We start from the raw sequence: 144,179 nt of genomic DNA, 5'->3' as shown, positions 1-144,179 counted from the left end.
GACCTCCTCAGCTTGGAATAAATCAAAGAAGAATATTTCCTGCGTTTAATTTCATACCTTCGAGGATGGATGGAAATCCAAACCCTGACATTCGTGACGTCAGCAATGCTGACGTCATTGATTTTAAAAACAAGCTGGGACAAGCCACTCCGTCATATATTACCGATGGTAGGATTTTTTGATTTCAGACTACCGTCCGATCATCATTCATTTTACCGCTATATACCTATATATTGCTGCACTATGTATTGCTGTATTCCGGTATTGAATGTATGTGTGCCGACATTACAAGGATACTAAATTTTGAAGAGAGTTGACGATGCTTTCATTAAATTATGGAATTAATTTGAGAAGTTATAATATGGATATGTATTTATTACAAAATGTATTTTATGATAAATATTTACATTAAGTATTGAGAGTTTGTATAACTCTACCTACCATAATTAAAATAATTATTGTATAAATCACGGCGAGGTATAGTAAAAAGAATGATGGCATCATTTCCCTGTTGTCGGAAATCGCAATTCAGATTTTGCTGGCGAAAATGAACCAGCCTTGCCGTTACCATTGGAGGCAATAAAACATTATGTCAAATCTGACATATATATATTTAACTGCGAACGTTATAAATAAGCTTATTTTTTATACACTTTTACATTTATTTACTTAGGTATATTTTTATATACATATATATATATTGCCATATGTGCCATCAACCTTGGGAACTAAGATGTTATGTCCCTTGTGTCTGTAGTCACACTGGTTCACTCACCCTTCGAACCAGAACACAATAATACTGAGTACTGTTGTTTGGCGGTAGAATATCTTATGAGTAAGTAGTATCAACCCAGACGGGCAAAGCCCTACCATTAAGTAAAGCACACACTTGTACACTAAACTATGTCCTGCTTAGTTGAGTAGCCTTTATCGAGGTTCATCGTCGTAGTCGATATCGGCTAGGACAACATCAACACCATTATCACAGATTTTTGACGACCTTTTGATCGAGAAGTGTGTATACCGGTTTTCATGCGTACGCCGCTCCGAAGTCCCGGGTTCAATTCCCGGCCGAGTCGATGTAGAAAAAGTTCATTAGTTTTCTATGTTGCCTTGGGTCTGGGTTTTTGTGGTACCGTCGTTACTTCTGATTTTCCATAACACAAGTGCTTTAGCTACTTACGTTGGGATTAGAATAATGTATGTGATGTTGTCCAATATTTATTTATTTATTATTTATAATTATTATTACTTATTAAAAACAAATGCATTTGGCCCTTACAGCATTTTGTAACTACAGTGTTATAATATTTTCATAGTGTACAAAAAATTTGTTTCAAAGTTATTTCCACACAGAAAAATTATATTGTGGCGTAAGGGGTCAACATTAAATATGCACAAACACCAAACCTTTCAACACAATACCCCCAAAATTACTATTCAAACAAAGAGTGTGCATAATTATGTAAACTGCATTTACATTTGCCACTTTCACTTTGACAACTTTCTAAGTTAATTTAACATACGAGTTAATTATTCCAGAAATTTATTATGAGGCTTGGAGAAGTTACGACAAAGTTTGAGAATCAATGGATAAGTAATTCGGAATAGTTTAACTTCGAAAATTTGAAACTGACGCTATTGACGCTTGTTCAACATGTCCAGCGACCATTTTTGTGACTCGTATATTTTTATTTTGAATTATTTATTTACGTACGAATAAACATCTGACTCACCTAACCACGAGTCAATTCGATCCACGAACATAGTCCATATATGTACTATGTAGTTCTAATGCAGATTATATCATATAACTTTGCGTCCAACATTCTTATGATTCAAATTAATACTCTATATCAGAATCTGAATAGAAAACAAACCCATGAAATAATTAGCGAACGTTTGTTTTTTTAATCGGCAGTTAACGTTTAACAGAAGATTAAATTGTAAATATATTATTTGTATTCAAAATATGAAAAATAATTTAAACGATCAAAAATTAACTGACGTTTTAAAATCCCTGAAAATTAATTATAGTGTATTAATAATTTCTAAACATATTTTATGTCAATCATGATTGTGTCAAATTAATTTCACAACACAAGCCGTCGGAGTTGAAACTAATCTCTATAAAGTTGATTGCAACATGGATTGGTAATTGGTAAAGACCGCTAGTTATGATGTACCCGACACTGCGTTCTAACAGACGACATAAATGAGAAATTCCGGTTTTTGAATATAACGTAACATGATTTTTATTTCAAATAAAAATAATATATATGTATGTCGATGAAATATATATATTGAATGTAAACAACAAACTTACGTTATAATTTCTCATTTTATACTTTAACAAGACGCAATAATTTAAAAAAAAAAACATTAAATAAATTTATATCAACGATTAACCTTCGGTTTCTGAAATACCGGTCAAAGGCAAGTCGAATTAATTTGTTGAATAGTGATTGGATAAAGGAAGCTTATGACATAATGAACGACCAATGGGCGATCAGATGAAAAAAATCTGACATTAAACAACTTATCTTAAATTTTCTACTTATGCTATCTTATTTTTTTTAATTAATAAAATAATAAATAAAATAATTGTTTATAAGCGTCTACTTGATTGAAATGAAGTATTATTCATATATTTAAAATATTTTGACATAGTCCCGTTACAATTTTATTATACTTATGTATATATTAACTAGTGAGAACTTGCAAATTTTAGTATCAAATATCAAAGACAGCGTCTGAGTGTTGTCCAAAAACGGCATGGCATTTAATATTTTAACATCTGGTTATTTTGAAGCTTCGAGAACTAACTGGAAGCAATAAATCATCATTCGAATTACGTATTTGGAACACGGTATTATATTTTTAGAAACAGTTACTTCCACCTTGATAAATATCACACAACTTTCGATTGTTTTTTTTTTTCTTTTTAATCCTTATATATACACCGACTTCAATTTTGCTACGCTTATAATAATTTCATATTTATATTTTGTAAGAATACTTAAATTTGTAAAATCACAAGATAACCCGTCTAAATCAAAATGTCATTTGATTTATGAATTATTTTCAACATCGTATTTTACTGTCCGTTAAGATTTTAAAGGAATTAACTTCCATATCTCAAGGACTAATTCTTCTTTTTATCCATCGTTACTTTGGTCGTAACCTTAAAGTTTACATATGTAGCTAATAACTAAAGTTATATAGCTCGTATACTCTAAAGCTTTCACACTATAAGGGTTTAATATTTTCAAAATTAAATTATATCCATTCATTGCCACGTCCATAAAATACTTTTTATTGTGTTAATATTTGAAAATATAATTTATTTTTTATTTCGTGAACGTTTAACGCCCTCGCAATTTCTTACAACGAGTTTTAAATGTTAATACCTCCGTGCCTTGCCCCTTTTCTATTTATGGATATTCGATTAAAATTAACCTATTGTTTTATTAAAGGAACGTCCGTAATTAACGTTTCAATTATGTGCGATTTATGCACCATCTGTTCCATCTGACCATCGGATGGGCTTTGAAGATATTGAATTTCGAACGTGTGAAATCTTTTAAGTACCTTATACCTTATATTATATAGTTTATACCTTAAGATCGCACGTGTTATACTTAAAGATGATTATTAAATATTTATGTAGGTATTATTAACAATCAGCACAAATATTTGCATTGTTCGTAATGGACTTCAAATGGCACTTACCAATAATTTAAAAGTATCACGCGATATCTATAACAATGGTACTTAATTCAAACTACAGTTCTAGAATTATATAGAATAATTTAGTAGAACTTGAAAGATGTGTGATATTTTTTTAATTTGTTTTTATAAAGTTATTTAGTTTTAGAATTTTTGGGAGTCGTAAGTCCATATTTTTTTGGGTCGATTCTTCGATTTTCGAAATTGGTATATATGCTTATATATATTTAACTATTTTGACTACGTCGTTGGTCAATTGGCTATATTATAAGGTTGCAAATCCCGAAATGCTGGGTTCAAAGTTTGGGTTGAGCTAATAAAACGATATACAGTTTTTCTGCCAAGAAATTCTCACTTGAAGACCAAAGTTTGGAAGTTAGTAATGTTAATACTCCCGCGCCTCAGAAGCAATTGAAGCCTTTGGTCATGCGCTTGAACTGTCTGCGATCGTGTCGGATTTCCGTTCCTTTGGATAATGTGAGTTAGGACTCCTGGTTCCTGTGTAGGATACTTGGAAACTATAATATGTCCTGCACTTTTGGCTTTTTCAGTTAAGGATAGCCACATTAAAAAAATATATCAGAGGGATGCATATCGTAATGCACAAATATAAGCCAACAACCCAAATCGAATTCAGACCAAATCCTTATTCAATCCATATTTTAAATGTTATGTAGCAGCTAAATATAAATAAATAGGAAGTATGCCAACTCCCGTTAAGAAACGCTTAGACATTTACAGCACATATATCTTCAACTACGTGACTCGTACAATAACTACTGCAAAATTGCCTAAAGATTTGCAACATTCAAATATTCATTCTAAAACCCATATAAACGTACCATCCAATCCTCACATATAATTTTCTACTGCCAAATATGTATATGTTACCGTCAATTTGCGTAAATCAGTTAGAGTGCAGATTAACAAGAGATTCTGCAGATTATCTGGCTATGTCAGTTAAAGTGAAAAAAATATTCTATTCTTACATCAATTAGATAATATGCAGAATACCTATGTAATCTGCAGACTAACGACCATGCATACGGTAAATTGCATAAACTTACCACTTACCATCCCAGATGCCCCGTTTGTCAGTTTGTTTAACCATTTAAAAATAACAGATTATTTATTCACTTATCATCTTCCTTTCTGAAAATTAAAAACCTTTATCCCAAATGTATATTGTACATTATAATATGCAAAATTACATTTTAATTAGGTAAGCAATAAAGATTAATTTTGAATGACAACAATTAAAATTCCATTTTTAACATTTTAGTACAAATTTAACATAATGTTCGTTGAAAGAGCTGAGTTTCTAGCATCAGTTAAATGTAAATTTAATTTAATTGTAAACCATATTACGAATGAATAGTTCAAATTTGAAAACTGACCTCTTAAAGAGACAATTTTTACGTACGAATCGACGACGAACGTGAAGATATGAACATTATATAAGAGAAGCAAATGATTTTTGATACCTAGAATAAGATGTGTGGCTGATACGTCATTTATACTATGAAATGTAAATCGAATACTTCAAGTTGGGAACTCTGATAGCTACATGGAATATAAAAAGACATCAATGGAAAAATGAAACCGCTGCATATATTGCGGGGACAACATTTGATTTTAAAAAGAAAACGCAGTTACGTATTTGTACCATAGTGACACCATGGAAGAAAAATGTAGTGTAATTATATTATATCACCAAAAATCGTTACATATATTATACTTGGTGGCCGGACTTTGTGCAAGCCCGTTTGGGTAAGTACCAACTACTCATCAGATATCCTACCGCCAAACAGCAATACTTATTGTTGTTGTGTTCCAGTTTGAAAGTGAGTAAGCCAGTGTAACTACAGGCACAAGGGACATAAAATCTTAGCTCCCAAGATTGGTGGCATTGGTGTAATGTAAGGAATGGTTATTATTCCTTACAGCGTCAACGTCTATGGGCGGTGGTGACCACTTACCATCAGGTGACTGGTTCGCCTGTTCACCTACCTATAGCATAAAAAAATATATAAAACAATTTGCTATATAATAGAGAAAAAAGAAAATTTGACCGAGAAGTTCCAGTTATTAGAAAACATCAATCCTAACCGACGATTATTGGTACAAACCCAGACAAGCACCCTAGAAGGACTACTGCAAGGAAAACGCCATCAAGTAATCTATTTTATCAGAATTTTTGCCACATAAGTATTTACCAATAAGCACTGCAGCAGTATGATGGAATAAACTCAAAATCTTTTCCTCAAAACGGAAAGCCTTAGCCTAGCAGTGAGACTTTTAAATTATGTTAGTTTACATGAATTTCCACCTACAAATCTAATCTTACAATGCAATGACCGTCTAGGTATCCTCAACGTCAGAACAATTATACCCACGAAAGCCATCAAGGCGAAGCTCTTATGCTGAAACAATGATCTTCATACAATTAATCCTAAACCAATGACGGAAAAGTTAAGCAGCAATAAAGTTCGAAATTCAAATCAACACTAAATAAGAACATATGTATAATTGTTACTATTATGACTACTGTTGTAAATGCGAATATTTAGATGGATAGACGTTTGATGAAATTTGGCACAGGGATAGATTATAAACTGGAATAAATTATAGGCTACTTTTTATCCACGAAAAAAGGTAAAATTCGTGGAGCAGATATGCTTTTGTTTTTTTTTTTCATATGCGTACTTTAAAGGTCAAAGATGACCATAGACTACATTTTATCTCGTAGAAATGCGCAGTTCCTAGGGATAGCATAAAGAGTTTAGTTTGTTGGTATTCAATAAAGTCTGAGAGTACTAAAACGATTGTAGTAATTTTTAACCTAATTACAAAGCTAATGTATCCAGGAGTATACAACTTACATTTAGCGCCTGTATATTTTGTTTTATATAAAGTAAATATATTATTCTAACTATATACACTACATAGTTAAAATAAAAATTAAGTAAACTCTCATTTTGTTATTTGCAAAAACTACATACTGATATAATATATTAACGACCTTGCTTACATTTTAATCACTGTTCTAACGACCATTATTTGAGTTTTTATTTGAGGACGTATTTGACTAAAATTCTCTTTAAACCTTTCTGCGTTTGAAATACAAACAACACACAGTTACAAATTTCTGTAAATTGCCCATCAGAATTTAATTTATAAATGTTTGTTAAACCTAGATACAAATTTAAATACAATTAAATAAAAAAAAAAACATTATTTATATTCTTATAAATAACACATTCACTAATATCATTAATGCGAATGTAAGTCTGTTTGTAATTTTGCATAATTTTTTTCAGGGGTACAGGAAAAAATATAGAGTACCAAGCACTTGGTCGAAGCGAAGTCACGGGCGTAAGCTAGTAAATAATATTAAATAGGTCATCAAAAAATCTCTTAAGCTTATAAAAACAAAAATATTTGGATTACGAATAAGACAATGCAGTAAATTTAGAACAGTTTCCGTTAACTGCCTTTGTCTAACTATACGATAGACAGAGCCTGTCAAGAAATAGCTCTCACAGGCTTTGCGAAACCACAACTTAGGCGAACTGCATTACTTAGATTAAATATTTATAGTTAATATACTTATTTTTTACGGAAATTATTTTTATCTCACACAGTTTATTGAACTCAAGAATGTGAAAATCATGTTTATAATGCAATAGTCTAAATTTAAATCGGTCGAAACTGTGTATCGCAGTTCTTATATGATAATATATCAAAATATTGTATATTTTAGTATAAGCTTTATGTATATTCGTTTTGTAGTTCAGTTAGACATTAGGAACGGAACGAAAACGAACGAAATCATAGAATATTATAGATTAATTGATACTACAATCAAATAGTATGTACTTAAATATAAACGAAGAGACATAATATGTTTCTTTGAATGTGTATATATATTAATAACAGCTTTTGCTAAGACAATGAGAAACTGATTCAATAGGGCCACGATACATTCATGTTTTCAATCAAGTCACTCGTGATTTGTACAAAATGGTTTAATTGTACAAATCTGGAACGAGGTTATCCGATGGAGAACGAAGGTGGTCGACATAACTCAGAGGATTAGGCAACTGAAGTGGCAGTGGGTAGGTCACATCTGTCGAAAAATTGATAGCCGTTGGGACAAGAAGGTTCTAGAGTGTAAGACTCTATGGCACGGGGGACGATGATGGTCCGCCCAGGTGGCTGGTAGAAAGTGGATGAGATGGACCGAAGATAGGGATCAGTGGCGCGCCTTGGGGGAGGCCTATGTGCATCAGGGGACTGATACAGGGTAATCATGATGATTCGTATATTATGTGTCTACATAATACGATGTTTTAGTGATAATATGCAATAAATATTAAAGTATACAAATTCAAGACTTTAGGATATCTTACGTCCTGTTCTAACATTAAGGCCTATTGCGTCAACACATAATACCTATTTGTATTAAGAAAATATAGTTCATTAATCGTTAGTCGATTGTTTCATCTACATCTTCATCAGCCCGCTTAGAAGTAGCGTGGTGAACTAACTCGAACCTTTCTCTATAGAACAGAAGGGACCCGTGCCCAGCTGTGGGATATTAACAAGCTACTACTATACTATATATTAAAATACTTATTTTACTATGTACAAAATTTCTATGACTGAAACTGAAACTGTTTTGTACTCACGTACGTAATAAAATGTGTACATTAAATATTGTAACGTTTTAATTAACGAAATACAACAATGTAATAACGTACATTAGAATTAACGAAGCTTATAACGAATTGAGAAATCTTGCAACGATGTTTAACACTTGCTGTACTACATATTTATTTCAATGGTTACAATATACATAAAATAGTTTAAAATATAGGTCGTCTTTATTATATAGGTAGGTATTGTAATATTTTAACGATCATAAATATAATTTATTTATTGAAATCGTTTTCCAATTATGTTATTTTATGTGTGTATATTATTTTTATTTTAAATGGTAGTTAATTATTTAGGCGAGCAAATAATATAAGATAATGTTATTATTATTAAATTATTTTTTTATGATATAGGTAGGCGAATGAGCACCTGATGTTATGTGGTCACCACCTTCCATGGACAATGGCACTGTAAGAAATATTAACCATTCCTTAGATAGCCAATGTGCACCAACCTTGGGATTTAAGATGTTATATCCCTTTTACCTGCAGTTACACTGGCTCAGTCACCCTTCAAACCGAAACACAAAAATACTGGGTACTGCTGTTTTGCGGTAGAATATGTGATGACTGAGTGGTACCTACCCGGACGGGTAAGTAGTAAATTAGTATGGCATATAATGGCAAGATATCCATTAATCCAAAATTAGATTTGACATCCAGGTTAGATCAATAAAAATCTATTGGATTTTTATATCGATATATTCTTAGTAGATGCCCGGAGTCTGAAAGCCTTTCGAAGCAAAAGGCTTAGCGAGCTTTCCGAGTCACAGAAGTGTAACACTGCTTATGCAGAATATATCTATCTGGTTTTAATATACTAGCGATCCTCCCCGGCTGCACACACATGCAACTGATTAATAAAGAAAATTATAATTATGATATAAATATAATTTAAACCTACTTAAGAATAAAGAAAACAATTTTAGAATTGGATCATTAGTTCTGGGGGTGTAACTTAATATACAAACAAACAAATTTTACCTCTTTATAACATTATTACAATTATAATAATAAAATATATTTCTAATTATAATAATTAATATATCTGGAAATAGCTGATGAATGAATTCCTCTTTAAGAAATTTTCTCGTAATCATTTCCTCATCGTATTTTCCTTTAACGATAGCGCCAGGCTAATTATTGTATTACATATTATAAAGACATCAAATACAATTTTACAAAGTAAAATAGATATATATCACTCCAATAAAAAGATACGCATATGCCATCGAATTATAATGGTGCAGTTCACAAATATATAAAAAAGATTAAAATAAATTGCTCTTTGAATAAAAACTTGAAATATAATCTTATCTAATAAATCTCCAAAATATTTGAAAGTTCAGAAGAGAATGTCAATTTACAAGTTTCCGTTACATTCAAGTCGAGTTCGTGAAAATGTATAATTATTACAAAACTGTAGATACGAATACAACTATGTCTAAATAATTGTTATAAATCAATTGTAATTACCCCCCGAGGTTTAGGAGAAGAGATTTATTCTAGAAAATTAAAGTAGACATAAATACAGACACAAAAATAATAATCACACCGCCAATACGGTGACCGTGCCGTGATCGTTTGCTAGTCCTCAATCACTATAAACACTGTTTATTCACAATAAAAACTGTTATTGAGACTGTTTTAATTTATCTTGGAAATATTTTTGAAATGAAAAATCTTTAGAGTGCAAAGAAAATGTCTTGGTAGAAATAATAACAATATATACCCGAAAAATATGAATGAATCATCAAATTACGACGGTTGGTAACTTGAACATAAGCTATCCGAACTTCGGTTTTATAATAAGTCTATTAGTATCTAATATCGAATAAAGTAAAAAGAATCTAACATTTATCTTGTTATGACACAACACATCACTATAATGCGTGTGAATAAAAACGAAATAAGAATGTCATATGATAATTTAAGTCCATCCATGAATAAAAAAACAAAGGAATAAGCATCACATGAGTCAGTGGCGCCTCGTATACATAATATACACAGATGTATACTAGATGACTGACAAGTGACATCACTCAAGAATTATAATTACAAAAATATTACGTGTGATTTAAATTAAACAAAAATAAATATTTCGAAATACCAAAATAGAACATTCGCTTTCGTTTACAATAAGTGTTGGCCATGCGGTTAATAGGTCATTGAACTTTTATAGATCTGAGATATGTCAAAGATCTAGAGTTCATTGTTCGCAGCGTTTTGACTTTGTGGCCTTGTCTATACCGCTAAATAATATTTATACTTTATGATATAGGTAGGTGGACGGGCAAATGGACCACCTGGTAAAAATATTAACCATTCCTTACATCGCCAATGCGCCTTGGGAACTAAAATGTTATGTCCCTTGTGCGTTTAGTTACACTGATTAAGGATAAGTGCCCTTTCAAAACGGAACACTAAGACTGAATACTGCTGTTTGGCGGTAAAATATCTGATGAGTTGATGGTACCTAGACGGGTTGCACATACCTCTAACAACAAGTAAATGAAGGCATGGTGTATGTTTAAATTATACAGTAAAGTGCCTACAGGTAACCAAAAAAAATATTATTGAGAGCAATAACTTTGATCTCATTTATATTTATATTATAAACTATTGTTAAATTCTAGAAGGCAAAGTATTTCATTGCTTGTTCCCATACCTAATACGTCCATAATATGATCAAGATATGGGAAGTTGTGGTGGGCAGACTCCTTTAATAAGTGGATATAAGTCGTTGACCTTGCTGGATTGGACGTTACCCATAAATATACCGCGCGGAAACCTTACCTCCTGTGCCCTATATTTGTGGGGAAAAGTGACACAGTTTCGTTCAGTGCATCATCTCGTCCTGCCCTTATTCATTAAATGTCAGATGATTGCACGTGTTGAAGATATTCTGCAATAATACGCCAGAGTTTCGCATTGTTTCAAATTCTTTTTTCCGAAAATCGGGAGAAAAGTTCTCAATGTAACTCTAACAAAGCCGTGTTACGAATAACCAAACCTTAAGAAAAATCATTTTTAGCAAAGTGTTAATATTGAGTGTTAATAGTAAACGAATAAATACAAATTTTAACAAGTTTATTTCTAATCATTTTAGGCAACTATGTATGTTTAAATTTACATTTGCCAACGTGTTACAGTGGGTAGAAAAATTACGATTAGCTTCTATAATCATCTTAAGTTTAAAGAATATTTATTTTCTCATTAACAACAGACAGTCACTTACATGAGAAATTAATATACCTATAAAAAAGAAAAAAAAACAATGTGGGTAAAAATATAAAAATACAAAAAGTGTTCATCGGGTTACAGATACAAAGTAAATAATTTGTTTTGTGTGCTTAGATTTACAAGGTTATTCTACTTACATTAATTTTAAATTATTTTTTTGTAACTAAACATTTTACGTATCATATTTGACTAATATCACATACATTATCTTACCCAAAATATATTAAATTAAAAAGAGTTACGACATTTTTATTAACGTTAATTTTACATTATACGTTTTGTGTGATAAATCAACTTTACAGATTAACCAATACATTGATATCCCTCATATTTTAGTAACTAATATTAGTAGAGTTAAGTGTGGCTATAATTACTTTATTGCGACTTTTATTTAAAATTACAATAACATCGACAGTTCAAAACGATCTTTATAGAAATCCGTTAGTAATAAAGTAATTCATATTAACACTCTAATTTTAAAATATAACATGACGTTCGAACGTTCTATGATTGAGTCAACATTGCTTTCATTTTTGCAAAATCATAACCTCATAGGAAAAACTAACAAAGCAATTAAGGTAAGGCTATAAAGAAAATCGTTTATAACGCGTTCAATTTACTAAAAAAGTGTATTAACTTCATTACATAGGCCATAGGCCTTTCATACCATCGTCACGCGAATGTCAGCGAGGTTGTATGAAACACCTTTAGGTTTCCATTGTTAATTCGAAATCACTTTGCTAATTGCAGTCTGATTGGATGCAATGTCTTTAATTGATACTTGTAATTACCGCTGTAAAAGTGATAAATGGATGTCTTTACAATGAGATCTAAAAGTTTTTCCTAGATATGATGTTATTGAAGTAGATTTATTTTTCATATTTTATATATTAATAGCTCACAATCAAACAAAGTCGGATGGTACCTTTATTTAGTTTAGAAGCATTTGCTTCTCATTGTCGAATGGACATATCTGAGACATGAAATATGTACTAGCGGAAGAAATGGAATATAAAATATCTATGTTAATATTTAATCATTTAAAACGACCCTAGAGTGGGCCTTTCATTCACGCGAAGTATGATCTAGTCTGTAGTTATACAATAAGGTTTTATAACAGACTGCTATTTTTTTACTCCAGACATGAGGTACGTCTTGAATACAGGCATAGTGCATGTTTACGCAATAATTGGTCTTCGAGTTTTCGACATAACTCCAAATGTATCTATAAGTTTAAAAATACGAACAAACAATAGTTGATTAATAAATATTTTATTCATTTGTGTATTTTATATTATATCGATTTATTTGTATCTGTCACTGTTGTTTGTATGTAGAGGGTACTCTCTAACGCGGTCGCTGAAAATCATCGTTGAAATTTGTCGGTCATTGTATACATCCCCGAATTTCAACACATTTTGCCAAGAGTCTGCCCTTATTGTAACCATTACTTAATATTTGTTACTAAAAAGTTTAATGTTACGCATTTTACGAAATTGAACTTTATATACATCATAAAAGGCTGTTTAGAAGGACACGCCCATTTATCAAATCCCATTACCGAAGTATACGTGATAATTATACGTAAATATTCTTAATGACATACTCTATAATCTGCTTGCATTGATTACAATCAATTTCTTAGAAACCCTTGTGTTCAATTAAGTAATTTCGTTTAACGGCTCACTAAATGTGTAACTTGCATCATCCACTGCGAATAATAAAACTGTGACCGCGGCCCCTGATGTCATTTATTCTATTTTATACAACCACACACGTCTTGGGGAAAAAACAACAACATTTAGTTTGTACGGCTATTAATTCTCTACAATGCGAATTGTGAATTGCATTCCTTGTGTTTTATTCATGGTTTTTTTTTTATTACTTTATTTATTTTTTGTTTTATTCTAGAATAAGTTTCTTGTTACGAAGGTTTTATTTCAATATATTTAACTATAGTTAAAATTGCAGCTCATTACATTTATTGTTGCCTTTCGTACAGGTTTTTGGGATAGCATTGTCCCTGTACATGACAATATTTGGCGTGCAAATGGTATCAGATACTATTTACAAAAAAATATGAAAAGATATATCAACGAAGCTGAGTTAAACGAGATAACTAATCTTTTATCTCTCTCTCACACACTTGAGTTGGCACAAACATTTGAGCTATAACATAATTTCCTGCTCAGTTAGCTAGTTTCCCTTCAACGTTCGCAGTGACCAAAATCTGTCTGAAGGACATCATCAATAAATGTTCGCAAACGAATGGAATACATTCATCTTTTCTACATGGAGCGTATTTTATGTGTGCTAATTAACTAAATCGTCCGTAAAGCTACGTTCACAAGAACACATTACGTCCAGTTGACAGAAAAAAGAACTCGTGTAATCCACACTTGATAGAAATGAAGTCTATGGTGACATCCACTTTATGTTTCAATTTGAATCGTTAGTTATTCACTATAAATTTTACTTCTTTATAGAGGCCAAAGAAGCTTGACTTCATAAAATCATATTGTGCTCAGTGTTTCATTATTTACATAAGAGTAATTTTAAATTTGAATGGTTGTCGTATCCAAGCGAAATTTTTAATTAATTTATTACCTAATATAAAAAAAATTGTTTAATGTCAAGTTTTATATATGATTAGAGGTATTGAAATCAAATGTTATGTATAGATTTATAATGATAATTATTCTTATTGCTGTTGACGAATAAAGGAACATATTCATACGGCCAATAGAGATCATTACGCCCAGTTGACCCAAAAAGCTTAACAACATATGTATGATTAATCCTCAAAACTTTAGTTTGACATTGATTTGACGTTTTAGATACAGAGACATGATGACGTGACCTATTTTTTAAACGTCAAATCATATAGGTCATTTTTTTTTAAAAAAAAAACTGGTCAAGGACATTTCAATGTGTCTCGAATTACAACGATTCACGCTTGCGTTGGCGGTTATTAAATAATTACATTTGTTCAGCTTTTATCGGCCGTAATCTTACGCTTTGTTCATATTTAATTAAGATTAATTATTATTTTATTAAACTAACAGTTTTACTAATATTTCTTTGCGTTGGATTTAGGTTGTGGGTTGAGTGACACTAGTGTCAGTTTAACTAGAGGCGCAAGGGACGTCACATCATAGTTCACCCAAGTTTGGTGGTGCATTAACGATGTAAGGGATGTTTAATATATGTTGACGCTTACCATCAAGTAATCCATTTTCCCGTATTTTGCACTCAACCATATGCATATATATGCACAAATATGCATCGTATAAATATGTTTTTTAATATTTACCTACTTACGGTAAACTTTGTTATTAAAACAATTATTTTATTTAAATTTAAATTAGTTATTGTTAGTTATTACTAGATGTTAATAAATAATATATGCAATAAAACTTTACCTTAAATCTTGAAAGATTATATATTCATAGTTTACTATGAATATTAGGGTACCATGAAATGGTAGGGATTGGGTCTAGGAGATGAATTGGGACAAACCTCAAGTTTTATTTTTGACCTTATTCACACATTTATTTTACGTGTTACACACTGTGGTAGGATTTAAATTTCAAGCTTGCAATATTTTTTCTATAATCTGGCAACACTCAGTCATCCTGTCATAAATAAAAACGTACTTTAAAACATTGGGTCAAAGTCGTGTGAAATTTGCTCCCTAAAACATTTTAACTTTTTAGTGTGTGCCTAATTAGTAAAATGCTTGTTTTCATCGTATGGAATGTATGATTTAAATATAGTTAAACTACGTGACACAGCTGCTCACATAATAAAACTAGAATCGTAACATTTATATGACTTCATGTATGTACGAATAACAATAACGCACACAAGCACGCATTAGATTTGCATTTCTATACTCAGTTCTTGCTTTAGTTTAATTATAATTGATATATTCTAGTTTTATAATAATATTTTTATTTGCTTATAAAGTGTATTTGTAATTCATAGTATGTAATAATATGAATATTTTTTTTGTATTTTACTAATTTTGTTTTACTTCTTTTTTCTGTGTGTTGCGTGTTGTTTGTGGTGTACAATAAAGTATATTTCATTCATTCATTCATTCATATATTTAAACTAATTTTGTAATCCTATTTTGATTTTGGTTACGAGTAATATAATACGTAACAGCCGATGAACAAATATAATTTAAAAACAAACTCATATGTTATATACACTGCTAAACATTCGAAATGTTATTGAAGTTAAATTTAAATAATAATCGAAATATACTTGATGATTTATATGATAAATTAATGGAATTAAATTTATCATATAAAAATTATCTTATTTACTAGTTACTCAGTTGTTTGTTTGCGATTCAACGGGGAAATGCCGCTAGCATTCTTACCATCATTCCATGCGGTCAAGATTTGTAAAGTAAATATATAATATAAATATTGGACAACATCACATACATTACTCTGATCCCAATGTAAGTAGCTAAAGCACTTGTGTTATGGAAATCAGAAGTAACGACGGTACCACAAACACCCAGACCCAAGACAACATAGAAAACTAATGAACTTTTTCTACATCGACTCGGCCGGGGATCGAACCCGGGACCTCGGAGTGGCGTACCCATGAAAACCGGTGTACACACTACTCGACCACGGAGGTCGTCATACAGTAACTTTTTTAAATTGTTAAAATGTTATGTTAAAATGTCAGTTACCTGATATCATTTTTTTTTTAAATGATAATGTATTTAATTTCTTACCGGTACCTGCTTTGCTAGCTTTAATTTATATCAACAAATATATCTTTGCTCATTTTTTCTTAAAGAGTACTACTAATTTTGCTTTTTTGTTTAGTTCATAATTTCTTTAACACGTTGTATTCTATACAAAGTTTTTGATATGATTTGTTTCGATGTGTATATATTTCAATTTTAAAAATAGACAACAGATAAATAACTACTGGTAGTCTTTTATCGTAGAATTAACATAAACATTATCTTACTGTATTGTATTACTGTAAATTGCAAGATTATTAAATAATATTTCATTTGCATTAAATTTTATTCATCCATCATTAAATTTACGTTAATTCAAATTTCTGGCTATAACAAAGGAGTTTAATGCAAAAAGCTATTTTAATAGCTCGTACATAAATAGACACTTCGAATCGATGAAGCGTTATCGGTATCGACGAACAACTCGACGACGCGGCAAACTCGGTAATGATTGAACTGATGCACACGTCATTAGACCTATCGCTAATACATAGTTTGTTTCCAAATCAAGCTTTAAATTCTTATTTTCATAAATTTATAAGTGTTTCTTAAGTATTACTGCTTTATAATAGGGCTTTGTACAGACTCAACTGGGCAGGTACCATCAGATATTCTACCGCTAAAGTTATTTTCGTTATGTTCCATTTTGATAGGTGAGGAAGCCACAGATATAAGTATCTGGTAGCTACAGACACAAGGATCATAAGATCTTAGGTCTCAAGTTGGTGTCACATGACACAAGGTGGAAGGGATGGCTAATATTTCTTACAACGCCAATGTTTATAGGCAGTGGTGACCACTTACCATCAGTTGTCGTAATTGGCCATTTACCTACATATGTTATACAAAAAAAACTTTTAACTCATTGAATCGTAAATTAAAAATTAGAGTATTAAAAGTCCCAAGTAAAATCATCGAGGTTAAAGTATGAAGCCATAAAAATAAACCTTGAAGGCAGGATAAGATTGTACTTGAATTTTGGAATATAAGCTCATTGTCTCTAGGCAATATCACTTACCTAGATCCTCAAACCATTCCATTCACTGCGTTCTTAATGACTTCTTATGTAGCAAAATTCCTTGCAAACACTTAGCATGTTTAGTTTTTGAGACATATTGATTTGAATAAGAGGATTTCTGACGAACTTAATTTTTTTTTTTTTATTGTCTCCTAGCTATAAATATCGTAAACCAATTACTACTAAATGATATTTAGTTGTTTCTAGTGAAGACAGATTATTTCGCCGACGTCAGTTGGGATAAAAAGTGTAGCAGATTGATCGATGTGGACGGAATTTAATTAAAATTTTGTCAGAATTTAGTACTTACTACAATTTGATAATTAAATCGTCTGCCTTGTTAAATTTTTCAATAAAGGTATTCGTAATAAATGTTTTAAATATTTGTACTGAAGATTTCTATGTAGAAACTAGTTTCTGAATCACGCTTACGTTTGGTTCAGCCCAATATATATAGTGACTCTACTAAAAAAATTTAATATTAGCATTTTAGAAACTTTATATTTTTTTACATTAAATACCAACTGTCAACAACTGTTTTTTTAGTTCGTAAGTTTACAGGAGGATAAAACAAGTATTCGTATATGATAATATATGAAAAATTTAGGCACCTATATTTTTATATCATTTACTTTTTTAAATAATGACATCCATTAATGTATTAGTAACTAAGCTTAATATTGACATTGTCTGACTGAGAACAGAACAAACATTAGTATTATAATATATTTTACAAATGAAAAAGTTATTTGTTTGTTCAACCTACTTTCGCAGCCTCGGTCGATTACCTTTAGATTATGTAAGCTTAACATATTATAATGATTGATTAACGTTGCTGTACCGGTTGTGGTGCGTAGAAGCCGTTCGTTTCAATTTTGTTTGTTTTTATCAAACGTATGTAATAGCTGTGTCTAAGCATTCGAGTATAAATCTTTGTTATACATAACATGAATCTTATATACACAAGTCCTTCCTCGTTGATATAGTGGCTAACTAACATGGCTTTAGATCTTGAGGTTGAAGAATTTCACCCAGGTCGAACCAATAAAGGTTGCTAAATTGTCCTATCAACATAATCATAGTACCAGCCAGGAGCCAAACGTTTTCTTGCACGTGTTCAACATTTGCCTTTTTATTGGACTTCTTAATGGACTAGGCCTGTGAATAAATAAGAAGTACATCTGTATATGCCGTGTACATATGTTACCTTTAACAGCTCACACATTTAGCTTGACTCCGTTGAGAGCTGCAGCTGTCGCCGAAATCGCCCATTATAGTACACTTTTAAATATTCCGTCTCACATTCTTCGTACTTAGCAAAACAAGAGATGATCTTCACAGTGGTTAATGTGACGAAATAGAAACGTTTTAATTACTAATGTTTTTATGTTGATCACTGTTCGTGATAAGTATTATATAGGATTCTTAATTGTGTCCTACGCGTGTTTATCCCTGACTAACATGACCGCTATTTTTATTTTACCAGCTTTTATACATTTTTGAAAATGGAACAGTGAGCCGGTGCTGTTAAAAACTGAGTCCTATTTGAAAATCGAACAGTACGTAGATGTTGTTAAAAACTGAGTTCCGTTACGAAATAATGATTCCATTATAATATTCCATTAACAATAAGGAAGTAAAATACAATTAGGTATCAATCAGTACATATTTGCCGAGCAGAGATGTCCCAGTGATGATTTCGGGCTCAAACCCAGGCAAGCACCACTGAATTTTCATGTGCTTAATTTGTATAATTCATCTCGTGCTCGGCGGTGAAGGAAAACATCGTAAGGAAACCTGCATGGGTCTAATTTCAACGAAATTCTGCCACATGTGTATTCCACCAACCCGCATTGGAGCGGCGTGGTGGAATATGCTCCAAACCTTTTCCTCAAAGGGAGAGGAGGCCTTAGACCAGCAGCGGGAAATTTATAGGCTGTTAATCAGTACATATTTTATTATTGGCACGTATATTGTCTTATAATTAAAAAGGTAAAATTTTAGGCCATCTACACACTAGAAATTATTAGGGCGTAAATATGACACGCCTAAAGTCATCGCCCTTATTGTTTCTTCATTATCGGGTCAATGGTCACGTGATTTACGTGTATTCTGTACAATGCCTCATCTAATTATGTTAATTACAAGGGCTTGTTTGTTCTACCGGCGACATTATTGCATATACACAGATTCAATGTCTCACAGACTAATAATAAGTATCTCCTATTGGTTCTATTTTTGAATATATAATATTTTTTTTTTTCTTTTTTTAATAATTCATTTTTTAATGCAGTATTTACGTTGTTTTAATATTTTAAAGATTAAATGGAATGTTTCTTAAAAAGCAATTGCCAATTTTGAGATTTTAAGCAATTATATTTTCGTAATATTTTATATAATCTTTATATTATGTTTTGTACATTTTTCTGCTCGTGTTGTAATCGCATTAATTGGTGACTATTTGACGAACTTTAGTGTTAGTAATACAATGAACCTTTTGAAAAAAAAAAATCGAAACGTCCAAGTTCGTCAAACATTAGACGAATTTGACCGAATATCTACCACTAATATTTATTTGTAAATGATCATTAATGAAAAAATATTGTTCTCGACGTCCACGATATACACACGCAGTTGATATGTCTGTTTCAAATTTAATCAAGCAATCAATATACGCGTGTAAAACAAATGATTAACATACAATGAATAATATATTATGACATCATTCTGAGATTAAAATAAATGCGTTGAAATAAAATAAATTCCTAAACGAAACTATGCGGTATTAATTTTACAACGAATACAATTAATTAAAACTTCGAATGCATTTACAAGTTCATATCAATTTACATTTATGAATAAAATATTATTTTACCGTGTTTGATATTAATTTTGACACATAGACTAAAACTTTAATAAAACTAGTTATACACTAGTGACCCAGTGGTGACATGACGTGAATCTTAATCGATGATTCTGAGGTCAAACCCGGGGAAAGTACCACTAAATCAATGCTTAATTTGAATTTATTGTATTCACTGGATATTGGTTGTGACGGAAAATACGTGATTTATTTTATAGTGCAAATGTTAATTTATCTTAAAAATTTAGTTATTTACGTCTTTTGTGTTTTTTTTTAATTTAAGTATTTTTTTTTTAATTTAATTAGTAAACTCTTTTTGTTTATTTTTTTCCTTTTATTTAAATATTCGTGTTTTTTATACCTCTCGTAATTTTTTGTGTGAGCGGTGTGTTCTCCTGTAATCGGTTACACATAGTTCGTTTTAATTTAATATAAAGTGTGTTTTGGATGTATATTATTAACTGTTGGGGATGCAAATAAATAAATAAATTTATAAATCATCTCGAAAATAAAAAATGTTTACGTTTGTCACTCCCAAACAGCCACCCATCTCATCTTCGGTCATCTTCTTGGTACATTATATATATGGTAATCAATATAAAATATAAAATATAGATTATTTTATATTTTATATTGATTACCATCTGTATAGTATATCATATCGGAATGAAAGCCCACAAGTTAATTTCACAATATTGGGCAGTATTATAATTACAAGCTTATTTGTGTAAACGAAGCCGTGGGAAGACGGTAGTTATAAATAAATTGGCATTCAGTAAATCGTCAGATAAACACATTTCTCGTAACATCAAAGTTAAACAAGACGTTGATTCTTGGAGCTAATTGCTCTAAACAACTTGAAAACGTTAAATGAACCAACTCCGAAGTTTGGAAGTTCAATTGAAATCAAGCGAGAATTAATTTATAACAGCATCTTCATCGACGTTCATTGAATTTTCTAATGAAAAATCTATATGTATTTCTTTATATATTCAAAGGTTTTGCCTTATTAGGTAAACGACTATTCAGTACAGTTATATAAGTCTCACCAGGTCGGGCGAATTAAATTTATTTGTCTTGTCGAAATATATACATTCCTGGTAGTAGGCTTTTGTGCAAGCTCATCTGGGTAGGTACCATCCACTCATCATAATTCTACCACCGAGCAGTAAAACTTAGTATTGTTGTGTTCCGGTTTGAAAGGTGAATGTGCCAGTGCAACTAGAGGCAAAAATAACATCTCAGCTCCCAAGGTTGGTGGCGCATTGGTGATGCAAGGAATGTTAATATTTCTTACAGCGCTAATGTTTTTCGTCAGTGGTGATAACTTACCACGAGGAGACCCATATGCCATCACCATCAGACCCTTCTCCACCTACCTCATAAAAAAATACAAATAAAAACAAAATCCCTCTGAGTTGCCTTCGCCGATTTTTTTTGGGACTGAGAGGGTTTCTTTAAGAACTAGTTCTTGATTTATCGATATATGATTGCTTCCTCATTAAATAATGACTTTGATTATAAATTATGTAATATCAATTAAATAATTGCAATTAATATGTAAATTCATCATGAAGACCCAGCTTCAAGTAAATAGGAACGTCAAATAATTAACAATATTTAATATAGTTTACAATATTTATTTTTCCAGTTTTTATTACAATCATCCATTATCTTCCGCTTTTCAACTCAGATTCACAATTCCCATGTCATATTCAAAAATATTCTTCCTCTATTTTTTTATAAAAATGTCAAACCAAAAAGTATTCATCACATTTATATAATTCTGTGATTGAATATAACTCAATAGCTAAAAGCTATACAACCTTAAATGATTATTTATAAATATTTTATATAAAATAATTTATAGGCTTACAATCATAATATCGAGATTTATTAAAATTTATTGCATAGATTAACGATATGTTATATGCGGGCAACTTTGTTGAAAGCTAAAGTTTTAACAAGTAATGAGACACTAATGGCCTCTCTATCTCAGATACGTCATGACATATTTGACCCACATTTGTAAGGCACACTAAAAATATACATATATTCCTACTGCAATTATTAATTCGTCATATATATTTTTATGGTTATAGGAATTAAAAAGTTATTTATTTGGCGCCCTATATTTTGGTTGTTTGATTAAAACTTGCATCTTAACCGATGATTTCGGGTTCAAACCTAGGCAGGCACCACTGAATTTTCATGTGCTTAATTTGTGTTTATAATTCATCTCGTGCTCGGCGGTGAAGGAAAACATCGTGAGGAAACCTGCATGTGTCTAATTTCAACGAAATTCTGCCACATGTGTATTCCACCAACCCGCATTGGAGCAGCGTGGTGGAATATGCTCCATACCTTCTCCTCAAAGGGAGAGGAGGCCTTAGCCCAGCAGTGGGAAATTTACAGGCTGTTTATGTTATGTTTATGTTTATGATTAAAACTAAACATAATATTTCATGAAAAAAAACGAACACCATATTAATATCCAACCTATGGGCAAGGGCTTGGAGCTTATTTCACCACGCCGATTTCACATAGCAATACATATATTCATTAGTAATAATCTGTTTTCACTCGAAACAAATAAATGAGCCAGTGTAATGACAGACACAAGGGACATAACATCTTAGTTCCCAATGTTGGTGGCGCATAGGTGATGTAAGGAATGGTTAATATTTCTTACAGCGCCACTGTCTATGGGCGGTGGTGACCACTTACCATCAGGTGGCCCATATGCTCGTCCGCCAATCAATGCCATAAAAAAAAAACAAAATAAACACCATTTAGTAGTTCTTGGCTATTTCATAAATTCTAGATTTGATCTGATATCATAAAGCGTATTTTCTTTTAAATTCAAGATATTAAATCAAAACGATTGTATATACGTCCTTTTACACCACGTTCTTAAACGTGAATGTAACATTTTAAACATATGTAATTTTTGGTTACTCATAATGACATGTCATAAATATTGAGATAACATTTGTAAAACCACAGTAAGTTCATTAAAATTAATTTAATTAGTGGTTATATTTAAATATATAAAATGAATTTAATCGGTCGACCACTAACACTGTATTTCATTTGTCTGATGATTTTACTACTACTGAACTAGTTGTCGCATACGGCTTAATTTAGAGGTTGGTTGTCTGCTGTTTGGAAGAAAAATTGGCCTATGTATTTCCTTGGAGTTTAAGTTTGCTTCGTATCAAATTTCATCAAATCAGTTCCATTGTTTGGAAATGAAAGAGATAGATAGACAGACAGAGCTACTTCCGCATTTATAATATTAATATAGATTATCTCACTACAAAGGAGACGTCTTTTTAGTAAAGCCTAACTAAAAGAAACGACTTAACCGATGTACATAAAACGTATACTGGTAGATGCAGCTTTTCGAAGAAGGTTTTTGTATATTTATAATATTATCATATAAGTTGCTCGGCGTAGGGTTTTCATACATTTTAAATTTGTATTACCAACGTGACAAGCGTGGATTTCATGTTCTCGTATGATAATATGTTCCGAATAATATATCGCAATATACTTAATTTTAATTTATCATTTTATTTCATCGTAAAAAGTTAACAATTAATTTTAATTTCAACAAAACCACAATTTACTATTATATTATTATATTAAATAATAGTAAATTGTGTAGTTGAAGCCGAGATGGCCCAGTGGTTAGAACGCGTGCATCTTAACCGATGATTTCGGGCTCAAATTCAGGCAGGCACCACTGAATTTTCGTGTGCTTAATTTGTGTTTATAATTCATCTCGTGCTCGGCGGTGAAGGAAAACATCGTGAGAAAACCTGCATGTGTCTAATTTCAACGAAATTCTGCCACACGTGTATTCCACCAAACCGTATTGGAGCAGCGTGTTGGAATATGCTCCAAACCTTCTCCTCAAAGGGAGAGGATGCCTTAGCCCAGCACTGGGAAATTTACAGGCTGCTAATGTAAAAAATAATGTGTAGTATATATTTACTATTATATAAAAGAAGATATTTCTAGTTTTATATTTTTTTTAGGAACGTTCTCATTGACGCGATGCTCTACTTAAGCGCCACTTGCGTTGAAACACTCTCTTCTAATCGATACCTGAATTGACCGACCGATATTTTACGCGCTCTTATAAAACCTATGATTCGCTTCTTGATACCTCAGTACCATCGTGCTACCATTTTATGTGAGTGTGGATGATACTCCCTGGTTCCTTCAGCAACTAGTAACCTACGGAAGACATATATATCTAAGAACACCTACTGTATTGGACCCAGTCTGCAGACGCGATTTGGTGTAGAGGTTCGTAAATTAGGTCCTTCGAGCCGGATTTTTATATATTATATTCTTTAAAATGAAAATAATTGATGTAACATTGCAAGATAGTGCGAGGAATATTAGTTTCAATCGAGTCAATTACATTATATATATAAATATGAATTAATTTATATTTACATGCCGTGGTATAAAATTATTATGAAACAAAAAAAGATACACGACAATCGAGTAGTGTAATTCGCTATTTACATTATTTATCTGTTGACATATTCACCTCTAATCTCAACAACTATGTATCAAAACAATATATTTCTGTCGGTCCGTACACGTATTTCGTGTTACGTCTGAACAGAATTTAATTAAGTAGGTATATTAACAAGTAAATAAACTAGACAGAGCACAATATTTCTGATTTTAAGCTTAACAGAAATATATATTATAAGTTTTACGACTACAAACAAATTTACAGTTTTATTATTAATTTATTTACATGCTATTGTGATAGTTAAAATGGAATTTGTATCAATTTCAAATATAACTCTCATTGAGGTCGTTTCGCGAAGCTACCTTTGCAGTTCTCTTGTACTCCAGCGATGTTCATTGTCCATACTAAAATAAGTATTTATATATTTTTTTGTTATATGTGGCAAACGAGCAAGACGCACAGCTGATGGAAAGCGCCTACTATCACCCATGGACATCTGCATCTGCTGTATAGTTTTAGGCGATGGGCTGACGTGAAATACCGTCTTGCCTTACTGAGCACACCGAGCTTTTTTTATGACAATTTGGTTTTACATTCCAATTGACCGCGGAACTGAACGAGGCTCGAATCACCAACGCCAAGTATTCCGATAGAACTGTTCTGAATTTAAGCCGTGAGAACGCATTATCAGAGACAGTGGATTTATAAATGCTACCCATTTAAAGATATATTTTCAACGCTTAACTGTAAAAACTAAATAACTATAGAAAAAAAAATCATATCAGATGATTCTCGCGTTTCGAAGAAGGTTTAATTTATGTTATCATTTAAGTAGCTTCGCAGTTTAAACTTCTTAAAATTAACAATATTTATGTGAGAAGCGTGAAAATAATGTCCCTACATAGCATAAAGGACAATTTAAAATTTCAACTTTTGATTAGTGAAGCAAAGTTGACGTTTACGATACGGCAATTAATATAACTATTAATAATCTTATCAGCCCTGATTCATCCAATCGGTCAACCACCTAGGCTGTTGTACGCTATACCTGTTATCAGGAGAGATAAGTTATTCGGTAAATGTATAAATATACGTCGCTTATGTCACTATGAAACATCGCATTGTTTCCTTTAAACGATGGATGAATGAATCATAAAACCACACACATTTTATATTGTTTTTATAATTGTATATCATTATGTACAGAAATCGTAAATACACCAAAGCGGTGAAGTATGATTAAAATCACGTCATCAATACACGAATTTGTAACACGAGTCAATTTGTTTTAACCGACTACAAAAAAGGATGAGATTCTGTTTGACAAATATTTGAATTAAGTTATGAATTTTGTCGTTTCTACGCAAATGCCTCGATCGATTTTAATCATTACATACAGTATAAAATAAAGTAGCTTACCCTTGTCTGTCTGTCTCTGCGTATGCATAGATCTTTCAAGTTACACAACGAATTTTGATGACATTTTTTTTAATAGATAGAGTAATTTAAGAGGAAATTTTATATTTATAATAGATGCACAATATCGAAGAAAATCACTAATGATTATTTTAGAGGTTTCTAATGTTATGTCGTAAATAAAATCATTTGTTTTTTAAGACATTGTAAACGCTGGCTGAACCCTAGATAGATCAAAGTAATATACTACAGTTTTTTACACCTTAAAAAGGTCTACAAGAAAGTCTACTATAATATATGTCTAGTTTTTAGGGATAAACCACGATAACCATTTTATATCCTTTACTTTTTAGGAGAAACAACGGCTTATTTTCGAAGCGAATTTAAACAATACAGCATTAATCTTTATCCAATTAAGTACCTTAAATATATTGTGAATTTAATATAGATCAATATGGTCCTTTACAGCATGTAATTTAAATGAATATTTTCGAAGATATTACAGATTTAACGCAGGGACATAGCGGTTTGTATTGTCTAATGACGAAACGAAACGAAATGAAATAACGACTGAAAAACTGTGAACGTTGTATATAAAGACATATTTAGTATCTGATTTGCATCCGTGCGAAGCCGGCGCGTGTCACTAGTGTTTTTATATTATATATGTGATAATGTGATATATCTTTGTAAAACATAAAATACTTTTCTCTTAATATTAACGAATTCGGTGCCATATACCATTTAGCGAGGACAATATATTAATTATGTTGAGGTATAACATTTATAATATATCCAAACATTCTTACTTCCTTCCTAATATTATAAAGGCGAAAGTTTGTATGTATGGATATTTGTTACTCTTTCATGCAAAATGTACCGAATCGATTTTAGTCAAAGTTTACAACAATAAAGCTTATAAATCAGAATAACACACAGGCTAAAAAAAGCTATGTGAATAATACCTGACAACCAAACCCTAAAACGCGTGCGAACCCGTCGGTAAAAACTAGTGGTTTATACATTTTCAGTCTTAGCTACTTCGATCGTACTCATTTTTTTTCAAAACCGAATTCTTGTAAATTTAAAAAATCTATGCCCTTCGGATGTACTATTTAGCTATTTATTTATACATATAGGAGTACTACCAAACATATTGTATTGAAATATTCTCGTTTGAATTCCACTCCAGAGTGCTCAGGAAAGTCGAGCATTAAACGGGCACCTTTCGAAGATTTCCTGCGTCAAAGAAATGGCTCTTTAAAATTAATTGCGCGACATTTATATCGACAGTTATACGTAGGTACTTAGTAAGGGACACCCAAGTTATATTAAACTAGTTAACGACCAAACTTAAATATAATAATATTATTTTTTATAAGTAGATCCTTAATCATCTTACATTAAATTAAATATAAATCTAAATTGCCATTAAATTATAAAAAAAATAAGACCACTACAGAGGTAGGTTAACTTTTCCTGAAATAAATTTACATAATATACAATTGTTACTACATACAACATTAACAGCCTGTGAATTTTTTACTGCTGGGCTAAGGCCTCCTCTCCTTTTCAGGAGAAGGTTTGGAGCATAATCCACCACTCTTTGGTGGATACACATGTGGCAGATTTTCGTTGGAATTTAGAGACATACAGGTTTCCTCACGATGTTTTCCTTCACCGCTGAGTTTTCCATCATCGGTTAAGATGCACGCGTTCCGAGGCCATCTTGGCTCTGCATGATATACAATGAAATGTATAAATTCGGTACTTTCTTATAATATAGGTAGGAAAGTAGTGGGGCGAGCAAATAGATCACCTAATAATAAGTGATCACAAATTGAAGTTTTGGCTCTGTAAGAAATTATAACCTTTCCTTGCTTTGCCAATACTTCACCATTCTCCGATGTGTGGGTGGTACATACCCTTTTTTTTTTTTTTTTGTTTAACGAGGAGGAAATGCGTTTACGCATGCCGCCCGGTCGGGGGACCGGGACGGGTATGTGGGACTCAACCGGGGCCTAATGCCCCGTGCCAGGGCACGCTGATGCTAATGCCCTGTCCTACCCACTAAAACCATCCTCGGGTTTCCACCATGCCGCCGAGTGGTGAGGCAACGGGATCGCCAAGGGCATGCAACCGCGACCCCACCAGCGGCAGCCGCCGTAAGGCGGCTGAATATTCATGGAAAGCGCGCCTAGTGCGCGCCTTCCCCCTCATCCTCCACGTGGGAATGTGGCGAACTCCCCCGAGTCCGCCACTGGAGGCTGGGCGTCATAGAAGCTGACGCCCTGCGGCGGATAAGATGGTAGGCTCCGCCGCTGACCGCCGGTGTAAAACACCTGGGAGGCTCGAGTAGCGAGCCCTCCCACTCCCTCCTAGCCAACGAGGCCACTCACATGGTCCGCCCTGACGCCGATCAGGGACGTACCAGGAGCGGCCCCGCGGCATCCCTCCCGCCAGTCTTAGCCGCGGCCGACGAGCAAGCTCAAGCCGGCCCCGTTGCCCAGGGTACACCACGAGGAGGTGACTGACATGTACCCCGGGTGGTACATACCCAGGCAGGCTTGCACAAAGCCCTACCACCAAGTAGAAGTATAAAAATCATTAAATACTATAACCAACTTATAATTAACACCTTAATCATAACTCGAGACGGCCCATCGGTTAGTGGATTACCAATAAGTTCAATCTTTATCAAGAATAGAAGGTCCTAACCCAGCAGTGGGATATTAACTTGTATAATAATAATGTGTGTTCTACATTTCTATAAAAATCATGAAATATACACTATTAATTATATTAAATAAAAAATATATCCTATATTAGGATGTTATGTTCCGGGTTTAATGGTGCGTGAGCCAGTGTAACTACAGGTACAAGGGACATAACGTCTTAGTTCCCAAGGTTAGTGGCGCATTGGAGATGTGAATGTAAATTTTTAATATTTGTAACAGCGTCAAAATTTATGGGTGGTGACCATTTACCGTCAGATGCCCATTTGCTCGTCTGCCTATATACGTACATATTATATCATAAACAAATATTTGTATTAATAATCAATAAATGTCATAGGAGTGAAATATATTTATGACAGAAACGTTGCCCGCGTATAAAAATGTTGCACTCAAATTCGGGTCACAACCATAGGAGTTTAAGTTTAAACTAAAAAAAATCGATACGGATTTATTGTATACATCAAAACTACAGTTTTGATGTTGTTGATGTTTAATAATGCAGACGTTCATTTTAACCGAATTCGGCAGTTTTAATAAGGCATTGTATAAGACTCAAGAATAATTTATGACCGACATGACATCGAATAAAGCTCGCCGGCGATTTTTCTCGCGAAGAGAAATAATATCAGTTAATGAACTGGTGTAAACGTGCACGCACGTTGCCGTGCGCTTGCGCAGAAACGTAAATTACATCGCGAGTGACAATGTAAATGTCGATATTCAAATAATTATATTTCTTGATTGTGTTTCGTATTTGTGAAAATTTAAGTTTAAATTTGAAAATGGAGACATTAAATTGGATCGTAAGAATTAATTTAATTTTGTAAGTATCTAATATTTTATTTTATTTCAATTAAAAAAAAAGGTAATTATAAGTACATTTAATTTTATTAATAATGAATACAGCTATAAATATTATTATAAATTTAATTTAATTTACTATAACCGTTAAAAAAATTAATTAAAAAATGTTGCAACCAAATAGGTAAGTTATAAAAAGCAATGATAATAAATCAATCTAGAGTTGATTTAAATAACTTTATTTTTAATTTTTTTTTTCATATTGTATTTGCATTGATAAAATATTGCAATTCAAATTTACGAATGTTTTTATTATATGTTGCTTATAAAACCGTAATTATATATTAATATACTTATTATATTTTTATTTGAACAAAATAAAACTGAAATCATATTAGGCTATGAATAATTTCAGTTGATGAACTAAATATATAATTAAATTAAATCAACATTAACATTACAAATAATATAATAATAAATAATAAAAAAATAATAAATATGTAAATATATTTTCCGATACTCGTCGATATGACTTAAAAAACCACTATTTAGTTTTTTACTTATAACATAATTCATATAATATTACATATTACTATGTATAAAATATACATTTCCTTGCTAATATGACACAAGGATTGCAACAGAGTTCAATAACATTTTTTAAAATCTTTTCACGCAATACTTAAGAATCATAAATTATTTTAAAAAACAGGACAGGAATTATAAGTTGGAAATTTATTTTTACATTATTTAAGTATTCTGACTTATATATTCGATCGACCTTTTTTGTTCGCACAAACATACTCACGTTTAGTAAATCTGAGTCAGTGATTTTTATTTGAGTTTTGAGAGACTCTATTGTTCTTTAGGAGAATCAGTAGGCTACCGCGAATTAGTGAGTTTTTTTATATCAACATTTATTTATTTATGTCTTATTACCAAAATAACAGATATATAATCAACAGCGATGAATTTTCTAAAAGTATCGAGTGTCTTCTTGACTGATAACTAACCGTTCAATATATTATTTCGAAATGAAGACCGTTTTATAAGTTTCGTTAAAGGCTCCATTTGAAAAAAAAAATACATTCCTCTGACCTCATAACGTAGGAAACGTTGTTCTGAATTTTAAATTATTTATTTTATTAGAAGAAAGTACGTAATAATTTATAGAATAGATAAAATTGAATGTTTGTTAACCTTCTCAATGTTTATATATTGTTATGGTTACTAACTGCTACCCGCTCGCTCCTCTGGGCATAAATAAAACAAAAAAGGGATCACCGGAATTCAAAATAATATTAGCCTATAACCACCTTCGGACGATTTCTCGTCTACTGGTATATGATCTCATCCCGATACGATTAGTAGTTCACGTGATATATAATAAGATAACTCATTATACCATAGTTTAAGCCGTGGTGCTTTCTAATTGCTTTTATTCTTGCAGCGTAAACTGATTTGCTAAAACTATAATAATATCAATTGAATCATTGTAGGTACTAGTTGGTAATAAGTTGCTTCCGCTAAATATATTATGTATATGAATTTAAAAAATCAACATAGTTTAAGAATAATTATATAACAAGATATTAAATTGTTATTCAAATATATTTGTTAATTAAAACAAATAATGAAAAAAAAGGTTAAATATTATATAATTGAAAGAATCAGAGAGTTTAAAAAGGGAAGGAGGAGGATAACGCTTTTCTGGAAGCATTACGCTTTTTCCTTTAATAGACGTTCTTTGCCAGTTCACTCTACTGTAAGCAGTGTAGAAGAATTTCGTTCCAAAATAAACCATGACGATCTAAACTTTCAACTTTCCATTCTTACTAAGATTATACCTCTTCACACTTAAAACGCTGAACAGATTTAGATAAATTTTAGTATAGTTTGAGTGCCGGAAAAGGATAAAGGCTAGTTTTGGTAGCGCTGGTACAGCCGCAGATTCATCTAGTGTTAAATAAATTTTCTCTAAAAGTCGTCCAGCATTATCACACGGAAACAGATACGTTTAGTTTAAAATCATTGCAGTTTAGACTCTGTCCAATAAACAGAAGGCTTACTCTCGCGATAAATAACATTATGTTTATACTAAACTTGTCCTCGAAGGCAATAAATTTTGCCACCTTATAATATACCAGGTGTTCATAAATTCCGAGGTGTTTTGTTCAAACGTTAAATCTAGTAGCCAAGCGTGATTTTTTAACCACATCTATATTGTCTGTATAAATGAATAAATTCGATGTCTGTCTGTGGTTTCAAAAAGCTTTATATATAAAATTATATAATCATTTTTTTTTTGTTTTTCTGTTTGATATTCCGACGCAATCATCAAGAAGGATTAATTATATTATTATGGGGAATATTCCGGGGTACCCCATAATCACGGGGTGAAACCGCGAAGCGCAGCTAGTGTATAATAGTATTATTTAAGCTTTCATTAAAATAATTATCGATTCGAACCAAATTCTTCGGTATATGAAATGGCATATTGGAAAGAACCTTGACCTTAGCCAAATATCGGTGAAAATTAAACATTAAAATCCGGTGAGCAAACTTGGTCGTTTCAAAATACTTAAACTCTACTCCTAAAACGAGCATAGACTCTAGCTCACTAATAATACTTTTTCTAGGAGTCTCTTAACTTTTGTAAATATAAAAATGTGACATGATTCTAAACTGTTCGATTTTTCTACTTCGAAACCGCTTAAGGGACCAACATTAACAGCCTGTAATTTTCCCACTGCTGGGCTAAGGCCTCTTCTTCTTTTGAGGTTTTCCTCCTCCTCAGGTTTGAAGCATATTCCACCACGCTGCTCCAATGCGAGTTGGTGGAATACATATTTGGCAGAAATTCATTGAAATTAGACACATGCAGGTTTCCTCCCGTTTTCTTTCGCCGCCGAGCAAGAGATAACTTATAAATACAAATTAAGCACATGAAAATTCAGTGGTGCTTCCTGAGTTTGAACCCGAAATCATCGGTTACGATGCACGCGTTCTAGCCATTGGGCCATCTCGGCTCGGCGAAGGGACCAAAGACGCAATTAATGTGAGTAGATATACACCCTAGTCTTAATTATTTTTCAACGAAGTGATGAAATCGTTGGCAGATATTGTCCTCCAATATGTGAATGTCTAACATAGCAGACCTATTAGGACAACGTTCAGACCGAAACAAATGACCTATAAAGATTCGTTCCAAGTTGTAATCGAACCCATGACAACTGACAACGGTTACGTGCCAATACGATAGACAATAGTCAAAATTTTGTAATATTATTTAACCAAAATAACTAAAATAATTGTCTATTCATTATTAATTTACTTTCAATATAATTCTTATATTATATATTTTATTAATGATATAGGTAGGTGAACTTACACATGGACCTGATGATGGTTGGTGAAATACGCCCATGGACAGTAACTGTAAGAAATATTATACATTCCTTACGTCGCCAATGCGCCACCAACCTTGGGAGCTAAGGTGTTATGTCCCTTGTGCCTGTAGTCATCGGCTCACTCACCCTTCAAATCAATACAAAAAACTGGACGGTGTCTACCCAGACGGGCATCCACAAATCCCTAGTAATTTTAAATTTACCTATTAAATTAATTTCGTTTTGTATATACTTATTTAAATCATCTATGTAAATAAAACCTTTTAATACTTATTTAAAGCTTAAAAGTAATGATCTTGGTCTGGGTAGGATTTGTAAGACTGATATACTCAATTAATTAACTTTTCATTTAACGCCCAGGCTAGAAACATAAGTCACTTAAAATTACGCTTTTAGGGTTCCCTGTCCAAATGTTGGAACGCTATTACACATTCAACACCATTGCAAGGGTCTGTATATTTAGCGACGCAATAGCAAGTCAGTTGAATAGTCACATAATACATGTAACTCTATCCCAAAGGAATCCTTGGTGCTAGTACTGGCATTTATATATAATATAATAAATGGCGACTTAAAAAGGTGCTCATTACGTTATTCTGCGTCGGGTGAGTTCTGTAGATTATATCATTTTGTTTTCAAGAAATTTAATACAAACGAAACATCCGTGACAAACGTAGATGAAGGTGAAAAATATATATGAAAAATAGTTCTACGTAAATTCGAATCTTTTGTAATGCTATGCTAGATACACGCGTCTCGTCTTCTATTGAGAAGGTTAAAAGGTAATTCGATCACATTCGCTCGTGGTTGATTCAAACATTTCCCTTTCCAGGCATCGATGTGAATAAAAAACACAAATTAAGCATATGAAACTTAGTAATTGAACCGCAATCTTCAATGAAGATGCACGTGGTCTGACAAATAGTGTATCACGACTCTGAAGACTGAAGTGTAAAATTAGACTTCTTAAAATTGTACCATTATAATTATTTTATATGAAGATGTATTATATTAGCATAACACAATTTCACGAAACGATCTTCGTGAGTCATACCTGAATACGACAAATTTCCTCAGTCTATAAAGACGTAAGTTTTTATTCGTATTCAACTAAATACTATAAATCATTTTGAAATGAAACTTACATAATAGTATGACAGATTTTTATATAAGCCTGATATCTTACTATAATAAATTTTAAAAAGTTTGTATGGATGTTTGTTACTCCATCACGGCAGAACGTCCAAACGAATCAGAATGAAATTTAACACATAGATAGATTATAGTCTGGACAAATGCACCTAATACCTAAACATACCCCCCTCCCCAAAACACGGGCGGAAATTAGGACAGTAAAAAAAGAAAAAAAGGACAGAATGTAGGCCAAAAAATATTTTTTAATCGATTTTTCCGTCTTTTCTTTAGCGTAATTTCGATGATGATAGTATAGACTTTTATTTTTATATTATATAATATATAATAAAGTTGAATAATCCAATATTTAGTACAGAAAGTATTAATATTAGCTATCTTCAATAAGCGTCTGTCTCTAACAATAACACAGGCGCTCAGTACGTGACCACACCCGCTGTCGTCGAACAAAGTAAACAACGCCGTTTTCAATTGTTCTCAGTATGTGCTCATACGGCTACCACTTCATAATTATTTATTGTTTGTTATTTTAAGCACTTTTTTATTTTACTATTGTTTTAAGCACTTTAAAAAAATAGTGGAATGTATTGAAGTGCATAGTTGATTATCGTTGATCGTTTTAACATCGTTGATCGTTCACAGCGTCATCAATTTCACATAAATTGTAACTGAAATGCACTTGATAAAAGTATATTTCAATAGTAAGCTTGAAAAATAAAATGCGTTTTATAATCAACTAAAGGTTTTTTATTTACAGTGTTTAGTTTAATACAGGTATTACAGGCGTCAGTCATAATTTTTTTTCTATAATGATATAACTGGAAAAACAGTATTAAATAATATCATTGAAAATTAGTGAACCAAAACAATTAATAAAGCAATGACATTTGCGACAAATTTACTTTCTCTTTCAATTGATATGACATTATATACATAACAAGAAACTAAAATAAAGTTTTAGTTGTACTAAAGGTTAAATACTAAGCGAAAACCAGACTTATTCGTATTTCGGTGTGTTGGTAAGTATTGTGCAAATATTTTCTCACCAACGAATTGGCCATATGGAACATTGGCCCGTTATATTACCAACATCTCTGAACAAAGGTAGCTCGTCTGAAGGTCATATAATATACATGACCCGAAATCCAATAATAGAAATAGAATCTTCAATGCAAAATCAATGATTACATTTGAACTATTCCATACAAGTTATTGCTTTGTTTGTAGTTTTACAACACACACTGCATGATTATGCTGACCGTTCCTAGAAGACATTTCTTAAACACATGTGTGTAATATGTTGTGTTTATAAGTGGCGGTAAAGACCACAGACCTAATATTTAAATAGAAGTGTCACTTGCAATTGGAAGGTCTGTGACTCAATTTAAAATAAATCTTTGACATCTGCGTCAACAGTGCTATTTTTATAATATCAGTAAGCATTTGATGTTAAATGATCACCACTACATATAGATATTGGCAGCGTTATAAATATTAACTATTTCTTACATAGGAAATAAAAATGTCTGTCCCTTGTGTTGTCACTCAAACTAGAATACAGCAATACCAGTATTGCTGTTTGGTGGTAAAATTAGTAATCAGTGGATGGTACCTACCAAGATGAGCTTGTACAAAGCTCTACCACCAAGACTATTGTGTAAGTACACACTTCGTATCTAACCGATGGGGATATGATATATTAATAGATGTATCCTTTAAATATTATAAAGAAATATAAAGACAATATTGAATGTCACTTTCTGATATTTTACGATCGAACTTCCAATATTTTATTCTTTGAACATTTTATTTGAAATTATATTTCTCTGAGTACGTTCACACCTTACCTTTTTTAACAATGTTTTTTAAAAAATTAAATGTAATCAAATAGACATAGAATGATATTAGACGCTTCTTTATAAGCTCAAATACTATGGTATTAAAGGTAAAGCCCTTGATCTCATTGCTTCATATTTACGTCAAAGAGTCCAGCAAGTTTTCATTAATGACATAAAGTCTTCTGGATCTATGTTAAAAATGGGTGTTCCACAAGGATCAATTTTGCAGATGCAGAACACAAACAGATTTCATCAAGTTGTTTTTATTCAGATTCGTTCACAAGCTGATTTAGGTACCTGGCATTGAACTTTCTTTAAGAACCTTCTTTTAAGATTCACATATTCGATATTCTAGGTCATCTCTACTAAACGGAGTGCACGTGCACTTAAACATGCTCTATTCGTATTACGACGATTATCATCCGACCAAATAAGTTGCAAACATAAAACAACTCTGTGAAACATTAACATAGACCTACTAAGGTTATAGATTTGACATTAAATTTAACGATCATATAAAAATTACTAGATGTTATTTGAACTAGTATTAGTAGAACTTTAATATTGCGCCCAAGTTCTTAAGCATGAAGCTATATTTCTTGCTTTTTCTATCATTTTATAATAACACTTAATTTGTTCGCTGTGTGTGTGTCTTCACGGATGTGTGAGGATGTATGTACACAGGGGCGCTGTTTTTCCCTTAATTTGAAAATCCATTATCTTCGTGGGGGGCGGTAGTGTAAAAACTGGCTACTTTTAAAATCTCTAAGAATAAATTGATAGAAAAATCCAATAACTTTTTTTGGCCTGATCCTTCGTTTGATCTTTAAATCATGAGCTACGGAACCAACTAGGTATTATATATGTATGTTTACAGAATTCCTAATTGGCTTAGTCAAATGATAACAAGTGAAGGTCGTTTGATTCATATAGCCTATTCTATGCGAATTGTTTATAGCTCTGCTATTATATTACCCACTACAAAAAGTTCTATACTAATATATTTATTTATAATAAAACAATATTCCATTTAAATACCTTTATACCCAAAAAGGTTCCAAAGGTTCCATAACAACATCGCTGACATTCAAAAGGTATTTTTTTCGAATCCGGAATCCAGTACTCGACCAATGATATCGCTTCAAATCAATGTCAAAGTTGTTCATTGGTCGTTACTTTTTACTGGTCTTAACTGGTTGAAATTGGCCATAGTGTCAAAAATTAAACAATTTAAACGAACTCAAAATCTGTTCGAATGTCAAAATATACAAGTTTTGCTTTGGTAATTTACTCGTATATGTAAATGCATATATGAAGCCAAAGTTTGAACCAAATAATATGAAGATAATCAGTATGCAACTCTAATAACAAATGTTGGACCAATCGAATAGATTTTGGACGTATTTGTTGATGAAACTTTGTATGAATACATTTATTTAACTAGTTACATTTCGTACGTTGCAACTAAGTTATCTGGATCGATGAAAACAATGGAGTTATTCAACAAACTTATATGTTAAATAGTTATTGCTAAGTTAGTAAATTTAATAGATTGGTGAATATTAACCAAGTAACAGTTCATGTGTTAAGTGTTGACAACGAATACCGATGCACGGACAAATCGAATAGGATTTTTGTAACATCGTTCTTAATACAGTACAATATAAAATAAAATGTATATTTAATGAAATAAAAAAAAATTTACTTATTTATAATATATTAAATATATGTATTTACCTACATAATTTAATGCAATTTTTTTTTTCAAATATGCTCTTATGTGCATGTTGAATTGTCATTTTACGAGATCAAATTAAATTTAAAATTAACTATATATTCTATCGAGAACACCTGATATATAAATTAATGGTTACTCTTTTTGGTATAATATTCAAACAATGCTTTTCAATCCATATTAGAAAGAATGAAATGGCTATGGAATTATCCGCAAGGAAAACCTTCATTTCGTATTTTATAAAAGTTAAAACCGTCATGATAATTATAATCAGCAATTTTGTAAACAGATAAAAAAATCGTATACATTTTGCAATGGATATATTTAGGGAACAATTCTATAATAACGCCTATGATAAGTTCTCAATTCTATTCTGATCCAACTTAGACAATTCCTCACAAAAATAAACCTCAGTTTAATCGTAACAGATGGCCAAGTCTACATATTTAAAGCGGCCACGATAGGATCCCAATTACATTTCGATCCAACTTCGTTCGAATCGCAACTGGACTGTTTTGTAAGTTAGGAAAACGACTGAACGGCAGCGTGTACGTTTCGATCCCACTTCGTTAAAGTGAAAATTTGTAGGTATATGTACTTTGACGGTAATCGGTCAAATGGTGTCGAAGTCTATTAATATCAAACAGATGCACCAACATCTATTATTATAGATAAGATTCATTGGAATAATAAAAATTCCGTAAATGACACACATTAATTGAAATATATATCAAATTGCTTCTAATTTTATTGGTACTTGCGATAAGTTTTGAAATATTGAGGAATGTTGATTGCCTCTTGCTGCATATTGCCGTCGGCGATCTTTGTTGCCTCGAACCTTTGGACGCTTTACTGTCGATTTAATCGCGTGTGATAATTAATATTTTCGAGCACTATTTTGGTTTCAATTATGTAACGTCTTGTCTACAAACATCGAGTATTTTTTGTGAATAACGTTCAAAATCTATCTCATTAATAGAAGTTTTATGTGGTACTGCCACATTGCATACCTTCGGGTTGCAGCCGAATGGGCCGGCACGCCCGGGGAAGTACCACTCTCTCACTTAAAACCGGCGTAAAGTGGTAACTATGCTAACGCGTTTCGTCCGGTATGTGAGAGTCCAGGAGGCCCGATCCCCCCCAAACATGATGGTTGTGCAGAATTTGGTTACATTACCCCAGGAGGGTACCATCAGCAACTGCGGTGGAGAATCCCTTTCTGGGCATCCATGCTCAGGACGTACACCACCTGAGCAGGGATGCCCAGGCTGCCCTCCGAATTCTGGGGGGGGCAATTTTGTGCTCGCCACTGTTCTGTTCACTGCGGGGCAAGCGCAGCAGGCATCATAAGGCAACCCCTACCACCCTCACTGTGGACTTCTGCAACATAAGGGGACTCAACTCCAACTTGAACGCCGTTCACTTTCACCTTGAGACGGCAAAGCCAGCCTTGCTCTTTCTTACCGAGACCCAGATATCCTCTCCTGCCGATACGACTTTTCTTTCCTACCCCGGGTATAAATTGGAACATTCCTTTATACCACGAGCTGGGGTGTGCGTTTACGTCAGAGATGATATCTGCTCTCGACGTCTCGGCAGCCTTGAAGGGCAAGACCTATCGATTATCTGGCTGCGTGTAGATTGCGACGACCATCCGCGAGTCTACGCGTGCCTTTATCAGTCCCATAGCGGCAATGCCGAAACCGACCGACTGGTCGAGCACGTCCAAATGGCTATAGATTCCGTGCTGCAGCAGATCCCATCCGCAGAGATCGTAATTCTTGGCGATTTTAATGTCCACCATGCCGAAGGGCTTGGATCACGCACTACTGATCATGCGGGTAGATCTGTTCTCGACTTCGCTTTAGCATATGATTTGACACAACTGGTCACCTCGCCAACGCGAATACCAGACGTGGAGGATCATACACCTTCCCTGTTGGACCTTCTGCTGACTTCCAGATAGCTATCAAGCTATCCGGATGGGAAGTTCGACGATAATCTGATGATTATCGTCGAACCCCCTTGAGCTCGTCGGACCACTGTCTCGTTCGGAGTACAGTGCCGGTTGCGCGGTACTCACGACCTCGTTTCGTGGGCTGCCGCCGCGTGTGGCACTACAAGTCAGCAGATTGGGATGGGATGCGGTCCTTCTTTGCATCCTACCCATGGGGGCAGGTTTGTTACCCGCCGGATGATCCGAGCGTTATTGCTGACTCTGTTGCCGATGTGGTGCTTCAGGGTATGAAACTGTTCATTCCATATTCTGCTGTACCCATCGGTAGCAAGTCCCAGCGCTGCTTGGGTCGTTTCTGCAAAACGGCTTCACGGCGAAAATGGGAACGTTACCATGACTGGGCAAACGCATCGGCGTCTCGTGATGTAAAGACCAGCGCATTCAGAAAGGAATATAACTCTGCCTCTAGGTCTCGACATCTCGTCAAAATTCTAAATTTCACCCGCACCACCTAGATGTCCGAAAATCCACAACAGCGCGATTTTTAAGACATTTTCTGCCTCGCAAAACCACTCTGTGGAACTAGCTTTCGCCGGCGGTTTTTCCGAACCGATACGACTTGGGAACCTTCAAAAAAAGAGCGTATTCTTTCCTAAAAGGCCGGCAACGCACCTACAACCCTCCTGGTGTTGCAGATGTCCATGGGCGGTGGTAATTACTTTCCATCAGGTGAGCCTCCTGCTCGTTTGCCCCCTATAACATAAAAAAGAAGACAGCCATTGCCGGCACTGATCCGGTTCTTCTCTGTAGAATCTGCGTTCCGAACCGGTTATAGCTTCACTTAATATAGTTTGTTAAATGACGATTCAAAAGTGCTTGTGAAAACCTGCTTGAATAAAGTATATTTTGATTTTGATTTTTGATTTTATAGTTAATTAAAAATAAGCAAACTCATGCGACCTTTCAATGAACGCAATCCAATTTATAGAATCAATTCGAAAATCGAAATCTGCCTCTAATTATAAATCAAATATAGGTTAGAGGATCAATTGTAAACTGGCAAAGTGCCTTCAAATAACAGTTATTCAGTATTTCAGGTACACTAAATTATTTTAATGCATATGACAGTAGTCGTTACGAGTAACATTGTTAAGATGTTGAATACTTTATAAGAAAATCAAAGATAAGATTCATCTTCTTTTATATCATGATGGCTGTCTGTCTGTCTGCCACAGAAATTTATTTGACGAAGCAAGCTTGAACTCCAAGGAAGTTTATAATCCCTAATAACAAGTATACAATACGTTCGTTTATTTTAATGGCCGAGCATTTATATTGTATTTTTAAACTTTTAAATGCTTCTAACAAAATAATGTCAATATAATCAATTAGAAATCGAAAGAATTGGAACACTGGGTTCACTAGACACGTCAAAAGTAATCACACATTCGTTACCATTATAAATAAGTTTTTAAAAACGTATTATAAACCTTACAGCTGGGATATAGCGACTAGTCTTCCTTGACACGGGATTAACAAAATCGTTTTATCGTGTTCATGAATATGATATTAGTTGAAATATGTCTAAAGTTGCTTTCATGGGTGATTTTATTTGATAAATCGAGTATAACAAGGCGTTGATTATAACTGGCAACTCATGAATTGATAATATATTTCGAAAAACTGAGGAGCTATTTCTTTGATAAAAGGGTATATAAGAATATTATATTTCTGATTTCGAGTCAAATGTATAAACACTACTGAAACAAGGGTAACATTTTTATTATAAAATAAATTCATCCCGTATCTATATATAAACTATCATCATGAAAATGTTTTTACATGAATATGTTTACATAAGATTCATAATGATGGCAAGAATGCTGGGAGTATTTCTATGTTGAAACGCATTTCATATCCTCTGGGCGAATAAAGAACCAGCCCTCTTTTTAATATGATTATTTATTTAATATAATACTCATATTACTGAAACAATTTCTTGGTTATCTATTAAAAAGTCTCGCTTCAAGAAAACGGGTATCTAAATGAAATAACTATTCGTAAACTAAAGGGTATGATTTTATCGTCGACAATTTCATTACAGACACAAGAGACATATTAAGAGCTTAGATCACATCGTTGGCAGTACATTAACAATGTGAGGCATGCCTTATATATCTCACGATGCCAAAGTCCACTGGCATGCGAAGGTTCAACATCAAAACGCATAACTGAATATTGGACGATACGCTTTGACTACAACAACATTATTAAGATCAAGTTTTGTGTCTATTACACAAAATGAGCCTTTATTGTTGTTTACTAATATTATATGAAAATATTTAAAATTCGAATATGAATTAAGAAATTGTAACCTTATTAAATAAAAAAAAAATTCTTGTCTTTCGGTTTTTCTTCCATCGTAACAGCTTCTTTCGAGAAAGCCTCCTCTAAAGACACACAATTAGGTTTTAGCACAAAATTAGGTTAGAACGAATTTATAGAGCATGTCTTTCTGAAAATTTTGCTCTTAATTTTTTTTCATTTAGGTCAATTTTAAACCCTGTTACTGCGCTCCAAAGTCGACCAGGTTCATCAATGCTCATGATAACTCAGCCAAAACATCATGCTTACCTTACTTTTATGATCTCTAGTTTTCTAGTAACATATTTTCGATTTTTTAAAAATGAACAGAAAAAAAGTTATTAAGCAAAAAAGAAAATTTTTGACCAAATTTTCTCACTTTTTGCTTACAGCTTTTTTGCTTATAAATTTTAAGTTTATGGTAAAAAGTCACATAAACATAATTGTAGCCACAACGATTTGCTACAAGTTATGTCTTTACAAATTTTCCGTACAATTAATAGTTTCGGAGATATAGTTAAAAATATGTTTTCACACCTTTTTTCAAGATGTCGGGCGGGGGACAAGGGCGCCAACCCCACAAACTTGGGGTTAAGGTCGTATTGACCCCCCTACATGCCCCACGAATTAAATCGCGTCCTCTAGGAAATGTTCAATCAATGTAACATTTCAATGGACTAAAATACTATTTCTTAATTTTATTTGACTAACTGAGGAGTTTATTATATCAACCGAAATAAGTGTTAAAAAAAATTTCTTAAAGATACGATTAGACTCCAAAAGTTGAGGATGGTCAATTTATTGTCACATCGGTTGGCCAGTAATGTTTATTAAGTTTTATCCAGATTCTTTACAAATACATAAACGGAAAAACAGATGCCGTAAACTTTTCTTATTATTTTCTTTAATATATATTATGAATTGTGTACTGGTTATATTATAATGCTGCAGAATCCGAGATGCTGGTTTCGAATCCCGGTAACCCTCGGGAATTAAAAAGTTAATCGTTTTTTCTATCAAACAGTTCTTGACAGCATCAGGGAATCGTAATTTCGAGGGTATAGTTAGCTTCGTAATGTAAGGCTGTTTGTCTTGCATCTAAACACATCGAGGTCATATCATGCTGAATTTTATCTTACCATTGAATTATTGAGAGTGAGGAAATATTTGTGTAAATCGTAATAAATTTCCAGTTAGGTAGCTGTCCTTCAGAACATCCGCTGTGACCGGAATCGGTCACGACGACATCACATACATAATAAAATAGTTCATTTCATTCCAATAGAAAAGTAAGGCAAGCCTACCTTTTATATCAATAATCCATGAGAACATTCATTCTTAAGCAACTCATTCAGCATTTTCCTTCTCTAGTTGACGTTATTTCAATTCAAGGCCAATGTTGTTATTTACCTTTTATCCTCCCATTGGTTTCTTTAAATAGCGTTCGTTCAAATATCACCTTTATCTACTGAAAAATAACCATTACAATCGGAATTTTAGTTTACGGTCTTTTGTCAAGATACATAATTAACTTATAAAAATTATCATATTGTGTTGAAATTACAAAAAAAATAAACATTCATTATTAAATAAGAAATGAGGAATCCCTATCATTGTTTTGGTTCAAAAGTCACTCGTCACAAAACTTTAATGTTCTTGAAATAGTAGTAATAAAAAGTTATCGGATATATAAACATTTAAATATTTTATGTCTGTATTTAATTGGGATGACTCTTGACCGTAGCTGGCAAATGTAAACGGAATACTATTTTATGAGAGGTTAGCTGCTTTGACCCGTCGTATTCGCTTTAAATTTGGATAACACATGACTTTCACACTCGTGATGTGTTTTATCTTACAGTTTGCCAAATTGGTTAACATTTCTGGTTAACGCTAGCTGTAACCTTGTACAATAAATGAACTATGTAACTCAAATACTTTTTTTAAATCTGACTTCTAATTTCTGAGACGCGACAAACTTTTATACATTTTTTTTTATATTTTTACCTTTTATATTTTTTTTGTTGTTTTTTTTTTTATTATTTTTAAACGCAGTACCACCTTATCTATTTATACTTACAATCCGAATTTGTTCATCGTTTTTTCATTTAAGTAACGTATTTACTCTTAAGGTAGAGAGATTATTTTTTTTCTACTTCTATGACTTATTCAATTCGTAATATCTATTGTAGAGATTTATCTATATGAATTGAAACAGTCTTGAAAACAATATGATTTATTAGGATAAGGATTTAAATAGAAGTATAAATAACATGGTCTAATTTTGGTCGGTATTTCTATTAACTTTTAAAATGTAAAAAGTGGTTATCGTGACATAACGATATGTCCAACAAATGGTATTTCGATTTTTTTTGTATATATTGATATGTTCTTTAATATTGTAGAATGTACTTCTGTTCTATCATAAATAGTTTCCGCAGCGCATACGACGAAAGACGTTTTAGGGCACTTTTTTACATCCCTAATCTTTTCTAGCGATAAATATAGTCTATGTTACTCAAGGTAAATGTAGCTTTCCAATGAACGAATTTTTGAAATCGACATAGTAATTTTTGAATTTATTCATTACAAACATACACACAGACAAAAATGCAAAATTTTTCCTCTTTATAATAGTAGTGTAGACTATTTTTTTAGTTTATTTTTTCCCTTTAAGTTAATTTATATAACAGCTTGACTTGTCTTGTCCTTAAAAAAATCTATTAAGTTTTATACCATTTTTTTAGATTTAGATGGGTATGATTTTAATCTATTGATTTCAATGAATGCATCATAGTGTCCGGGCGCTTACCTTTTAACTTTTAACAATAATAATTTAGTTCATAAGGAGAGATGAACATGAACATACTGATAGACTTTGCTGATTATGTAATAAATTAAAGGTAGAGGCATTTTTATGTCTGTGTTGTTCATTTTTGAGAAGTTCGCTCTTCAGGCATCAAGAGCATCTGGTGCCAATGCAGGTCATAGAATCAGGTACCGCTTACCATAAAAATGCATTGTTATTTGACTTAAACCGGCATGTACAAGCACAAATTACGCTTGCAATATTTTACTTAAACAGTCGAAAGTGAAATAAAGGCTTTTAAAAATTTACACTTATCGACTGAGACCGTGTGTATCGCTTACTAAAGATGACTTACAATTCTAAATCGCTTAAATTAATGAGATACATAAGCTTCTTAGCTTTGAAATCCATGAAATATAATTTAATTATTGGTAATTAATACCAAATCTGGAAATAATTTAATTATACATGATACTGATAAGCGTGCTATGATAGGATGAAAATAGTTTATCTTATATATATGTGAACATAATTTAAATAAATAGTATATAATTAAAAATATAAAACCTCGTCTTCTGGCCTCATAGGGGTCTGGTTTTGGTCTGGTCCTGCCACCATTCTACGTGGTCACGATCTGTACAATACATTTAATATTAATTTGTATGTAAAACTCTTTTATTTCTTCTTCTTTTATTAATTTATATGTAAAAAATCTTATAAATAAATCATTGGTATACATACATTGATTGATTATTGAATATTTATGTTTAGATTTGATTATATATAGACATATTATAAAATGTTTACATGTCTACCATAAACGTGAATTATTTTTACTAAATTAGCAGAACTATATATAAATATTCTTTATATTATATACTATATATAAAGTTATCAAGTAATCAGATTTACGATTCAACGAGAAATTACTGCCAGTGTTCCACGCTGTTATAATTCGTACATATTTATTTAATCGTTCAATGTAAATAACAGTTGGTTGCTGATATTAAAAATGCAAAACAAAAACTTAACATACATCAGTGAAAGCAACAGTAATTCGAAGCTTAACGCACAAATAATTCGAGTTTAAACCTCGCCATTATAGCTTGTGGTCATTGTTTAATTAAATTTCAGAAAAACCATCGCGATATAAACAAAATGATATGTACGCGATTCTTTTTGTTATTAATCGAATTTCCATTTTGAATGTGACGCAATAATTATTTGATCCGCATTCCATTGATAAACCTCAATGGCTTGATTATTACCACTTACAATTTAATTTTAATTATTTTGCATACATGGAGGTTTAATATATGACGACGGCAGCGATGGTTGAACTTTAAGATTGTCCTTTTCTGTGTTCGATGGTTCGGGGTCCATCGCGATGTATCAAATAAACTCGTAGGAATTAGCAAGGATTTACTACTACGAATTACAAATTAGTTACAAATAGGTAAACCTACCCTACCTTGGAGGTGCGGGCTGATCGGTTACTGAAACGCAAGTGTCCGTAATACAGTCCCCTTACTCTCCATCATGACGCTGTCCACGTGACTTCAAAAACAAATGACGTCACCGCGTTTGCCCGTTACTACTACAATCATTTCAGTGTTTTTAATTTAAATTATTGGTTTTCTACGACATATATAATTGTAACATGCATTGCATTAAATTAAGAAGATTTGGATATGAAGGGCACTTAAGTTTATAATTAATGTCTCTATTATTGTTGTGTCGGATTTTCAGTCCCAAGGATAATAGGGGGGGGGGGAGGAATAGAGTGCACCTGAGTTTGCACACGCTTCACTATAATATGTGTAGTCTAGTCTCCCTTGAGATTGATCACCGTAACTGAAATCAGTCGACATTATTATTATTAATGGTAAGACTGCTGCATATGAGGGGAAGTCTATATGAATATAATTAATACTATGTCAAATATTATTAGAATTATAGAGACACAGAAACCGACTTACATTTAAATTGGAATCATGTGAAGTCAGTTCATTTTTATATTCAAATACATTATTTTAATTCGAGTTTGTATTTTGCGACAGCGAAAACTTAATTTTTAATAAAATACATCATTTTCAATATTGATACATTACTATTAAACGATATATTAAACCAGAAAAAAACCACAACTGGTCTAAATGTATCTGTTCTAATTATCTAAACATTTAAACATGAAAACTGCTTTCGTAAATTTAATAGAAACTTAATTAGATTTACTAACCAATCAAATGCCAGATGATATTAGTTTGGAATAACCATTAGTTTGTGGTACTCATGATTTGTGAGATGAAAAAAATGTTCCCGAATATGAAGTGCTCCGAAGTCGGTGAATCGCAAAGACTAACAAACAGCGCTGGGGATATTGTAGTAGAAACATAGCGAAGTGATTTAAAGTTTAAACGCACGTTTTTATATTCCGATGAAACGGAATCCGCTGAGAAAGAGACCCAAGAATAAAGGCCTTACGTACTCTACGTGGTACGAGAATGTAACACTGCAACTTTTTGAACGCGAAGCAAAAATTACCTGCATCGAATTTTGAACCCAAAGGAATAATACAATATTAAAATAATATAGTACTCCTGCTGCTACTCCTATCCTGGTACTCCCAAACGTGGATATGACGTCAAAGGCCGGCAACGCATCTACTAGCCCTCTGGTGTTGCAAATGTCCATGGCCGGTGGTAGTCTCATCAGGTGAGCCTCCTGCCCGTTTGCCACATATACCATAAAAAAATTAGGTATATATGTTAGCCGGGACAACAAAACAATAACTATATGTTAAATTATTTATTAATAAATGAAATTTTAGAATTGTCGGTGAATTTTAAAATTGGTATGCGTTTAGTTAATATCTGATATAAATAATTTCCTTTAAATATTTTCAAGTTTTAATATATGTGAGACTAATGGTTATTATCTAAATACAAATCGAATTACATTCAAAGCAAACATTATGTTAATACACAATCGCTGTATCTTTATTAGCATATTTAGCATACTGTTGACATAACGATAAATAACGGAAATGACGTTTGATTGTATTCATGATTTATATAAAATACTCGTAGTTTTACTTCCTCCATTTAATACTAGCAGTGTTAAGTTGGTGCGTATTGGAGTATTATTTGCATTAAAAAGAGACAACTGGAACACAGTGAACTGGACACACAGTTGGAACGAAGTTGCTTCCATATATTATGTATTTAATAACAAAGGAATAAATTAACAATGTTTTTTTATAAAAATATGTTTAAAACGTTACATTAGAAAGAGTCAGAGGAACAGAGAAAGAGAGGGAAAGATCGCACACCCTTTTTCCTTACATAACGATCTGCCAGTTTACTCTACTTACCACGTAAAATAGCTTAGTTCCAAAACTAAAGTACCAGCCGGCAAATGACCCGCTTCTGACCAAGGATCTTTTCCCCAGTTGAGCTTCCATTTTTCCAAATCGATTTGGTGGATACATATGTGGCACAATTACAACCAAAAAATGCAGGTTTCTTCAAGCGGGTTTAGAGCGCTTAATCCAAATTATAATTATATGTAAAGAAAATTAAACAAATGAAAACTGAGTTCTGCTTTAACGTCACCTCCGACCATAGACTTTGTCACAGAAACAATTTAAGCCATTTTTTTTCCCAAACGATGCATTAATTCCCATGTGATCTAAGATGTTATATCTGATATTACACTGTCTTGACTGGAACATATATAATAACACAACTATTTATAATTAAATTATTCGATTGTTTTTTGTTATGAAAAAAAAAGAGCCGTAACTTGTAACACCTGGTTTTCGGCTCCGCAAAGTCAATTCACCATTCCTTGGGCAAGATGTTCGCTTCTACAATAAAATTCTTCAAATAATTTTAGTATTGCCAGTTAATAAATTTTAACCACGTAATTTTAAAAATAGAAGAAGAATAAGGCGATTTACTCAAATGATGTTGATGATGATGAATGATTATGTAGATGATAAAAAAATGTGGAGTTAGTTTTCATTGGTTTTCATGCGAGACGAGTAATTATTCTATTATTATATTTAATAATATCTGTAACTCGGTGACCAAAAATAGCAGAGCTTCTTGCCAGTGTCTTGCTACATTACGAAACAGTTATAGCTTCAAGTAATTAAAAAATGAATGCAAAGAGACTACTTAAATAATTTGATATTGATTAATCTCTAAGTGTAATTCAGCAAAATTTTCACAATTATAATTTAACTGACAATTTTACTTATTTAATATGTAGTATTCTATATGCATGTATTCCTGTTGCTGATTAACATTCGCGATGGCAATTCCCACCAGAATTATGATTGTCACATCCTATCGGCTATAATGTTCCGGTTGGGGATATATGCGAATATAATTGTGTTGTTTTGATATTGATTGTCATAAGCTAATGCGTTATACGACTTGCATCCATTAAAATGGATGGAATTTATAACGTAATAAAGTTTTTACTGGTTTAAGTAAGCAAGAGCTGACGGACAAAGTCCCATTTCCTCTCAAGGAGAAGTTTGGCGGTCTAAACTTCTTTGTGTTGCTCTGGTGGCAGAATTAAAATTGATTGAGGCAGGTCTTCTTACAATTTTTCTATCAGCATCGAGCACTGGATTAAATATTAACACATATTCAACTTAGATAATATATATGTATATATAGTTCTAAATTCAAAAACTCTATTTTAAAATTAGTAGTCATATGTACTGTAAGACTAAAGAATTGTTTAAATATTAATATAAAAGCTGTTTCTATTGAATGACATTTTTTTATTTTTTTTATATTTGGACATTTTATATTTATATTTGGATATTATTGGACAACATAACATACATTACTCCGATCCCAATGTAAGTAGCTTAAGTAAGTAGCTCTTGATCAAATATTTAAGCTACCACTGGTTTAAAATGTGTGTATCCGTTTCGAAAATATCCAGCAACAAATTCGACGGTTATCTTCAACTAGTTTAAGAAATCCACGTGATATCTTAACTAGTTGTTAATATAATAAATCATTCATGAACTGATTTTGGTATTAGCTTAACGGACGAAGCGTATTAACAACCGAAATAATTCGAAAACCCGTTAGCATCCGTAATAACATGAGTATTCATCACGGAAATCGACCTAGAACATCTAGTACCTACATAAATATTGGTTTACTTGGTGAAGAATATAGTAATTTAGTTTTTAATGTATTTTCGACCGTATTGTTAGACCATTACATACAAAAAAAATAAAATTCAATTTATTCTATTATTTTAACTTACATCATTTACAAAAATATTTCTCCGAATCTAACAGGTCATTGGTTATAATTTCAGAAAAAGTCATTATATTGTCGCGTCGGTATCATCACTAGGTTAATATATATTTTTTAATGAATTAACTGTAAAAAATAGAATTAAATTAGTTATTATTTATGTATTTTTAAGAATTTAATTTCTTTTGAAATAGAAAATGATATTTAGAAATAATTAATTAACGGAATTTTAACATAACGAATGTTCATTTCTTTTTGATCTGTATCACTCAGACTTCGAAAGAAAATCTCATGTAAATATTTTTGTCGCAATTAAGTATATTTGTAACTTTTCATTGTGTTTATAAAAGCATTTCTTACTGTACAAACAAATACGACTGTTACTTAGTTAACACAAATGTGAATAAATATATTAGACACTTTGTATTTCGAAATTGATAAAACACGTGGCACTTCAACGAATGTACTAAACATAGTATGTTGCAAATTTAACGTGGACCCCTACACGTGAGTGTGTGACTATCCACATCTATATCTATATCTATCTTTTTTAATTTTAATCATCACAAATAGTTATCGTTACGTACCGGTTCCTAAAATAAATTTTATTATAGTTTAGGAGTCAGTCACATAATACTTTTTTTCTTTCCTTTTATTATTATTAATAACACGATAGTGCATCTCCTACTGCGTTTTCTGTTTGGTAAGTCATACATTTTAGCACGTGTAATATAGTATGTAATGTAAGTTCATCTACATCATTTATTTATGGTATTGTTTGTGTCAGGTTAAATGTAATCATTTTTATATGTTAATATTTGGTCAAGTTTATGGACTGCGTCAAAATATTTAGATTTGTTATTTTATATTTTCAACAACAAACACGATTGATACATGCTGATGATTTGAACGCAAATTTAAATGAATTTGTTTAGTAATTTTTTTAACTTGATTTTATCGGAACAGTTTCTTGTGTCCGATTTCATGTGTCAAGAAATTTTCTGAGATAGATAAATAAAACGAAAATAAATAAATGGTAACACACCAAAAAAAAACCGAATATATGATGGTGCAGATTTCAAGACATGCACTCTATCATCACTTGACTTTATTTATAGCAAGATAACAGATATAGATAGATAAGGGTCATTGCACTGTTACGTCATACTTGAGAAAATGTTACACCGTTATGAATTTGCCGTGACTGCTACTTATTAGTATCCAGAGGCCAACCCAATTACAGATTCACGTAGACAAATCTTTTTAAGTTTTCAAAGGAAATAGTAGCTTATGTCTATTACATATAAGGTTTAATTTTAAAATTAATACTACCTTAAATTGAACACGGGCTCCCGAAAACCTTGTTTATCATTATCTAATAATGTTTACAACGACTGAGTTTGTAAATTCTTGTACAATATATAAAGGTAAATGTTATTCAGAAAATTGTTGATTATCTGTTTGAGAATTTTTGGTTCATTACACATAATTCAAGGTAAATTATTTTAATACGACATTCAATAACTTTATAACTTTGAATAATCAAATAAATTAAGAAATATATAGGTTTAGCGTATTGATAAAAATATAATGATATAAAATTAAAAGTCGTTTAGTCACTGTGAGCGATGTACTTGCCCAGGTCGCAGATGTGCACATATATTTTATGCGAATTGAACATCTTTAAAACATTATAATTGCTTATTGATAGAATAAGCAATTATATTTATAATCATTGATAATTAATGATTATGATTATTTTTTTTCATTTTACTTTGGTATTGAGTATAATATCGTTCACTTGCACTCCCAAAAGTATTCAGTTATGTATTCATTTCGTTTGTCAAATAGTCCACGGCTTCGCTTGCGTTTTAGGGGTGGGCATAAAAATGTAGCTTATGTCCGTCTTAGAGTTTGATTTATAGTACATTTCATCAAATTCCGTTTTGTAGTTTGCCCGTGAGCAACTGATGAGAAGACAAAACGACAAACAGGATGACAGAGTTACTTTCGCAGTTATAATATTAGTATAGAGTTTGACACGCACGCACTCACATACAGCACGCCTACACGAGTAATATGAACTAGGTGTTCATACAAATAAATATATTCCTAATGTCTAAAACATTACGATCTAATTTTGAATACATTGTTAGAGTCCCTTAGGAATAAATAAAATAAATGTATAAAGACTATTAAAAACGGTTACATAGCAATTTCTACGTAACGTCAAGAGTAAAGGACTCAAGTAAATGTTGACACATATCACTTCACTCCGAAGACACGATAGTGCGTACTCGGGAAGTAATCAATATTAAAGGAGGAACATCAATGAAATATTCAAATAAATTATACACAGATCATTAATAATTGTACACTTGAAGTATAATGAGATAACTTAGACGACCTCCGTGGTCGAGTAATGTGTACACCGGTTTTCATGGATACGCCAGTCCGAGGTCCCGGGTTCGATTTCCGGCCGAGTCGAGGTAGCAAAAGTTAATTAGTTTTCTATGTTGTCTTGGGTCTGGGTGTATGTGGTACCGTCGTTACGTCTGATTTTCCATAACACAAGTGTTTCAGCTACTTACATTGGGATCAGAGTATAATGTATATGATGTTGTTCAATATTTATTTATTATTATTTATTCAATGAGAAGCTATCATCGTGCAACAGGCGACGGATGTGTTCGAAATCGAAATGATTGTGATCGTTGGTTCTCAGGTCTTTCTTTCCAAATCGGTGGAAGTATTTTGAAAATGAATAATAAAGTTAGATACTTCTACGTTGAATTAGTAATTATTTGTATTGTAAATCTTAATACCATATGTAGATCGATACGTTTGTAACGTTGATTTCTAAAATTCGTCATTTTGTTTATTTCTTAACGGTATTTCAATAATTTTTAGAGCATAATTTCTGAACGATTGCGAGCTAATTTACAACTACAAGACACGACTGTGTAAATTATTCGCATATAACAACATTTACCTAAAAAATACTTTAACAAAGAACTCACTAATTGGAAAAGACGACGAAATCCAAATATTAAACATCTGCTTACTATTAAGAACTTATTTAACAGATGCTTTACCTACAAGCCCGTTAGTATAATGCAACCATTTAACAAGATCAGCAACGCACCTGCCCTATGGTGTAACAGTTACTGTGAAAACTGATATTTGGAACATAGCTAATTTAAGCATAATAAATTTGATATGCAATTAGTGATTTTTATATCTCGCTCGTGTTATGAAAACATTATTTTTACGTGAAAGCAAAACTTCCGTTCGTTAATCCAGATTTCTGCTATGAACTGGAAGATCCTTTGGCTGTGTTTTTTTTTTCATTTGGTTATAGTACAGTTTTATATAGTAGATACTCTTGTTCGTAATATTATTTACTTTGTGTTAAAATTATCGAATAATCTCAGGCATTTTAAAAAATCGTTAAAATAATGACGTAAGAAATATCCAGTAGTTTGTCAATACAATTTAACATTAATATTGTATTGTATATTAATTTCAGTGGTTACATTACATATTACGCGTTTTTCCAGCGAGGAAAAAAAAAGGTTAGGTTGGAATGGTAAAAATCGGAAAAAGTCGTCCCTTTATAATAAATACTTACATTTACCAACTCATGTCGGTAAATCTTAGGTTTTACTGGAAAATCTTAATATTTAACGTTAGTTCGAGCTTTTACAGTAACATATATACCAATAACTCATTAGATATTCTACCGCAAAACATCAACACTTTGGTTTCGTTAAGTGAGCCGTTAATACTAGAACAAGACACGTAGTTGATGTGTCTATGAGTATTGGTTACCACTGACCATCGAACGACCTATTTGACAGTCAGCCTGCCTATTCTAAATAATGAAATAAAACCGAGGCGGAGTGTCTTCAGATGATCTATAAACATCGTAATGTGATGTAAGCTGCAACCCAGTTTGCATTTTGAGTACGAATAAATATTCAGTTGGCATTCGTTTTCCAGGAAACACAGCGTGACGTAATATTCGCTTTGCTATTTTTAGTTTGAAAGTCGTTTTGTGTCTTGAAAACGTATTCGAATTCATTGATTACAAGACAATCAATTAAAAATTGAATCACGAAACTTATATAATATATTTCTATTGTATCTAAATTTATATTATTATAATATCTAAAGGCTCTTTATGCCAAGATATGTTTTTTTCCTTTAAATAGATATTTTGTTAACGATATTGATGAATAAATTATAAATATATAAACACTTTAATCGCTACATCGAGATCGTATTATTTGAATGGAAATTTTATTTTATCTGTATTATTTTTTTATTCAAGAATAGTTATATATTCATAAAAATAATAATTATTATAGATTTATATAATTAAGGCATTAATGCTGATAATTATTATTCATATGCATATCATTCAAGATGAAGCTTGCATATTTTTTTTTGTTTCATTAAAATTAATACAAAATTTTCAATTCGCATCTTCTTGAGAGATTTGTTTTCCAAACATTCGATATATTTGCTAAGTTCATTCACCGACTAGTCAATCAATCTTAAAGTGTCGAGTTTACAAATTCATTGCGTAATATTTTTTGGGATTATCGCTCTTATAATCTCGTGTATAAAGTCTATTTCAGTTGAAAAATAATACTTTGTAGTTGTCTCCGCAGGCCGAATGTCGTTAATGTTGACACAAGCTCTTCCGAGATTTCCCAGCGTCCCAATGACACTTTCTAAGCAGTTGACCTGAATCTGAATGACCTCAAAAATCGATTTAAGATTAAATCGATTGCTTTATGCTATGATTTTATAAAAGCAATTGATCTTTTACGGGATAATTTATAATATCCCTCGAATTATTTTACTTACAAGCGTGAGTCACAATTTTGTATAAATATTATTGAGATGTTAAATATTATAATTAATTAACTATAAAATAAATATAAGTAGGTAAAATTTCCATTATATTGTGACAGTTGTCTTTAATTTGAAATAGTGCTTGTAACTTGACTAAAGTATATTTCATAAAATTAAAAATAAATACCCTACACATTAAACAGTGTGTTGATATTTATATGGTAACCCATACTCATATGGCTCTTAGAAATATTCCTTATAGCTTAATAATGCAGTCGGTTTTAAATATGTACCACATCACCGATGACTTTACATGGTTGTAGGGCTTTGTGCAAGCCCGCATGGGTGGGTATCACACACCTAAAAAAATCGTAAAGATATTCTACCGCCAACCAGCAGTACTCAGTATTATTGTGTTCAAGTTTGAAGAATGAGCAAGCCGGTGTAATGTAATATCTTAGTTCCCAAGGTTGATGGGGAGTTTGCGATGTTAGAGTTCATATTTCTTACAGCGCTATTGTCTATGAGCGGTGGTTACCACTTACCACCGGGTAGCATATTTGCACATCCGCCTATAAAAGAAAATTGACCGTCTTGAAGGAGTCGATCTCAGAATGTTATCTTACGTTTTGATACCAATAATAATACTCTATGGAATATCACTGTCAAAATATATGAGTACCCAACAATGTTTAATACTAGAATCTTTATATCGGTAAACAATAATAATCAAAGATACACTAACACGTCTGTGGAGATACAAATTATACAAATATATATTCAAGTCATTCAATAACCATTTCGATGTTTCAAATGCCTGGCCTCCCCTGATGACGATTTTATTCTATTATTATTCAATATATTCATATGAATTTTAGCTAGAGTAAGCCAGTTACAACCTGTTGTAGTATTTCCTTATGAACGATAATAACTTGTCAACGTATTGAGCGATAGGGGTATATAATTCGGGACACTTGTGCGAATTCATCGTCAATATATCGCTGTTTCAGCTGGTTGCAACGTCCGGCACAACACAGGACATCACTATAGTTTTTTTTTTAACATGAATAAAGTATTAAAGATTAAGAGTATGGATCGTTCTTTACTCGGGCTATTTTTTTTTTACTTGCTTATTGACTGGAAATGGGGCACCTATTGGTAAACGATCCCTACTGTCCATAGATATTAAATAGATAGAAATTTTAAACATACCGAATTAAGATGTTATTTTTCCTGTGTCTGGTAGAATTGGTAACTAATCAACTGATGATACCTACCTTGTTTGCATAGAGCCCAATGAAATCACTCTACAATATATTGACTCTACTGAATTGTAGAAGTAAACAAAAATATAAGAAAAGTATTCATAAAGAATAAAATCGTCTGGTATTATTAAATGTTGGGATAAGACAAAAATAACGCTAAATGTCAACCTTCAACAGAATCAAGTTCAAGTATAATCTCCAATGTTATTACGAATTCTTGGCGCCGTGACCATTTTCGCATATTAATGTTATTATTTACATACTTTAAGAGTTATTTATTGCTGTTACTTCTTGATCATATTATTATGACTGACTCGTTGATCTAGTGACTAATTTATAAAACTGTCAGATCTCGAGGTCCTGTGTACAGACCTTTGAATGTTTTCCGACAATATTTAAAGAAACCTGAGTAGCACCCCGAAAATTGTAGTTGGTTGTGTTATTTCCATTTATGTTGCTGTTTCTTGTTTCTGTACTCTCTGTGGTTGTGTTCAAAATCAAAATCAAAATATACTCTATTCAAGTAGAATTTTAAGTAAAGCTACCACCGGTTCGGAATGTAGATTCTAGCGAGAAGAACCGACAAGAAACTAAGTATTTACTCTTTTTCAACATCTAAAAATACAGTCATGTTAGTTAAATACAATTATGTATGTATGTTATGTCTCCTGCCTGGAAGTCAACAAGCATTAACTCCACGCTTTTTTATTTATTTATTTATTTATTAAATTAATTTAGTTTTATAATGAGATTTCAAAAACTATTGATATAAACCTTATGTGTGCTTTGTTGTGACCCATTAAGAACAGCCACCGTGATTGTGTTTGGTCAGGATGACATCATAACATTATATAATGTAAATGTATTTTCAATACAATAGCATTTTTTTTTATACGTGTTAGTTATGCGGAAAATATTCTGCCACTAACATTTTTAATATAAAATTATGAAAATGATATAAAAAATCGAATTTTCACTATATTTACTTTAAATCTGGCATCCAGTTGTGATATGTTTATTATCAGTTATTACATAAATCATTATTGTTAAAAAGAGATAGTTACAAAGAATGACCGATGAGGAAGATGAAATGTAAGTGAGCACATAACCAGAGAAAGAGAGACAAAAAAGAAGGAAATTAACTTTTTTATGGAATTTTTAAACTAGCAAGAAGGAGGCCTGATGGTAAGTGGATCCCATAACCCAAAAACATTGGTGCCGTAAGAAATTTTAATCATTCCGTGCGTCGCCAATTCGCAACCAACCCCAAGGTTGGTGACGCATTGGGGACTATATTGTTATGTCCCTTGTTTGTGTGAAAAATCGCTGCTTGGCGGTAAAAATATATGATGTGGTGGTACATACCCACACGGGTGTGCATAAAGCCCTACAACCAAGTAAAATATTGCACTAATTATAAATAAACAAATCAAGTTTATTTATTGTTTGGATGAATAAATTTCAATTATTTCGTTCGTGGATCGACTTATTGAAGCATAAACAAACTTATACCTAATCTCTCTCAATGCTAATGGATCTTTTATATTTATATTTGTTTGAAATCCATTGATATTTCCTTAGAGGTCAAATAATTGTGGTTATTTTTATTGTATAAAAAAGTATTTGATACCGGTTCATTTCAACACGAGATATTACATTGGTGTCTTTCTAAACTAAAAATGAAATTTAAATCCATCATTTTTCTATGACTTAAAACCGTCTATATTTGTTTATAGATAACTAGCTGAATCTCCGCCTCTACCCGCGCGAAACTTATAGAACTTTACCTATAGCACATAAACTGTTACCCCAAATTTTACACCCCCGAGGGGTGAATTAAAAAAGTAACGTATGTCCTTTCCCGGAACTCAAACTATATCCATAACGAATTTAATTTAAATCGGTTCAGCGGTTTAATCCTGAAGAGCTAACAGACAGAGCTGCTTTTCGCATTTATAATATAAAGATAGATATAATATAGATATAAAATTATATTATAATAAAATAAATATAACTTACTTGCGTCATTTTTTTTAATATGTGTTGCATTATCTAACCCACGTTAAGAAGCACAGGAAAGGACGTTTGTATGTGTGCAAATGGAAAATAAACGATATTAAAAGAAAAATGTAATTTACTTAACTTAATATATAACTAAAAATATTTATACACGCATGAATAGAGGCATACGAAAATATATGAAATGAAATTATACAGGATACATTTTATTATTGTCTATACACAATATACATAAATGTATTTATAAAAGATATATATTTGCACAAGATAAAACACTTTATAATGCCAGAATACACGCACGACAAATAAGCCGGGAATACCCATTATTATGTGATTCGATCAAAGTGTTCAAAGTTTATCACAGCTAAACGACAAAGACAAAAATAAACATAAAAAAAATAAAATCTGCGTTGAACGCGTAACGAAAACAATAATACGTATCATCAATGTGTTACAGTTTTATCTGAAGAAAACCGAGTTTATATATTATTACATCGATCAAGAAGTTCAAACGTAGCAAGGAGAGTCGCTTTGTTGTATTTAAAGGCTTGTTTTAAAATCGCACTCGTCCGTTCTCATTGAAGAGAAGTGAGATAGATATTTATTTACGAAGCGCCACCGCTGGCTGTATTCCAAAAAATCATTCGATATGTCCCAATTTGCCGCTGATATTTTTGTCCCCGCTAATACTGTTCATCGGTTTTCTTAAAACTCCGCCATTTCAAATATATTTTTTATATGAAAAAGATCAAAGATATAGTGTTACTATTCAAACTTAAAAACAAGCATAATTTTATCGCTGTTCACGATCCCTTCAAGCAACTTTCAATCGCTTGAAGATAATGTAATTTTGATTAATTATTTTATTTTTTAACTTACGATAAATAAATGAAAAATACTTTATTGTGAAAGTTAGAGGAATGTTGTCGTGTGATCTTTTTGAGATTTTTACTTGGTGGTAGGGTTTTGTGCATGCCCGTCTGAGTAGGTACCACCCACTCATCAGATATTCTACCGCCAAATAGCAGTACTCAGTATTGTTGTGTTCCGGTTTGAAGGGTGAGCGAGCTAGTGTAACTACAGGCACAAGGGACGTAACATCTTAGTTCTCAAGGTTGGTGGCGCATTGGTGATGTAAAGAATGGTTAATATTTCTTACAGCGCCATTGTCTATGAACGGTGGCGACCACTTACCATCAGGTGGCCCTTTTGCTCGTCCACCTACCGATACCATAAAAAAAATCTATACTTTTTTAATGTATTTCTTATGGATTGTGTTAGAGTACGTAAAACACTTTGTAGATAAAACACGCATCACAGCCATTTTGAACAACATATTTACAAATTATTTATAAAAACCTTCCTCGTTTCTAATAATCAAAATACGTAGAATGGTTTGGAAAAAAAGAAACCAGAAAGCGACTTTGTTTTTCACTATTTATATAGATAATGAACAGGCGCATATCTACTATCTTTTTATTCCATGAATCGAACGGTCAAAGCTTTAGGTATACTCACTGGGTTTTTGATAACCTATGTACATTACACGCATCATTATGTCAAAGATATTATCTAAATAGAATACTAAATAGCGCCACCCGTACATTACATGATGTTTAGAATAAATTACATTATTGTAAGTATTGTAAGATGAATAGGAATTTAGATAAGTGTCTCGATACTTTTAAATGGTGTTTGATTGAATCACAGGTGTCATGTTGTGTTGGTAAATGATTTTTTTCAAGAATAACTGCTGAGAAAATCAGTAGTTTTTTTTTTTATGTGGGTATAATGGAATAGGCGTTTGTCTTCCATCTCACCTGATGGAAAGTGTAGATAAAGACGAAGGTGGTACACGCCCATCCAAAACCTGTTCCCTCTACTCTTAAAGGCAAATCGAAATTCACAAAATAAAGACTAAAAATAGTACGTCAATTATAAGTAAAAATTTTCATTCTCATTTTCTTAATATCTAATATAAGTCCTCCACATCTGCCTGTCAACGCGATAAACTCAAAAACAATCCTTCGGATTTTATAGGGCTTCCACTAATTAGGACTAATACGGACTGAGAAGATTATGAAGAAGGTTTAGGTGTATTATTCATTTAGGTTTTGTGTAAATTTTCTGAAATATGATATGATGATCGTTACTTAGTGGTAGGGCTTAGTGCAAGCCCGTCTGGGTAGGTACCACCTACTCATCAGATATTTTACCGCCAAACAGAAGTACTCAGTATTGTTGTGTTCTAGTTTGATGGGTTGAATGAGCCAGTGTAACTACAGGCACAAGGGACATAACGTCTTAGTTCCCAAGGTTGGTGGCCCATTGGGGATGTAAGGAATGGTTTAAAATTCTTACAGTGCCAATGTCTCTGGGCGATGGTGACCACTTACCATTAGATGGCCCATTCGCTTGTCCACCAATCGACATCATAAAAAAAATGTCCGATAAAAATATGCCGACTAGCAGCTTTACTGGCGTGCTTATTTTAAAGCCCTTTCCACTAGTCGTATTCGCTTCGGTTAATAAGAATAAAAAAATGAATTGTAATATATCGATACAATATTTTTGTCTCTTCCTTATTATATTTTAAAAATAAATGAATACAAAAAACTTCGTCTATGTCATTTATCTTCCTCCGCTCTATATCTAGTAGCTGAAATGACGTAAGCGTCATAAATATTGTCTTAGCGAAGCATCATTTAAAACATTCAGCCGAATCAGCGTCAATGATTAATAGTTATGTCACTTTTGAACTCTTGGGTGAAAGATAATTAGACTGCTGATATATGTTATTCTTTGTTGATGAATCTTCTATTAGTATATATAATATTTATACTAGCTGTTAACCACAGGTTTCGCTGATCGTGAATAAAACTATAGTTTCATATTTTTGTGATTTTAATAGTAACACTTCGAAATATCAGATTCAGCCTGGTTAATTGAGTGCGATAGTTTCAGTGAACAGTTCGTAAAAATTTAATTAGGAAAATCAATTAAAAATATAAAAATAAAATAAATTAAATATAGGTGGGCGAGAAAATCGGTCAGCTGATGGTATGTGGTCACCACCGACCAATTTTAACCATTCCTTACATCTATCACCAATAAGCACCGACCTTCAGCACTAAGTTGTTATATCCTTTGTGCCTGTAGTTACACTGGATCACTCATCCTTAAAACAGGAACACAACAAACTACTAGTTAATGCTTCTTGAGGGTAGAATATAATTATGAGATGGTACCTGACCAAGTGGGCTGGCACAGATTCCTACCACCGAGTAAGAAATATCATATACATATTTTTATCTTTGACTTTTTTCGAATAAAACTAATAATATATAATATTAATTTATTTCTGAGTTTCTTCTGGCATTAGGTCCGGCTTTTGTACCAAATAATCTAACTTAGACGACGATCTTTTAAACAACGACCAAAACGGGTTTACTTTGATACTTTAATTAGCTCGTAACATATTATTTTACATTAAAATATCAAACCTAGTAGGTATCTATAATAAGGCTTATTGGTTGTTTTAAGGCTCGCTCTGGCGCCTGTTTGATGCTTATTTTTGTTTTTTTTTTTTTTTTTTTAATCTAAAGGTGAACACGTTCCTTGGAATTCCACACAATCTATAATAATATTTATAGATTATTTAAAAATTATAACAATATATGCAATTACCAATAAAATGTTATTAATTATTATAAAAATTAATATTAAAAACATACCTTTGTTATTGTTTATTAAAGGTGTTTTATTTTTATGACAATACCTACAATCAACATATTATGTCGTTTCGGCTAAGTAGTATTCAAAAGATAAAAAAATGGTACAAATACATTAAAGCTAGATAAAGATAGATATAACTTTATATCAAAAAACACTAAGAACAAAATAGCTTGTATATTTACTTGGTAAAAGGCCAGTTTTACTAAAATGTATAAATCGTGGTAGGGCTTTGTGCATGCCCGTCTGGGTAGGTACCACCCACTCATCAGATATTCTACCGCCAAACAGTACTCAGTATTGTAGTGTTCCGGTTTGAAGGGTGAGTGAGCCAGTGTAACTACAGGCACAAGGGACATAACATCTTAGTTCCCAAGGTTGGTGGCGCATTGGTGATGTAAGGAATGGTTAATATTTCTTACAGCGCCATTGTCTATGGGCGGTGGTGACCACTTACCATCAGGTGGCCCATTTGCTCGTCCGCCTACCGATAACATAAAAAAAAAATCAAATTTTACTGAATACATAGTATTATATTTTGATCTTATTGTATTATTTAATAAACGAACCATGGTTATAAACTTTTCTTGTATGAGTAAATATGTCAAATGTCATAGTCGATTAAAAGATATAAAATTTTAAATATTTTAATTTTATCCCATTATTATTAGATAAAGAAAATATTTATGTAATAGTTCAAATAATTATTTAAAAAAAAATCGTTTATTAGTATATTTGTCCTGTATCCTGCAGTGTAGAGCTGGTCACCCCACGAATGTGACGTTATTCGACCAAAACCAAAGGAGACGATATATCACAGCCAGGCCGTAAAGCCAAGCTTACCACTTCAGTATAATCCTGTTGATGTTAATTTCTCTGTATTATTCTGAGGTCCACGTTTTATATAAAATTTCATTATGTGCTGTATAATTTTTAGAGGTTTAATACAAAAAATAATAGTTTAATGAATGGCTACCGCAGAATTGATGCAAAATGAAGATTTAAAAAAAAACAAATTAAATACTTCTTAATTGCTGCCATTATGCTTTCTGATAGTTTAATCAAAGTATAGGTTTACTGACTCGTTGATCTCTCGACTTCGAGATCCAAAGTTCAAACTTGCAGTTGAACTCTCTCGCAGTGACGACGTGACCGAGAGAGTTCCTACTGTCACGTCACACTGTCATTCCATCGTATTATCCCGTCACAAGTGATATAACAATCACTTATTTAGCAAAGTAAGCCTCTAACTAAGGATAGCCTCGTATTCTCATTATTAATTGCTGCTAAATTTAATGCAACACATCACTGCTATTTGAAAATAAAAATGATCGATGTTTTCATTGGCATCCGTAGAGACGTTGCCAGAAACCAGATATATTAAACATCTGCTTTATTGTCAACACGTTGCCAATCGTCTTCATTTACACCAAAATGTAAGGTATTTATAAATTTATTTTCTAAGTGTGCGGCTGTCATAAAATTCTATATTTTTAATGAGAAAACGTTTTTGTTCTGTCTAACTAAAAAAACAACTAAACCAATATACATAAAACTTATACCAAAAGTAGCTGCGTTTCACATTTTTACCTGCTTTAAACTTTTGACGTGCAAGTTTTTTAAGAATGGTGTATTAAAAAAAAATACATGTGCGTCTCGGGATGTCCTATGACGACGAACTGTAAGAGAGGAGTAGCCTACTAATATGCATAAGAGAAAGGGAAGCCAGACAGACTGGCGCTGTAACGCGTTACGTAACGAAGCGATTTACCCTCCCATAAGAAGTTATCACTTCAATAGGAATGCTTATCACTTGTTATGATATCATATATTATGATGTGATTACCAAGTCAACCTAATTAAAGATTTGAGATTAATTTGTAAATAGACATATAAGATAATGTAAATGACTTTTGACCCACAAACGGTATCACTATTCAGTAAGAACTTCGTATCTCACTCCGAAATCTCTCAAATAGAATTACTTTTATACGCTGTTTTAGTGCATTCTTTAAATATTAAATGTTTTTACAGTATATGTCGTATTTATTAATTAAGCCTGTCGTCCTGTATGGATCGGAATGCTTGGTCATGAAGAAGAAGGATGAAAAGAAATTGCCTGTAGCAGAGAAAACCAAACTTAATACTAGATTAAAAATACTCCTAATATTAGTAATTCATTGAAACGGGCATTGCTGTAAGGCATTGGCGCGACGGACGAAAGATTTGCATTGCTTTAGAAACATTTCACTAAAATAAAATTTTAATCTCATTAATGAAAGTTTCATATCAAAAACAACATGATTTATTATCAGAACATAACAATATATTGCTTCCTGATACAAGTTTCTATCTAGTAACTTCAAAGCGATTCGAGTATCTAGGCCCAGAATCGATAAAATGCATTGTATGTAGTTCTTTCCATTGTCATATCTCCTTCCATTCAAGACTAATGTTTTTCCGATATCCGTATACTTTAAACTGCATTTCAATTCCAATATAAAGGGTATGAATTTTCATAGCTTTTTCATTGCTGTGCCGTCGCCATGACAATTGATACGCGCACACTCGAATTGACTATACGAGTGTATCCGTTTTATTTAAAACGTCGCAACGACGAATAAAATGCCTTTTATACGAGTTAACGACTTATCAAAATGACTTTTTGTACACATTGCGTGATACTTTAACGATTGATACAATGTTGATCGAAAATTTTACTTCTCCGAAGACGGATGAACCAATTTTGATATTTTATTGGATTTTTTTTAAACTGTGTTTTACTTGTTTTTTTATTATTATTTTTATTAGTTATACAAACTTGCAAGTGATGGCAGAAGGTGGTAAGTGGCCACCACCACCCATAGACATTGGAATTTTAAGAAAAGGTTGCTTGGCGGTATAATATATGATGAGTGGGTGGTACATACCAAGACAAGTTTGTACAAAGTGCGTTTAAAGCACCAGGTTAACCACCAGGTAAAGTGTTTTATGTATAAGTGACAAACGTCGAGGCACCTCGTAAGTCTTATGGCTAGATTATAGATGTTACAGATCTCGATGTTGATCAAAATTTTAATTATATTTGTTGTCTAACTATTTAATCTGTAGACTTATTTCGTTGAATTGGTAACATCATCTTTATCAGTCCAGAGATTGTTGCAACAATGCTGTGTTGCTAGATACACAGTTGTTTATTAATAGTTGTCTAGACGCAGACGCATCTTTTGATATTTATAGGTCCGGTCTAACTACAGACTAATTGCAAGGTTAGTAACGTGGTAATGGGGACGATTATATTTAAATATCATCGGACTAAACGCTCAATAATTACATTAAATACAATCTGAGTTATTATATATATACTGTTATTAGAATAAATGTTTATTAATAAATAAACGTTACATGTTTAATAGGAGTAATAAAAATTATGTTAAATTATCATTACTCACGTGGACATTTATAATAATTATACAAACGACGTAAAATTTGATTTGTCAATAGATTGATCGGGTTTTCGCTGAAATTAAAGGCCAATTACAAAATTACGAATATTCGTACAATATTATGCAATGTATGACTTGAATGCTTTAAATTAAACAGTACTGCAAACCAGGAGAATAGCAAATGTAGAAATATTAATATAACTGTAACGAGCAAAAACTGTTCAAATTCTCACCTAATGTAAGTATTCAATTTTCATATATAATATTCTGTTAATTTTCCTTTACAGCGCACGCATACATAATAAACACATAACTAATTTCAACAAAACAAAACAATAAAAGTGTAGGTATAGAATTTTCTTTTCTTGTAATCTCGATTCAATCTCGAGACAAGATTCAAAATAACACGCCTCAGTTTGATTAACATCTAGATAGTCTTGTACTGATTCAGTACAGCATATAATGTCGTCAGTTTAGTACCGAAGCCATAAACTTAAGTGGCTGCGGCAACTGATTCACCCACGCGGACTATTAATTCCATTGCATATTTAGTGCCATTCGGTTTGCGTTATTTTGTATTTTAAGCGTATAGTCGCGACTTTTCTAGAAGGAACTTGAGTTTTCCAACTGTCTGTCTGTTTTTTATCTAGGTTCTGGGTTCATTTCATTTTCAAATTGATTGTCAAAATTTGTTTTCTACGATTTCGGCGAGACCCTCAGTGGATTTTTTCCATTTTTCTTCCCATCAGTCACGGCAAAATTTTGTCCCAATAAATGCTAAGTAGCAATCCGAATTTTAGGTAGATAGCAACATTTTCTTTGATGGAAGGTTAGTGTTATTTAATATTTTTAAGATTACATTATCAAAGATCTAACATCTACATTGTCTAAGATATAATGTCTATTGTGCCTTACGTTCTTACTCAACCTTCAAAAGGGAATGGAATGTTACCTTTTGGCGATGGAATAAGTAGTTGCAGCAAGCGAATGATATACAACCGAAACCTGCAGAAAGCTTAACACCAATTACTCTAGGTATTTATATTAATAGTGTTTTATTATCAAAACAGTGAATTTCGCTGGTAAATTTAATGTACGACACTGAAATAAAATCGAAATATATCTTAAATTATATGTACATATATGTATTAATACTAATGAAAGGATTTTTTTACGTAATTGGTAAATGGCTACCTGATGTTAAATGGTCACCACCGCCCATAGACATTGGCGCTGTTAGAAATATTAACCATCCCTTACTTCGCCAATGCGCCGCCAAACTTGGGAACTAATATGTTATGTCCCTTGTGCCTGTAGTTACACCGGCTCACTCACCCTTCAAACCAGAACACACCAATGCCAAGTATTGCTGATTGGCGGCAGATTCTCTGATGAGTGGGTGGTACGTACCTAGATGGGCTTGCACAAAGCCCTACCACCAAGTAACTCATAGACTAATAGGTAGAAAGAGACACACCTAATCTTTTCCTTGTTCTATAAGTGGATTATTTTTATTATTTACAAAATGCGTGCAATTTAAAATTCAGATACAAAATAAAACATAAAAAATTAGGACATTCTCTACAAAATACTTTTAAAATGCAAGTAGTAATACAATATTTTAGTAAAATTATATTATCTCTAAAAACATTGGTGTCGAAGTCGAGTATCTTATATCGATTTTTGTTTATTCTCCAAGTAATAAGCATACTTGTTTAGCTTAATTTCTAGTTATATGTATATAATATTATTTGCACCTTTTCTACAGTCCCGAAAAGATGTATCGATCTAATGATTTCCGACGCGGATGCTGAACTGTTACTTGGGAAGGCTTCACAGTTCAAATTCTCTCCTAGCTCGAGCAAACGCTTCACGTGTTGCCATTTCGACTGTGTAATCTATTACAGGTTTATTTCATGAGCAAGTTTCTCTTTTATATTGGTAAAATTCGCTCTGCATTGACCATTGTCAGTGTAGTTACCAAAAGCTTTTCTTTTAAAGATCAAACAATGTCCTCATGAATTGATCAATAATACTTTACTCTACTCAGATGTGACATACATATTTTCATACGGAACATAAAATTAAATTATTTGAAACGATTTTATATTCCGGTTATTAATAATTTTTTGGCAACACGATTTTTCGTATGCTTCTCTATCGACGTTTTCATGGTTTGAATGTGATTTTCGTTGGAACGACAAATTAAACCAATATAGGCGATTTAAATGCATGCATTTCATTTAAATCTGCTTATATCATACAGACTTATGAAAATATTTATATATGATATTTACTTGGTGGTAGAGTTTTGTTTTGTCTGGGTTGGTACCACCGACTCATCAGATATTTTTTTCCGTCAAACAACAATAGACATTTAACATTGTTGTGCTCCGTTTTGAAGGATTAGTGATCCAGTAGGTATAAGTGCAGCCACAAGGAATATTACATCGTAGTCCCTAGATTGGTGGCGCATTGGTGATATAAAAAAACCGGCCAAGTGCGAGTAGGACTCGCGCACGAAGGGTTCCGTGCCATTATTTATAATAATAATGGTTCACGGTTTATGCATAAGGTTTATGGTTATGAAATTAAATGTTTTTTTTTTATATTTGAGTAAATGAATGAAAGGTATTAATTAACCTTTAATTAACCACCAAAATTTATTACTTTTTTCTATTTTTGTGTGACAATCTTAACTCTCACAGAATCTCACAGCATACATCTACTTACCAAGTTTCAATAGTATAGTTCTAATAGTTTCGGAAAATAGTGGCTGTGACATACGGACATAAGGGTTCAGCTTTTTGCCATTTGGCTACGGAACCCTAAAAATGGTCAATATTTCTTACAGCGCCAATGTGTATGGGCAGTGGTAACCACTTACCAAATGGACTCTTCAAGAATTTGAATTATTTTTTTATGGACTTTCCTTGCAATTACTGTTAGAAATACTATAAAAAATCTACATTATAAATATAGTTTGCGGTCATGCAAAAAGATAAAATTGACACTAGCCTCGTGTTGAACCTGGAATCTTCTAAAAACTGGGCTGTCTCGGCTACACCCTTTTCTTAATTTTACTTTTTATATTGATTGCAAAAACCGGTATAACTCCATACATACATATGTATATTGAACGGACAGATGTTCTCTATAATTATACACGCTCTGTCGCCAACAGATGACGATTACGTATTTATCACAATTGACTTTCGAACTTATTTCAATCATTTAAGAATCACATTTGCTTGTAGGAATTAGCAAATTATGAACATGGATACGTTGTCATATTTATGGAAAGTGCTGACAAGACAATACTTATTTCATTTAATTATACATCGTGTCAGACGGTGTCATTATTGGAACCTGATTTCCCTAGCAAATTGCTTGAGGTGTATTACACTGCTTTTTTGCGTGTAATGATCAGTAAAATTTACATTCTACTAGCTACCCGCCTCGACTTCAAACGGTAATGTTTTTAGAGATAAAATATAAATTTACTGAAATATATTGGTTGCCTTTTCCTTTTTAAGGAGAAGAGTCCTCGGGCCATTTGCGTTTGCAGGCAGTTTGCTTTTATTAAAGTGGTCATAATTACAAAATTCAACCGGTTATTTGTTGTGATGTGTGATGTTTAATACTGATAAATAAATAGGACCGCTTACCATCAGGTGGACCGTTTTCTTAGAAGAATGGTAATAGGCATTATAAGGAATAAAAAAATGAAATATACGAATATTATAAATGCGAAAGTAATTCTGTCTAGCTGTAAAAGAGAAAGATGTCTTTCTAAGCTAAACAACTATGCAGCAAGCCTGGATTTCAAAGAAGATATACTTCTTTGAAGGTTACTTTTTATGCCTAATACTCGATGACTAACCCCTAAAACGCGAGCGAAGCCGCAGGTGACAACTAGTACCTAATGTACTGAGCAAGCCAGTCTTTAAAATTGATCCAGTATCTTAAAACCCAAAAACAATTAACGTCACTTTTATGAGTCGGTTAAAAATATGCTAACAACATTTTAAGCCTAACATTTTATTACAAAACTATTTCGTTGACTAGACCAACACCAATAGCTATTAAAGTCCTAATTTCCATAATACAATAATTTACCTACCATACCGTACACAAATGTCAATGTACACGGAATTAACATATAATTTCTTTTGTATTTAATATTTGCAAATATGTGAAAATGTTTTAATATAAATTACAAGAATATGCCAGCGTCTATAAATGAAGATAACCCCTCACTAATAAGAACCTCTTTTACTTGTCTGTCAAATAAAAAAAAAATTACACCAAAAATCTTCACTATATGGACGGTCTTTCTCGTAGCTAACAAACATAACGAGTGCAAAATAAAACGTACTAAACAATACATACTTATTTAAAAATCCATGTTGAAATAATGTACTAATAAAACTTGAAAGCGGCCAGTATTCCCTCATCGTGTCTAACATTCATCAGTCATTCGTTCTTCCGTTCAGTAACTGTCGAAAACTGCACCACAAAAAGTGTAACATATTCATTCGGTCTCGCAATGTATACAAAGCGCTGACAATTCTATATAATGAATAATACTGTCCTAGATACAAATGATCAGGCACCAGTACTATAAGGAACAAGAAAATTGTATCGTATTGAATCGGTATTCCGACGTTGAATCGGCGACCCATTTGGCCAAGAAAATGTCAGCGTCGTGGAAGCTTCGGGAGCGCGCGAAATAGTTTTTATCGTAATATATTTTGTTTCTATTCTTTACTGTAATTGAAAAGTATTGGAAAAACTTGATAGTTATCGTGAAAATATCTTATTCTCATATTCATTTGTAATTTTCTACTAATAGATTTATGACTTTGCGATCAGCTTTATTTTATTAGTCGAATATTTTGTTCATGAGCAATAAATATTAAATGTTAAATTTTAATATATTCTTATATTCTGTCATGTTGGTCTTGTGGCTGGATTATGAGGCTACAGGTTTTGAGATCCCGGGTTCAAATGACAGGTTACGGTGATAAGATATTTTGATGCACGTATCTTTATTATATATCATTGTTATTGCCAATGTCATATATTACGATCATGTTCTGCGGTAAGTTTCGAGATTGTTCTTATATAATACTGTTATATATACTAACTGCTCACATAATTTATGAATAAAGTTTTATATTTCTATGAAATTATATTATAACAATGAACATGACTTTGGCACTACAATTTTCTTCTTAAAAATAGTGCTAGCTATAAACTGGCTGAATTATATCCGCGCGAAATTGATAAAACTGTGCGTATCTTCATACTAAATTCATCTAAAGGTTCAGTGATTTTAGCGTGAAGAGGTAACAGAGAGAGTTTCTTTCGTTTATAACATCACTTATAAATTAAATAAAAGGAAACCTTATCCTTAAAAATGCACAATCAAAACGCTTCTCTGAATAAAAACATTACAAATTCATTAATTATTTTATAAAATTAATAAGTCCCTTGTAAAGTCTAAGTTAGATATCTAATCAAAAATAACGATGTAGTTTAACGTCATGAGCCAAGGTATCCTTATTAAGGTAGAGTACAAAGCTTCAATTAAGTTTTATATATGTATATACTTATATGGGAATTTGACTCATGGCAGTTCAAGTAATTGCAGTAAGACTATACACAGAGAGATAATGACTCCTACGTGTTCTAACTAACTGATATAGATACTTGTTTTATTATCGTTTCGAGCTTTAGTCTTCATAATATTAATAATTAATCTCGGTAACAAAATATAATAAAAAATGCATATCTTATACTTAAACTGAGACTTTGTTATCATCGCAATTTGTTATTAAAAATAATATTATTAAGCAAAGTATCTGTATCGTAATATAATAACTGATAAAAATGTATGGTTTTTTTCGTTGTGTCATTGAACTCCGATTAAAAATTAACAATTAAAGGCCATTAACCTGTAATTTTCCCCCTACTGGGTTAATTCCTCCTCATATTTTCTAAGAACAGGCATTCATAGCATGTGCTGTGCTGTAAATTATTTCACACTAAGAATTCGGAACGGGCAGGTAGTCAAACTCAAACTCAAATTCCTTTATACAATATAGAAGTATTTATTATATACACTCACTTATTGATAGTCAAATGAAACACAACTACCGGTTCGGAAAAGAAAATACCCTGACTTGAAAAGAACCGGCGAAAGAAACTCAGCGGGTATTTTTTTTGTTAAAGTTATTATTTACACAATTGATAATGAACAGAAATAGCCAGGAGGCGATTGTTACATTCCCGAGGTGTGGTATCAATCATAAATTCACTAATTGAATAATAACGCACACAAGCATTCTTTAACATTTTTTTTTTTAATTGGGCAACAGAGGCATTTTTAGCACTTTCTGGGATCCTGTTGTACAAACGTATACATTGCCCCACAAAGTTATTAGACTCATAGAGTTACTGACTCTATGCAGTCGAGTAACAGATGTAACAAAAACTTGTTTGTTCCTCGTACCAATGCTATAGGCATCACATTTTTTCATAATAATGTATCATAATATTGTATCTAATCATATATTTTCTATGTAAATTAAAAACGTAATCTCAATTCCTCTTTCCACCAAAGCATAGGGAAACCAAAGCACAGAGTAGTAAAATATAATATGTCTAGCAACCCGCCCCGACTTTTAATGAATTTTTTTAATTAAGAAATTTTAGAATTAGACCATTAGTTTCGGAGATCACAGGCAAACATTTTTTTTTTTTTTTAGATTTATAGTCCCGACTTATAATCTATCTATACATATAACAAAATTGGAGTGTCTGTTTGTAATATTAAATATACCGAATCATATACTATCGTAAATATATCATATACCAAAACAATTTTTTTTTTGCCTTTCTGTCTGTCTGTTTGTTCCGGCTAATCTCTGAAACGGCTGGACCCAATTTGACGGGACTTTCACTGGCAGAAAGCTGATGTAATTACGAGTAACTTAGGCAACAAAAATAACTTTTTGTTAAATTCAAACACGCACGAAGTCGCGAGCACAGCTATATATAAAGCTCAACTCAAAAGTGAATTTAACAAAAAATATACGTTACGTGTAGTAAAATTATAATTGAAGTGCAAACCGAGACTGTATTTACTCATTCCATAACTTAAAACAGACCAGACTTCATTAAAATTGACATAAAAGACACTTAGGACGGGAATCTCGATTCATGCTTTCAATATAAATTTATTTATAAAAATAAAAATCACTGGTTGATACCTTTTCACGTCGCTCGATGTAAATTTTTTTAAGTAATTATTTTTACACGTTGATTTGAATAGTAGGTAATAGTCTATACAAAGAGTTCATTGAATCAAATGAATGGAAACCGTAACTAATACAGGACAATCAAATAAATCACTACGACATTAACGAACGTTCTAGAATCCACCAAATGCGAATAATCATCAGAACACGTGAATTTTCTTAATATTATAACCAAAACTTTACGCAACGTTATTTTAGCCATTTCAATTATATTCAGGAAGCAAAATAGTATGAGTTCTATTGGAAGACAATTTTCAAAGATGAGACATATATAAATTTCTGGCTAATAATATTATATAAAACGGAAAAATGGAAATGATACCATTTATAAAGATCGTTGTTTGAAGAATATTATATATTATATAGACACATAGACTATTGAAATTTTGAAAAACAAACTCCAATTAAGTTATATTAGGTTCAATATTGATATTTCTCTAAAAAAATATCTTTATATACTATCTATAGTTCACGAATTATTACGGGTAGAATTTAAATTTTAATGTTTGATATTTGGCGCGCCTTGGTAAGGCTGACTCGTATGTCGTAACGGCAAACGGCATCTTATGTCATTATGTATCACTGCTAACGCTCTGTAGCGGTCTTGTCTCTTGCGTGACGCTTATTTAGTATCCTGTCCTGCTTCTCCTGTATCTCCTGTCATGTATCAGGCCAAGTCATACTCAATAAATAATATATATAAAATCAGAAAACTTAAAATGAATGTCATATTTGTTTGGATAAAGATAAATTTAACTATTGACAATCAAATATATATGTTATATATGTTACTGGTTACTTATCTATAAAAAATAGATAAATGCTGTCATTTATGTTCATGTAAACATTTCCAGATCTATCCATCGAGATCTACGAATATTTCGTACATTTTTTTTGTGTGTGTGTTATATTTTGGCAGCGTTAACTTCGAAAGCGCCCGAATCGACAATTTTCTGTCCAACTACGTTAACGTAAACATAAACGCTATATCCCAAAAAAATATGCAACACAACCGTACAGCACCGCAAAGCGTACAACCTATGTCCACTCTAAAAATATAAACTAAAATAATAAAGTTGTATAACAATCAGTTTCGTATATTTCGTGAGATTTAATTTTTCAAATACGTAGGCGGACTGGCTGTTGGGTCACCTGTTCGTTAAGTTGCCACCGCTGCTTTTATACATTGGTACTGTAAGAAATCATATCACCCATTTGCCACTAACACTGGCTCATCAACAACCGGAACAAAACAATACTAAGTATTTCTGTTAGGCAGTAGAATATATAATAAGTAGGTAGCCTACTCAAATGGCCTTGCACAAAACTCACCAAGTTAACACAGAAAACATTCATATGATGTTCGATTAGAATTTGAAGGGACAAAATTACTAGTGTTTATCCACTCATTACACACCCCAGTCACTATTGATTATGGTTCGAAGAAAACGTACGTAATTAATATATAAATAAATCTATTTTTCCACTAGACCTAAAATGTCAGTATCTACCGAACAAGATAGCTGTTTTACATATTTGCCCAAATGTATTTGTACATCTGTTTTATCAAAGCCAATTTCAGCAGCTATGCTAGGATCCGATAGGTGACAACATGGAATTATTAACAAATTCTACATTTATGAATCAGATGACTTCTATTTACGTCATGAATTGGTTCAGTGCCAAAAGGGAATCACAAAATCTGGAGTTTATAGGTGTTGTCATTATTTCAAATTAATTGTTTTGTTATCTAAATATTATATTTTTCTCTGAATTTAGTGATTTATCTTTTTATTTTCATTATAGTATAAACAAAGACACATTTGTTACGAATAAAAGTGGAGAACAAAAGTAACAATTTCAATTCAATTATTATATATCGGTAAAGTTTTAACGTGTAGATACAATTAAATAACGTCGTTTATCAGGATCATATTTCATGGTTTCATGTTGTACAAAGACATGATATTCGATAACAGTATAAACAAAACAAATATAAGAAAAAGTTTCAGCGCTTCGACTTCTTTGAGTATTTTTGCCCGTCCTAGTTATATCGGATTTGTTTCATCTCCTGTATTCTGGATTAAAGGGTAAGTCTGAGCCAGTGTAACTAGACACAAAGGACATCTTAGCTCCGAAGGTCTATGCATTGGTGATGTAAGGAATGATTAATATTTCTTACAGTGTCAATGTATTTACCATTAGGTGACACAGTTACCCGGCCGCTCACCAATATAATAAAAAAAACATATTAAATACAATTACGATATATAGTTAAAACTTCAGGACCAGAAATGTTACATAAGAATACGTACTCGAAGATAAATCAATAAGTATAATGCAAAGAAACAAATTTACATTGCACTCGTTTTACACGTCCATTCCATACGGGCACCTCACTTTTCATTTTAGCCAAACTGCCATCAAAGTGATGTCCACAAAGTGAAATGTTTAATCAAAGCACGACAAGAAATGGACGTTGTATGACATAATGTTACAATTCCGTCTGCCTTTGTATCTTTTTGTCCCGGTAGTTTTGTATTTAGGTCGTGATGTAAACGTAATTCTTGTTACAAAGTCTATATATATAATTAAATTGAAACTAGCACAAGTCTGTGTATAAATTTTATGAAAATATTAAATATCTAATCAATTAATATTAATAAACCCAAAATATTATATTTATTAATGTTTAATATCAGTCCCTTCCCAGCCATTTGAGGCGATTGACGTTCGCTCGCAGCGAGTTACATTTGCAGTCATTTTAAAATTGGTAAGGATAATCTGGCATTTTTAAACCGTAAGTCCCGGCTTCCCTATGGCTGTATTTTCGTGGGGTTTACTGGGGGTTATTCTTTACCCACAAAAAATACTTGTATATATTCATTCCTTATTTTATTATGTCTTAAAAGTAACTACTCTCGAAAACTATCAGCACGGGAGATATTAAAGTGACCATCTACTCAAGTGCATCCTATATTATGTCACTTATAGTATAGTATTTAGTATATATATACAGGATTGCATCCCACCTCACACTCCTAACTTTCGCAACTCTACCATACAGAACTTATTTTGTTTTAGTCCAACTCGGGGTTCGAACCAAGGACCTTAAAATCTGCAGCCGTATTATTCGTATTAATTCAACGCGGTTGTTTTACTCACAACATACACGACCATCCTTTGAAAAATAACTTTAATAAATGAAATCCTTGAGTAGCCTATTAATTGTAGATACTTTTATTGAAGTTAAACCAAGTAAAATTGGGATAAGGACAGGAGGATGATGAGGATGCTGGCGTATTTATATTTTTGAATATTTGATGAACACACCCTTGAAATCTATCGTCTACTATTATGTATGTACATATACGGATTACTTTGATATAAGATAGTAAAATATTGATCACTAGTAATACCAAATAAAAAAATGACCATATTCCCACGAACAAAGTCGGAGCAACGTAGTTCTTTTCAAATGAATGGCATAACCAGACGTGCGTTGCTCATTTTTTTTCCTTTTATTTCAGTATAAAAGCATCTTACTAAGCATCTATTACGCTTTCATCTTTCTGTGTATCATTCATATGAATTTCCATATTTTCATGAATAAAAATGATTATAATTTTCAAACAAAAACCTTAATACACATAATTTTGGTAAAGTATTTTATAATTAATATGTTTTTAAAATTTACATTCGTGCGAAATTATATTTGAGAAACTTTTATATCTCATAGATTTAACAAACAAATTATACGAATATTATATGTAATATGAAATAAAAACAACTGAATATATTTACGTGTAAAATTAGGTATTTAGATCATTATATCAATAAAAAAATGAATCTCTCAAAAAACGTTACGTCATTGAACATAATTTTTCGTATTACATTTAAACCATTAGTACCGATTGCACGAGATATAACTTCTTTGTATAAAAGATATATGTTAAATTTCAACCAATTGCAAGCAACCGATTAAACTGAAATAGGGTTGTTTCACAATCATCATAAAATAAATAAATAAATCAAGTAAAATAAATCGTGTAATCATAAAGTATATTTTGTTGTTAAAAATTTCTACAAACTAAAAGCAATTTTTTTGCACTCACATATTTTTACTAAAAGCAAAAATATTAAATCCGTTAATTAAAATTTATTCAATTCATTTATTTTTTATAAAAAAAATACTGTAAATACAAAACTGCGTGAAATGGGATATTATTTTGTTACTATGAATGTTGAATATGGAAGGATAACCTTCTATAGTAACTAGTTAATTTATCTTTTATAATTAGCTCCAAACATTCTCCTCGATGGGGCTGGAGGCTTTAGCCCAGTAGTGGGACATTTACAGGCTTATGCAGCCTCGCAATGAAATCTCATCCTAAGCCTAACCTAACCTAGTCTCACGAGTTTATATAAAGCCTGGCTCTATTCGATAACGGATATGCTAAGACACTGTTTAGACTAACTAACTTCTCTTATAAAACAGTAATACTAAGATACATCATGTTGGGATGTTTCGTACCAAAAATATACATCTTTGAATACAACCTTATTTTTATCACATTCACTATAAGGTGTTTAGTTTAATTAAAATATTGTGAACATATTATCTGCGTTTGCTTATAAAAATCAAGATTTACGAAAGAATGTTATAACTACATTAGTTATCAAAGGTTATAGAAAAAAAAACAAAAATAAACTTATATCACTAAATACCAGAAAACTATATCAGGACTACAATATTTCACTTAAAATGTTTGGTAGCCAAAAGGTCCAGCTCAGTAAGACTAGCACTGGTTAGTGCTGTTTAACTATTATTTACGTTGGACATTTTGCAAAATCAACAAACAATTTACTGTAAAAATAACGACAAATGATTATAATATTTTCAAAATGAACTACAAGTAACATTATCCATAATATTGACAAATAACAAATAATATTAAAAAAAAAAAAAACACTAATATTAAGTAAACAAATAATGGCCCGCAATTCTAACAATTCCTTTTTTAAAGTAGTTTCAGTATAAAACGTTATTTAATAATGCTTCATGTTCTTGAGATCTCTTTGATAGCTATATTGGATAACTACGAAGTACTTCGCTTCCTTAAAGCAAGGCGAGGGCGAACTGAACCCCGCCTACACCTTGCATTTTCTTGGTTTTAAGACTTACATAACAGCGGACTTCTAGATGTTTTTCTTTTTAACTTAATTAACAGTCTTACGGCTTTGCTAGTTAGAGAGAGAGAGATAGACTAACGTATTAATTATATTTGAGGATTATATATATATCCCAATGTCCATATACCTTACCAACAAAAACATTTAACAATATGTACATAAGGGTACTATTACATTAACAGTTGTCAATATGTGCGATACTAGTGACCCACCCGACAGATCAGGACGTTGTCCTATCAAATCACACAATACATAACTTTTTTTTTTTTTTTGTTTAACGAGGAGGAAATGCATTTACGCATGCCGCCCGGTCGGGGGACCGGGACGGGTATGTGGGACTCAACCGGGGCCTAATGCCCCGTGCCAGGGCACGCTGATGCTAATGCCCTGTCCTACCCACTAAAAACATCCTCGGGTTTCCACCATGCCGCCGAGTGGTGAGGCAACGGGATCGCCAAGGGCATGCAACCGCGACCCCACCAGCGGCAGCCTGCAGCGGATAAGATGGTAGGCTCCGCCGCTGACCGCCGGTGTAAAACACCTGGGAGGCTCGAGTAGGAAGCCCTCCCACTCCCTCCTAGCCAACGAGGCCACTCACATGGTCCGCCCTGACGCCGATCAGGAACGTACCAGGAGCGGCCCCGCGGCATCCCTCCCGCCAGTCTTAGCCGTGGCCGACGAGCAAGCTCAAGCCGGCCCCGTTGCCCAGGGTACACCACGAGGAGGTGACTGACATGTACCCCACACAATACATAACTGCCGTAACAAAGGTACAACCCTTTTTTCGCTAATTGTCAATCTTCTCTAATTTTTCTTTCACTAAAACCTATTGCGAACATTCTCACGTAAAGCGATTACCGACGAACAGCGTTGAATAAATAATTGATCATAAAGATAAAGTCACAAAGATGACGAATATTAAAGATCAACCAAACGATATAATATTTATACCAAATCACGGTATATACGACTTCTTAGTTTCCAAAGTCGTTCAACAATTCTCATTGATCCCGCTAGATTATTTAATAATACGCTTTTACTAAGGAAACTAAATACAGGAAAATTAATACAGACTCCCCCCCCCCCCACGACCTCCATCAGCCCTCATACGAATATCTAATTAAATTTAACATGAAAGCAATTTAATTTACGACTAAAATATCAACAGGAGCAAATGATTTCAGTCTATGCTTGTATCGTGATTACGCATAAAACGTCCCCATAATGTTGGTAATGAAATTTAGCAACTTTAAATTAATTTGACTATCAAAATTTGATAAATCTTGAATGATTTTCAATGATGATAATATGACCTCTTTTAATTACAGCATTTTATGTATTTTTTTTTTGTATTACATCGACCGTAAATATTTGCCTTTTTTATTAGGAATTAGTCCAATTATAAATGTTACATTACATTACATACATTAACAGCCTGTAAATTTCCCACTGCTGGGCTAAGGCCTCCTCTCCCTTTGAGGAGAAGGTTTGGAGCATATTCCACCACGCTGCTCCAATGCGGGTTGATGGAATACACATGTGGCAGAATTTTGTTGAATTTAGACACATGCAGGTTTCCTCACGATGTTTTCCTTCACCGCCGAGCACGAGATGAATTATAAACACAAATTAAGCACATGAAAATTCAGTTGTGCTTACTTTTTGAACCCAAAATCATCGGTTAAGATGCACGCGTTCTAACCACTAAGCCATCTCGACTCATATGTAATGTTAATGTTAAGTCATATATTATTTAACACTGGCATTATAAATAGCTACGTGAATACCACGTACCATTAAGTAATCGACAATTGTTTAATAATTCCATATTTAAACATTCTTTATCGAAATACATTTTACAAGCATTTTTAAAGATAATAACTATAAAATTATGTATATTTAAATACGTATTTATTCTAAGCAATATACAGAAAAAAAAGACATGTTTCCTTATTTATTGAAATAGTTATTATATATAATAACAATATAAATAGGTACGTAGAAAGTATTAAAATATATATATTTTTTTATTATTACTTAAATTCAACAGGTAGACAATAAGTTTTTTTTTTTTTTTCTTTGTGTGAATGTTGTGTACATCTGTAATTGTCACTCATATCAGGTCCTAATTTTTTTCTCTTGTTTTATCTGTTATTTATAAGTGCTGAATATGTGTGATGTTGATGTACCTTTTAAATAAATAAATAAATAAATTAAAAAAGTACTTGCCAGCCACGTACAGATGTAACTTTCATATTTCCCGACAATAGATTATCACGTTCTACGTTGACATAACAAAAAAGTCTCAATATATAGCATACTAGTTGTCGCCCGCGGCTTCGCCCGCATTTTAGTGGTCGGTTGTCATGCAATAGGCAAAAAAAGTAGCCTATGTTCAAGTCTGCTTCATACCGAATTTCGTCAAATTCGGTTCATTGGTTTGGTAGTGAAAGAGCGACAGACAGACAGAGTTATTTTCACATTTATAATATTAGTATAGATATACATACATATTTACTAGGTTAACCTGTGACTGTACCCACGCGAAATTTATAAAACTTTACCTATAGCACACGAACCATTTATGTCCCCCATTTTATCTCCTCGATGAGTGAATTAAAAAAGTAGCCTACGACCTTCCCTGGGACTCATACTATCTCCATACCAAATTTCATCTAAATCTGTTCAACGGTTTAAACGTCAAAAGGAAACAGAAGGAGTATGAGATTTCTTTTAAGTTATATAGGCCAGCTGATGGTAAGTGATCACCATCGCTCATAGACATTGACGCTGTAAGAAATAATAATCATTCCTTGCATTACACCAATGTGCCACTAACCTTGGGAGCTAAGATGTTATGTACCTTGTGTCTGTAGTTACACTGGGTCACTCATCCTTCAAACCGTAACAAAACAAAACTAAGTATTGCTGTTTGGCGGTAGAATATCTGATGACTGGGTGATACCTACCCAGAGGGGCTTGCACAAAGCCCTGCCACAAAGTAAGATAGGAAACTATGACGAAATATAATACGAATATTCGTTTAGATAAATAAGCTAAATTATCTTTGTAAAACACAAAAAGTGTTAACAAAGTTTTATTTAAGACCTGTTACGAGCACGTGGTTCAAATCTTTCAACAGATTTTTAAACGAGTTCCTCATACTGGTTATGTTAGACTTGAAATTGAACACTGGATCTGGCAACAATTATAACCAGTAGGTATACAAAATTATTTGATCAAAATTATTTATAACCTCAGTACGAAACAGTAATAAATTTCGTAACTACAGTGAAATTGTCTACCGTAAAATGACGCTTTCAGTGAACGCTATTATAATATTCAAAACAAGTCTTAATTAAGCTTGGTTCGTAATTTGAGATAGCACTGATTTTGTTGTTACTTCAAATATTTGTATATTAAGGGATTGTAGATTAGACGTATCGCGTTTATTGTATTTTAGGTATATATTTTATTTTTAAATAATATACTTAACATATTAATATATATGTATGTTTATACTTTTAAAACATGCTATCTTGTAAATAGGTTAAACAACTACAGATTATAATGTTTTCTAGTCAGGCATATCAAAGTTGATAGTCAGTAGCTACCCGAAGTTACGAAGTTAATGCTGTAAACGAAATATTGCCGAGCCAACACAAAAAATGTACATTATTGAAATAATATTATATTTCTTATGACTATGATAATACTAGATGAAGACCCGGATCGCTCAGGTAGAATAAATAAAACTAAGCAAATATACTAACTACCGCACCTCCGCACGAAATTATCATTTGGAACACACTTTCTGAACGCACCCGTAAACGTCAAACATGGCCGCCCATTGAACTGTCATGTCATTGAATTTTATGGATATAATATAGAAATATTTCGATTATACAAATTTTGCGGACATGTTATGTTGTCGTCTAAAAACTATTATTTTTAACGATACTTAATTGTGGATTGGTTTCATTTGGGTCTATCTTACCTGCACGAAATATATGTATATAAAAGCGAAATACAACTCACTGATTAATCACGAAATCTCAGAAACTGTAACACCTACATACTTGTAATTTGGCAGGTTTTACGAAACTCCATCCCTAAGGCGGTAAAACGGGGCTTGGAAGCTTTTGTTTCATAAATTTCGCGCGGGTAAAGTTGTAGGTTTAGCTAGTTATTGATATAGGTATACTAACGAAATATAATGTAATATACGCGCCACGCATGCGCAGGAGAGTAGAAAGTGGAGGCAGAGGACATGAGGGAACATAGGGAGCGTCATACCGTTTGCCGTCATTACAACGAGTTATTCTAACCCTCAATTCTTCAATAGTTGATTTCGGGAAATGTTTAATGGCTATAAAACCCCGCGGTGCAGACAGACATTCGTCAGTAAACAGTGTTAGGTATCCTACATATATTTTTCTTAGATAAATCTAAAGATTTACACTAAGATTTTAACAATATAATAAATTAATCCAAATGAAATCCTATAAGCGTTCAAAAGTTCACTTCAATCTTTTTAGCTTAAATAAAGTTCAAACGAACCGCATTGAAGTCTTCCCGCAACAAAACAAAAATAAACGCCGAAAATTAACTCGGAAACGTTGAAACGGCTGTTCCGTTGAGCAGCACCAATTACTTTGAGTTAGTTGGAAATATTTTTAATTACCTACGCATCCCATCTATTTTAATTAGTTAAAATGATCCGTGAATAACTATTGCGTGCTATATTTAAAGGTGACATATTGTTCAAAAAAGTCTTACTCTTATAATTCTTTTCTAATTTGGTCAGTTATCAGGACAACTTGTCTTTTCCAGTTCTAACCGGTTACAACTAAAACCAGTCGATATAATTTGATACGACAAAAAAAAAAGACATATTTTTTTTAATTTATTTATTGGTAATCGAACAGCGTTTAAGATTACAATAGGTAGTTATTAAATATTGTTATGATTTCTTAAAGGAAGGCCAAATAAGGTAATATATTTGACGTTAACAGTGTATAATATCACATACACACATGCATATACTGATATGAAGCATGTGTGTATGTGTTTTTGTGTAAGTGTGTGTATATTGTTTTTGTTCTTAATAATTAATGACTTGACAACTATTCTTTTAACTTCATCGGCGACAAAAAAGCTGGTTTATTTTTTTACCTTGTGTATTGGATTGTAATTTAACAGTCAATTTGTTAATAAAGGCAAGGTCCTCGAAATGAATTCATAAATAATTGTAATAAAATATTCGTTTCTTAATAGACAATATTTATTTCCGCGAATAAACAATTCCGTTTACATCAAAATATAATAATTAGATTATACGGATATAATAATATTATTTCCGTTGTAAGCTGATTGCCAACGAAATTGCCAAGGAAATAGTAATGTTGGAAATGTTCGGTTAATATATTTTCAAGAATAATGTGATCGGATTATCAGCAAATACAAATGAGGTCATTCCTTTAAAAATATTCTGCAATTTGTAGAAACATTAACCATATTTTGAGTATGACGCCAAAGAACCTAGCGAATTTGAATTAAAAAAAAAAAAAACTTATATACATTCATGGAACTTCCTCTAGTTTAAGCTGTTTTCATTATTTATAGATCTTATAGTCCAATTTCTTTTGCAGGTTAATCGGCTGCCTTTCGGAATTACACACGGATACTGTTAAATGTAAGTATTAATATACATCACTTTAATGTAAAGAAAAATATTAACGTAATTGAATTATTAATAATCCAATTGCCCTTTAAATAAAGCTTCTGCTAGATAAGAAAATAACAGTCAAAAGGGGTCAGGATCGGAACTGTTACATTCACCTCCCCTCCCTGGCTCCCTGTAAACCATTGCACTATTATTTAACGTGCTGATTAGTACTCTTATAATGTTTATTATTTTGTTACTATTTAAAGCTACCTATATGAGCTATATATATAAATATTCTTATCAGGTTCCTTATCTAACAATAAGCATTAATCAGACGTGCTACACGGGAATGAGAAAGATTAAAAATACTTTTGACAATAATATAAAATTAACAGAAGAAGAACATTAATTAAATTATATATTTTCATTTTTTAGAATCGTGCTTAAGTATTTCAAGCATTAAAGCAGTACGGGCTTCTCTACTATCCTTACTTTTTTTTTTGTGACACGAAGCTCACTTTGATGCAAAGACGCTCTCCGAAAAATCTCTGACAAGTTTTATTTAAACGATTAAAGTACTTTCCAATAACACACTAAGTTAAATACATACAATATAATAAAATATATAACGAACTGCAAATTCGAACTCCACATAGGTAATCCTAACTTTGACCGCTCTCTGCTATACTGTAATAAAGTATAAATATCATATGGTATGTATGTATATATTAGGCGTTTGCATAATACGTAGATTACGAGTATATAAATAGACTACAAAGATAACAGAAGTATACATAGATTTCAACTATATCATTATATAATATAAATACAAGCTTAAATAATAGCATAAATAAACAATCTTGATCCTCAAGGTCATTAACTTAAAAGAAAGACACTGGCAACAAAATTGTACCTATTTCCATTGAAATTTCCTAATAACTGTATTATATTTAGCTTGTTATACAGGCTGGCGTGACTTGTGGCATTAGTATTCGATCAAGATTACTTAAAACAGTTCTTCAAATACGAGGGTGCGTCTTGAACCGTGTTCAATCGTATTTATTTACAAGTCTAACTAATTTATTTGCTTAGTAATATGGATATTCTTCGTGCGCCTTCGAAAATAAACGGAGTTTTATTTAAAAAAAAAAAAAAAAACTTAACAAAATATTTGTAAGCTACAGAAAATTAAAAAAATATCTTTACAATTATTTCCAAGAAGCTGGAAAATTTAACATTGTTATTTAACCTGAACAAAATCGAAAAAGACTGAGAGTATAATTATACAGTCAATATAATATAAATATATATAATAAATAGCTTATTGGGGTTTGAAAGTTAAATGTCAATTTTTACAATTAATATCTAATTCTCTATAGTTAATATAATTTGACCAGGCATTTAAAGTTATTGAATATAAATAGACTTATGATAATAAATGTCTTACTTGAATATATCTAGAGCATCATATACTTGAGAAATGTGTTTTATAATAAAAAATCAAGTCTCATCCACCCGTTGACAATGCATTGATACATAAAAGTAATTCCATACTCTGGATATGGCCCGCCAACTATCACGTAGTTTGTGATCGGTCTTTTTTTAGCGTTAGAAACACTGACATTTCGATTGCACTCGCCGATAACACGTTAAAGTCACCTAACTAAAGTTACTAAAAAGTAGTGTAGGTACATAAAAAGAAATTAAAATAATTGTCATGTTTACACTTTTTACACAGCTCTCACGAAAAAAACTTGATCAATTCCCATAAAAAACATTATGATAACTCAAATTGTGGAAATATATCAATTTTTTTTCATTGTAATAAGAATATTAATTCATAGATTTTTTTCAATTTACGAAAATGGTCTGTGAAATGAAATGTTTCTTTTTTTAATTTAACCAATTTTCAACTATTTGCATCTCAATAACAGCACCCTAGTGATTCAAATGGTTCATTCTGGTTTGATAAAAATCCAATGATCATTTCATTCATTTTCATACCGTTCATTCATGTGAACGATATATTGAAAAATTTGACTCGTGTATTTGATACTAAAAAAAATTATCACTTTGAACCGTTAAATCAAAAATTCGAAATAATTTTTCACTTTGTTACAGATGAATACGACATACTTAGTAAAGTATTGAATACCATCACACCGACCAGTTACAGCAGCGTCAATGGAACAGACATTTATGGTGCCATTAAACTAATTACAAATGATCCGATTTCCGTATCATTGGATAAATTTGAAATAAAGGATGATAAGCTCGTTACTCCCTTCGAAATTTATGCCCTCGTGAATTTCAATAAAGTTATATCGTCTTGTTTATTTAATATCAAAGCGGGCGATGATAATAAACTCAGTCTGTGTGTTGAGAAAGTAGATGAAAAAATTGTTAAATTAATCCTTAGTAGCAGCACTGTGGATACGAATATACAAATTTTGTATGATATCGAAGAAAATTCATGGTCGAACATACTTCTACGAGTGGAAGAAAATAAACTCAGGTTATACAATAATTGTGCCATATTCGATGAACAGTTATACAGCAGTATAGAAAAACCACTAAGGGAAATAGAAATACCGAAAAACGCAAAACTGTATCTAGGCAAGCTCGACAAGAATGACAAACGCTTATTCGAGGTGAGTACGGAATTTTAAATTTCATTATCAAAACTCTGCAGCATGTAAAATCCTATTTGTTTTTATCATTTTTTTATATTACGGCTCCAAAAACATTTTGTCCTTGCCTTTGGAGTATTTTTTATTGTGTCTGCGTCTTTTTATTACCAGGCAGCATCACAATTTATGTTTTAAACTTTTACATTTAAATTAAAACTGCTTAAGGGCGTATATTACAATTCGGTAGCCATACATGTTGGTAATTACCATTAAAACTATGCACAAATTTCAAAAATAAAATATTCTAATAATCAGAATATTAAAAACGTATTTTAAATAATAAATAAATAAGGCAAGCAAATTCACAAGCTACTCATAGTTTTAGTATCACATCTAATATGCAATTTCTATTCGTCTAAAACAATGCGTGCTCCACACAAGTATTTGTACGCCTGCAACAATAATCGGTTTAGTTCACAGAAGCGTACGTCGTACCTATTGACTGAATATGTGGACGGGTACGTTTCAATTTACCCGTATTATATATTTACTTAATCGTCGGGTGTGATTTGTTAATAAATAAATAGTTATTATTACATATATATATGAAGTATAGTTTAAATGTTTACCAAAAACTCAAATATCATAAAGAAAAGTTATACTTTGATGTTGTAATTATTATTATTATTGTTGTATTCCTGCTTATTAAATTTAAGGAATATAGGCACAAGGGAAGACATAATAAAAATAACATCTTTGATCTCCTTGTTAGCGACGGAGTAAGTGGTTTATACTTTTTACAGTACCAGTGATTATGGGCGTAGATGGACCACTCACCTTTAGGTGATCCATTTGCTCGATTCCGTTCCAAATAAGTAAAAAATCTTTCTGACTTATACGACTAACATTAATCTTAGTTAAGACGAAAATGCCGAGAGTTTAGTTGCGTCCTAGATTCTCTCTTTAAGACTAAAAATATTTTCTAAATAGTTCGACTTAGACAGAATTCGAACACAAAGAAACTCAGCGGAGACAGTTTTAGTTTAAAACTAGAACGTGAAGTAAATGAACATTTTAGTTGCTATACTGAAATTAATTTCGAATTCCCATGTGGAAATAAGATGAAGTTTATTTTAAAAATTAGACAAATCTTATAATATGTATGATGTATATTTTTAATAATGAAATAATTGTATAACCCACAATCGTACCACCATTTGGTATGTTATAAAATAGTTGTCATTCGCGGCTTTGTTCACGTTTTAGAAAACGTCTTCATCTTCGGATTTAGGTTTTAAAGAGTTTTTGAAGAGGCTTGAAGTTCCAGCATGGTTCATACCTAATTTTATTATATTCGGATCTGTGGTTTGGCCTCAAAGAAACAAAAGACAGACGAAGAAACAGAGCTACTTTCGCCTCTTTAAAATTGGTGTCGATTATAAATAAAAACCTTTTTAAAAGTATGCTATTATTTAAAGAAATGTGTTTATGCTGTTGAACGTTGAGGAGTTGTTCATCCGGTCATAGAATCAGGCCATGCTTACCGAAAAAATACATAGTAATCAAAACCGAACCCACCCAATTCAAGTCCATGGGATAAGAATAAATGGTTCAGCTTCAAGGATTTGACCTAAATAAACCGACAAGCATTCCAAGTTAAATAAATGCTTGTAAAAAGGATTTACAGTTGCAAGTCCATTTTATTTTTAAGAAAAAGTTGAAAGAGCATTTTATATCATTACCCTGGTTGATACGTTAAAATATTTATGAACCCTATGCATACTATATTTCTATGTATCGTATTTCTCCACTTACTCGTAATATATTACAAAGCTATAAAGCATAATACATATAATATGTTACATTTAATTGGTATTTTATTCTCTTATGAATACTGGAGGATATAACTATTTTTTCTGCTTGTCATTATAACTTTAATGAGTATGTTATTTTAGTTTTACGTGTGCTTTAAAGTCATTATTATTAAACTGATTTATTTAATAAAATATTTTAAAGATTTACAAGCCAGTAGAGTAATTGACACATCGGTATAATAGTTTCATAAAAACCTTATTATTATACTATACATACTGATAAAATAGGTAAAGATTTAAAATATTTTCAAACATTGAAGGAAAAATATGAAAAGAGACCCACCATGCACAGTATGTTCGTTTCAACATCTCAAAGTAACGATGATGGCTTGCTTAAGGGCATCTTACAATATCTCATTACTTATAGCAAAATCTGGAAAACCGCACACTATCGGAGAACAATTAATTTTACCCGCTGTTGAAGAGTGTTGTTGTTGAGAAGTGTGAGAGAGAAATCTCCATTTGACGTACTAAAAAGAATTCCATTAAGTAGTAATACTGTACAAAGATGCATTGATGAAATGAGCTCTGATATCGAAAGTTTTTTGTGCAATCATCTGAAAAAAACTCATTTTTCTATACAACTGGACGAGTCAACGTTACACTGTAATGAAGCATTATTATTGGCATATGTCCGATTTATTATGGAGGAAGAAATTCACGAAGAATTGCTATTTGCCAGAACTTTGGATACTGACACTAAAAGCGAATCAATATTTAATGTCCTGAGTAATTTTTTTACGGAAAAATCGATTACATTTACAAGCATTATTTTAGTGGCAACAGACGGAGCTCCTGCAATGGTCGGGCGATATCGTGGGTTTATAAGTCATCTCAAAAGAATTATACCAGGACTTACAGCTATTCATTGCGTAATCCACCGACAACATCTTGTGGCAAACCATTTAAGTGACAGGTTGAACCAATCTCTTCATTTTGTAATAAAAGCTGTCAACAAAATCAGAAGCAATGCATTGAATGCGCTTTTATTTGCTCAATTGTGCGACGAAAATGATGAAGACTTCCAACGACTGCTCTTACATACTGAAGTACGCTGGTTGTCGAAAGGTGCATGCTTAACGAGATTTTACTCTGTTTTCGATTCCGAATTAGAGTTCCTAGAAAGTAGAGATCCAGATTTAAAAGAAAACTTGATCAAATTCAAAGCAGACATTGCGTATTTGACAGATTTATTTAAAAAATTTAATGATTTTAACTTGCAGTTACATGGTGACAGCCTGAAATTAATAAAAATAAAGGGGATAATTTCGGCTTTTCTTGGGAAATTGAAATACCCGAAAAATATCCTGGACTGTGGGAAATCGCAAGGAAATTTTTAATAGCTTTTCCCTCGTCATACCTTGACGAAAGGAGTTTTAGTGCCGTTACAAACCTTTTAACCAAAAAAAAAAGCAAATTAAACATCACAGAGCGGGGGAATTTGCGGTTATTGCTCACAAAAATAAAGCCAAACATTGATCGTTTGCTGACACTCCATCAAATACATCCTTCCCATTAATTAAAATGATGACCTGATCCTATATTACCCTATTAATTTTTTCTTGTAATTCTATTATTTTAATAAATTAAGTGTTATAAAATGTACCATTTTTCGTTTTTATTTTACCTATCGGAATATAGGGACAGAACTCAGAAGCGACACAATTTTTACTTTTTGGCGACTTTAAGAATGTGGTAGAAATGTAGCAGCAAGGGGTCCACCGAAACCAGTAAAATTTTGAAAGTGGTCCACGAGAAAAATAAGTTCCAGAACTACTGCTCTAAAACAACGTTGACGTAAATAAAATTATATCTCATACAATATACAAGATACAACCACAATATATAACTATATAATGTCTATCTTAAAAAAAAAATACATTTAAATAGTTAAATAGCAAGCTTTGAATATATATAACAAACATCGAGTGTATTTGTTATGTGTAGGAAATTCGAAAATATTTATAGCTCGTCAAAGACGTGAACTACAGTTGTATCAATTTTAAAATTCCGATTTTGACGTGTTCAAAAGTTGCATTATAAGTGACACGTTACAATTTTACTTCGAAATATCAACTTCATTTCTATTAATGACATAGGTACTTCTTATATTCAACCACATTTTTTTGTCTACATATTATGGTGATATACAATTAATGTTTGGTATAAAACGAAATTCAGTTTTACCATTTAATATAAAGTAACAGTGAATATAAATAAATCTTAATTACTAGCTGAGCCTGCGGCTTTACTCGCCGGAAATTGATAAAACACAAACTTTCAAACCCCTTTTATTCCTTTAGTGGTGGAATGTCTACATATAAGGAATCTATCAAATTTCAAGTTTGTACGTGTTACAGTTTCTGATTTTTTTTAAATTAATCAGTGAGTGGTATTTCACTTTCATATATAGGTATAAATTACTTTATATTGTATATTTTACAATACTCGGTATTTTAAAATGTAACAAATGTGAGTAACAACGATTCCTTAAACAATATCGAAGACAAATTGGAATACCAATGAACTATCAAGACTACTCAGAAATTGATTTCAATCAGCGACTCAAAGAAAGTGCATTTCAAGTTATATTCAAACCCTTTGTCATATACAACTGTGCTTGAAGACATCTTACTCTATAAATTTTTATTAATACTAAATTTTCATATAGAACGTTTAAATGTTTACAATCTTTTAGAAATTAACAACAACAATGTATCAATTTTATTCGACAGTAGGAATATCACTAATGCGCCACCAGCCGTTGGAACTAAGATGCTACTCGTATGTTATGCTTGTACCTGTAGTTACACACTAACCCTTCAAACCGGAACCCATCAAAACTATGTTTAGTCATTTGAATGACACAGTGATTTTAATCATACAATTTATTTTTTATTTCTTGCCAGTCTTAATATTCTTCTGTTAATCGTCACCCACACTAAGATATTTTGTAAGCTGGAATCACTCGTAGGGGCTCGCCTTCGTGAGAGAATAGATCTAGAACGCAGTTATAACTCCTCATTTATTTTATTATAAAATATCAATGTTTGTGTTTTAGCTTCATTAAAATGATCGTAATTAGTTCTGCATTGGTGATAAATGTAAAATTTCAATAGCAATATTCATTCAGAAAACTGAATATATCTTGATTAATAACTGGATCAAGTTATCATTTACACATTCAGTTCAGTTCCTTTCCCTGCCCGTGTCCCAATCTATTTGGGGTCGGCGCAACATGTCTTCTTCTTCCATACTTCTCTGCCCGATCTCACAAGTAACATCCCAGCCATATCGTCTTACACACAATCCATCCATCGTTTCTTTGATCGTTCCCATCCTCTATGTCCACGTCCATACCCAAGACCTTCCTCGCAACACGTTCCTCCTTTTTCCGCATAACATGCCCATTCCGTATGACAGCTGGCTTCCACATAACTTCTCGATTCCCGGTGCCACTTTCAAACTTCTTTTCTTTTAATTATCCTCCATTGTTCACCACCTGATCGTTCATGTTTTCTTAGATCGTCCTCTTCCTCTCCCTCTACGCTCATGCTCATCACTCTGATAGTAACATGTGTCCGCTCTCACTTTACATGTCCATACTAACATTCAGTACTACATTTAGTATAATATCTGTATAATTCAATTAAGAGCCGAGATGGCCCAGTGGTTAGAACGCGTGCATCTTAACCGATAATTTCGGGTTCAAACCCAGGCAGGCACCACTGAATTTTCATGTGCTTAATTTGTGTTTATAATTCATCTCGTGCTCGGCGGTGAAGGAAAACATCGTGAGGAAACCTGCATGTGTCTAATTTCAACGAAATTCTGCCACATGTCTATTCCGCCAACCCGCATTGGAGCAGCGTGGTGGAATATGCTCCAAACCTTCTCCTCAAAGGGAGAGGAGGCCTTTAGCCCGGCAGTGGGAAAAATTTACAGGCTGCTAAAAATGCTAATCAATTAAATGTACCAATTATCTTAATGTTCTAGTAACTGAAATTTAAGATCGTAGATAGTATCGTAGTATATTGAAACAAAGTAGTCACAACACTACGATAGAAAACTGTACAATATTATTTATTGTTAAAATGAAATTAAATGAAATCAAATAATTGATAAATGAAGTCAATAATTTAGATCAATGCATTGATACAGCTTTGAAGTTATTTTTGATATCGTAATCATAAATGTATCCACAATCGATTGCAGATGGCTCGGTGGTTTAATTTAATTATCAAGAGACTATGAATAAGATTTTTACTAAATAATGCAAAAGAGCTTGACAGAGTTGAAAAAAATTAACTACTGAGTTTTTTGCCGGTTCTTCTGAGTAACATTCTGAACTTTATATTTAATTTAATCTTGTAAGCGACGGTTCAAAAGTTTTCGCAAGAGCCTATTTCAATAAAGAATATTTTGATTTTAATTTTTGTACAGTATGGATCTTGATATCGTTTTTCGTACCGAAAAGCTTAACCCACATTTGAGCACTAATCCCTAAAGTAATCCAAGAAAATTTTTACACGAACTTTTTACTTGCGCCGCTATAAATATTCCAAGTCGTCGCGAAATAATTTTTGAAAAAATATATACGAAGTTAATTATATAACTTGTTCAGAGATGTACTCGAACGTTCTATGGCTGACTCGTTCCGTTGAGACCGTTGCTTTGAAGTTATTTTCGATTTCGTAACTATGTAACGATTTTAAATAATTTTACATTATAATATTCAAGTAATAGTTATAAATATAATTCTGTTATTAATAACTGAGTTAGAAGCAAATATTAAAGTTGTAAATTGATCATTAGCTTATAACATTAGCCATGGTACAAAATACAACAAAATATAATAAAAATATAAACAGCTTTACAGACGAAAATCACAAATGTATTTAATTTATTACTCATACGTCATAATTATCGTAAATATCACGAATGAATTATAAATATTCTATTTCGTGTCGTGACCGTGTCGTCTGTCACTCCTTTAATATGACACGTTTAGTTAATTTGTTGATTTAATATGTATTTTGTGATTTCCAGTTATACGAGTTTACATGAAATGCTTCGTTTTAATAAAATTTGTTCGCTAATGTATTATGTCTGTTTCGTTGTCCAACATTTTTATCGAAAACGAAAAATATCTTTGAAACGATAAATTTTATTTTAGAATAACATTTAGTATTTATATCAACATACAATAATAAGATCAATTTTAGTAAAGTTTTGGAGCCAAGGAAGCCGACGGAATTACAGTCATATAGCATTAGACGCAGTATAAATTAAAGTATTGCTGCTTGGCGGTAGAATATTTATGATGAGTGGGCAGTACCTACATAGATGGGCTTACATTAGCAGCCTGTAAATTTCCCACTGCTGGGCTAAGGCTTCCTCTCCCTTTGAGGAGAAGGTTTGGAGCATATTCAACCACGCTGCTCCAATGCGGGTTGGTGGAATACACATTTCGTTGAAATTAGACACATGCAGGTTTCCTCACGATGTTTTCCTTCACCGCCGAGCACGAGATGAATTATAAACCCAAATTAAGCACATGAAAATTCAGTGGTGCCTGCCTTGGTTTAAACCCGAAATCATCGGTTAAGATGCACGCATTCTAACCACTGGGCCATCTCGGCTCTCAGGTGGGCTTGCATCAAGTTAATTTTTATAATAATTATAATCAAACATCGCAGGTTTAGTTAGTATGAAATATTTATTTCATACTAACTAAACCTGCGAATTTACCCGCATATAGCCCACAACCGTCACCCACCATTTTATTTCCCCTCGTGGGGTGAATTAAAACAAACGTTTATATTTCCCGGAGCGCAAACTATCTCTATACCAAATTTCACCTAAATTGATTGAGTTTAAGCATGAAGAGATAACAGACAGACTTACTTTCGTATTTATAAAGTTATATTACAAATTATATTCTTTAGTATTAGCTAACATGCTATTATTGTCTTCCGGTTTCTACCGGTCCGGTTCTGGACGGTGTATGGAGAAGTGCAACTACAGGCAATATCCCTTGCCTGACGTCTTAATTCCCGAGGTTGATGGCGTATTGATGATGTATAGAATGGTGAATATTTCTCACCAGACCAAATACTTATAGGACACTGGTCACCATTTACCTTCATGGTACATTTGTCAGTCCACGAACACACTCCATAAAATACTATAATAATATAAAATAGTATTCATGTATACTCTGAAAGCGATCCTGTTTCTTTCTGTTTTTTTTTTAAATTTTAAAACGTATTTCAATCTACAAAAGCATAAAACTTCGATCTAATAAACTTTATATTTGAATGAAAAATTCAACGAGGTCACGCGAGAATGTAGAATGATAATAGAATTTGTATATACATTGTATGTACATACATAAATACATTTCGTATAAAAATATTCCATTCGTGATTATGATATCGATATCCACGATTTCATTTGCTATACCCTGTACAAGATAGCTGGATATTTTTGACAGATGTAAATTTTTCTGATCGACATAACTTTGCAATGATGAACATATTATTTTCTTAATTTAATAATTTTAATAATTGTAAAAATATTTTAAAAAATACATATAATACAAAGGCTCCTAAAGATTCAAGCGTTATCCGAAAATTTTAAGACTTTTTCTATTATATATTATTGCTTCAAAGTAAAATTTAAATAGAAAAACTGAAAATAATAGACGCTTGTACCATGTTACGTCGGTCGGACGGTAGGGACGCGAATAACAGGCAGACTACAACTACAAATATAAAAAAAAATAAAAAAAAATTATTTCATTCAAAGTAGTACACTTGTTTATTCATCGTTGGGTACCCCCTTTTAAGTATATCAATACCTGTAGTAGGAGGCCCCGCTCTTCCCTTATACAATCAGAGGTAAGTACTACAAGACAGCAGTTACAAAATATACTATACTTTATATAATATCGATTACAAAAATCTTTATTAAAGATAATTGTTAAGTTATTGTTACGAACGGGGGTCCTTTTGATTGGGATCTCTATGGCTAGTGGTTGGGGTCACTTTAGCTGGTATAACTCTTTTTAGAAAAATAAGTTAAAAAAAAATTGAATTCTAATTTGAATTACGGATTCCATCGTTCCATCGACTGTTATATATGTTATATTTTCTGTTTCTCATACCTAGCCCGTCTGTCGAAAAGATCAAGCTAACTCGAACAGGGTATAATAATTATTTTCTTACTAATCGACCTCCTATATACAACTTTAAGATTGAAGAACAGACGTAAAAAGAATAATTACTGTTTTATTTCGGCTTTTCTCTACTATAATATGCATGTCTTATACAGTTCAGATATTCGGTGCACTATTAACAGTTCTCGATTAACATATCTTCATTTATAACACGACACTTTTCCGCTTAACTATTTATCCGCTTTAATTTTTACTTTCAAAGTTCCGATAACAGAATCGTCGACGTTCAAAACGCCATTTTTTCATAAATCCATAATGAGTGTCATAGATTATTCAAGCTCTCGACCGATGTTATCGCGTCAGTTCGATGTTATATGTTATTTATTTGGCTTTTTCTTTTTGTACTTGTAATTAAATTAAAGTGTAAAAGTTAAGTGATTCAAGAGTATTTATGTGTATAGTCATACACATAAATACTCTTGAATCACTTAAATGAAAACCACATTAAAATCCGTTGATCTAAGCGTAAAGACTATGCAGAGATTAGACCACAAGTAAATAAATATTAGTGTTGTGTTTCTAATCTATGTAAACTTTTATAATACCTTTATACTGAACAATTTATCTCATAATACAATACGAGTGTAGAAATTTTAGACTCAATACCAGCGGTTTCATGTGCCTTCCGAAGCAGTAGATTATAAATACTGCCCTAGATTGAATATAACCTTCCAAACTTCGGGCATATACTGGAAATTTATTGACGAAAAAGTCAATGAACTTTTATCGGCCTGACTCAGATTCTCAACCAATTCAGGATCTGTTACCTTATAAGCTAATTATATAATATTAAATCAACGAGACAATCATACTCGCATATGCATACAACTATGTGACAGTAACTACCCTTCATGACTTCGCACAAGGAATAAAGTTATATATATAACCTTGCTAAGTTTCAATGTTTCAACTATTAATAGGTCATTGACCTGTTAACATTCGCCGACTAATCTATTCACCGGTCAATACTTAGATTACTTAGGTTTTCTCAAAGCATTTTAAAGATCAGCAGATCTATCGTATAAAGTAATTTGTATCAGTTATAATTTTTCGACTATTTTATCACCAATTACGTCGATATATCTCAAAATATAAGCTAGATTTTAATATACTATATAGCTAAATACGAATTTGTCATGTCAATCGGATTAGTAGTTTTTACATGAATCAAAATTTGCCTCCTTATTATACAAGAATATATGATATCTTACATATTCACAATCTTGTTTATCTATTCTTATTTTTGAGTAACTCTTATAGAAAATCTAAAAATATTATATAACAAGAAATCCGATACAAAGAAGAATTATCTTAAAGCTATTCAGAAAGTTGAAAAACGAAACGGGCTTTACAGAGAGGAATCTCAAATCCTTCGCAAAGAGTCCTAAACCGTCGTTTTCTGCGCGTACGTTAAGATTTTGGTTCAAGATAAAGAATGTAGCGATTACGTATACTGCTAAAATATATTGTTGTTTTATTGACCGAGGATACAGAAAACCAGATATCGAATCGTATTGTAAAGTTTATTTGTTTGTGCCCGCAATTTTTAATATAACAATACATTTATATAGACATCGTAACATTATGTTAGATCTATAATAATAATTTCGTGCAGGTCTCCCATAGACCCGAAACTTGTCACATCGTTAAAAAATAATATTTTTTTAATCTTTAACATATAGCCACAAAATTCGTATAATCGAGATATTTCGATATCAAATCCATGAATTTCAATGACATGACAGTTCAACGGGCAGCCATGTTTGACGTTTACGGGTGCGTTTAGAAAGTGTGTTCCAAATAATAATTTCATGTTTTATATTTGTTTAGTTTTATTTATTTTACTCGAGCAAAGCCAGGTTTTCATCTAGTTAAATAAGTAATTATGTGCAGCAACAATACCTTACAGAGCGTGAAGTAAATAAATAAAGTCAAATTAATCGTTAAAATTTAGGCAAGTTTGATAGTTTACTCTTGAAATTGACCCAATTAGTAATTGGCCCAAACCAGCATGGAGCCAAGGAACTTGGGATCTAAGGCCCCAATATCTACTGAACCGACGAGGATATAAAAATTTGGAGGAGTTTACAGATATTCTGTTTGATATGTTGTTTTCTATGATCCGAATAAAGGGCTATATTATTACTATTATATACGATATGTGTTTTTCTCAGCCGAGAGCTGGTATTTTTGTAAACCATTTACGGGCATGGCCAAGTATATGATCTTATTTATGTAGTCAATATGTTTTATGTAGGTTCATCCTGAAGAAAACGACGTACAATACGGCATGTATTTAGGATGGCAGCTTTTTGCATGGTGATATATGCATTTTCTGGGAGTTGTAGTAATTTAATACTATGGTGTAGATGATTTGGGATTACTCCCGTACTGGAAAACAGTACCAGTGGAACGATATACACTTTGTCCAAATTCCATATTCTAAGTATCTCTTCTTTAAGTTCAGAGTCTTTATGTATTTTATCTGCAATTGTTTGTTTTATATTATGGGTATTAGACACGGTTATGTCTATTAAATATGCAATTTTGTTAGCTTTATCAACTACGGTGATGTCTGGTCTATTACAATAAATCGTGTTGTCTGTTAGTATAGCTCTGTCAAAGTACATCCGTTAACTGGGATTCTCTAGAACGGCTTTGGGTGTGTACTGGTAGTATGGTTCTACTTTAGGCGGTAACAGTTTATATTTAATGGCATGTTTTTGATGCACATAATGTGCGATTTGGTTATGTCGGTGTGTGTAGTCGTTCTGTGTTAAAAGTGGGCATGCATTTATTATGTGCTGAATGGTTTCTGGATTTTTGTGGAATTTTCTATATCGGTCGTCTAGAGAGCTTGGATCTTTAATTATGTGTTTCCTGTAATTTTTAGTATTGATGACTTGATCTTGTATTGAAATCAAAAATCCTTCTGTTTCAGGGAATAGGTAACCTAATTTTATCCATTTGTTTGAAGCTACAGAATCAATATGCTGTTGTTCTAAGTCTTTAATATGCCTGCCATGTAATTGTTTCTGTCGCCATGAATCTAGTTTCTCCTTTTCGCTAATGTTCTGTAACTTATAAGTGACGTGAGTTTCTTTTAAATTTAATGGTGTCATTTTGTCGTCAATCTCTACCACGGCTTTGTGTATTGAACTCTCAGTTTTGTTATAGAAAAAAATTTGTTGTTTATTTAGCTTTCCAACAATATTTTTAGATCAACTAACCCTCTTCCCCCTTTCTCTCTTTTAATAGTCATTCTTTCAATAGCAGATTTTGGATGCGGGTATTTGTGTTTAGTTAACGAGGTTCTTGTTTTAATTTGTAAGTGAGATATATCTGTATTGGTCCATTTAATTATAGGAAATGAGTACGTCAGTATAGGAACTGCGTAAGTATTAAGAGCCTTAAACAAATTTCTTGAAATAAGTTTTTGTCTACATTTTTATTATTATTTTATCATTTTATTATTATTATATAGTTTTCTGAATAAATATCGCCAATCATGTAATAACAAGCTTATTAACATTTAAAGCCTTATATGAAACAAAGTTGACCTCGAAAATCAATTGTACTACATGCAGTTGCAGACTAAGAAACGCTAAAGTAAGAAGTATACGAGTAATTAAAGAGCTTCGTTTAAGATAAAGCTTAACTTATCTGTTAGAGATTGAAATTGTATTATAGTTTTAAATGTTTCAATAAAATCATGAATTTGAATTATTAGTATAAATTACAAGATGTTCAGGACAAGAATATAATTTAAAAAAAAAAATTTTTTTTTAGTATAGCTCTTATATTTTATCAATTTCACGATTTTTTTTATGTAATACAACATTATATAAAAAAATATTTTATTTCTCAGTCTGATTTTGTAATTCTTGTATCATGTTAAATATTATTGAAAACGTGTGGTTAGAACGCGTGCATCTTAACCGATGATTTCGGGTTCAAACCCAGGCAGGCACCACTGAATTTGTGTTTATAATTCATCTCGTGCTCGGCGGTGAAGGAAAACATCGTGAGGAAACCTGCGTGTGTCTCATTTCATCGAAATTCTGCCACATGTGTATTCCACCAACCCGCATTGGAGCAGCGTGGTGGAATATGCTCCAAACATTCTCCTCAAAGGGAGAGGAGGCCTTAGCCCAGCAGTGGGAAATTTACAGGCTGCTAATTTAATGTAATGTAATTATTCAAAACGAACTTTTATAAACTTTATAAAAATATTCCACCACGTCACTCCAATGCATGATGATGAATACACGTCTGGTATATTTTCGCCCGTCTCGAATACACGTCTGGTATGTTTAGCTAGACGTTGTTTTATTTTACACTGAGCACGAGTAAAAGTAAGATTAACACAAATTAATTACATGAAAATCCAGTGATGCTTACCCAGATTTAAACCTGCAATCATTGGTTAAGATGTATGTATTCTATCTACTGGGATATCTAACTTATATTAAGAGTAATAAAAAATCGTCACATCTTATTCATTAAAGCTTTGAAACAGTTCGAACTTTGAGGGTAAGTGGACATTACTTAAGTTTTACCTCAACGGTAAGCCGTACGTGAGTTTTAACTAAGCCATACAATTTGTTAAGATACGCCTAAGTTCAAGTTAAACATTATTACGTAGGCACGGAAACAACTTAAATTATATCATCATTATATAGCCAACCAAACTTTTATTTATAATATAAATTGATAACACACCTTGGGAATAAAACGATCGCCTCCTGCCTATTTAGTTTATAAATAAATAAATAAATATTGGACAACATCACATACATTACACTGATCCCAATGTAAGTAGTTAAAGCACTTGTGTTATGGAAAATCAGAAGTAACGACGGTACCACATACACCCAGACCCAAGACAATATAGAAAATTAATGAACTTTTTCTACATCGACTCGGCCGGGAATCGAACCCGGGAGCTCGGAGTGGCGTACGCAGGAAAACCGGTGTACACCCTACTCAACTACGGAGGTCATCGAAAGTTTGATATTGAATATTTGTAAATAATAACAAATTGACAAAAAAAGACACGTTTTGTTTCTTTCGCCGGTTCTTCTCAGGTCAGGGTGGTTTTTTTCCCGAACCGGTCAAATTAAACACTACTAGTGTTTAATTAAATTAAACACTACTAGTGTTTAATTAAATTAAACACTACTAGTGTTTAATTTGATAATCAATACGTAAGTTTAATACTTCTATATTGAACTAGCTGAACATGCAGCTTTACCCGCGCGAAATTTATAAAACACAAACTTCGAACCCCCTTTTTACCCCTTTAGAGGTGGAGTTTCATAAAATCCGGTCTTAGTCTAGTCATTTCCTGTCAAAAAGTATATATCTTTTTCTTGGCTAATATAATAAAAAGGAAAAAAACTGTTTGTTTGTAGCACGAATCTCCGAAACTAATAATCCTATTCCAAAAAATATTCACTGGTAGAAAGCTACCTTAATTCCGAGTGCAATAGAGCCTTAAATATATCTATATAATATATTTTGATTTTATTATTCATAAATTGCATACGAGCGAAGACGGGACGGACCGCTAGTTATTCTATCGAAACAAACCCGCCTAAAGAAATAACACTGATCTAAGAATGGTCTCAAGGAAACCATTCCGCCCAAAGTCGAAATTCGACGTTATTTCTAAAATCAAACCGTATTTCAAACATGCATCTGTTGAATTTGAAGTGCACAGATTGTACGTAATATTGTCCTATTCAAAACACAACCACAAATAAGAAAAAGGAACGGAAAAGATACAAAATTGGAATTCCTTTGAGGATCGCTCAACTAAAACGAAACGCAACGTAAAGTATTGTATTGTTGCGTAATTGTTACTGTTACTTAATTATTTTTGTACGTACGCAAACCCAAAACTTTTTCATTTTTAAAATTTAATTATTGATTAATTATATATCAATACAGAATGAAAAGTAGAGCTATTCAGTGAGGACTATTACTGTAAAGTCACCGTGAAAGTAATCGTGAAATATCAGTTATATGCAACACTATTGAGTATTAAGATTCCTACGTAACATTTAAAATTTGAGTCATAGCAAATCCTCGTATTTCAGTTTACAACTTTTAACGAGTGAGATTAGAAGTGAGTTTTCTCGGAATAACACTGCTGAACAGAACATGAAATAAACACATTAATTACATCCGTAACATTGACACATTTGTTAAGCATTATAAAGTATTATTTCGCACAATCTTTTATCTTGCATCCTTCTCGCACTTAAACAAAGTATGTTGTCCTGCTCTCGCAATGATACTGCTGTCTCTTGAATATGCTATACCTATTTATAGGTTATTAGTTTTTGCCCGTGCCTTTGCCCGTGTGTAAGTTGGAGGGGGGGAAGGGGGTTGAGTTGTAGTTTTGAGGTATGAAAGCCAATGTTCTTCTTTCGGGTTCAAGCATACTTCACGCCAAAATTTCATCAAATTCTTTTCAGTGATTTAGTTGTAAAAACGTAACAGCTGTTTCTTACGTTTTTACAGGCAGATAGACAGACGGTTACTTTCGCAAATTGTTACATTAGTATAAGTAATATATTTTATTTTAACTAATCGAAATTGATGCGTTACCTGAAAAGGGATCGATCAGAGACCGAACGTCTCCGTAAAATACCTTTTTCCTCAAAGCTCCTACTCCCAAATTTTAAAGTCAATTAAAAACGAGAAAATATACTCATAATTTTGTAAACACATGGATGTTCTTAAAATCCTTCTTTATTTTGTGGTAGAACTTTGTGCAAGCCCGTCCAGGCAGGTAAGATCTAATACACCCAGGCAATACATTACATACATACATTAACAGCCTGTAAATTTCCTATTGCTGGACTAAGGCCTCCTCTCCCTTTGAGGAGAAGGTTTGTAGCATTGAGATTGGACACATGCAGGTTTTCTCGCGATGTTTTCCTTCACCGCCGAGCACGAGGTGAATAATTATAAACACAAATTAAGCACATGAAAAATCTGTGGTGCTTGCCTTGGCTTGAACCTACGATCATCATTTTAATGCACGCGTTCTAACCACTGGGCTATCGCGGCTCCGCCGCTAAGCAATAATATTTAGTATTGTTGTGTTATTTTGTATAATTGAGGGTCAATTAAACTACAGGCACAAGGGATATCACTTCTTAGCTCCCAAGGTTGGTGACGAATTGGTGTTGTAAACGGTCAATATTTTTTACAGCACCAATGTCTATGGTCAGTGGTGAACACTTTCAATTAGGCCCATTTGCTCGTCCACCTACTGCATAAAATAAAAACTAAATTAATCTACCTACATATCATTTCATGCAAAAGTAGTCGCGCATTACCAATAAACCTAATTCCAATTTTGGCAATATCTGACTACAAATGATATTATGACGTCAACGAACTCACACATATAAATATACACCTATATTATTCGCTCTCATCACCGAAACCTCTTTGTCATATTAGTAAACAACAATGTATTGTGCGCCAGAGAAAATTATCGTAAGCTATTGAAAAATACAAATACAAATCTAAATCATATAAAATTCGTGTTTGAAGGTTGAAAAGAGATAGATTTATAAATAAATTTGCGCTACGAAAACTTTCCTCGATACACACAATACGTCTGTGACTCGAGAAATATGAAATTGTAATAACTTTCAATTGCAAACACAAATTGCCATAACCAGCGTTTAAAGACGATCAGTGCATTGACCGTTATACGGATCGTTTAAACGATATTATTTCATATAATATTTCACTATTTATTAATATTCTTACTTCATTATATTTTATATTTTAAATTAATTTTTATTTGTTAGATAAACTTTTTCGATTTTGGAATTCATAAAAACGCCCCGCCTTTGCAAGACTATAATTACTAAGATTTCACCTCGTAGATAATATGTTATTTATGAAGTTTATTTAAAATATATTATTAAAATGATGATATAATATAAATTTCACCTAACAAATTAAATGCTTAAAGGCCTCTTTGTTATGATGAATAAAAAACAATCCCAAAAATACGTTAATTCATTAAAATAAATTGTCATTGGAAATGAACCAACAGGTAAAATTTCAAATTTGTAGGATTAGAGGAAGTGGTTCAAATTCACTTTGTAAAATTTGACCTAAAAAGATTAACAAACGTTTCAAATTCTTGAGTAAATAAATTGCAATCAATGATTTTCAACAGTGATTATACTCTCCTTGTTTGATTCCGTAGATGATATTGAATTTCCTTTATAAATAATTCCACATCCATTGCATCAATGTTTGAATCTTCCGACGATGTCATTGTTTGAGGCTACGTCTGCTTACACTGGTATGGATGCGTGTGTAAATAAAAAGCGGCCAAGTGCGAGTCGGACTCGCCTATGAAGGGTTCCGTAGCAGCAAGTAACAAGGTTTATGTTAATGATTTTTTTTGTTTTTTATATTAAGTTGATTGAATAAAAAGTAAATTCGGTTTTTGATTTATGACGTATTAAAAGAAAATTACTTACTAGATCTCGTTCAAACCAATTTTGGGTGGAAGTTTGCATGGTAATGTATATCATATATATTTTTAATTTTAACAATCTCTTACTTCAGAAGTTACAGGGGGAGGAGGGAGGACATACATTTTACCACTGTGTCTCTAGCGCAAACAAATTAAGTTTAGAAAAAAATGATATTAGAAAATTCATCATAATTTTTGAAGACCTATCCATAGATACCCTAATAGTAGGGGATCGATGAAAAAAAAAATTTTGAGTTTCAGTTGTAAGTATGGGGAACCCCAAAATTAATTGTTTTTTTTTCTATTTTTGTGACAAAATCTTAATGCGGTTCATAGAATACATCTACTTCACTGCACGTTCGCTGTAAACTCGCTGCAAATACATTACGTTTTCGCTCCTCTTCGAACTCGTTAGCAAATCACCAGTGTGATTGTGTGTGAGTGTGACATTTCTGTTCTCTATGCGTTCATAAATTAATTATTCGGATGTAATGAAACTTTGGTGAAATGTTTTGGATATGAAAGCGATGTATCCTTCAATACAAACGTTCAATGTAAATCCTTATTCTACGCTTACGAAGCCAGGACGGATAGCTAGTATATGATAAAATATAGCGTACGCAAAACATGACTCTAAACATTAAAATATTCGCCACTATATCAGAGATTATTACTTCATTATGCTAACGTTACACGATCTTGCAACACGTGCTAGTAAAATTATGGTTTAAACAAATTCGGCAGCACTTGGTACAATTTATGATAGCCGTATTTACGCAACGAGTCGCTAATAGGAGTTTAAGTTTGACAAATGTTTAAGAATATTACTTGGTTAATATTTCTTTACATGCCGAGTCACATGTCGGATAGATGTTTCGAAGACAGATGTTTCCCTTTTAAGACTAATCTCAAGAACTTTTCAAAATTACACGTGCATTTGTATTAAATCGTGGTTATAAAGATATAACAATTTTTACACGATCTGTTAATTTTGTGTTTCATATGTCTAGATAGACTTTCAAAACTGTTAGAACAGTTGACCATTGAGCACACGCACACTAGTAAATTAGTATGAGGTCACGCACACGCACACTAGTAAAATAATATGACGTCACACGGTTGCGTATTCGAGTATTATTTTTCGTTTAATGATAAATATTTTATTTATGTAAAGATCACGTTTTATTATTTATAGGACATCGTATGTCTTCTATCTATTACAATTTCAAATATTTGTTTTTTACTATCTTACATTTTGACAATAGATCAACCAGAAATTTCAAGATAATTAATGTGTCTAACACTATAAATTTTGATAAGTTCCAAATAAGAACTTATCTTATATCGTAGGTACTAGTTTTATAATAAAAACAGTACATTTCATGAATCCCAAAAAATCTATGAGCATTAATTTGTCCAACTACTGATTGCTTTATTTTAAATGATATCGGAAATATATTAAAGAAGCCACATTCTATGAAGCGTAAATTTTCTGTTTAAGAAAACATTTAATTGAAATGCAATTTCATATCAATTCAGAAATATATTTTTCAGATCATTTGAACGATCGTCTATCTAAGAATGACAGATAAATTGTCCGCTTGATAAAATTAAGCATCAGCTCAAACTTTTCAATGTTAGAAATACAAAACATACAAAAATTAAATACTTGATATTGTATCGCTTGTAACGTATATAGTCAGTCATCGAACCGGAATACAACACAAGAAAGAACAATCGATACTACAGTTGGCGTTTAAGAAAACAAGTCTAAACTAAATCTATATCAAAATATCTGTTATTCAAAAATGGAATACGGCTTTGCGATAGGAAAAGACGTCGCCTCCGCACGAAAGAGAACAGAGAACTCGAGATCCTTAAATTTGCCTCAATTCTCAAGCGGAAAATCCGATGATTTACAGAGCTAAAATCCTTATCGTAATCGCGCACGTCCCTCATATTTCACATTGAGTTAGTAGTGCGGGCAATCCACTATTTGCTCTATTCAAATATGTATTCACCTTTGATGTGTGAAATTACGAGACATTTAAATTTGCCTGACTAAATTAAACTCAACCCGAACTTGGTGTTGTCTAGAGTGTCATTATATTTGATCGTATCCCTTAAGCAAGTTTAAATAAAGGAACACGTTGTATGGTTCACGAATTTGCTTTTATTCCGTATTTTCGCCGATTACTCGGTAACTGTAGACCGATTTAACAGCTGTTATATTGACTTAGGTTTCCAGTTAGAAGATTAAAATTACTATAAATTTATAGATTTGGGCAAAATCACTTACAATATGTAAATATCTATCACCTAATTTAGTGATATTTGCCCACTTGATTATGTCTAATGATTTGAGACACAGTAGAGTTATACTGAAAACTCACCGTAGAACACGGATGTGAAATGTCTGATTACAACACTGACTATAATATATAATTATAAAATTGAATTGAAACCGTGGCTCGGTTTTTCATATTTCACGAGTGAGATACGAAGTGAATTATTACGGAATCGCACTGCAGTATCATATCATATAGGTTCAAGTGCTTTCGGATTTTGACCCGCGTTAGAGCAGGTTTGGAATTTCCAACACAATGGAAATTCCAAGCCCTCTTCATAACTAGGGAAGGTCTTACCCCAGCAGTAGATCATTTACAGACTGTTGAGTTTACGTTTACTTTTTACATCTAACATTTAAATACAACAACATAATTATATTATAAAGAAACCAGTAAAGCTGTATATTTTGAATAAGAAAACTGTTTATTACGGTAGGAATTAAAGCTTAGCGGAGATTATGGACTCGGAAGGTAAAATCCTTTGATGCTACAGAGAAATTTCATTAAAAATCTGTATTATGTGGCTACATTACTAGTTAAAATTATGATATTATCGAACATTTTTTCTTAAGAATAAACTAGTTGAATAGCAATATTTTGTATTAATTTGTTCCGGTTTGAAGTTACAGTGAGCCAGTGTAACTATAGACGCAAATGACACAGTAAATATAAGCAAGTTTTAATAAAGGAACACGTTGTATGGTTCACGAATTTGCTTTTATTCCGTATTTTCACCGATCACTCGTTAACGGTAGACCGATTTAACCGCTGTTATATTGACTAATGGTGAATATTTCTTACAGCGCCAATGTCTATGAGTGGTGGTGACCATTATACCAAAATTACATCAAAAACTGAATATCTATAAATAGTATAAGACAAAGTCGCCTTCTACGTCTGTCTGTATCGCTGTTTTAAATGTATTTAAACTATTCAACTTTTTTACTAATAGAAAGAAAATAACTGAACTATGACGATATTTTATTCAAGAAACTGTTTTCGTACACTCACATGGCTACCGTTGGAGATAAATCAAAATAATGTACTGAAAACTGACAGGTTTAAAAAAGCCGTATTGTAAAGTCTGCAATAGGATGTGTCTATCTCCTAAGATACACTCATAATATCTATATGTTTTTTTTTTTACGTTAGCAGCCTGTAAATTTCCTACTGCTGGGCTAAGGCCTCCTCTCCATTTCAGGGGAAGGCTTGGAGCATATTCCACCACGCTGCTCCAGTGCGAGTTGGTGGAATGCACATGTGGCAGAATTTCGTTGAAATTAGACACATGCAGGTTTCCTCACGATGTTTTCCATCACCACCGAGCACGAGATGAATTATAAACACAAATTAAGCACATGAAAAACCAGTGGTGCCTGCCTGGGTTTGAACCCGAAATCATCGGTTAAGATGCACGCGTTCTAACCACTGGGCCATCTCGGCTCTTATTACAGATTTACTTTACTTATTACAAATTAGTAAACAACGATAAATTATTTACAAAGTGTTTTTCTTCAATTAATTATTAATCCTTATTCAGATAAATATGTCATTTATCTTGGACATTTACTTCACTACATCATTCAAATAACAACTTTAGAAGATATTACCGATGCGATCGCTACACAGAGTGTAGCAATTAAATTATGACCTTGGGAATTAAAACACCGATCTAAGTTATGACCTACTCTTGTGAACCAATAATTAAAATATATACATATGTATATTATTCATATTTTCTTGCTAAACGCACTAATTATTTACTTTATTAATAAATTTAACACCTCTAACGGCCCAGCTGTGTTACTCAGTTTTTTAAACCAAATATACCAAAATAATTAATATCAACTCTCGAAATATTCCATCCGATTAAATATAACCCATAGCTGACAAGTATTTACCAGTTCATTTGAATGATTAACGGAGCAAGTTACTCGCGACACATAAATACATTGGAAACTTCAAATGACAGTTCCGCAGTTTGATTCAAAACGGATTCGTAACACTTGCTAGGTTTGCCAGATTGTGATATTGGAACTGACAAACTAGGTCAAATACAAACATATTCCATTAATTCAAAATTTGTCGCAAAACAACAAACTTAATTATTTATGTGAAATACCATTCAAGGTCAAATTGAGGGCAATGTTTAGGCTATTAAGTTCGACTGAAATGTAAATGTAATATGTCAGTTATGTATGTTATGTTCTCTCATTCACTTGTACCAACATTTCTCACTTTTGATTATATATAAAGCTAGTTTATAAATCTTGAATGTGATGTTAATAGTTTGAAATCTTACTGTGATTATGTTTTAAAAATATCCAATTATTCCATTAGGATCAAAACAATCCATTAGGATCAATCTTTATGTGCGTTAATCAATGAAAATTTATAGCATAGGGTGTTTGTTAATAATACGAGTATACTACAATACGAATAGTCTTTATTATACATCAAAAACCTTAACAATAAACATGGAACACAGATAAGGAACAAGAGGGTGCCTTATCTCTTAGACAGCGATCTCGTCCAGGGCTCCTTAAGGTACAGAAAAGAAAAACAACGATAGGAATTTACATTGTACATGACACAATTATATGTATCAAAGATAATTTAATAGAAAATTACTCTAATAAAATATAACTAACAGTACATAAATATTATGTTATAATAGGAACATATTAAATCAACATCATTCTAGTCAAGTTTTTCTTCGATGTATACAACGAAACAACGATAATAAAAACAAAATAACTTTTGCTTGTTTTTTTTTTGTTACATAAAAATTCTTTACATTGAAGCCTTTATTATATACAAATAACAATAAAAATAGTTACTGTACGAATCAAGGGTGCGTGGAATGTTGGCAAAACTACTAGCAGCATTTAGAATACCATAAGAATATCTTCTTTACCAAAAAAAATATATCAAATAAAAACTTGGCCCGTATGAGGTCATTATTTCAATATATTATTTATAAGGTTTTCATTAAATAAATATATCATATGTCATTGATGAGTAACTCGGAAAAAAAAATCAAGATATTACGAAAATAGACACAAACAAATTAAATAAATTATTTAATCGAATATCAACAAACTCGGTTTGATATCGAGACTAAAAATCAGGTGCAATTTATATTAAGAAGCGAACAGTTTCACGTCAAAAGCAGATAAATAGCTGAGTTTCCCAAATCCGTGTTGAAAACGGAAGCAAATCCGAAGCAGCTGCGAAGTTGCGACGTGACGGATATTAACTTACCTATGAATTACACTGAATAACAGATTTCGTAGTTTTATACCTAAGTATTAATAACTAGCTGCATTTTTAACTTTGCCGTTTCATAAATTCAAATCATTTGAAAAAAAATACATTGATAAAGAAGGCATATTATTCGATACACTTCTTGACTTCTAGGCAGGATATATAACATACATATATAATTGTATTTAACAAACATGACTCTATTTTTAGATGTTGAAAAAGAGTAACTACTGATTTTCTTGCTTTGCCTTTATTGTAAAATAAGAGTTTTGACATTTATTCTGTATTTAATAACACCTATTGACGTATAGACGCGCCTTAGGAAGACCGACCCGTATGACTGTCTTCTCCACCGTCGTCAATTATGTGCGTGGAGAATAATAATAATAAGAAAATAATGTTTATTTTATAAACAGAACTTCATATTTAATGTAATAATGTTCTTTAAGTATAACTCTTAATTAACACAATCAGTATCGATCCAAGTATCGATCCAATATATAAACCCAGATCTAAAATCAAATATACTTGATTAGTTTTTTATATTATACGGCTTCAATATTATGATGTCGCTAAATATTCTGCAGATTTTCAACTCGCGCTTTTATTTTTAATTTTTTAAAAAATTTGGCTGCGTTCGTTTGAAAAGCGCCCTGAGGAATTACCCACGCTGATGAGTACTAAGCTTTTCGACGCGTTCTTGATTGAATGCTATAAGAGCTAGACTAATTTTATATTTCCATAGTTGCGGATTTACAGCGTAAAAATATTTAATATTTCCTGTACCAGCACTAATAGGTGATGGTACCACAAGGTACATTCGCTCGTTTACTTTTCCAAATTATGAGCTTTAAGCAAAAACAAATAATAAGCGAAACGTAAGAGTAATAACTTCCATGCCATTTTTCAATTCCTTTTCACTAACAACGCATTGCCCGAGTACCATATATTCCGTGAAACTTTTCAGGAATACAAAGTGTATTCTTCCATTTGACGTTACAGAACCTCTTTCAGCTCTTAAGCCTAAGATGTTACGCACGGAATAACTCGGCGTATCTTTGCATGCCTTTCTTAAAATCAAGATCGTCCAAGGAATGCCTTTGGCAAAGACAGGTTAAACATCCATTTTGATTTAGACGAGTATTTTATTCCTTTTTAACCTAACAAATAAAGGAAAGATAATATGTTTCTACGTTTGTGTACATGATTTTTTCAGTAACTTAAAGACTGAGTTTATGTTCCAATTATTAATTCTACCAAGGTTTTAGTTGATGAGACACTATGGTAACTCAACATACAGGGGTTAGTTTAACAATTGTTTGGTAAATATATAGACAGTATTTTAAAAATAGAACAAGATTTATTTAATCATTTTTAAAACAAACAAGAACTGAATAATGAATTTCAAATACGGGAATAAATTTAACTCGACAGGATTTCATACAGGCTATCTTAGATAATTTGAGAGGAAATTGATGAAGTGAATAGTGCCCGTCATCAATTTTCTACAAGTACATTATATATCTATTTGATCGTATGATTAAAACATGGAAATTGGCACGGAAAAATTTACATATTAAATTTGAACCAGTGGATACTTTTTAATTTTAATTTTGTTTAAAACTATTTTAGCCCAGATGCCAAAGTGATTATGTATAAAATTCTTAATACTTTTATAAATTGAAAACTTAAAATCATTTTTTTCTTATATTTTGAGAACACATGAACACATGGCTAATTTGGTTTTGTCGTCGTGTTTGTATCCTGTGAAGAAATATGTATTTGTTGTATTAAATTCCTCTACAACTTCATTAGTATTAGCTAGAATAAAAAAAAACTTATTACTAATTAAAAAATGTGCTCATAGCCTTTAATAAAAAATCCTTTCTGTATTAATTATGCATGTAAATGTATAAATATTTAAATTGAAACATCATTTTACGAAGCATCTTTGCGTTCCCCTTTGAATGGCGAGTTAGCCAGTGTGACAACAGCCACACCGGACATAAAACATCTTAGCTCCCAAAGTTGGTGGCGCATTGGTGATGTAAGGAATGGTTAATATTTCTTTCAGCGTCAATGGTGATGACTACTTCTGTTGGGCCAACTGTTTGCCAAATATTACAAACAAAAAATCTTTATCGTTCAATCTATCGTTACAGCTATTTGTTTATATTCACACTCAGAAAATTCAGAAACGTATGCCAGATTTTTGTAGTATATTGCACATCAAATAAAATATTCAGGATGAATTGGGAATATAAACTGCTAAATACATCTTCACTAAGGTACAAACGGGATGTAAAAGATGCCATTCAAATTTGAAGGTATTTTTATTGGAGGAAAATATGAAGGGTGGAATAAAAGCCACTTTATACTTAAAGAGAAAATATTTTAAGCTATATTAGGTGGTATAATAAACCTGTCTTTACATTGCAAGGGTTAATTAATGGGAAACCCATATAAATAGACAACAACAAAACGGTTCGGTAATTCATTTCCCTTAGTCAAACGAATTTCTTTATTTTTTTATTGTTTGGCTATGGTATTTATTGACCAAATTTAATACACGTGTATATTATGAAATTGGAAATAAGATTAGAATGAATACATGTTAAAAATATGTGAATTTTTATAAGTTGTTAATTTTCAATTATGAACATGGCAAAACTTTAACCACTGAGCAAATATGAGTTAAAATATCCTATAAAAGGATGTTCTTAGCAAAATTAATATTCAATTTATTCAGTTATTTTTTATTGTAAGCTAAAAATTGTAAGTTAATTGGTATGTTTGTCTGGTTAGGTACAACCTATTTATCAGATATTTCACTGTCAAACAGCTTCAAGGATCAGTGAGCTAGAGTAACTACAGATCTAAAGGCATCATCTTAGCTCTCAAGGTTGGTGAATGGCGATGTGAGGAATGGTTAATATTTCTTACAGCGTCAATCTCTATGAACGGTGGTGACCACTTACCATCAAGTCACTCTTTGGCTACCTATAGGTATCACAAAAAAAATCAGCTGTCTAGATTATATTCATTTAAAGACTAAAGAAAAAATGGTAAATCAAATTAAAATTAAGGGTTCTTTGGTAACATTACAATTCAAACTATCCTTATTCCGAAATGCCGGTCGACCTCAACGGCAAGTAAACGCAATTCTTTCTACCCTAAAACCTATCCCCCTCTTAATCCTATGGGATTGGAGATTCGGTGCAAGACATAACGGTCTTACGTGCTCTTCGAACACGGACGGATAAATACTGGCAAATTTCAATCTTATTGCTACTGAGAAGTACTATACCGAAAGATTTGCACCCATTACCTAAATATTGACAGCTTTACAGGCAATCCACTACACCAACGAAACAGCTAGAAATTTTCCAATTATAAAGCAAACAAAATACTAAAAAGCACTGGATAACAAGCCCAAACAGGCGCTCCATTTCCACCGAAATGTGTATCTCGAATGCACGGCCTAATTTGTGAGTGAGAATCGTAAATTTAACCTGCAAAGTTCTGCAAAAAGTAAACCCATATATTTTAGATATATATCATGGAACGTGACGTTTGAATATCTCCAAGTGTTGCGATTTTAATTCTTTGCAGCTCCGCAATTCCGTGGCATATCAAACGGCTGAGAAGTTTGGGATTTATGGTTTTTAAGAAATATTGCTTTTTAAAATAACAGTTATAGAACTAATTATACGAATAGGTTTTTCGTGTGAGGATATTTATTGTCCAACATTTTGTATACAATTTAATGATATCTTATGAAATGTGCTCTAATAAAATTTACGCGAACAGAAGATTTGGTCAATAAAATATATTTAAAATTCTTAATACCTTTATAAATTAAAATTTTATAATCAAACAATTTAATATTTTCATTGTGTTTATTATTAAAAATATAGAATGAGATCTTGTAAATATTTCGAATGATATGCACAAGAAAAAAAGCAATTATTATGTCAAAAAAAGTCAAAGTCTGACTCAATTTTAAATTATACTATAGTCTATTTAGAATCAAAATTTACATGTTTCATTAAAAAAAGTTCTTATTAATTTAAAATTCTCACAAAAACTTTTACAAAAAAATAAACATGCTAATGCGAGTGCGAGTAGAGATCCAAAGAGATTCGAGAGAAAAGATCTATTGATTGACTAATCTTTGATAATAAGAAGCACATTATTAAGTAATACAAACAGAAAATGAAGATATATATATATATATATTACTTCTAGTGTTGACTCTTTTTCGTCATTTAAATAAGTAACTATGAAAATCTTTGAATAAGACCTTGCTGTCCGCCTACTGAAAAACACACATGCTACGCTTAGAAAAATAAACTTGACATAAGTTCGACATAAAGTTTTAAACAGATTTTCTGGAAAATACTTGTGATTGTGATTGACATAGTTATGATAGCGATAATCCTTTATATATCCCGTTCGATTTCGAGCATAGAATTTTTGAAATCGATAATCTTCATGCCTCGGTCGTTAGCATTGTGTTAAACACCACGTAACAAGTTTCGAACTTTTGTTTAAGTTAAATATTTTCAACCAAACTTCTGCCTCTTATAACTAGCTCTTATAACAGTTTTATGATTTTGCAGAGTAAAAATATTATGTGAAACTTTAAGAGAATAATCTCAGTCACGATAAGTATTAGATTAAATATTTTTCATATTATTATGAGAACATAATCACTAATTAATCTAGTGATGCTAATATTAAAACTACTAATAGAATCAATTTGCTTTCATTATTCTTAGATAAATAATTAGTCTTATCTCTACGAAAAGTATTTGGATTTTGATATTCTTCTTCTTAATTTAATTTAACATAAAGTTTGCTTACGATGTTTTCAGAGTACAAAATTAATTATAGAAACAAATTAAGCACGTATGAACACCTCAAAGTGAAGATTCATGTGCTCTATCAACTATTATATTGTTATTTTTTTTTTCAAGTTATATGCATATGTGCCAGAATTATTCAAAATAACTTCACAAATCATTCATATAAATTAAGTAAATTATTTTCAAACAATGTCCACAAATTACATAACAATAATTTTGAAAATTTCTTTCATCGTAGAAGAGCTTGCCTCACTGACAGTCGTATAACGCTCAATATAGAAATTGCTACTTCAAAATTCCATAAATAATATAAACCTTCATGTAAGGTTCCCTTCGCTCTATATTCTCATACGTTGCGGTTATTTGCATACTTGTTTGTCCCTGGTTCTATTTACCGAAATTACAATATCGCAGAACACCATTATTACAGAGCTTTGCGAATTTCATTCTTTAAATTGACGATGTTTTATGAAAGAGTCAAGTTAACTTTGAAATACTTGGTAGTAATTTTTTTTCTAAAAAAATCAAGATAAAATTTCTACGCCTCGGGTCTGACCTATATTACAACGTTATTTAAATACAGTAACTTGGTTGGTTCTTTTAATATAATATCCTGAAACCAGATTTTAAATTTATTTCATTGTTCGTAAAACTTTGAGTAAATAAGCGCTGAGGTCGTGTTTTGTGGTTTAATAGTTGGTACGCTATGGGTTGCACCACAGTAGCAAATAAGACAATTTGCACCTTTATTTTAAGCTGGAAAAAGTGCTCACTGATACTCCCACGATTCTAGCTCACTTACTTCATCTGGGCGTTTACCTCTATTCTTTTCCATGTCGAATCAAATAGCCGATCTTCGAATAAAAATGCATTACACTTACGATTGAATAATACAACGTGATGACGATTCAAAATTGCATTTATATATTTGAATAAAGAACATTTAGATTTGAATTGAATCATTTCTAAAGTTAGTCATTATAATTTCTTATGAAATTTATTTTGTTTACAAACTAACAGAAACACTTGGTGGAAGGGCTTTGTGCAAGCCCGTCTGGGTAGGTACCACCCACTCATCTGATATTCTACCGCCAAACAGCAGTACACAGTATTGTTGTGTTCCGGTTTGAAGGGTGAGTGAGCCAGTATAACTACAGGCACAAGGGACGTAACATCTTGGTTCCCAAGGTTGGTGGTGCATTGGTGATGTAAGGAATGATTAATATTTCTTACAACGCCATTGTCTATGGGCGGTGGTGACCACTTACCGTCAGGTGGCATTTGCTCGTCCGCCTACCGATATCATAAAAAAAACACCTTTCCACTACTTTACGCCCAAGAAATGGATATCATGTCCCTTTAATAATTCATATAATTTACGTCGTTCTTAAATATTACGTTATTTTAATGTAAAATGTAGCAATGAGCCGAGTCAGTAATCAGTGAGCCAAAAACTCAACGCCAACGGTGAGGGATAGAAGCATTGAATTTTTTACCATCCTTCGTATACAAAGTTCATAATATATATAAGCGCTGAAATTTCACAAGGAAAACTTCACGTGACGAAATAAATTCTAAACGTATAAATTCGCCAACCCACAGCGTGGCGAAATAAGTACCAAATTCTTCAGCTGAACAGGAAATGCTTTCTGCATTTGCAATACGATCCAACGAGTCTGTAGTTAACTTGTTTTCGTAACGTATTTTGGTTTGTATAATTATTTATTTATATAGGTTTACATCTAGTATAATTATTTTATACTAGATGAAAACCGGGTTTGATTTGGGTAAAATTAATACAACTAAACAAATACTGCTTATCATTTACTTTTTATCTAACATACAACTTTTTCATAAACTTTTTTTTTATTTTTTATGGCATTGGTTGGTGGACGAGCATATGGGCACCTGATGGTAAGTGGTCGCCACCGCCCATAGACAAAACGCTGTAAGAAATATTAACCATTCCTTACATCACCTATGCGCCACTAACACAGGGAACGATGTTATCTCCCTTGTGCCTGTGACTACACTGGCTCCCTCAAATACTCACTCATACGGAGTAATTATCAAACATTTATATTTTTTATGTTTCCGTGCTCTTGAAATTCAGATTTTCCAGGGAGTTTTTTGGCCACAGCACATAATAAACTATAATTAAAAAAAGGAAATATTACTAATTTTGTCATTCCAATTTGCACCCTTAAACGAAAAACATGGCCGCAATTTCATGGATTTAATATCTAAATATTTCGATTATACGATTTGCGGATATATGTTGTCGACTAAAAAAATATTATTTTACAACGATCATTGTGGAGAGGTTTCGATCGGTTCTATCGTAGATCTGCACGATATTCTAAATATAGATTGAGATATTCTTCTGTAAATACCTTTGCATATCACGTCAGAAACTTAAATGATTATTTTGTTAAATTTAATTAAATATTCGTTAAAATTGAGCATATAAGTGCACAACTCTAAGAAGCTATGTCATCATTGTGTCATATAATCATAGGGTGCTCACTATTATTGGTATATTAAACAATATTTTTACGTAATAGTCACTAAACATTTCCCAGATCAGAAGCCTCGATCACTTCTTTCAAAGTTCTCTTCTGTATAAAATTATAAGTACATAGAAAAATAAATTTATTAGAACTACACATTTTAAAATTAATAAAGTGCAGATGACTGTATTGGCTCAAGAAAAGGCGTTGTTACTTTTAAATCCCCGCCAGATACTAAGATGAAACTTATTAAACGACTAGCTGTTCCCGCCCGCTTCGCCGGACATTAAAGAAACCTGAAAAAAGGGAAGCAGCTTTAGTGGAACGATCTATGGACGATTCCGGATCGATTGGTCAAAGTTCCATACCGACGTGTTCAAGTAGTTATCATGTGACTGAAGCCATAGACAAAAAATCTTTATACATACAGAAGATAGATAAACAAATAATACCGTTCATAATTCAAACATATTTCATTTAATTCAATAAATTGTACCTCCTTAAACCACTTCAATCGAGTTATATGCACTTTTTAATAGATGGTACCTACCAAGACGGGCTTGCACAAAGCCTTACCACCAAAACATTAATCAGACCCAAAAGTTTAATATTGGTTTTTACGATATCCAAGTTCAATTCCAGTCAGATAATTTTTACGAGAAAATCCATACAAAAATATATAAAAAAAATGCAATTCCATAAACTTATCGTCGATAGCAAGTGAATTCGAGAATCGAGACTGAGTTTCATTAAAACCTCGCTTCGTTCCACAAAAGAGTTGAGTCCCATCATATTTTTAATCTTCTAACAGAACAATGAGAATGGCGTCAACGCGAACAGATAGTGTTCTTACATACTTCTCGTACTATATCCAATGCAGATAGTACAGAGTAAAAAAATACATGAACGATTACTTTCACAAACTCAGTACGACGAGTAACTAATATTATTTCTGAATACTCTGTATCGAGTTGAAAATACATTTCTTTATATGAACGTACATTGAACTTGTGGTGGCACTCACTCTGAATTACTTTATTGCTTAGAGAAAATATTTCTCATAAAATGTAACCGTATCTCTTGAAATAGCAAGACTGAGCTTCAATGGAGAACTTTGTTGCGCAACTCAACCGTCATTGACAAAGTATATTGTTACTTTATGTAACGTATTTTACTTTATAGGTTATTCGAGTTTAATTATATTTTAGAATGACCTTATTTTTTATGAATATATTATAATATCTAATTCAAAGTACAGTTATATAAGTTCGAAATAAGAATATAGGAACTTACGAGGTTAGAATCAAATTTCAATTGGACGTATGTTGTAGTCATTCTATAATCCTAAAATGTGAACCAAACCATGAGATTGACTGGTTTGTTTCACATTTTAAAGCAAAGCAAAGCAATGGATATATATATAAATATACGCCCAAAGCAATAACACTTCTGCGGAGAATTGTTATCATAACAGATAACATGAAAGGATTTTTTATAAACCGTATATTACGTCTTTATAATATTTTTATTTTACATTTGAAGATTTGGCGAAGAATTAGTAACGATAGTTTGAGACTTAATTCTAATCCACATTTATTTATTTGTTTACTATATTTATAAATTATATCAATGGCAATAAATTTTGATATTTCATATTTGCTGGGTTTTCCGTATGACAACATTTTTTTATACACTAATCTTATATTATTTGTTACAGGGTTCGATACAAAGTCTGAAAATATTTCCGAATCCAGAATTTTACGGACGACGTGATATTTGTGATGACGTAAGTGATTTTTACATCATAATCGTAGAAATATCTAGAAGCTTTTTTAAATGTATAAATACATATTTTTATCTTACAGGGTTTTAAACTCCCAGATAGTGTAAGTCTAAAGTTATTTAAGATAATCCGTGTACGCTTTTACTGCCTGTCAATGTTTCCTCCTTTACCTAGTAGTTTCTCCTTTACTTAGTATGGTTTATTGTATTATCTGTTCACTATAACATTACTTTACTTTATGGTGGCGTATAACTTGGCGAAGCGCGTTCTCGTATCTCGCGTTAACTCTCCGAATAGGACTATCTCTAGATATATGTGTATGATTTTGTTTGCGCAATGTACACAAATAATGCAAATATTAAATATTTATTTACGTGTACTAGACGGTTTTTCGTAACATTTACGTTGACTGTCCCCTGTTAGTTCTTTACAGACATTTGGTCTGCTAGTGACATTGCTCTTACGTTCATAGTGCTGTAAATAAAAAAGCAAAAATTAAAAAAAAGAAGAAGTTTCGATGATATACATAGATAGACAATGTAGGACTTTGTCTAAGCCCATGTGGGTAGGTTCATCATACATTCTACCCCCAAACTAATGCTTAATGTTTCTTACAGTGTAGTCATTACTTACCATCATATGACTTATTTATCAGTCCAAAGCAATAATAATAAATAGAAATATAATCGTATGGACATTTTTGAGTTTTTTCGGGCTATTAAATTGTTTTGTTTGCGAATAGTATATATTTCGTTGAGTAATGAGATAACGCAATTAAGCCAACATACCGCCATTTTGTTTATAAAAATCTTATAAAAACTTTACAATCAAAAATTATTCATATATTTTTTGTAATATATAAAGCTTTTAGTATATATTATAATTGCCTTATTATTATTTTATATACAGTTTTATGTTATTTAATTTTTGATTGTAATTCGATGTAGATGGCCCACTTTAGTATATAACATTTTATTTGAACTATTTCTTCCTTAGAAAGACGATTATGCGAGCAGCCACAGTGATGTAAGTCACTAATACTAATATCTTCATTTGAATAATTTCAATGATAACAAAAATATTGTAATATTAAAATGTATAAAATATAATTGTTATTTATGAAATTCTTTTTTTAAATACGATTCAACGCAAAAATATTTCAATTAAATTTTGAACCTGATTTTATGAGAATTAAGGTGTCGAAGTAATTAAAAATGATAGACACGCTTCTTAATAGCGCCAACGATATTTATTATTACGTAACAAATAATTTAAATTTAGAATTAGAGTATACAAATTTATCCCGTATTTTTTATTTTTATTTTTGCGTTGAAAAATTAAATTGACGAAATTTATAATTTATATTAACAAAAAGGTAATTTAGATGACCGTGTAGTTGATTATAACATTATTAACAAACTATTATATTTATTAACCATAGTAATATTTTAGGTATATGGCAAACCAGAGAATCTAGAAGAAATGGTATGTTTACAAATTTTCATTGGCATCACAAAAAATAATAAAATTTCTTTGTTCTTTTTTCAAAAAAACTGTTTATTTCCTTCTAGCTTGAAAAGACCCGCCAGGCTTGAGTTTTCTAACACACTCACAAATTAATTATTAAAATGTAAATATTTAATTGAAAATGATTATTTTTTTATTTTTTTTTAGTTTACGGATTCAACTGCAATTGAAGATGAATCGGATGATGAAAGTGAGATTGGTGAGCAAATTTTTTTCAATTCTTTTTTTTTTTTAATCTTGTTTCATTCTTATAATATTATTGTATTTGTAATTAGAAGATTTTGGATTTTCTTTTAATGATAAAAATTTATTAACTTGACCGATCAAGTATCCATCCACTCAGGATATAATAATAGAGTGCACAAGTAGGAACGCACTCTCTTAATCAAATAAGAAGGTTGCTTGTGTTTGACGTTTTACATCGCGGATTGCTGGTGCGTTCAAAAATCATACAAATAGTAATGGAATTATTTTTCATATATGTAATACACTGATACAACATTACCAACGCAGGTGATTATAGCATTGTTTTTTTTTTCCTAGAAATTCACGTGACTGTTTTGTAAAATCAATTTACAGATAGCCTAGAAAGGGTTGAAAAGTGCGATAAAGGTGAAAAGGGAGATACGGGTGACAAGGGTGAAAAGGTAAAGAACATTTTGGATATATTTTCGCACTAAATTTTTCTTTCGGATATTTTTTTTTTATTATAGCAGAAATCTCAACACCTACCTAGTTCGAGCCTAGTTGTCGTTAGAGTTTCGAATTGTTTTTTTTTTTTGCGGAAAGGTTTTAACATTTTAACGATGTTGAGTTTTAAACATAAAACTCGACCGACTTAAAGTGCTGTTGGTTCTAACCAGGGCCAAAATGTAGGATATCTGGTTTCCTGTGTTTTGTAATGATTTTCCGTTGGATCGAATAAAAAGGTTAAAAAAAGTACGACCTCCGTGGTCGAGTAGTGTGTACACCGGTTTTCATGGGTACGCTACTCCGAGGTCTCGGGTTCGATTCCCGGCCGAGTCGATGTAGAAAAAGTTTATTAGTTTTCTATGTTGCCTCGGGTCTGGGTGTTTGTGGTACCTTCGTTACTTCTGATTATCCATAACACAAGTGCTTTAGCTACTTACATTGGGATCAGAGTAATGTATGTGATGTTGTCCGATATTTATTATTATTTATGTGAGTGCTTATAAAGTTACAGTAAACATCCTACTGCCTATTTACAACCAAAAATAATTAATTTTGTTTAAAAAATAGTGAATATTTTCACAACAGGGTGACAAAGGTGAATCTATTACTGGTCCGATTGGCTCACCAGGACCGCCTGGTCCAGAAGGGCCTCAAGGATTACCCGGCAAAAAAGGCGATGAAGGGGTAAGGCTTAAAATTATTTATTTTCATAATAAATATAATGTTCACAAACTTTTAATAAAATTGGACTAAAAGATTTTCTTTCAATTTGTTGACAACACCTTGGAATCTTAACTTGTACTTTAATATTTTTAATGTTCTGGAATTCCATAATTGTCTTAAATATAATATTATATAGGCCATTATCATACCAAGTTTTTTTGAATATTGCGTGAATCTAATACCAAGAATTACAGTCCAATTATTTATATATTCATTTTATTTCACAGTCGTGTCAATGCTCTGAGAAGGTTGTATCAAGTTTGCTTCTTACTATGCCAGCTATGAGAGGGCCTCCTGGAGAACCAGGACCTCAAGGTGAGGATGGCGAACAAGGGAGACCTGGGTTAACAGTAAGTTATCTATCTTTATAAATAAATGTTAATGTTTGTTCGTTGTCTTCTATGCGTTACAAAACATGAATCAGATTGTGAAGAAAATTTGGTGAGTTTTTCTGTGTACATCTCAGAAAAATACCGCAATCTTTCTTTGTATGTTTGTCCTTCAGTATAAATTCTTTAAGGACTTTTATTCTTAACATATAAACAACTTATTAAATATTGATTTATACGAATAACTATAATATATATATATTTTAATTCAATGGCAGGGTCTAATTGGTAAGCAAGGTGAAAGAGGACCTGAGGGACTGAAAGGTGATCAGGGCAATCGCGGTGAAGATGGTATACCAGGAAGGGACGGAGAACAAGGAACTAAAGGTGAACCTGGGAAGGATGGTAATCCTGGACCTCCAGGACCTGTAGGTCCTATAGGACCACCAGGTCCGCCAGGGCCTGTGTATAAGGTGATTATTTTAATTATTTATGTAATGAAGATAAAATATTTTTATGAAAAATACTGTCAGAGGTTTGTTGATAGGAAATAGAAGAGGCAAAAGTGCCAGTTGCGGATGAAAGGGGCGAAACGGGACCAATTGGACCACCGGGAACACCTGGGCATGATGGAATGAAAGGAGAAAAAGGTGATCAAGGTATGAAGGGTGAAAAGGGAGAAGAAGTGACGAAAATTATAACACACAGAGTAAGTGATCATTTAGAGGATCTTTACCTTAAGAATATTTACTTATATGTTACTAAAAAGACAACTATAAAATTGTAATTATTTTTTGTACAGGGACTTGACGGTGAAATGGGCCCACGGGGTGAAAAGGGAGACACAGGAAAAGCTGGCAAAAATGGTATTCCTGGAGTACCGGGTACACATGGTCACTCAGGAGAAAAGGGAGAAAAAGGTAAAATAAATAAGCAAATTATTAGCATTCATATAATAACATTTTCACATCTTTTTTTAATGGACAGTTGGACGGGCTGTTGAGCCACCTGATGGATAAATAGTAACCACCCTCGAAGATATAAGTGCTGTAAGAAATTTTCACCATTCCATACAACGCTAATGAACCATCGACCTTGAAAACTAAGATATTATATCCCTCGTGCCTATAGTTACACTACCTCACTAACCTTTCAAACCAGAACCTAACAATAAGTACCTATTGCTCTTTGTCGGCACAATATCTGATGAGTGGTCGGTATCTACGTAGACGAGCTTACACAAAGCCCTATCATAAAGTGACTTTAATTTTTAAAGTATCGTAATTTTGATTATTTCTTATGAGTTTAGCTTAATGTGTTTTTATATAAAATATATAAAGGTATTAGAATAACTTATTGTATCTCTTTTAATTTTAAATTACAGGTGATAAAGGGGACAGAGGAGATATTGGACTTCCAGGGCTACCAGCAAAACTATCTTCAATATTAGACACCGATATTGATCCACTAGAAAGTAAGCTTAAATAATCTCATCGTTAATAAAATATTAAACATTTAATCTTTGCCAACGTCGAAAACACATCAGAAAATTAAATGGATTGTATAAAATACTTATAAATGTACCATCACATGTAACGTCAAACCTTTTAACAGATGCGGAAATAATAGAAAAATTAAGAGGGTACAAAGGTGACAGAGGCGTTGCAGGTCACAAGGTAAATAAATAAATACATTTTTCTTTGGTTAAAGATAATATACTACATATTGTAAAAAATATATTTAATATTGCTTTATTTTAAGGGTGATAAAGGTGAATTAGGACCAATTGGACCCACGGGCTTACCGGGCAGTATTGGACCTCAAGGCCCACAGGGAGAAAGAGGGCCTCATGGACATAATGGCGAATCTGGGCCTATAGGTCCAAGGGGGTATAAAGGTGAACCTGGAGAGCCAGGTCCTCCAGGAAATGTGCCAACATCTGCTATTAGTCTCATGAAGGTAGAATAAAAAAATATATTTTAATCATTCCATGCTTCTTATGCTGTAATTATGTTTGACCTACAAACAGTTTTTATAAAATTTTAACTCATAATATCATAAAAATATTTTTAGAAATTATATTCGTATTTGTATGATTTTTTTAAATTTATACTTAATCTTGAATAAATAACCCGTAATAGGGTCCACCAGGTAAGCCAGGACCGCGTGGTCCAATAGGTCATACTGGAAAAAGGGGTCCAACGGGTCCTCCTGGTCCAAAAGGACCTAAAGGTCAACGAGGTGATACCGGAATACAGGTACTCAATTGTTTTTTAAAATATAACTTGTATAATATTTAATTATTCACTAATAACAGAAATGAATATATATATAAACCTTATTTATATTAATGAATATTTAAGGGTGAAGCCGGACCTAAAGGCGATGTTGGCATAATGGGCCCAAAAGGAGAAAAAGGCGAAGTTCCATACATTGACGTTAAAAAGGTAATGTTATTCTTATGCAATTATTAGAACAAATTCAATGAATTACTTCCTAAATATTTAGTCATTGTTAATATTTTCATACAGTGTATTGAGAACATGTTAGAATAAACGAAATAATCTTCTCTAAAAAAGGAAACTCATATCTACAAAAAATAACTTATTAAGAAACATTTTGGTACATATTCTATTTGTAGTTAAAAGGTGAAAAGGGGGATACAGGTGAAGCTGGCAAATCTGGTGAACCAGGAAAACCCGGGTCACCAGGAACTTGCGAAGACTCAAATTCAATAATTGTCCCTGGTCCACCTGGTCCTCCTGGACCACCTGGTCGGCCTGGCGTATCAATCACTGGCCCTAAGGGTGAACCTGGAGGAATCCTTACCAGAAGTACATTATATGCTTTCGGTAATAAAAACGGTGGTGCAGGTACTGCTTCATATCGTCACATTTATTATTTTTATTTTGATCATAATTAGAGAGAATAACTTTTTTTCCATTCGTAGATACTTCGAATGAAGATGATGATTTCTACACAGCAGCAACAATCATTTATAAATCAAGCACAGCTCTATTAAAGGTACTGCTTGAATTTTGCGTGTACTTAATTTTTGGTTCTTACTTACTTTTATTGTCTGTGGTGAACAGAAACTAAGCTATTATGAAAACTATCTACACGCACATACAAGATAATAGAGATGATAAAAAGCGCGGAGTTAACTTGTTGACTTCCAGGCAGGATATATTACATACATATATAATAGTATCTAACTAACATGATTGTGTTTTTAAACGTTCAAAAAGAGTAACTACTGAATTTCTTGTCGGTTCTTCTCGGTAGAATCTACATTCCGAACCGGTGATAACTTCACTTAATAACTTGTTAAATGACGATTCAAAAGTGTTTCCAAAAGCCTACTTGATAAAAGTATAATTTGGATTTTTCATTTTAACATATATTGCTCACAAAAATATAGATACGATAAAATCATTATGTTAAAAACGTATTAAAGAGATCTTATCCCTTAAGCTAGCGTCTTTTCCTTGTGACTGAAACCTTATTATAACAATATTATATGAGAAAAACAAACCTTTTCATAATAAAAATAACACCTAATTAGTGTCCGTTATATATATATAAGGATTTTTAGAAGTATTTTACTAATTGTCGTCATTATTAATGTTATATATAATTGTAGTATTATTAAAAATGTAATAGCATGTTTTGTCGTATGTCAAGTACAATATAAAACAAAAAAGGTAATAATGATTGAGTGATAAACTAAATGGAAATTGGTAAATAGAAATTATATTTTTTTGTTTCAGAGAACTTCGATTACTCCACTGGGAACTTTGGCTTATATTTTAGAAGAAAACATTTTATTGATGAGAGTTGAGAATGGATGGCAATACATTATAGTAAATATTTACGTTATTATACTAACTATCAGTAATTTGTTACTTTTGTTAAATATTTAAAAAGTAATCTCAATATTTAATTTGAGAAAAAGTAAAAGTAAAATATCTACTTGATTTCGCAATAAATTACCTTAAAATACTAATAACGTTGCAATTTTGTATGATATCCTAATTTATTATTGATTGAAAGACATTCAATTTAAATTACTGTGTGATATTTTCTATTTTTTTTATTATATAAGTAGGTGAACGAGCAAATGGGACATCCGACAGTAAGTGGTCACCATCGCCTATCGCAACGATATTATAATATATACATATACATAATATATACATGATAGACAATGGCGCTGTTAGAAACATTAACCATTCCTTACATCACCAATGCGCCATCAATCTTTCGAACTAACATGTTTTATCCCTTGCTCCTGTAGTTACACTGGCTAACTCACTCTTCAAACCGAAATACAACAATACTATAATGAGTACTGTTATTTGGCGTTGGAATATCTGATGGAATGGTACTTATCCAGACATGTTTCCACAATGACTCACAGAAAATACTTCTAATTTTAATTAATTTTAATTTCTAATTGACTCTTTTTTATATTAAACAGATGGGCTCATTCCTTCAAACTAGAGAAAGTCATACAAGTACTACCCCGAGGCCAAAATATTACAACCCGCCTGCAACATCCACGTCGCCGCCGCTAAGAGACGCTCCATATACAGACAATTATGTAAATATAATCAATATATTTCTGACCATCACTACTGATATTATTGAAAATTATAATTAAAGCGCCTATAGTGCTTTACTAATTTGAAAAACAATTACAGCAATTTTTATGTGCAAAAGACTATTATGCAATTAGTAAGTTCATAGAATATTATACTACAAATTGGAAACCTACTTAAACTTACTTTCGCAGATCTATAATAAAGTGTAATGAAAAATATGTGCTTCAATTAAAATTTTAAAAATATCAATTCATAATTGATATGGGGTATAAATTATATTTATATCGAAACTTTTTCTTTGTTAATATAATGCGCCGATGCGAAGCCCGGGGCGAGTCGCTATGTTTGATAAACAAAGCGAACTATTCAATGTAGTTAAAATGCTTTAAATAATAATTGTACTAGAACATTATACAAATAACGCAAAAAAAAAACAAAGTATTAGTTACTTGGAATCTATGCTGCGTGAATGCCGAAACTTTCATCAATATATTATTTCGGTACACATTACAATGTTATTTACAAAATGTGGTTACGTGCTATTTAGGAATTTGAGTGGTTATTTTAAGAATATACATCAATTTGTGGTTCCGTACATAATTATGACTAAAATGTAGTTTCATTATAGATTCAGTGGGTTGGTACCGAACGAGGTTATTTTGGTCAAGGTTTTAATTAATGAAAGTTTATTTTGTCATATAAATTTTAGTACAATAATTTTATTCATATATGTAGATTAATAATTTATTTACTTAAAATTAATAATATTAAATCTTGACTGCGTCGAACGACGTCATATACGTTGCGTCTCGCTTAATCCAAAATTGTGTTGTTTCTGAGGTTAGATCTTTTTTCAAATTCATATCCAAGTGTGTTCTCTTCAAATAATACAAAGGTATATTTTAAAAAGAAAAATGAATGGTGTATTACGTTCACAAACGCGGTATTTTCTGTCCGGGTATTAAAAAAAATATCACATATCACGCACGCAGGCACATTAACTCTCCTTATAAAATTAATATTAATAGGTTTATTATATTTATTATTATTATATTAATATTAAGATTTTATAAGGATATTTAGAATATATTAATAATATAAATTAATACTATATTTGAAGACTTTATTTACAAGCGCATCGGATCAAAACTAAATGTTTATACGTTAAATCTAAGGTATTTCTATAATAGCTGATCGTATATATATCATAAATAGCACTGAAGTGTCTGTCTGTGATTTAAAAACAACTGTCTCCCTTAGGCCAATATGACAATTTGTCATTTACAAAAACAACAGACATTTTATTTTATTTTTATCTGTATATGTTTGTCCAGAGTAATCTTTAAAGCGGCTTAAAAGTACAAATTAAAAAAAATATTTTTAAGAGTATGCCAAAGTACCAGATTAGTCTTTATTTCATCAAAATCGGTTAAGGCTTTCGAAAGATATATAATATTGGGTAGGTATATTACATAGATACATTTTTGTAGTACATTATTTTAGGCTTATATTTTTTAAAGTATTGAAATTTAGGTCTCTCTGTGATTTCCGAATAAAATTAGTGACTTACTAAAACAAACATTTTGATTTATTGTTTTTAAACTATATTTCTAATATACATTATGTAGATAAATATACGATACGGTAAAATGGCAAATTTTGACGGATTTGCGTATCAAACTCAATTCTAGGCTGATAGTAAATATCGAGTTTCTTGGTTCTCAGTAGGATCTATATTCAGAACCGGTAGTAGCTTAAAATGTATTCTTAAAATGCAATGACATTTAAATTTCAGTAAAGCGTATTTTAATTTTGATTTATATTATGGAGTCGTATAAATTAAGCATTTTTAATATCTTTATTATAAACACAGAACGAAAAGTTTATGAAAATATATCTTTTTTTCTAGATACGACTAGTTGCATTAAACGAACCCTATCCAGGTAATATGGTAACTTCGATAAACAGAACAGGCCGAAGCGCTGCCGATCAAGAATGTTACAATCAAGCAAAGAATTCGCAACAACCAAGTTCCTTTGTAGCTTTCCTTGCCAATAAGTAAGTATTGCAATTTAAAAAAAAACCACTAGAAAAAGGTTTTATATCGATGGAAATATAAATAGTTTAAATAAAAAAAAAAATATTATTAATGGACAGAACTTTTTATCGTTATTTAATATCACAATGATAAATAAAGTATAAGAGACTTGGTGGTTGGGCTTTGTGCTAGCCCGGCTGGGTAGGTGCCGCCCACTCATTATATATTCTACTGCCAAACAGCAATACTTAGTATTATTGTGTTTTGGTTTGAAAGTTAACTGATCCAGTGTACTATATGCACAAGGGATATAACTTAGTTCTCAAGATTAGTGACGCATTGAAGAATTATTAATATTTCTTAGAGTACCAATGTCTGTGGACTGTGACCTATTAGCCTATTTTCCAGTCATTCTACCAATGACAAAAAAAAAGAGAAAATTAAATAATTAAACACAATTTTAAATCAAAGACAACATGTTTCTTATCCTCATTGCGTCGGTAGAAATTAATTATAAGAAATGAATTCGAAATTCAAAAATCAGAGTGTTATTACAAATTGCAGTAACAGTTACGAATTAACATATTTGTTGAGTTTTAGATTCGTCTGTTTTCGTTCCCCGAATCCACTTCATCATCACCTAGATCCTACTAGATGTTCAGAAATTACTTTTACTACGAAAACTTGCCCTCACAAATCCATTAAACTACGTTCATTTGAACTAATGTTTATAAATAAAACGGTAGAACATTCTAGAATTCTTAGTACTATCGTATAATATATAACATTTTGTGATTTAGTATGAAATTTTAATAGTATTTGTGAATTTATTTTATTTGGAGTTCCATTTTTATTTTAAGAATTATCATGAGATATCATTGACATGACATCATCACCACAAATGTATCAGCATCAGAAATACAATTAAAACTTTAAATCTCAATTTCGTGTTTTTTTATAATAAAAATAAATGTATATTAATCTTCATAACGTATGCGAAATAAAGGCATAAACACGAAGAAAAAATTAATAAATCGTTTGATTTATCCTTCATTTCAATAATTTATTCTGTGTAGAAGTCAAAATTACCTTAAGTTTTTTTAATCATAATTATAATTACAAACTTTTTGATGACCTCCGTGGTCGAGTAGTGCTTACACCGGTTTTCATGGGTACGCCACTCCGAGGTCCCGGATTCGATTCCCGGCCGAGTCAATGTAGAAGAAGTTCATTAGTTTTCTATGTTGTCTTGGGTCTGGGTGTTTGTGGTACCTTTAGCTACTTACATTGGGATCAGAGTAATGTATGTGATGTTGTCCAATATTTATTTATTTATTTATTTTGTCTTGTTTTAGGGTTGAAGATCTCAGATCTATAGTTAAAAGGTTGCGCGACAGAAACGTTCCGGTAGTTAATTTGTACGGAGACGTACTCTTTGATTCGTGGTCCAATATGTTTAATGGATCCGGTGCACTGCTGGCCAAGTCAAACATTTACAGTTTCAGCGGTAAAAATGTACTGATCGATCCGACTTGGTAAGTGCATTGTACACTAACGACCATATAAAGTATATAACTTTCATTTTAATATTTTTAATTCGAAATTTTATTTCTAGAATTTTCGGCATGATTTGATGTTTAACATTTCAGGCCAATTAAAGCGGTCTGGCACGGAGGTAATTCGTTTGGTATTCGTACACCAAGGACGTATTGTGAAGAATGGCAGAGCGACAGCCCGCTTAGTATTGGAGCGGCTTCGTCGCTAAAGAGCAATAGACTTTTAGAACAAGAGCAGTAAGTTATTTATGTATGAGTAATTACAATAGGTACTTTGCCCGTCTTAGGCAGCACAAAAAAAATAAAATTTGACAGGTGACAGGTTTGACAGTTTAATCACTTCACATTCAATCTTACTAATATTATATTATATATACAAAGGTTTGGATGGATGGATATTTGATACTCATTTATGCTAGAACGTATAAACAGATACGAATGAAATTCGACAGAGTTATAATCCAGCACATGGGTTAGTTTTTATCTCAGAAAAATGTACCTAACACCTGACCTATACGCGTTCAAAGCCGTGTCCAGAAACTAGTATAATATAAAACAGATGTTTTTAAGCGGCACCTTTATCAAAATAATGTACAAATGTCTAACTCGAACAAGCCATTAATCTAAACGGCTTTTGTTTATATTGTCAGAAGACGTAGATGGACAAGGGTTTACCGTTAAAACTTGGATATTATACCCTCGTGAAATATGCCTGGAATACATATATTATTATGTATCATTAATTACAGCGAAAATTATACAGTTATTTGGGTATAATTTATATACACTGTTATTATTCTCATTTCACTTTAATGACAGTTTATATAGATAGCTTTATAATAACGACCACAAGGAGACAATTAAAGCTATATCATAAGATATTATAAAAATATATAAATATATACATGGTATGAAATGAAGTCGCTTACCGCAGTCTGTATACTTATATCTTTTAAAATACGAAACGAATTTTATTGCGGTCTTCATCAATAACCGGACTGATTCAAGAGTTTGTATAATTTAATAAAATATAGTAGATAAAAGCCGAGAATTTCAACTTTCGAAGCCGTAAAATATTAGGATTTACCGTAGTTCGAGCTTTTACAGTAACATATATACCTCTTATTGTACTCGTATGAAGTTGGGATACCCATCCCAAGCTACCCAGCTAATATAATAAAAAATCAAAGTCAATGACCTTGAATAGTGACAATTTATTTTTACATACATATGTCGATTGTATTTTAACATAATCTGACTATAATTTTTGCAAATTATCCAACACTCAATCTTTTCCAACAATTCTTATTTATAAAAAAATACTATTACATGCATCATGGTTTAGCTTATAATATTATCTGTATTATTTAATTTGAAAAATTTAAGGATTGTTAAGTAGCTACACTTCTAATACCACTTAATTCTAAACTTCGTCATGCAGTAAATAACGTTGATGAGCTTGTTTAGGTCTAATTACGCTAAGTAGATTATAGAGGGTGAATGGACTTGAGTCGATAAATATTTAAGGCTAACAGCGATCAATAGTCCGCTGTCATTTTACATATATTTCCAAAACAGAAATTTGCAACACCATGTATAAGTAACAAAGCTTGCATAAAATTAATTGTTAGACTACTTTATATGAATACTTATACATACAAGAATGTACTAAAGAAAATTATAGTATTTTCTTCGCCAGCCTAGAGGCATTCGAAACTATAGTAAAATAAATTTGAGAGCATATGATTACTGAAACCTATTATAGAATTACATATAAGATATGTTGTTACTGTTAATATCCTATTAATATATATCTATAATTACACTTTATTGATATTTATCAGATATCACAAAATATTAGTTCGCATTCATGTTCGAAAATCAACATATGAGAGTACATGTTTTTTTTTTTTTAAATATATGTTAACTGTAACGTATAGTTCGATTCTGTCAATAATGCTGATATCTAAATGAATATTGTTTGTCTATTTCAGATACTCTTGTGACAATAAGTTAATTGTTCTATGTGTGGAGGCTACTACTAACGCACACAGGCATATCAGGCATGCTCACCCAAAGTAAGTAAAAAATATTTACTTGATGCCGTCATCGTGTTATTAAAAAGTGATTAAATAATTTTATATGTTATTTTTGTTTCAGATCAAGAAGACGATTAGAAAATTACGAAAAATTTGACAACCGAATACCGCGCTTATAGTATAGTATTTTTATGAATATTTAATAAGGTTTATACTTTTTATGCAACTGAGTGTAAGCGTTAATCATAACGTAGTCATTGAAGTGTAGTATTATAGGGGTAAGTTTTTTGAAGTATTTATGAAGTAAAACTTATTTTGAAATAAGAAAGAATGTAATATTATATAATGAAAACGCTTACTTAATTTACGTTATTATAACATACTCAGTTCATTATGTTAATATTATTATAAAACAGTCGTTTTTACTTATTAAGTATTTATTACGGATAAGTTTTAAATAAATTAGAAGTAAACTTGCGTTTATATTAATCAAAACCGGTTAATATTAAAGAAATGTTTTGTTTAGTCTAAATGTGTATTAATATAACATATTGCGTACTTTAAAAGATAAAATATAATAATTTAAAAATAAGGTTTGACTGTCTTATGTTCGCAAGTGTGGACGCGTCTTTACAGATATTCGATAACAATTAATTATCTATTTTTAAGGTTTGCAGTTATACTACTTTTAATTAACAATTATAAATAATTAATTTCGAATGTCAATCATCAACGCTTAAATAAATTCTAAAACAAATTGATTGATTGTTCGATTGTTTTGAAAAAAATGTTGTTTTTTTACGCAAAGGAGCAATAGGCTCATCTGATGGAAAGTGATTACCACCGCCCAAGGACATCTGCAACACCGGGGGGCTTGTATGAATGAGTACGCTCTTTTCTTGAAGTTTCCCAAGTCATATCGGTTCGGAACAACCGCCGGCGAAACCTGGTTCCGCTGAGTGGTTGTGCAAAGCAGAAAATATCTTAAAAATCGCGTTGTTGTGGATTTTGACGAGATGTCCGAAGGTGAAATTCAGCAACCGGGATTAATCCAAACAATTCCTCGGAACATTCCCCGTAAAAAAATCGCTAGAAGATGCAGAGTAATCCAACATCTCTACGCAAAGCCAAAGGATCAAGCAAATCGGAAAGGGCTTGATCGTTGATAATTCGAGCCGCTCTGCGTCAGTCAAATGGAAGGAGCTGGATTACCAGTAGGGGAGCACCCGCCCAGAGATGGGCCGACGGTAAATACTGTCTTGCCTTGTTGAGCACAACGAGCTTTTTGATGCCTGTCTGGCTTTACCAACGAACGAGAAAGAACGAGGCTCGAAACATCAATGCCAAGTATCCCGATACTAGCTGTGGCGGCTATCGGAATGTTCTCAAATCGATAAGATACATGGTAATTTACTTGCGTCTTTTTGGGGTTGAAGTGAACTAGGTTTAGCTGGCCCTATAGATTCGCAGATGGTTGTCGCAGTCTACTCCCAGCCAGGTAATCAATAGGTCCTGTCCTTCAAGGTAGCTGACGCGTCGAGAGCACATATCATCTCTGACGTAAACGTACACCCCAGCTCCTGGTACAAACAAATGTTCCAATTTGTACCCTGAGTAAAACAGAAAAATGGTATCGGTAGGAAATGATACAGATATCCTCTCGTATTTTTTAAAAAAAGCAAAGCAATGCCGGCTTCGCCGTCTCAAGGTGAAAGTAAACGGCGTTCAGGTTGTGTCCCCTTATGTTGCAGAAGTCACAGCAAAGCTGGGCTAGTAGGGGTTGCCTTATCATGCCTGCTCCGCTTGCCCCGAACAGTGGCATGCGCAAAATTAACACCCCCTCCCAGTATTCGGTGGGCAGCCTGGGCATCCCTACTCAAGTGTACTGCGTAGGCTGTATATCCTGGGCATGGATACCCAGAGAGGGATTCTCTACTACAATCGCTGATCCTAGGGTAATGTAGCCTAGTTCTGCACAACCATCATGTTTAGGGGAGGAGGGGGATCGGGCCTCCGGGACTCTTACATACCGGACGAAACGCGGTTGCATAGCTACATTCGGCTGCATCCCCAAGGTATGCGTAGCATAGCACTGCCCCTATAATTACAAAAAATAATTTATATCTCTTTTTATTTATTTATTAATTATTTTTGTAATACCTATAATAATCATAATTTAAGGCTTTCGTATTAATAAGTTTTATTTTGTATTTTTAATTTGATCACTGTTCCTATTCAAATACTTTAGCAACTCTAAGCTTTTTGTATTTTTACATCCGTAAAGAACAGACTTAAGACTATGAGAAACCTATGTTTTTTTTTTTAAATATATTGTAATTATAGAACCCCATTAGAGGGGAGTCTATATCTAAAAATATAAAACAACATTATTAGCTATGAAATTTAGGTTTAGAATCGAGAATGAAAGATCAATAATGAACTGTCAAATTTCAGATTTTTTATTGTCCAAGTCAATTTCCCTCGCTAACAGAAGTATAGGAATAGATTATAATGAAACTTGTTTATCTGAAAATGAATTTTCACAGAGAAACAGGATGAAATAAATAGAAATTGAACGTGTACGAGCTGTTATTATTAAGCGTTATTAAAATTAGATAAGATTCTTAACAACTTGTAGGTGCCATAAATGTTTTTTTACGATCAAATTTGCAAGATTATAATAAAAAATTAAGTACTATGTGATTTGTTTTAATCCTCCTTAAAATTTTCCTACCTTGTTTTTTCTTAGTAAATACCATCAGAATAGCCTTTATCGACGATCATCAAATTACAATAATTATTATTTATTTACAATATTTGTTTTTATTTATTTATGACAATATGCTTAATATTCATGATGCATATGTTTTATATGAAGTGTTTAGAAAGATTACGATAAATACAATTAAATTATAAATGCGAAAGTAACTCTGTCTGTTTACTGAACTATTTATATGAAATTTGTTACTGAGATAGTTTGGTTCCTGGGGAAGGATATGGGCTTTTTATTAAAATAATAATTATTATTATGATAGATGTAAAATCTTCTTTTTTCACCACTACTACGACGCTCACGCACACTTTTTAATTTGTAACATTAACATTGATTTTACACTTGATTGGCGGTTTGATAAGTGACTTTAACATGTTTTTTCATGACAACCTGTGCGCGCATCATAAAAAATACACACACACTCATATTTTTATCATAACGCGTCAAAAGTATAAATACAAAAACAATAAAAGTACATAACACGCAGAGCCGGGAATGGCATGTTCGATATTTGAAATATTCCTATAAAATTTTTAATTATTATGCATACAAAATGCATGCTTATAAAAACTTTAGCCGCCGGCACGCTCCACAAACTCATTTGTAATAACAAAGTCTTAATACGAATGTCGGATGGTAGTTTGTAATAACTGGACGGTCTAACTGCCTTTCGAGATTTTCTTTGCTCTTTTATTTGACCTGAAATCAAGAGCTCATGCCAAATTACAAGCGCAGATACGTCTTTTGTATACTGAGATTTGTACTTACTTTTTTATTTCATTAAATACGATACTGGTGTAATGTAATGTAACGGTGTAATGTTCCCGGACTTTTACCTGGAACTCTTTATAATGAGAATGTATGAACAACAAGAATTTATGTAATAGTATATTAAAAAAACACACAAACATTATTACGTCACTTGCAGACTTATTCTCATTGCTTAAAGGGTAACTTAATTTTATAATAGATAGGAACAGCCACGTCTAAATGCTAGCTCATAAGAATGCAGATCCTAACTCTCGGTTCAATCCCTGTGTTGAGCCAATAAAAATTGATTATTATATATTATATACACGCGAATTAAAATACGTGAAACGTGTTGCTTCCGAACTCGTTGCAGTCTTGCTAGATTTTACGTCCCATCGGATTATAATTAATGCACTATAATAATTCCGTCACGGTTATTCTCTCTTGAGGATGCCCTCTGTGACCGAAATCAAAATCCGAGTGGTTCCATTTCGGACAAACGTTTTGTAACAAAATTAGTGTTTTTTTTTATGATATCGGTAGGCGGACGAGCAACAGCCCATAGACAATGGCATTGTAAGAAATATTAACCATTCCTTACATCACCAATGCGCCACCAACCTGTACTTACACTGGCTCACTCACCCTTCAAACCGGAACACAACAATACTGAGTACTGCTGTTTGGCGGTAGAATATCTGATGAGTATCTGTTTATAATTTTTCTCTTATTCTAGGCGGTAAAATAAAACACTGTGAGAAAAATTGTTTGTGTTGCACAAAAAATGTGCCACGTGTACCCTAAGTCACATTTAGGCAGCGAGTGGGAGATCTCAAAGCCTTAAAAGAGAAGAAAGCCTTAGCCCGTTGGTGAGATATTTTAAGGCTGTTTATATAAGATACGTTAAGAATACTTTACCTTTTTTTACTTTTAATAATAAAATATATTTGTTTTATGTATAGTTAATATAGAAAGAAGTTCATACAGAAATATATTAATTGATGATTACTATATAAGCTACTGGTTTTCGCCCGTGTATTCGCTCGCGTTGTAGGGTTTGGTTGTCAGGTGTGAGGCATACAAAGCCGTAGTAGGCTCTAAAATTGGATTCACTTACTTTTAGCGTAATAATAAAATAAACGAACAAGGAACAGTCTGAATGCATCTTTACTTAAATCTCTTTATATAAGACTACGTTTTAGGAATGGTCATCAGGTATTATTCATAAAAAGGTATGTTCTTCTTTGGAGTTTAAGCTTGCTCCGTACAAAATTTCACTAAATTCCTTCAGTGGTTTGGCCGGGAAGGAGCAACAGACAGACAGACATAGTTACTTATGCATTTATAATATTAGTATAAAAACAAAATTTACTTTATTCAAGTAGATTTTTACAAGCACTTTTGAATCGTCATTTAACAAACTATATTAAGTGAAGCTACCACCGGATTCCACCGAGAATAACCGGCAAGAAACTCAGTAGCTACTCTTTTTCAACATTTAAAAACACAAAGTCATGTTAGTTCAATACAATTACATAGTCAACAAGTATAGATATAATAAAAATAACGTAAAACATATATTTTAAAAAAACTTGTAGCACAGAGACTAGAGGTAGTTCTATGAAACAATCCAACATTTGCAAAATTAAATAAATTAAAAATCGGTAACATTTTAACGAAACCATAATTTTTGTTTGGTTAGTACTAAAGTGTAAGTATTGCAGAGAAAGCATTTAAACTCGTTGGGAATGGTAAAAGCTACGAGTACTCCACTCATTGCCAACACTGAACTTAAATTCAACTCTACTTTACATCATGCACCGCCCCCTCTCGCACAGAAACGAAATTTTAAAAGCGATTTTCACATTTCTACTTTCTAAAAGATTAAAATTTCACAAAAACATTACAGATATTAATTTATTTATATCTCTTATATTTAGGTAAGCGCAAAAAATATATATACTATTTTAATTACTATATTTTTTTATGTTTGGGCCGGCACAATGCTGTCTGCTTAAAATATAAACAATATTACATTATAACATCTCGGTTTATTCATAAAAACATTTTATTTCTTCTAGTACGTTTTATACAAATTTGATATTCTATTTAAACTATTATTAATACATTACAAATATTTCCGCTGAACTCTTGCAATTCGTTAAATTAACAAACTAAGTAATACATATACAGTTCCCGTCAACAAAACTTCTAGTTCAAACGGAAAGTCAGAAACACTAACGATTACAAATTTGGCTGAACTCCAACCGCCAATCTATTACAATACCTACTCTCATTCACACTAACAACCATTTAGAACTCTATGTATGTGACAGTAAAGTTTAGAGGTAACCAATTAACGTGTTATGGAATAAATTCATAAAATGCGTAAAACGGACGTGGACGAAAACAATTGACAAATTGTGTGATTTAGCATATAGTTAAAGATAGCATCTGCCGATATTATCCGCCAAAGATGACGACAGAATGTTCTTATAACTCATTTATTATACTGCTAACATCAATCGTCCGTCATCCCGTGTTCCAGTTTGAAGCGTGACTGATCAACTCACACTAAGTTACAAGAAATATAATCATTGTAATGAACACATTGACACATTGCGTAAAGATTTTATATTTTTATGGGCGAAATTCATTTTTTTGCCTTTAGTGGTAGATTTTTGTTTAAAATTTAACAGCTTTTAAACAAATTAACTAATTGTTTTAAAAGAGTATTAAGTATTTAATCGGTTAGGTCCATAATTTTATCGATAGAACGTTTTTCTCTAGAACTTTCTTCCGATAGCATTCTCCACGATAACGGTCTTAATTTTTTTTTTTGTTTTTGGTTCACACATCTCATGCCCCTATATACCCTTATATGTATATATTTATATCTTTTTATTGGTATATTTAGTATTAAGCAATAAAAATATTAACAAAAACGTTTCTTATTTAAATGAAGTCATCGTTCATAATATTAGTCTCGAGTTATTTTAATAAAATCAAATAAATTATTAATCCGGTCAAACAATTTTAGTTGAATATTTTTCTTATCGAATGTACATTCGACAGCATCGTAAAGCTACTGATGATAAAGATTTGAATATAACATTAGCTAATATCTGATATAGCGTATTTTGTATGTTGAGTTAAGATCGTTATGTACAAAAATGCTATAAATTTGTACGTGCATTTATTTGATAGGGTCAAATTGTATACATTTACAGTTAAGTCAACATTTTTCCTATTCTTAAGCATTAAAATGTTACCAGTGACATTTCAAATACAGATAAACATGTTGTTGCAGGCTTTTCTCAGACATTTTGGAGATCTATAAATCTCACATACAAAGCTTTTTGGATCTTTTAGAGTTTTGGCAGCGTTTTCTTGGAAATGGTCGGAAGAGATAATTTCTCTCCAATTACGTTGACACGACAAGGTATATCGTAAAAGCCTCGTTGTGTTGTAACTAACAAGCTAGCTAGTCCTAGGTTCAAGCTTCGCCCAATTTAAAGTTGTTGATTTTTTTTTTTAATAATTTTGAGGCACAACCCATAGTTTGGATGTTGACAGTGTTTATATTTCCGTGCCTACCATGTAGTCGTTAGTGTGAAGTTTTCCTATTCTCTTAGCTGACTGAGTGAGGGAGTTTACGGTGCAATTATATATGCGTACAGTCTTGTGAACTTCTACACTGCTGCGCAGCTAGTAGCCGCAGCCGAATGACAGGTGTCTAAAGTGGTCAGTTGGATAATATAGTTATCATCAACATTAATCGTCAAAAATCCACAATATACACATAAGTTTTATAGCATTTTCCGTCTTCAACATATAGCCTGTCAAAATGCGAAACTACCACCAATCAACCCAACTCACTCACTCATGGAAGAAATAAACAAATGAAACTTACCTCTGTATTGTCCTAAGAGTTATTCCAACACAAATGTGATGAAATAAAATATTGTTCTGATACCGTTTACCTTCGGTTTTAAATTAATTAGCATTAAAACTTTATTCTGTAATTTTTAAATGAACGAAGAAGAACAGTATAGAACTGTTTTTTCCCTGCTAGGCAAAGCCTCTTAAACAGCGTCAATGCGGCTTGAAGCACATGTCAGAATTTCATTTGATACATGACGGTTACGTCACGATTATAAACATAGATACCAATTATTATATACACGAAAAAAAGGCAGACAAATTCAAATGAACCCAGAAGGCTGATTTTTGGATATCTTGTTGGAGTGATCGACATCAATTTCCTATGTGCGTTCGCCACCAGCTTGTAAAAAGAATTAAATTTCGTTTTTTTTTGCGATAACACGTGTAGTATGAGAACTATGATAAGATACTTTTTTGTTGCTTCATTTACGTTCTAGAAGTTTGTCTAATACATTTGTAGCCTACCATTCATTGTTATTGAGACAGCTAAGCTGATAAAAAAAAATATAGTTTTTTTTGCTATTGTCATTGATCGCGCCAATGATTGAAGATGGAGAAATGAGAAGAGTATTTTGCTCTTGAATAATGCAAATTAACATAATATTTTATTTAAATAATTTATATTATTATTTGACGTCCAAGTCTCCAAGCGCAATCTTCTCTTTTTTTAAAAATGACGTCTCGCCGTAATTAATTTTGCACACAGCAAGGAGGTTTTATTTGGATCGAACAGTCAACATCATTACATAATATAAAACAAAGTCGCTTACCGCTGTCTGTCCCTATGTATGCATAGATCTTTCAAATTACTCAATGGATTTTGATGCGGTTTTTTTTAATACATAGATTGATTCAAGAGGACGGTTTATATGTATAAAACATGCACAATATAGCTGAGAAACACTGATAATTTTAGAGGTTTCTGAAGTGATGTCGTAAAAAACACATTTTATGCGCTTACATTGCAAACGCTGGCTGAACCCTACTAGATAGATCAAAATAATGTACTACAAATGCCGCGATGGTATATATGCATGCCACATAACCAATTTTTATCCATATTTACTTTTTACGAGAAATAATGGCATATTTTCGAAGCGATTTTAAGCAATGTAGCATTAATCCTTATCCATTTAATAAAGATCAAAATAGCCCTTTAAAAAATGTAATTTAAAATAATATTTTCAAAGATATTACAGACTTAAAAGGCAGAGACATAGTTATCGGTTTGTATTGTCTGAAAAAATGTGAAAGTTGTAAGACATTCTGTAGTATATTAGTGGCAGCATTGCACCCGTGCGAAGCCGGGGCGTGTCGCTAGTCTTCCATATATTAAGCACAAGAAAACTAAGTTATCCGGGCTAAGCTTTGAACCCGCATAGTTCAAATAAGATTCACGTGGTCTATCCACTGGGCCATTTTAACTCTATTATTAAGCTAATCTACATTAATATATTACTTCTGAAATAAATACTATTATGCATTAACATAACAACGACAAAGCTGTTATAAGTTTGGAGGAAATCTAGTTTTGCGCTTGTCTTAAGGAAATTACTTTGAAACAAGACGTTGATTTTTTTAATTTATATATAATGTTTTAAACTTATAATAATTAGTTAGTTTAGATAGTAGTAAACGGATGGACAAAAAAACCACCCGATGTTAAGTGGTCACCATCTCCAACAGAAATACGAGTAGATGCTGTAAAAAAGATAAACTGTGACTTACATCGTCAATGTGAAACGAACCTTGGGGACTAAAATATTATGTACCTTGTACACTGGCTCACACTCAACTTTCAAGGTGTAACACAACCGTAATAAGTATTGCTATGTGGCGATAAAAAATGTGATGATGTGACGTTTGGTTATTGTTTAACTGAGACGGGCATGCACAAAACCGTAGTAGGGCTTTGTATTATTTTTATAAGTTAATCATATTTTCTTACCTAATGCTGCTGCCAAACTTGATTACACACATTCTGTTCAATTAGACGAATTATTTTATTTACGTAAATTTAATTATACTTTTTATATTCTAACTTAATATGGCGAGTCCTTCGATCTTTTTTATCAAACCCTTAATATTAATTTATGATAATTTAATATTTACTTTCATGTACTTTAAATGCTTACATAAAAATAAGGTAATAAATATACTTTTTATTTAATTTTTTTTTAATACATAACTTGAGTGTGCGGTTTGGTTATTTTAGTAGAATTCGACTGTAACTTAAAAGCCTGTTATTTAAAATTCGTAAGCAACGAAAGTCTAAACTATGTTAGCTTTTTGAAAGTTTCCCAAAATTTCTTAAACGAATAAATAAACAGGAATATTTACGGCATTGGTAATTGTGAAGACTTCCATTGATTTCGAACTTGTTAAGGCCTCGTCCATACAACCTGAACTATATTATGATCGCTTATTTAAATATTCAGTTATTAATAAAAGTACTCTAACTGAACATAATGGAAATAACACCCAAAATATGGTTCACTAGCTGCAATCGATATAAGATTACACTTGTCGATATAAACACTTCTATAAAAATTTGTACATACCGTATAAAGAAAATTCATACTATACGATTTTATGAGATTTCTAGTTATAAATAATCATGATCAATATAAATCAGAATAAATCAGTGAGTCGAAGACTAAAATAAATATAATTTTTCAAATGAACATTACAAGGTAACTTGTAAACAAGACGACTGTAAATATCATAAACTGAGTCAATTGACAGATGAAGGAATCAATTTGCACCTGCTACACTCAGTTCGCCAAATCGATCGCATTTATGTACCCAGCCTAACGCGCCAGAACTTGCGGTTGGCTCGCCTCCAACTTCGCCAACAAAACCTAATGTTTTTTGTATACCCTGAGGTGATTAGCGAAACACGGTAAATTCAGGTAACACGCAGATATCTGGCCATGTAAATTCACACTCGGAAAAACGTAACTCGTGAACAGAGTAAATAACGATTTTGGCTTTGTTTAGGGACGGTAAAGAATCACTAACCACAAATTAATGGAACTAGATAAAAAAATCGATAGTGCCTTGGGCATTGCAGTGACTGTTTCGTTAAGTCACAAAGAAGAATATATCGGATACGACTATCGTTTCTTTATGAATGGTAGAAAAGCCATAAAAACAGCTACATGATAGTAAATTGGCTTATTAATGCTATCAAACAATGTGATTCAAGATATATATCTTGTGTATTTCAGGAACTTTATTATGTCGGAACCAAGAACAGACCAAGCCAATCAACCTTGTGCACCACATTTATAGAACCATATATTACATATGGGCCACCTGATGGTGAATGATCACCATCCAGATACACACCATACCGTCTTAGAAGGGTCGGAATATATTATACCGCTATTTAGTATACTTGTCAACATTTCAAGTAACTGGAACTAGTAAAAATCAACCATATGCTTTACCACATTTATTTATTCATTCATTAAAGGAATCAGATGAGCAATCGGCTTGACAGACACTTGCACTGAAACAATAAAAACCATACACTGTTGATAGGTCAGCACAAATAACTGTTCAATAGGAAATTATATAAACAACTATATGTAACGGCGAACAAATATTACCTAAGATAGATTTGATACATTATTTGGTACAAGAAAAGTTGATATTGATTGATTTGAGAACATAAAGATTGTTCTTCATTTTATTTACTGCCTAAAATATTTCTAGACAGATATGATATCGATTTGAAATCGATGATACGATTCCTTTGAATATTGACTACTTATTTAGGTTACTAAGAACTGTTTTCTTCCAATTTTAGATTCACCACATGTCGGAACATAGAAGTTCATTTCCTTTCGCATTTCTTAAGCTATGTGACTCCATAGCCTTTATTCTCTCTGAACATCCCAGGCATTACTCAACGATGCCATTTCTTGGCGGATATTACAGCATCCTTCAATGCCTGTACTGCGCTTGATATATGATTCGTACGGCCCTTTCAAATATACTCGGCTCGGATCTGTTTGGTAAGTTATGAATTATAGTTCGGTTCATGTTTATAGTTATCTCATATTTAAAGATGGATGACTTGATGAAGGGTATACAGCAGAAAGCTGTAAGACAGTAATTTTTGAATTTCGAAGTGTCTTGCATTATATAGGGCTGTATGATGGTTTATCAAGAATAATAAAGAAACTACCAACATTATTCAATTATAAAATAAATAAAAAATTTAATGGTATGTATACTTTTGTTAGAATAATAGTATACTCATCAAGAATTTATGATTGTTTAGATCTAGCA

General features: G+C 32.1%; 1 protein-coding gene across 7 annotated transcripts; it reads left to right on the top strand.

The window, feature by feature from the left end:
* The first annotated feature begins 29,640 nt into the window (after window positions 1-29,640).
* LOC113393962 (collagen alpha-1(XVIII) chain-like) lies at window positions 29,641-135,088 on the top strand. 7 transcript variants are annotated; one of them, XM_026631099.2, is made up of 28 exons: window positions 29,641-29,820; window positions 83,849-83,892; window positions 85,987-86,516; window positions 118,838-118,906; window positions 118,986-119,006; window positions 119,900-119,929; window positions 120,356-120,388; window positions 120,578-120,629; window positions 121,010-121,077; window positions 121,709-121,807; window positions 122,074-122,196; window positions 122,454-122,648; window positions 122,723-122,884; window positions 122,978-123,095; window positions 123,560-123,649; window positions 123,790-123,851; window positions 123,937-124,134; window positions 124,317-124,433; window positions 124,539-124,622; window positions 124,817-125,048; window positions 125,126-125,199; window positions 125,946-126,038; window positions 126,656-126,778; window positions 128,689-128,837; window positions 130,173-130,352; window positions 130,467-130,610; window positions 132,368-132,451; window positions 132,534-135,088. In XM_026631099.2, exons 1-28 carry the CDS (start codon window positions 29,780-29,782, stop codon window positions 132,589-132,591), a joined length of 3,273 nt encoding a protein of 1,090 aa, XP_026486884.2. In that variant the 5' UTR covers window positions 29,641-29,779; the 3' UTR covers window positions 132,592-135,088. The 7 variants fall into 7 exon arrangements, with proteins under 7 accessions (XP_026486884.2, XP_026486886.2, XP_026486887.2 ...); XM_026631101.2 differs by lacking the exon at window positions 118,986-119,006; XM_026631102.2 differs by lacking the exon at window positions 120,356-120,388.
* The last annotated feature ends 9,091 nt before the right edge of the window (window positions 135,089-144,179 follow it).

Source organism: Vanessa tameamea, chromosome 16 (genome assembly GCF_037043105.1).
Source record: "Vanessa tameamea isolate UH-Manoa-2023 chromosome 16, ilVanTame1 primary haplotype, whole genome shotgun sequence".
Classification (NCBI taxonomy): Eukaryota; Metazoa; Arthropoda; class Insecta; order Lepidoptera; family Nymphalidae; genus Vanessa; species Vanessa tameamea.
The sequence above is the reverse complement of the archived record's forward strand: the minus strand, read 5'-3'. Positions and strand labels throughout refer to the sequence as shown.

Excerpts from the sequence above, each read along its gene's own strand:
- LOC113393962 (XM_026631099.2), top strand. The coding sequence starts at position 29,780 with ATGGAGACATTAAATTGGATCGTAAGAATTAATTTAATTTT. Across the intron at positions 118,907-118,985 it reads GACGTGATATTTGTGATGAC|GGTTTTAAACTCCCAGATAG; the intron begins GTAAGTGATTTT and ends TTTATCTTACAG. Across the intron at positions 125,200-125,945 it reads CAAGCACAGCTCTATTAAAG|AGAACTTCGATTACTCCACT; the intron begins GTACTGCTTGAA and ends TTTTTGTTTCAG.